Genomic DNA, 140,550 nt, shown 5'->3' with positions numbered 1-140,550 from the left:
GAGCTTTGTGTTTCCTGAGAAAAGCTTTTCTCATGCATAGTATAGGTAACTCATATACCACAGTTATTTGGACTTTGGCTTCTGTATCGGGTTATGATGGTTGCCACTCGTATTTATCAACCTTCTAAGAATCACCTTTGTTTCTGCAGTGCAGTTATTTAGGATTTAATAAATTTAATAAATGGTTTTTACTCTAGTCTTCGAGTATGAGTGGAAGTGAAGGACTTATACTTTTATATTTCACTCATGTCCAAATTTTCGCTTTAAGCAGTTTGATAAATGATCAAACTGGTAAAGAATCTCCTGCACACATGACTCACTGTATACACTGTAGGTGTATAGCATCTCCCCACAGCATCTGATCATATACAAAGCCATTTTATAATCAGCACTTCCACCCACAACATGCCAGAGAAAACATTAAAGATTTTTGTGAATAAAATATAAGACTTTTTAAATAACTTCTAAGTTAAGTGAAAACTAATTTCATTGCTTTTTAAGACTCTTCAAGACCTGCAGATACCCTGGTTTTTGAACTGTACTCATACTGATCAGAATGTGTCTGTTCTTCCAGGTGAGAACTGGCTTCATGCTGAACATCATTGGGATTTTGACCATTAATTTAGGCATCAATACCTGGGGTTACGCCATGTTTGACATGGGCACCTTCCCTCATTGGACCAACATTACAAAGGAGCCCTGAGTAAGAAACAACAGAGAGAGAGAGAGAGAGAGAGAGAGAGAGAGTGCCACAGAGCTGGTTTTTAAAACCCCTGAAAACTTGTCTTTTAGTATTTCTCAGTTTCATGAAAATGTTTCATAAAATAACCAGGACTAAATAAGAAACAATTAAAAAAACAAAAACAAAAACATCTTTAGGTATTTTTTTTATCAAGAGGTTAATAGTCAAATATAGTAAAAATGTTTTAACTTTGACAGAAACTGGTGGGTTATTGTGCTTATAAAAAGAAGTTAATGAGAAAAAAAGTTTTCAGGATCTTTAAAGGAGAGAAGAGAGGAGCTGCAGCTGAAGCTCTCGCTGTTTTAGAAATGAGGAGAGGAACCTGATCCAAAATTAAACACCATTTAGTCCCAGTTGCACTCAGGACATCACAACTGTTTTGTTTACCTATTTTCTCTTATGCAGCAGTAAACAAACATGTATTACTATTAAACCAGAAACACACAAACAAGCACCACTGAGATAACGTTGAACCGTGTCAGTGTGGTAGCTCCATTATTGAACTCCAGTGTCTGAACAGAAGATAAATGTGTTTTTTTATTTTCCTTGAAAAAGACTAAGGTCATTTCCTTGTACACTTTTCCCTGAATGTGATGTCATCTCATTAATCTATTTATCATTACTGCAAAGGTGCGGTACAATGTTTGTTTGAGTAATTTTATATAAAACAATGTGATTATTCTGAGTGATGCTGTGTTTACAGACACCATGTAAATGAGAAGCATGATGAAAATGAATTAATTGCATCAGTTAATGTAACTTATTACTGTGGTCCTTGTGTTGGACCTAAAGCCTTTTTTTTTGCATATTTCATTTTTATCAGTTTTTTTTTTAATCACACTGTTTTTACCATGAGCAAGCATTTGTATAATTTGTAAACATAATTTGTAAACACCAGAGTGGCAGACTGTCTTTTATTAACATACCTTGAAGGGAACTTTTATCTTAAACTGCAAATGTGCTCCTTGGATAATTACAGGCTAAAGCTATTAAGGAAATAGTTGAAAGTTTTGGGCAATGCTCTTTCTTGTGAAGCGTTAGATGAGAAAATTGACACCACTCTCATGTCTGCGAGAGCTACACCCACAGCATGTTAATTCAGCTTAGCATAAAGTCTGGAAACAGGTAACCTGGCTCCGTCCAAAGGCAAATCTGTCCACCAGCACCTCTAAAGCTTACTGATTAACATACTATATCTTCTCTGTTTAATGCAAAAACCAAAGCATAAAACTATTACATGCTGCATAATTTCTTGGCCTGGCTCAGTGGCTTTCTGGAAACCACCCCCCTTAAAACACACCTTGTCATTTTGACACTTAAGATTAAACAAACGAGATATAACATGTTGATTTGTGACTTTAAGAGGTTGAGATTTTCTCATCTAACTCTTGTCAAGAAAATAACCAAGAGTAAAACCAAAGATGTCAAACGTTTCCTTTAACAAACCCACTCCAGTAATTATTGGGACATCCACACAAAGTTAAAGAGACTCTGTAAGATGTTTTTAAGCACTGAGGACATTGAACCACAGAAAGCGCACAAATCAATAGCAGGAAGGTGTTACTAATATTGTGTACAATGAGTACAGATGAAAAGGTTAGTTGAAGGATAACTTTGAGATAAGCAGCTGCCAATAGGATAGGATCTAAGTGGAGGTCAATTTCTATTGTGTTTATTGCAGTTGAATGTAATAAAATGCAGGTGCAGAAACAGAGACAGAGACAGAACGTCCCGGCAGAGCAATGTGGGTTTGTTTTTTTCCACATTTCATTTTTATGTACCTCAGCTGTTTTTATTCTGAAAATAAAGCATCATAATGTGAACAGTGTGTGCTCTCTCACTCCACACCCACAATATTTACAGTCAAGACACTGCGATATTTCAAAAAGTCCCATAAATCTTTATTTATTTTACTTTTGTTCAGTCACACCAACATTTGAATTGTCAAAAACTTCACATCAGTTTAAAATAATTTGTACACGAGTCACAATCAATCATAAATAAATCTGCTCTACACATCTGTGTTGCGTTTTTGACATAACATTCAAGTCAATCTGAGCCGATCTGACTCCCCTCTTACGACTTTTAGCACATTTGCTAATATTCTCTTTCAACTTTTATCCCCTTTAACTCACAATCAGAAACTTGTACAGGCCCCCCCAAAAAACCCAGAGTCATTCAGGCTTTAACCACTTCAAGTGACAATCTGAATCAAACAGGTGCATTCAAGTAATTTCCTTTCATCACAGATATTTTTTGCAAATGATTTGCACTCGCTGTAACAGACGGGTGGAGTTTACTGCTATTTAAGTAGAATCATTTAAGTCAAACACAGAAACACAAACCAGTTCAGTGCATCAAATCAGACAGCATGTGCAGAAATGCTGGGAATAAGACAGAGAATTATTTGGATACTGTTTGAGTCAGGTTGTGCCACAGCACGGAGAGAAAGCCAAGTGTGCATATTACAATTTAGAGGCATCTGAAGACAGTTCAGTTACTGGTGTTCTGTGTGATCTGTGTGGTAAATGCCCTCGAATAACAACAGATCGACACGCTCAGGTCCTAACTGACTGCGATGTTTGAGAATGAAAATGATGAGATAGAAATGTACGAGAGGCAGAAATCAGGTAACAGAGAAACGGCACAAAAACAAGAAATATAAGATGATTTGAGGACGATTTGTTCTTTAAAAGACTTCTGCTACATTCCCAAATCTTCTTCCAAGATTTCCATTTCTTCTGTCAAGAAGAGTTCGCAAACAGTAAAACCTTAACATGGACAAATAGGGTGCAACTTAACAAAGATCATAACAACTTCTTTATCACCTAAACAAAACAACATGAGGCTGGAAAATTACAGTTAATACACAGATAACAAAGTACGTTTATGGTCGGATCAGATTTCTGTTTCCTCATTGTTGTCTTTGAAGAGATGTTGTGCTTTGAGCAAAGACAACAAACGCATACGCCCTAAAGTTAATACAGGTCACACAGCTCGGGAAATAAATATGGAACAAAAGAATTAGGAGACAGGAAATAGGTCTGATAAATTCATAATGACTAACTATTGTCTACTGTGTAGAAAATGTACTAACGGGTTCTGGAAAATCTATTTGACCTTTTTAAACCAGATGACCACATTACTGACATTTAAATTCATATATTTCTACCAGACCAGTAATCATGCGTCAAACTGACACACTTAGACACACACACAGTACAGACAATCATACAAAGTACAGAAACACACACATTCCAAAAAGCAAGAGTACACACACACACACACACACACACACACACACACACACACACACACACACACACACATACACACTCACTGAATCTGAGAAATAATTTCCCAAGAACTGTTATTTTTGGGGAAACCGGTGTGTAGGATTTATCAGGATCTATTGGCAGAAATGGAAGAAAATGTTCATAATTATATTTTCATTAGTGAAAATTTACCTGAAACTAAGAATCACTGTTTTCGTTATCTTAGAATGAGCCCTTCATATCTTCATAGGGAGCGGGTCCTCCTCCATGTTGCCGACCATGTTTCTACAGTAGTTCAGAATGGACAAACCAAACACTGGCTGTGATTAGGACCATCTTTCATCACCTGAAGGCCACCGTAGGCTACACACATGGACAGTGAGGGGTGAGGGGAGGGGTATTCAGCTGGTTGCAATCTAAAACCTCACCACTAGATGTCACTAAATCCTACACACTGGTCCTAAAAACACATGTTTTTAGATGCAAGTTCTGTTCCTAACATGTACAGGAATGGAAAAAAAATAATTTCTATCAATATTTGAAGATACAGAGTTTTTTTTTTCTTTTTTCACTTCATGACGTGGCGAGAGAGCGAAAGCCAAAAACTTGCCCACTTGCTGGTTTATCTGTTACAAACACACTTTGTTACAGCGACGCCACATCGAGCTGTGAACCACGTGTGTCCGTGTGTGTGTTTGTGCAAATGTGGCTTCTTTTTAGGCTTTGACAAACTCGCACACACAGACACACACACAGATTGTAACTGACACATCTGTATGGGTGTTTTCTGGATGGCATTCTCTCAGCGGGAGAAGGAGATAGAGAAAGAGAGAAAGAGAGACAGAGAGAGAAAGAGAGAGAGAGATTACTGGATTGACAGGACGTTAACCCCACCAGTGTACTCTGATCGTCCCTCAGGTCAGTCTGTACATCCACCTGTCTCTCGTGCTGGGGAGTCATCTCTACGTCCCGCCGTTGTACGAGTAGTCTGCCTTGTTGTGCATCACCAGCTTATTGTCCACAAAGTAGAAGCTGTCGGACTGTGTCTCATACGGGTGCAGGACCATCTCTCTGACTGTGAGCACACACAAAAAAATCACAGCTGTTAGAAAACTTTGATTAATCTGAGGAGGGTCCCCGTGATCATTAATACAGGGACTTTTATTATTGTGTCCATCTCATTGTACATTAATGGGAATAAGCTAAATAATAGGCTTAATGCAATACAGCTAAAAAGCTCCACCAACTGCAGCCTCCATAATGATCACACAGTGTCAACACCTCTCTGAAACAGTGTCACCAAAAACTGAATATTATAACCTTCATGAAAGTAGGATTTATTGCAGGACTGAGGTATATATTTCTTTTAGCTGTGTGTACATAATAAACTGACCACTGACTGTATGTTTTGAGGTAAATATAATATATAATATATATATAATATATATAATATAATACATAATTGCTGGATGGATAACTTCAGTGGAAACATTTTTTGCAAGTTGCAGAGAGGTGGTCTGGGTGGACGTTGGGCGTCCAAGGTTCAGGACTTACACACAAGTTAGCCCATGTGTAGTTTAGGCGACAAAAATGACTTTGTTTAAGGTTGAGAGAAGATTGTGGTTTTGATTTAATATGGATAAAGTTAACACATCTTGTCTTGCACTTTAATTCAATGTTGACTTTTTCAATATTTAAGACAAGATCCTAACATTATAAAAGTATTGTGCCTAAACACAACCATAGAAAACATCAATAGGCTTTGGTTTGCAGAGCTAATACTGCAGGAAAACAAATGAAATATGTTCTTTTAAAAGATGCTCTGTATCAAGACTTTGAGATTTTTCAGACAAGTTCATAAAAATGTGATGGTATATCAACATAAATGTAGATGAGCACAGACAGCGAGAGAGTTAGTCCCACAGCGTGACAGTATATAAAGATGCTGCCTGAACCACAGATCCTCCAAACACAGACTTACTGATGTCCTCAGACAGAGGTGGGAATTCGTAGATGTGTTCGCAGGTGTTCTTGCTGCTGGGCATGCAGAAGCCGAACTCAAAGTCAAAACTCTTGAGCAGCTTCTCTCTAAAATAATGTCTCTCGATCATCCTGAAGTTTTCTATGGGCATGTCTCCGACCGTGAACTCAACGCTGCACAGATGAAGACAGACAGACAGACAGACAGACAGAGAAAGGTGAATGAGGCGAGAGAAATCAAAGGCAGGAACACAAAGAGAGTGGCGGAGGACGCTGCGATTTTTCTGTTGGTAACTGCGTCCTTGTAAATAAAGATCCACACACGATCTCACTTACGTGGCTCCAACTTGCCGCAGCCGGAGGAAAGCCGGGGTGAACTGGTAACGGACGAACCGCCCAGCGTTTGGGTCGATATCCCTCTTCTCCCCTGCTTTATCTGAGGTGTGGATAAATTCATGTGGATCACAACAGAATGAAATGAAATAAATATTTTCACACATGGAAATTTTCCATCGGTTTTCTCAGGTAGAATGAACACAAACATATCACAACAAAAACAATATAAAACACCCCAGGAAAGCAGAATAAGTAGCAGGTGTATTTTCCAGTTCATGTCAACAGCCAAGTAGTAAAAAATATGTATTTGTCTGGCACAGAAAAAGCACCAATTTGTTTTTTTTTTTAAACAGAAGCAAACATTGTATATGGGATAACAGACCACCTACACATAGCCCTCTTGCTACAACTTTGATCCTGTTTTTTTTAGCCTATGTTTGTTTACATTTTGGCAAATTGGAAGCATTATAAATATGCCGAATTAGCTATGAGCAGTTCCTGTTTGCAATGTGTGCTTGGATGTACTGACAACTATCACCAGGTTACCTTGCTCCTGAGGTAAACTTATAAACATGATGGTTCTCAGGCAAGTAAGGAGATAACAAGATCAAATATCCAGAGTCTGGTGTATTTTCTGTAATTTTCTTTCAATATATCTATATTATATATTTCAATATATCTTATAGCGCTGACAATTAATTACTTTATGAAAATAATAATAATGAATCTCAAGAAGAATAGTCATCAGTGTGCATTTTACATGGATGCATCTGCAGTTTCATTGTTTATGTTTAGTGGATATGAGCAGCCTACGTGCACGAAGCCACTGCATTATGTGTTCACTGCAAATATTGTCATGGTAAATAAAGGTTACATGAAACAGGCCCATAGGAATGTTCAGGGACTCACCTGTGGATGGAGGTTTGGTGATTTCAAACAGCACTGTGCCGGTTTCCATGTCTCTGATCTTGAACCTGGTGAAGTCGATGTTGTAAATGTTCTCGTCCGGGCTGCACAGATAATCTGACAGAAAGAGAGAGAGAAAGAAGACGGAGCATTTCAGATTAGACACGAGGTTCTAGAAGCAAGTAGGACGCGTATGAAATTAAATGCACTTTTTATAAAAACACACTGAGTACTGCACCTTTATTTCCCCATCAATAAGTCATATAACTGGGAAGCAGGTATCAGATCTCAAATTTTTTTGAGACATTTTTTTAACTTATTCTTTGATCTGATTTCCTGACCTCATTTAGGAATATTTAGAATATATTTCATTTAGGATAAAGTTGTTTATTATAACACTGGTACATTGAGCAGTTTGGATTATTATGTTAAATAGGAAAATGTTTAAAACATGTTTATAGTGCTATGGTATCCTGTAATTCTAAGGTGAGAATGTTCAAGCAAATCCCCACCCGAAACCTAAATTTCCAGCAACTAAATATGTGTATTTTCTTTTTCACTGAATATACTTTGAAAAGTTCAAAGTTAGTTAACTGAAATTGTGAAAATAAACAAAGACCTGGTGTAATGTTGAGAAAAGCAAAAGTGAACCGTTGCAAAGAAAATGAATTCTCTTATTAAGCACTAGTTGCAGGAAGCTATAATCTCAAGAGCTGCTTTGCATTCAATCCTCTCTGTGAACAGATGACAATACTGAGAGTGGATCACACCAGCGAGAAAATAAACACTCTGAACAGTGGTTATACTGACGTCACAGATGTCATTATGTGCTTCAACATTCACATACCCAGAACTGAAATAGAAAATACCACACAGCAATGAACAATATATTAAAATAATATTATTAATTCTGTTTACTGTGGTTTTAAATCATTCTCAACTTGTGGACTGTTGACTAATGTATTAAAAAGCTCACTCTGACCATTTTAAGTGACATTTTTACATCAGAAACTGTGTTAAAGGAGCCATTTTCTTCACAGTGACAACAACAACACACACACATGCACGCACACAGTAAGAAAGAGAAGCGAGTTATTTTTGTTCCTCTAATCCTTCCTGCCCTCACCAGGCAGTGTCACTGCTTATTAGCGTTCCCCAGCAGAGCAGACACTTCCTGCTTCCTGCCTGATCCGGTGAAACCACTGGCCGGGAGGTGTAACTACAACATCTCTCCATCGTCTCCACTGAGGCCCGCCCGCCCCCCTCACAACCGCAGCCACAAAGCTCGAGTAAATCAAAAAGTGAATTTGAGATGACATTGTTTCAGGGATTTGAGAGTGGATCGCTGCACAGCCGCGAGAGAAACAGACAGAGTCACGCTGTGAGTTTAAAGGATCAGTGAACGTGTGTGATTATGTGCCACGTCCATTTATTAGCTGTCTCTGCGCGTTCTGTTGTTTCTCCTGATGGACACACACACACACACACACACAGACAGTGCGTCAGGTCAGCAGACAGTAAACTAATCACATCTGTCTGCTAAAAGACAACAGTAAAACCGTGGAGTCAGTACAGTGATGGATCATTTAATTGCTATGATGATGACCAGTCATCTCAGCAGCTGCTCTTTGTAGCATTTCAACAGCAGCAGCCTCCCACTGAAAAACATGACACCACGATATCTCCGGATGTTGTGATTTTCATGTCGGTTTTTCCTATTAAATGTGACATTTTTTGTCAAGGTTAAATTGTACATTTTCTAAAAACAATAGAGGAAGTTTCCACTGAAAGGGCCAGCGCAACTGAGAATACTGTTGTCAGGTCTTTCAGAAGATGAAGATGTGTGTTGGAAGACACTGGAGGGCGGCCAATAGCTGGGTTTCCAACCAACTCCAACACAAATTTTAACCTAATTAAAAAAAAAAAATTCAGCAAAAGAAAATTGAAAATGAATGGAGTTGTTTTGTCAAGATAAACAGGTGGTGAAGCTAATTCTCCACTCAGGTGCGATTAAACCATTGATTCATGACTTCATGACGTCATGATTTATTTGCTAATTCTGTTTCCATTGTAGTTTTTAACAATACACCTCAGCCAAAATTCATTGTAAAATATTTTTGTTATCGTTCAAGAGTTTTTTTTAAATTTTTGGTGTTTCCACTCATATGTGCAAATAGGACATTCAGGGTTTAACATCAAGTTAACCACTGATACAACACATCTGGAGGGTACCAGGGGCCAGATGCATAAAACTGTAGGTTCATAACTCAAACTCTGTGTACTCAGAAAATATGCATACACAACATTTGGGGGTTTGTGTTATAAAATCACTGTGGGACTGGGCAGTGTGTCATTAAAACACCATCAAAGAAGAAGCACAGTTACCAGAGCAGATGTCATTACAGTACATGTGGCCATTACAAAAAGCTGTGTAAAGCTCCTATAAAATGAGCCGAATTGATTGTATTAGTGTTAATATTGGATTTTATTTTGATGAAACTTCCAAAGTGGTCGTTCATAGTGATGAACCTACAGAGAATTATCACCTGAATCTGCAGCTCCCCTTCGATTTACACAGGTTTATAGTGAGTTTTAAGTTGTTGTTTAGCGGTCTTCTGTAAATTCCCTCTCACCGCACCCACAACATTGTTTTTCACTGAGCAAGGCTGCTCCACTGTACAATCTGCTCAGCGCTAAAGCTGCTAAAGCAACTAAATGGTATAGTGGAGCATTCAGCAGCTAAAGAGCCAGGCATTTCCCTCATGAGTTGGTGGAGACCAAAATCAGAGCTAAACAGAGTGAATATTGGACTTACATTTACCAGGTGGCCAGAGACACTGCTCCAAATGAACGATAACTTGTGCCATAACTACTGGACGTATGAAAAAAAAAGCGACTGTTTGCTGACAATCTCAACTTAAAAGTTTAAAAGGTCAAAACTTGCTCCCGCTGCCCCTAAGTGGCCAACTCTCTCTGGCAGCCAAAAGGAAAATGATTTGATATGAGCAAACATTTCAGTTATGTCATATATCCAGTGTTCCTAAATGTGAAATGTAAAGGAGACAATATGTAGGTTAGGCCCATTCAGGATGAAGGTGTTTTTAGTCCCAGTGGTACCAAGCTGGAGCCTGAGCCTGACTGAGACCTCAGCCTCCATCGGCCTTGGCTCTGCTGGTTTTTGCTTCCTGGATAGTGTTGATTTCTACATTAACACCCCCAGGAGGATCACTCGCAATGCTCCCTGCATGTTGTTTTTCATGTTTATGTATTCAGGCTGGAGCATCCCAGAAGAAGAACCATACCCTGAAGTCACAGTATGTTGTCAACTCCATTTACTGTATAGCGTGAGTGTTCCTGACAGCGCTGATCTGATTCGTTGTGACCCTGTGATGCCTTTGCTCCTCTGTCAGTCTGAATGCTCTTCTAAACACAGCAGCTTTGGATACGTCGCTCCGTTTACTGGCCGTGCAACACCTGAGGATTCGCACAGCCATCGCCCACACAAACCAAACACACAGACAAACAACCCTCAGCAGCTACATCATTTTAATTTATACCATACAATATCTGTGCTTGCAAGGACTGGGATCTTTAATAAACAGTTGTGCACGGATGTGTGTGTGTGTGTGTAGAGGGCGTGACTGCATGTGTGTTATATGCTGAACCACAGCTGGTGTTGTCCTCATCCTTTTGCTAACCTAGTGCTAATTGTTACTTTTGAGCCTCTTAATGAAGTCCCATGAGCCCACTGAGTTTGAATAAGAGACAATGAGTTTGTTATGTGGTGTTAGTGTGTACACGTGTGTGTGTGTGTGTGTGTGTGTGTGCGTGCTCTCACTTCACCTCAAAAAACCCAGGGTGTTTGTAGTAAATGACATGCAGTCTGTTACCTCAAGTCACACACACACACACACACACACACACACACACACACACACACACACACACACACACACACAACACTTGGGACATGCTCTGTCTGGAGGTGTTTGCTATTGCAGCTTAGAAGGAAAGCTGACAGTGATAAACTGGCTTCTAGCAGCAAGTTATCCTCAGATGGCTCAGAGTCTGTGTGTGTGTGTGTGTGTGTGTGTGTGTGTGTGTGTGTGTGCATGTCTTTCTGCAGCTGTGTGGACAAATTTTGGTTTGAAACCATCATGAGGAGGAAGGGCGGTGCAGTGAAGTGTCTGAGTTATGCAACACATTAAGTGGACTATTAACAGTCAGAGCTGAGCTGCAAGTGTTAACTCAGCACCCAAACTCTGGTGGAAACAGGAAGTTCATCTACAAACCACTTCTTCAAACTTCAACATCAGTGTCAAAAATAAAAAACTTCAGACTTCTTGTCCTAATCGACCTCCCATATTACATCCACCAATTATAATAACAACTTATATTACATTTTATTCTGGTGATATTTTTGTGGCTCTCTGCACACATGGATGAAAATAACACAATAGTATTACTCTGTCTGACTTTTAAATTTATATTCTAGTGTGATAGTAAAAAACGAATTATTTCTGTGAGGTTTTTTTTTATTTTTTATTTTTTTTTACAGATGTAAAGACCTAAAATATCCTATAAAATATTAGTATTTACATTGTTCCTCAGACCTTCATTAGATAAAATTAATAAGTTTCACATATTTTACTGTCAAAGTTCTTATGAGTTGCACTTGTTTATAAGACTTTTCGATGTGCGAGAACTAAACACTCCTACTCTACTGTTTTCTGGAGGTATGGACGTCATCACTGTCTCACTCTCCTATAGCCAGAGCTATATTAAGTATCTGCTGATGCAAGCTGAACATTTCCTACTCCTGCTTCACATTAAAAGCATTAAAATGACAAAACATGGGTGTCTTTCAGTGTGAGGCAGTTATAAAAGACATGTGTTTGGAGCCTGATATCACACTGTGGTCACATGATTCAAGAAGGCCAAATATTGACTGACTTACTTATTTACACAACATGTTTGTTCGGCTGCTTCGGAAACAGATACTCTGGTTGCTTTTGAGTATAATTTTAAAGACTTGATACATGTAATACTCTACTTTGTGTCTGAGAAGGTTTTTCCACAAAAAAAGGTTCAATTAACTTCTTAATTACATTCATGGAAAATACTGAACATATGAATATGTAAATATTTGGGGTTTCAGAAGTTTAACAGCTGCTATTTGACCATGACTGGTCTCCAAACTAGCTATGTTAGAATGAATTAGATTTAAGGTGGGCACAGAGAAACTTTCACTCTTCAGAAGACAAATGTGAAAACAGACTTTTCCTGTCAAACTCTGCAAAGTGAAGCTGAAATACCAACAAGGGAAGTAACAAAAAGTAAAAACCTTTTTCGAGTGAAGGGAAACTTTAACACAACCTACAAACCTACAACCTACTGCAGGGTGGTCTATTAACAGACAAACTCTAAACCACACATGATGACAAAAATGATGTGTTTTCAGTTCTTTCAATCATGCTTTTTTCTTGTCATCTTTGGGCTGATGTCCCTGTTGTGTAGTCACTGCAGATGCGGCAGAAATCACCAGTTTACAGCCAGACTGGGTCAGGTCCACAGTTCAACACGTTCTGCATCACATGACCTAGATTCAGCCAAAATAAACAGTTCTGAGCTCGTTTTAGCGATTCGCCCAGATAACGCCGGGACAGGACAGGACAGATCTTAGGAACCTTCCAGTGACAGGGTTTAAGATCACTGCCACATGAAACCATATTAAAGGCTTATTAACACAACATGCACGCTGGCAAAAATTATAGCTGACACTGATAATGGGATCTAGTTCAGTCCATCCCGCTTGAGCTGCGGATTGGTGGATCCATCCTCGGTGGAAGTTTCCACAGTTACTACAGTTCAGTTCAATTAAACTCTAGGTTCATTAATTGCTTTGCTATGTAAATACAATTATCTGCTAGTTAAATTGATATTAGCTCATTTAAACTTTTTTTTTTTTTGTCTATTAAAGGCAAAAAAGTTTGAAACCTGGAATAACAAACAATAATACAAACGTTTGTGTAAAAACTTTAAAAAATACAATATAGCATGTGTCATGTGTCACGGTTGGTCATGTGACAACAAGTCATGACAACATTTTTAACCTGTAATCCTCTAAGATTAATCTGGAATCTGATTTCACTAAGAGATGGTACCACTGAATATGTTTTTAACTGGCATGAACGAGAGATGTGTGCCAGTCATTTACAAATAGTCTTGTTCCTCCACAAGAAGAAAGACATTATTTTGAGTGAAGAATTACAGGTGCTCAGTTTGTAGAAACAAACATTTAAGAATAAATCTTTCAGCTTTAAGCAAATCTTCATCGTCACTGAGCAAATCAGCAGCAGAGCTCCTGTCACTTGTGTCTCCATGCTCTCATGTCCGCTCAGTTGTGATACACAGCATGTTCCTGCCTGGTTAAAAGCTTATCGACAGACCACCAAAGCCACATAAACGATCATGCAGTGATAACGGTTGGAAATGAGCGGCTCCTGAGCGGTGCTCACAGAGGGCTAGTTTTACACTTGAGAAGAGTCAGGACTTAAGTCATGGCAGTGGTGACGATGCGTTCTCTTACAGATGTATATACTGAAGTGCAAAGTGAAGACACTAGACAGTCAGGGACTATGAATCTTTAAACTAAACTGAAACAAAATTAATCAGCATGTGAAGTGACTTTCACTTCCTTTTGGCTGCCTCCCATTTAAGTTTTGAACCACTTTTCATTGGGAAGCATCTGACCTCATCTCAAATCACTCCTTTTCTGTGAATGGCACAAAATTGACAATAAATATACTTTATCATTTTCTCAGGAACAATAAAACCACTACTAGCACTGCTAAACATGTCATGTTTTCACCTGCTGTTCGACAACATGAGGCAGTGTGAAATTTGTCATGTGACATTTTTGAGCTTCATGCCCCTCTCAGGATGAATTCTGATCCCAACTTTTTTAGCACCGTTTCAATTTCAATTTTTCCAATGCTTTGGTTTATTAGCAGGTACCTGAGATATTCTCATCAGCCTCAGCTGTCTTTAGTGTTCCACCATGTGTATACTTAACTGTAATGTTAGCGTGCTAATGTGCAAAGCTGAAACTGAGAACCTGGTAAACATGATACCTGCTAAACATCAGCATCTTTGCATGTTAGCATGCTGGTGTTGGTGTGCTCTGCTGTGACAGATCTGCTGGTGTGGGTGAAGACTTTTAGCCAAAAATCACAGAATATTTAAACAAGGATCTGTTCAAAGATTAGTTTGAAAGCAAAACAAACTTTTATTCATTGTTGTAGCACCATATAATGTGATAATTAACCAAAAATGTTAGAGTCAACATTTAGAAATGACTTCAGTCCCCACTACCTGTTTTCTGTTATTACAGTATAGTAGGAGTATGTTTTTGCATGAAGCCCATTGTGTGTTTCAGTACAGTGATTAACACCCACGACTCTCAGGTTTGTTTCAGCTGCAGGTTATTTTTGCCACCGTGGCACAGCATGAACGACTCTATTTATCCAACATGAGCAATCAGCTTCCCTTCAGCTCAGTGAGGGCTTCTCTACCATGCACAGCCAGCTCCTGTACTGCTGGACCTCTGCCGCTTCTCAGGCATGGAGCCTCTGTCCTGATGGCCTGGAAAACACACATTTTGTCTCCTGCCCACCTCACAGCAGCAATCAGGGCTATAAGAGTATCACAAGTGAACAAACATACAGCTGATTTCCTCTCATTGCATCTAGATGAGGGTCGTCAAACTCACACACACACACACACACACACACACACACACACACACACACCATAAATACACATTATCAAAGACAGGTTCAGGACGTTAAAGCGGAAGACTACCATATGTGCATTGCGACAGCATTTATCATTTATATACAACATAAACAAGTTGGTGTAAAAATGTCAGCTGGAAAAATATTAAGGAAGGCAAATATTAATTTAATCAGTATGTCGGATGTTTTAAAATTATACTGAAGACTATTTGAAGTTTGCATATATAGATTGTATTTTGACTTTATTTATAAAAATCAGTCAATACAGCATTTTTGACAACACAATATGATGTGTAAAATACACATATCATCTGAAAAATTAAAATCAGATTTGATTTTCTTCAAATATCAATATTGGTTTACATATCAATATCATAACCAAGCTCCACAGAATATGAAAAAAAACGCCACCACTTTCTGTTGACACTTGCAGGATGTTAGTATAAAACAGAGAGATGAATATATGACAGGAACATGGCCCCACTGATCTGTTTTGGTAAAGGGGGGAATCTACCAGTTCGGTGGGTGAAGGGAGGCCCAACACAGCTCACATGGACTAATCTGATTTAGTTTCTTGTTTGAAGGCAAATCTAACTAATCACTGTGGAGAGGGGGCAGGGCTGTAGGTGTGCAGCGAGGATGGCACAGAGGAAGTGCTCGCGATTCTTGAATGACCGTTCCACTGAGGTATGTCAAATTCCAGGAGGAAGATGCTCTAAAATGTCACGTCGTCATCACTTTACAACTTTCTGATAAGTCAGCCAATAGTGTGAAATTTTGTCATGATTGCTGTGTGAAGTCTTGACACAGCTTCACACTGACCTTTGACCTTTGACCACCAAAATTGAATCAGTCTGTCCCTGAGTCCAAGTGAATGTTTGTACCAAATCTGAAGAAATTCTTACAGAGATATCGCCTTCACAAGGTCAAAATCATGTTTTGTGAGGTCATCTTGACCTTGACCTTTGACTTTTGATCACCAAAACCTAATGGGTCCCATTCTCATACGTATGTATGGACAGACGGATGGACAACCTGAAAACAATATGCCTCTGATTTTGGCTGTCGACAGTGCAGAGGCATAAAAGGAGGAGCTTGTTTGTCTTTTTTTTTTTATTATTATTATTTTCTCTGGCTTTTTATGCCTTTGCTTTATAAGTACAGTGAGAGAGAGACAGGAAAGATTTGAACCCCGGGCCACTGCGGTCAGGACTAAGCCCTTATGGTCCGTGCTCTACCAGGTGAGCCACAGAGGCCACCCTTGTTTGTCAATTTTTATTCATTTTTTGGATCAACATGTTGATGATATAGAAAAGTAGCCACACTAGCAACATAGCTCAGTTGCTCAGTCCACTAAAAATGTCTCAGTAACTCTTCAATTGATTGACATGAAATTTTGTAGAGACTCTCATGGTCCCCTGTGGGTGAATCGTATTAACCCAATCTCTAGGCTTAACGAAAAGGTGAAACTTGACTCTTAAACCAAACTAAACACAATCAAAATCATAATAATGATTATTACTGCCATTAATCCCTGACATCACATTGCCCTGGTCATCTCTCAGTTAAATGGTGGGTAGTTAAACAACTGGTTGCTACCTGTTGTAGCACCAGGTAAAATAATAATTAACACCCTAAAAATATTGCATCCATTATTTAGAAATGACTTCAGTCACATACGTAGATCTTCTCTTGCAAAGTCAATTTACATTTTTTTGATCTAAACTCTTGATTTGCAAGCAGCAAGTTCACTATATTTAAGCATTATTAACATAAAAAAGGTCCAGAAACTACACTTTGATAAGTATAGGCAATACATGATGCCATGGTGCAATTCAGTGTATTGAATTTAAACTTTCAGTTTACTGTGAACTTGTGTTTTCGATAACGTTTCTTGTTTTCTGCTCAAACACAGCTCAGTGTAAAACAGACATGCTTTGTAACAATGTCCTCTGCTAAGCTCTGTGTGAACTGTGATGAAGTTTGACAGCACTCTGGTGTAGAGGGGTGACGCATCTAGCCTCTGCCTTACTGACCTCAATTTGCCTCACGATGACCGCAGCGTCATGGCAACAGTGCTATGGCAAAAAACAGGGATGGTTTTACTGTGAGGGACAGGGAAGAGAAGAAGAAGACAGGACGGGGAGATGAGGGAAGGAAGAGAGCCCGAGATCTGCTCTGGCGGAGGATCACTGTTGAAACACAAATCAGACATAATTTCACACGACTAGTTGCCTTTGTTCACTGTCAGCATGAAGTGAGCAGCTGCTTGCAGATGACAGGATGAGACAGATGTCAAGGCAGCTTAAGAAATGTCATGTTTAAAGAGTCACATTAGGGCTAAAAGGCTCTGAAACTCTATGTTGTTCTTTTTTTTTTGTCTTTGAATGAAAGATAAACGGTATCTGTGTTGGGACTTCCTGAACTTTTCGACCCATCTGTGTCATCTTGTAATATTTATGACAAGCAAATAAAGTTGGCCTGGTTTCATCACCTGCCACCCCGCTTAGCCTCACAGTGCGGAGCAGGGAGCTGCATCTCATCTGCCCCAGCACACCGCTAGAGGAGTACGAGCTAACCCAGCTGCAAGGCTTAAGTGGGTTATTCGAGCTCTAGCAGACCTTGTGGGTTGTAAAACAGAGTTTATTCTCACAGATCATCGGCTGTTTTGCTTTCACACCAAGACCTCACAGGCCAGTTCACACCCAACTTGAATCTTTTTTAAGGTACTGAGGAAATGTCATTAAAAGCCGTGACACAGCGCTGGTGATGATCTCGAGCGTGACAGACTTCTCAGACAGACTGAATTTAGCTCAACACTGACCAAAGCTCTGGTTATGAGCTCATCTACTTCAGCTGGGACTCTCATCAGAAGCTAAGTGATGTTAAAACACCTGTGAAAAACATATGGTTACAGAATATACCTGTTTCTGTTCGATTATTTATCATAATCATTCACAACACCTCAGGATAAGACTTCTAGTAACCATAACAACAAATCTGATGCTTTACACTCTATATGTTTAACTTGCTAAAACTAACTGGTAGTTAAATCAGCAGTTCTCAGAGTAGTCGAAACATGTTTAAAAACTTAATTATGACTTTAACTTTTTCATGTCTGATATAATTAAATCTGTGTAGAGCTACAACTAATGCTTATTTTCATTGTTGATCATTTATTCGTTATCAATTCGATTAAGTGTTTGGTCAAATCAGACGCTATTTTTTGTCTGTCAGTATGAAACCCCAAATATTCAATTTACTAAAATTAGGGTTGGGTTTCCAGTAGCTGGGTCCATTTTGGATCTGGTACCCGGTCGGCAAAATACCCAGATTCGTTAAGGTCTGTTAGGAAACCTTTTATTTCTTCTTGTTATTTTTTTTTTATTAGCAAAGACCAAATGCTGGAAACATGCAGGTATTGTTAGCAGGCTTCTCATTTATCTTATCTTTGAGGTAAGGTTATTTATGACTCCAGTTACTTTCAAATGATGAAAGCTAACCTTAATGAGATTAGATGATGGATTTATTGAGATTTGATGAAATGCTATCAAACCCCAACTCTAACTATAAGACAAAGAGAAGCAGCTTTGCTCAAAAAATTACTTCAACAATGAATCGATCATCCAAATAGTCGCATATCAAGATTTCATTTGTGGAAAATGCTCATCGCATTTTTCCAGATCTCACAGTGATGTTTTGAAATGTTTACTTTGTCTTAAACATATATTCAGTTTACAGCAGAGAAAACACAGCAGATAAAGATTCAGTTAAGATCAATCAACTGTTCTGTCTGTGCAAATCTTCATCAATCTCAACAGCTTTCTTTGATCAACATGGATGAAATTTAGGCTATTTCAAAGTCACTTTTCTGAGAATTTATCTGACGCAAACTGAAGTTTCCTCCCCTGAGACGGCTGTGCTCCAAGCAGGTTCAAACAACGTCTGCTGAGTAAACAAAAAAACAGTCTTTCTGAGCTGTGTGGAGTACTGTCAGATGTGTATCATGCCACTTAGAGAGGGAATCAATTTCAGCCACTTGAGAATGCGCAGCAGTAGAAAAAACAGTGGCAGACAAACCAGAAAAAAACAACACAAGGGCTTCAGAAAGCTCAGGTTGTTGTTTCACTGCCTGACGGTGTCGAGCAAGTGTGAGTGTGCATGTACACATGTGAATTCCTGCCCAGGTAACCCATCAAGTGATAGCTCGACTACACTGTTAAACAGGAGACCAGACGAAAGGAGACACAATGAGGAAAGTCGAGGAGGAAGTGTGTGGGAGAACAGAGATGCACGTTCCACTGGCTGTAACCAAGGGGAGATGCTTCACGTTGCCGTAGTGATTCAAGCGTGTCTCCACGTTGCTGTGGTGATTCACACATGCCTCCTCTTGCCTCCAGCGATGACGCTGCGAGATAGGAAAGTAAGAGTTTCCAAGACCATAATGAGGTCCAGTGTGGGAGACAGAAGTATTAGGATGATCCCGTACGTGTCACCGCGCAGACGGACAACGATCACGTAGACTCGTACACGGGGATCACCCACAGCAGACAAAGAGACATGTTCACTAACAAGTCAAAATACAGCTGCTCCTAATAACTGACTGGTTAAAGCACAGTTAAAGAAACGGCCAGACTTCACAGAGAGCGTTAAATAAAGAGAGAGCACAAGCTGAGCCAAAGGATGTTCCCAGAGCTCTTCCTCCTCTGTGTAAGCTGTGATTATGTTGGACTGGACGAGCACAATCTCATTCCTTATTACAACATTAACTTCCTGTATTCTCTTCATTGCGAACTTCATTGTGTGGGAATAATTTCAAGAGAGTAAAAGGACAAGAAGTCATGATTTTGCTTACAGCATCTCACAGCCACATGTGGAAATGTGTTCAGTGCTGCTCTCGAAAAGGTGCATGATTCTCAGCACAAGCAGAACTAAAGAAAAATGTGAACTTGTGCTGCTAACTTTAAAAGCCCAAACCCCTTTTTAAAATAGCTGGAAGAAAACCCGACATAGTGTTTGCATGTTATCACGCTCAGTATGTAACCTTGTTGTGTAAGTAAAGTCTTCCGGCCTTTAAATAGTCAAATACCCTGCCGGCCACCTGTTAGCTAACTGCTGCTTTAAGACCTGAGTTGGTGATAGCTGTAGATGTGAACATAAGAGCTTCCTGGCTGCTATCACTCCCTGTGTTTCTCTGTAAGAGGCTTGTTTGAGATTATAGGTGTGACAAATTTAAAAAAAAAACTGTGACATTAAGAATGAGCAAAGTAAAAGGAGCTATTTCAAGCTTTTCTCAACAGTAGGTCTGATAATCATAATGTCACAAGTGGCAGAAAAGGACCTTTGCAACATGGATTGTTTATCAGTGAATAGGCAGCCCTGCTTGTCTTAGCTGACTGTACACAAAGTGACTAAACATTACTTTGTGAGACACATAAATGTTGGATTGTGGTGTACACAAAATGTTTGGAAATTACTATGTTGTCTTAGCAACACAAGCAAAGCAGTACTTAACTAGAAGGGTACTCAGGGAGAGCAGACCTCTGCCAAGGCCAATGTCAAACAACATACACCAGACTTCAGTGAAAAAAACACAAATTCATATTAAATTATCTGGACCTGACCCAAAATGTAATGGGTTCCTCCCTGGCTCATGCCCCATCTCTCTGCCAAGTTTAGTGCGAATCAGTTTCGTAACATGACCTCCTTAGCAGAGGTAAAAACACCAAGATTTTGAATGTTATATCTTTAATCTGCAAATATTTTCTCTAACATAAAGTATAACACATTACAGTGATGGAAAGTGCGTTTACTCAAGTAGCTACTGTACTTTTGAGGTACTAGTACTTGCACTTCAGTAGTAATCAGTAGCAATATGCAATAATATAATATATAGCTATATACCATTCAACAGGGTTGCTTTTCTGAATAACGGTACTTTTTCTTTTGATAGTTTGATGGTAATTTTTTGCTGATGATATATATTTTACTTCAGTAGGATTTTGAATATAGACTTTTACTAGAAGTATTTTTTACATTGTTTATTGCTAGTTTCACTTCAGTACAAGCTCTGAATACTTCCTCCTTATATTATACCACATTCACTCTCCTGTTGGTGCCTACCTGCTAAGGTTTTTTTTTTTTTAATTCAAAGTTAAGTGGCTGCAGAATAAACTACAAAATTCAGCTAGAAAACCTAAACATCTCCACTAATTTGGAAGGGGCCTTTTAGATATCTGTAATCTAGATATATGATTAAATAAATAAATAAAAGGAAATGTGTGGGTTTTAAACACATATGCCTCCTTTCTTTGAAGAGGAAAGTGAAGACAGGTGAAAACATCCACTCTGAACTAGACATGAACTTATGCAAAGGGAGCGTACAGGCCGCTTTGAAGCATGACCCCTCTCTCACCCCCTCACCTCACTTTGCACCTTTCTAGTCAAACAAACTCATCCTGAAGTGAAGACCTGAGAGATGGTGGAGGATAAAACCTGAAGTCATACATGCTCAGCAATGAACTGTCATCTGCATCTGGGGGCTACCTCACTGCGCCTGGTTTTTTCCTCTCCAAAGTGCACACATGGGTGTTTTATTAAGCTCCACTTCGCCCATTCACCTCCATGACTGTGTGCTAAATATAACCTGTTAGCAGGCTGACTCCTCACCTCCACAGGTCACAGGGCTGCTGAGACGCCAACACAGGAGGTTTCATGCACATGCACATCTGCAGACAGGCTGGCAACGTTTACACAGAGGGGGCTCCAGTGATGCATTACCATGTGTTTCAATAGGGCCTATATAGATTACATAAATAAGGGGACACGGCAGTGACGTGATACATGACTCATAAAGGAGTCTGTGACATTTTAGCACCTTTGTCCTTCTTCCTCACTCAACAACCGACGCGGCGGCAGGAAACTTACTCTCTGTGATCTTCTGCAAGCCCAGAACATCCTCCGGGGTGATCGCCGCGCTGCCGAGCAGGTCCTCCTCCGTGGTCATCGGGACCCCGACGTCGGTCGAGTTGCATCCTTTCTTCACTTTCATCGCCGCCGTTTGCTTCGGGCTGCCGCTGCTGTCTGCGCTGCTGTCTGTGCCTCCGGCGTCTCTGCCTGGATTATCACCGGCAGGCTTCTTAGTGCTTGATGGGTCCTGGCTGTTGCCCCTGCTGGTACAAGAATAGCTCATTCTCCGCTCCTCCTCCCCCTCTCCTCACCCAGGGCTTCCAAGATACAAAACAGTTGCCTCCCTCTCCTCCCTCCCTCCCTCGCTGAAGGATGCACGGTTGCTGTCTGTTATCCGGTGCTTAATTCAAATCCGCTCCGTCTTTATGAGCCCGCAGTCTGTCTCCGCAGACGGGCTGCACGCAAACGTCCCCGGCTCCCCTTGGCTGAGCGCAGTGCGAGGAGGAGCGGGCTTTCCCTCTGCCGCTCTCTGAGACGCTACCACGGTTGTGCCAAGTGAAGCTGGAAGTCTGTGGGAAACAATCTGCTCGGTTTGAAATTAAAAAGAGGCGGCAGATGGCCGTTGCTGTCGAGGAGGAGGAGGAGGAGGAGGAGGTGGAGGGGAGGGGAGAGGAGGGGGGGCTTGGTGAGCAGAGCGCGCTGACAGAGAGCGGCGGCTGCTTCTGCGCATATTCTGCGCTACAGCTGACGGATGAGCGCACCAATCAAGAAGACAACACGCAAAACACTGACAACATTCAAAACACCCGCATTGTTTGCAGTGCGTGTGGTTTTCTATTGAAGACAAAAAACCTCAGTGAAATGTCATCAGTAGGCCCATGCGTAAACCTGTGAGGACAATGGCTTGGAAATTGTTTTACTCCATTACTCTTGACTTTAAAATACACCGCATTGTTGAGTTTAAACCAGTGGTTTATTGTGACTCCTTACAAAAAGCAGTGTCTGGTTGAAGCTCCTTCATAGATGTCTATGAGTTGTGAGCATGAACAGATTATTGAAAGGACCAGCTGGACACAGGCCCAGGGGCCTAAGAGGTCAAGGGGGCCCAGTTACAGTAGCCTACACTATGACAATTAACATTTAATGTTGAGGAGCCAGATAAACAACTGCAAAGAGATGTAATGTGACCTCAAAGAGACACAAAACGACTTTCACTTCTACTTCTTCCACCACTCACAACATTAAAGTGTCTGCTTACATCATTTCAATGATCCAGTAACACTGAGAAGAGCCATTCTACTGCATTTGATATGTACATTTTGCTTATACTTTTGTATTTTTACGTTAGCACATTTTTGAATGTGGGACTTTTACCTATAGACTAATGGAGTATTTTTATAGTGTGTTATTGCCACTTTTACTTTAGCAAATAATCTGAATATCTTCTTATGTTGTGATTAGGTTACTAAAATACATCCAAAAATATAATGAGAGTTGTAAGTCTAAGATAGATCTGCAGCCGCATACACATTAAATATTGATAAAATCTGCATTTTCCAGTCTTTAGGCTACATATGCAGCTGTCTCGTGCTGGAAGCATATTTGTTTTTGTAAAGCACTTGGGAACATTATTAATAATAGTGTTAAATGAATAAAATGCATCATTGTAACTGCAAACAGACACCATCGGATCACTGTAACCCAGCCGGAGAAGGCGAGGAGAGAGCACAATGGAAACAGCTCTGCAAGGTTTTAATCCTATTTCTGTCTGTCTTTCTCTCTCTACTGATGCTTGTAAAGTCTCTGCATGAGTCACTGGAGATCTCAGTCACACACGACTATCCATCAGAGCTCCGCAGTGCCACACTGTGCGTGATGATAACAGTTGCCAAACCAACTGTGACTGCATTTAACAGCAGCCACAGCAGCAAAGCACCAGTTAACACAAAGGCCTGTAATAGTATGTGGAGATTTCAGGTCAAGGAGCCACTCACACAAAGGCACACTACATCAGTATTTTACACATGGCCCTGCTCAGATTGACAACTTCAGATCAGAGTTGTAAAGAGTGAAATTAATTATTACAGCAGATCTGGAAAGTCATTGTCTATGTGGAAATGTTGCACCCTAGAGGTAGTCAGTACTTATTGCAAACCAGTGTCTAATATTGACTGGTTTGTCCTTTTCTGGATAGTTGAGGGAGACATAAGAATCATTTCTGTAAGGATGATGTGGTTAATGTGATGGACGTGTGCACTTTCATTCAATTCATTTACAATGAGAAATCACAGTGATAGTTGTTTTAGTTCATACAGATGTGTTCAGACCTTTTCTTTCACATTTTGTTATGTCACAGCTTTATGCTAAAAAAAAAAAAAATCTCCCCAAATCAATCTACACTCAGTATCCCATAATGACAAAGTGAAAACAGATTTATATAAATATTTGGGATCACAAAGGAAAAACTGAAATATTGCATTGGCTACATATTCAGAGCCAGGACGACCATCGCTGGAACATTTCATTGATCTGAGCTTTATGGCAGAGTGTCCAGACTGAATCCTCTCCTCAGTGAAAGTTTGCAAAAAAGCATCTAAAGGACTCTCAGACTGTGAGAAGCAAAATTGTCCGGCCTGATGAAACCAAGATTGAACTGTTTGGCCTCAGTTCTAAGCTTCGTGTCTGCAAGAAAACCAGACACGAAGCTTAGAGTTTGAATTGCAATCAAGGTGTAGAAACATCCAAAAGATGATCAAGAGAAACGGGAGACACCTCGGTTAAATTTCAAGTGTCATGATATTTCAGTTTTTCTACTTTTATACATTTGCAAAAAAATATCAAAATTTCTGTTTTCACGTTGTCATTCTGGGGTAATGAGTGTAGATTTTTTTTTTTTTTTTAGCACGAGGCTGCAACATAACAAAATGTGCCAGAATCGAGGGGGTCTGAACACTTTCTGAACGCACTGTACATAACTGAACGTGCACCCTCCTCTCTCCTCTAGCTGCACTGAACAAAAAACATTTAGGAATGGCTTACTGAGGTCAGCACATTGCCCAGACTCTCTGTCTGTGTGTGTGTGTGTGTGTGTGTGTGTGTGTGTGTCTGTGTGTGTGTGTGTGTGTCTGTGTGTGTGCATGTTTTGTGTCCACATTATTCCCTGACTGTGTCCACAACAGTAAGAGAGAGCGATACATGTGACACATCACAAATCATATCAGAATAAAAATATTTGTGTGAACAAATTCCTCAACAAAGTGAATTTCGGCAGAATGGCAGAATGTGAGATAGGACAGGCATATATGTCTGTGTATGTGTGTGTCCTTGTGTGTGTATGCGTGTGTGTATGTGTGTGTTTCTGCTGATGATAGCAGCAGCAGCTCAGATGTGACAAAGGGACGAGCAAACTCAGCAGGCCAATGTGAAGAGCCCACAGTGACCATATAGCCAGCTCTCAGTGTGCACATACAGATATACACACATCCACACAACAAAACCTCAGCTCCTTCTATACACGTTTGACAGAAAGTAAAACCACCTGCAGTCGACCACCATGCAGTAAACACACAGTGGCTCTCACAGACGCACAAACAGCCTCCATGTCAACTACTTGTTACAAAGAAATGAGCTGAGCTTATAAATCTTAAAATCTGTTTGGAATAAAAGCTGTCCTTTAGTTTTTTAATTGAATATTAAAGTTTGGAAGAAATGTATTATTCCCTGTTGAACTTCAATGCCACTTCTGAGTCAGAAAAACACATAACGACTCAGCGTTCAGTGCATTTGGAAAGTGTTCAGCTGACAGAAGAATTCAGATGCTTTACTATGACAACATTTTCTTGATCATCTTTGAGATGTTTCTACACTTTTATTGGAGTTCATCTGTGGTGAATTCAGCTGATTGGACATAATTTGGAAAGGCACACACCTGTCCAGAGTAAGGTCTCACAGCTGACGATGCACATCAGAACAAAAACCAACCCTTCTCCCACCTCCACATACAACACACAAGCCACCTCTCATACCCTTCTCCCCCGATTGCTCAGTTTGGCAGGGCGTTTGCCAGGTCCCGGTTGTTCCAACTTCTTGCATTAATAATAATGGAGGCTGATGTGCTCTTGGAAATTTCAATGCAGCAGAAATTTGTTGTAGCCTTCCCCAGATCTGTGCCTCGACTCAGTCCTGTCTCTGAGCTCTGCAGGCAGTCCCTGATTTTTAAAAAAAAATTATTTTAGCATAAGGCTGCGACATAACAAAATGTGAAATAATGGAAGGGGTCTGAACACTTTTTGAAGGCACCATACCTACCAGCTACTCTCTGTTTTGTTCACTCTGTGCTTGCTCGCTTTAATGAAGAACACTGTAAAATACTGCAACAAACCATTTAATTCTGTTTGGAAGGAATTAAATAAGTAGGAAAAATGTTTTAAAATGGCCTCGACAAAGTTTGTGATTAAAAATGGAAGAAATAAGACCGCAAAGTGTTGAACAGCTTGACTTTGGCCGCCTCGTCTTTCATACAATTACCACAACATATTCCCTTTGTCGCAACGATGCGGTCGCCCTGCTACCTGAGAGCAGAGCTGCCAATTACAGCTCAGCAGTCGATGCCAAAGCGTTGCCCGTCCTGCCAATGAGGCCTTTCAGTCGTTCATTGTTGATTGTTGATTTATTCACTTGTTCAGGTATTCCAAAAATAGCAACAGCTAATTTCATTCACAATTCACATTTAAACCACAAAGTGAAAGAAAGGACACGCGCATCACTATGACCTCTGCTGGTGTTCACAGACAGGGTCACAGGTTTTAGGTTAAAGATTTTATCTCTGTTCCCCCACCAGACTGCTGCCAGTTCTCTTCAGCTGTGACGCTGTTGCCAACAAGCTTTTTCCTTTGCACCGCCCGTGGATTTCCTCCTTTTCTGAGATCAATAAAGCAGCCCAATCAGATTTTGCAGCACAGCCACGCCTTCCTATTTCAAATCTGTTGTTAATGTCAGTGATTCAGTTTGTCCAATCATTTTACACATGAGACTCAATTTTCAGGGAATTAGATCATTGTTGAAAAGCATTTTCGAATCAGTCAACACAGAGTGAGGACGAACAACTGACAGACACAATGATGTCGGATGCACAAGCCTTTAATGAGCAGGGACACTGGACAGCTAGAGTTGGGGGAACTATACAAATAATAAAAACATAAAAAAAAAATAAAAAAAAATCTTCACAGTACGAATGGGAAGAAAATAATATGTAATAAGTTTAATCACATTTATTATAGACAGCTGATTTTTATAATCCCTGATGTCAGGGGGTGTAACAGCCCCTCCAGCACCCCCACTACCCACGTCCATGTTAATGAGTATCAGGCATGTGATTGATTGAATATGTGTAATAATTAAAGGATCTGACCAACTAATGATCATATGCCCCTTTATTTGGAGATTTTGCACCAAATGCCATACAAAGCTGTCTAAGGGTGCCTGTAAAATGGCCTTGAAAGTATTTAACTCTTCACAACCACAGACTATAATTAATTTACAAGTGACATTTACTCATTAGATAAATCACATGTCAACCTAAAAACGTGCTTTGAGAGTAAGTGATTACAAAGAGAGGGTTTTAGCAATCCTACAGGAGACACACATATTCACACATATTTATCTGATAAAAGATCTTTATACTGATGGAGAAAGTGACCCCAGTTTTTCTCTCAACATACAGATTCACCACAGAGGCATAGGTAGCATAGTATAGCCGTATGGTCTCTTTGTGTTTGCATGAATCACTGTGTGTCTGTGTGTTAACCCCTCTGTGGCTCACACAACAAAACAATGGAGTCCAAAGCAAAGTGCTGACATGAGTCCAGGCGTGCCTGCCCCCCGGCCCCTGGCACCCGTGGGTGTATATATACCCCCATACACACCATCTCTGCAGACCATTCAGTGGAACCCTGCGACACACAGCTCACCAGTTTGGGTAGGTCAAACTAGTTAAAGTAGTTAACAAAACAGTACAGTCTCCCAATCTATGGACATGATGTAGTACGGGCCTCTTATTCGATATATCAACTAACAACAGAGAGTCTTAACTGATCAGAAAGAAAACAGAGTGGTTGTTTATTACCTTGACTGGAAGTAGGAAAGTCAGTTTATAGGCCTTTATAGGCTTATACTGTTGAATCGTGTTAGAGTTAACAGTAAAGTGAACAGTAAAGTACAAAATAAATAAAGAATAGATGGCTACTCAGATACTTGAGAGTAAATTGGTGTTTTGATTAACTGATACAGTTTTTTTTTTTTTTTAGTTTTGTCCATCCCCAAACTGACTGTCTGTGTATTTCCCCTCAGATACTGCTAAAATAAAGAGGACAAAATGGCTCTGACAAACCCCATGCCCATGGGCCCCTGGAAGGTAAGCATATAACACATATACTTAACACTACATTACCCATGAGCACAGGGAGCTGCATGTTTCAGTGCATGTTTAGGCGATTAGTAGTGTTTCGTTCATGTTTCTTTTGTTATGTTTGTGGTCTGACTGAAAAACATGACTGTGAATGTGCACTCTTCTGTTTCATCCTTTTACAGATCACTGTGTACGATCAGGAGTACTTCCAGGGCAGGCGTATGGAGTTCACCGCCTGCTGCCAGAACATCATGGAGTGTGGGATGGAGAACATCCGCTCCCTGAAGGTGGAGTGTGGCGCGTACGTATCCAGACGGCTTTTCCTCGTTTTTAGATATATAGGCTACAGCTGATTTAAAAACTTAGATTCTGAGAGAAAGAGTTTGCATTTATTGTGTGTTTTTAATTCCACTTTCTGCCTGCAGCTGGGTGGGCTACGAGCACTCCAGCTTCTGCGGCCAGCAGTTTGTCCTGGAGAAGGGAGACTACCCTCGCTTTGAGGCCTACAGCGGCAGCAACTCCTACCGCATTGAGAGGATGATCTCCTTCAGGCCCATCTGCTGCGCTGTAGGTCTAATATTGAAAAACAGCCGTTGGCTCACTTCAGGCTGAGCCTCACCTCAACTTGTGTTAAGCATCATTCTCTTCCTTTTTTACAGAACCACAAGGAGTCCCGCATGACCATCTTCGAGATGGAGAACATGAACGGTCGTCAGTTCGAGCTGTGTGATGACTACCCCTCCCTGCAGGCCATGGGCTGGATGAACAACGAGGTTGGATCCATGCAAATCCAGAGCGGAGCGTAAGTCCATTGACATGATGTTTGATGTAAGCTGAGGTTTTACACACTTTCAGCTGAGTGAGAGCTACACACACATACTGACTGAAAATACTGCACATGAATCTGCTGTGTTTACTTGATTATTTGAGTGCTTCCGTGAAGTTGAATCAGGATGTTCTTGTTTATTTCTTCAGCTTCGTGTGCTACCAGTACCCCGGTTACCGCGGCCACCAGTACATCATGGAGTGCGACTGTCGCGGAGGAGAGTACAAGTGTTACCGTGAGTTTGGCTCCCACTCCCAGACTCCCCAGATTCAGTCCATCAGAAGGATCCAGCACTGAGAAGGGAGCGTTTCCTTTACACCCCCCTAACTCCTCCCCTCCTCCTTCTCCCCTACCTCCTCCTGCATTTCCATCCCTCCTTCTGTTCCTCCTCTCCCCCAACCTCCATCTCCCCGGATCCACTGGTCCGACCAGTCAAAGCAGGATCCAGAGCTGGTCTTCAGGTGCTTACTGACGTCAGTTGTTCACAGCACTTTTTGTTTTTTAAAGAAACATCGCAAAAGAAAGGAAAGATTTCAGAAAGACAGAAAATGGGAGCGACAGAGAGAGAAGCTTGAAACAGTGTGAAAGAGAGGCCTAATTGGCCAAGGTTGGCTGCAGAGCAGTGAAAACACCTCAGAGTTTTTGCTCTACTATTGATGGCATCATCATCATCATGATCATCGTCATTGTCTTCTACATCAACACAAGAACCAATGATACCTGTTATATCAATAACTGCCTATGTTCAAGATGATGAATAAAGAGAATGTGCAAAGAAACAGAGAGATTTGCAATACTGACCTGTGTACCTCAATCACATCTGTGTCTTGTGTTTGTCTCTGGTCAGCAGTAAATAGCTCATATTATAATAATCAATATGAGAAACGTGAACATATGAACAAAAAGAGAAAGCATGGATGAAAACTAACCTCTTTAAACCCCATAACCTGTCATAGGTCCTAGAGGTTGTCCAAATCCACATAATTTGGTTTTAATTACTAGAGGTTCCAAATTGCTTCAATAATGTGCTTGATAAGTCTATACAGAATATATAAGATACTACCAAACAGTGTGCAGTTAGATGATGTGAACAACCTTAATGCGAAGTTAGGGGAAATTACAGGAAAAACCTGATATTAAGGAGTTAACCTGTGGTTTTACACTGTATGTGTACTGAGTACTAAACCACCTAAATTATCATTTTAAAATGACTAAATGATGAGAGTATAAACTAAAATTGATACAGATTAAAATGATTCCTGTTGTTTAGGAAAATGGGAAACAAGTCCCACAATCCCACCGACTAATGGACTGAAAACTGAATTAAGACCAGTATGTAACTGTCTGATGCACGATCTATTAGAATGTATCAAAATTACACCACTATCTTGAAAAATTTCAATTTTTATAAGCTGAAATGTTTTCTCTTTTTTTTCCAAACTAATTTACTTTGATTTTAGCTGTTGGACAAAATAATGTGATAATCTTTCAATAACAGACCCACCAGTAGCGCTTAATACTTCAGAGGGAACTATTTTTCACTCTATAATCTAGCAGTTAGAGTTACTATATTGATTAAGATTTTACATAGAAGACATATGATCAATTTACAAGATGCAATGTCATAGATTAAACTAAAAGTAAGTAATATTTACATTCTTAAAAGTAGGCTACCAGTGCAACAATGTTATAATACTCCATTAAAGTTCTGCAGTCAAAATCCCACCAAAGTGAAGGTGAAGAAGTATTATCTGTAAAATAGTCAAATTATTTTCATGGAGTTAAACACAACCATTTGGCCTCTGCGAAAGTGTTTCACATTTTGACTGTAAGGATGATAATGGTTGAATGTCCTGGCTGACTAGTGAAATGTACTTAAGGACAGAGTTGAGGCATTTATAATTTATTTAATTTTTACTGCACTACTACATTTACTGACTTAGTGACTTTACAAATACATTTATTTTTTGCATACAAAACATATGAAAAGCATATAAAATAGGACTCTTTGTAATAGATTAAATTTTCTATAAGATACACACAAACTGAGCTGAAATGATTAGTCAATTAATTGATTAGTCAGTTGATAGACAACTAATTGGCAACTATTTTGATAGTAATTAAAATCACTTTTCATGTAAAGTGCAATATTTCAAATGTAAAGATTTATAGTTTTCCCTTTTAAATTTTAATTCTAATGTATTTAAATTCAAATTCTTTTGTTGTTTTGGACAAAATGAGCATTGTGATGGTTTCACTTTGGGCTCTGGGTAATCGTGATGGGCAGTTCTCACTATATTATTATTTTTTTTTTTTTTTACCAACCAAACAGTCAGACTGTTAAACAAGAAAATAAACAGATTATTCCACAATGAACATAATAATAATTAGTTAATAATTAGTTGCAGTCTAAAAAAACCCTCAGCCAGATTCTAGTATCAGTAAAACTCTGCTTACAGGGTAATGCATCAGTATGATATCATGTACAATAGTAGGTTATAGCTATAAGCTGTAACTAAGTACATTACATTTGTAGGAGGGGGGCAATTTTCTGCATTGAGTAGTGTACTTTTACTTTTGGTAAATGATTAAATCCATTTTCCTGATATACTTGCATACTTTTTGTTGTAAGTGAATATTTTACAGTGCAGTGATAGCACTTTTACTTACAGTAAAGCTCTAAATACGCCTATGATTTAGTTCAATATGTGGTACTTGCGGTTGGAAAACACTGGAGGTCGCTGTGATGTCAGATGAGAATTGCGACAGTTGTTTCTTCTTGACGGCTGATGATGACATGTCAACAAACATGGCAACCAGCAGCAACTATTGGGAAGGTAAGTTATGTTTCAGCAACTTATTTAAAACAACTGTCTGCATGTACATGTTTTATTATTCTTCGCCGATTCAGGTCAAACTTGTTCAAAGTGTTCCGCAGTATGTAAGGTTAAATAAACTTTAAACCGGCGGGGAGGAGATATCTTTAGCCGGCTCCGAGCTAACCTGTTAGCTTGCTAGCCGTTAATGTCGAACTTATGAAGTACATCATATACTTCATATACAGGACCTCCCAGAAGGAAGGGACACGGCTTCGTCATTTGTATTAGTTTTTAGTCTCTTTTTGGTTGTTTTGAGTCTCTTTATGTAGATATTGTCTCTCCGTGGACGTTTTGATTCTCTTTGTGGTCATTTTGAATTTCTCTATGTACATGTTGTATCTCTTAGTGGATGTTTTCCGCCTCTTTGTCGTCATTTTGAGTCTATTTGTAGTAATTTTGTGTATTTTTATAATTTTTCTTTATCCTTTTGCGTTTTTTATTTGGAGTACACAAAATATGATGATTTAGGACAGTAAATTTTACATGAACTGGCAGATAAAACCCAGAAATATACAGGTGGTCAAAAACTGGAATGGTTGTTTAAATTGATTGTGTCTAAGTTTTCTAACGTTGTCTCAAAAGTCTGGAGAAGAAGACAGGATAGATTATGTAATTAGCATTTATTTAGACTATATAGTGCTATATACGTGTTTGTCAGGGATCTGTGAATTGAATTTTGTTGTAAACAGTGATGGTCTGAAGAGCTGATTGCGAAAGACGATTAAGAAGATTCTCTATTTTTGGATTTATTATATGGTTATTCTATATAGTAATTCCCACAAAGCACTCATATGTGCTGATTTAATTATATCTGCTTAAAATTTAAAAGAAATCAATACTGTTACACAATAGTGAGAGTCTCCTCCAGATGCAGCAGTTTGGCCACTTGAAGCCACATCTGAGCCAGGTCAGTCTGCTGCATGGGGTCTTTTTAATGTGACTTTTTAGTTGCATCTCTGCTTCTTATTGCCTGTTTTTCGTTATTAGCTTTGCAGCTGTGAGCCATGAGTTTACGGTATTTCTTTTGTTCAGATATGTAAAGTGTGTTTCCATATTGAGATGTTTGTCTCTGTCTGCACTCAGATTTGCGTAAACAGGCCAGACAGCTGGAGAATGAGCTGGACCTCAAGCTGGTCTCCTTCAGTAAGCTCTGCACCAACTACAGCAGCAGCAGCAGTAACTGGGACCAGCGGAAAAGAGACAGCAGGTCAACAGCACACTCATCACGTCACTTCAACAGTGTGGATGTACTCTGACTTTTGATGACCTTGGATATACTGTTTTAAATATCTGTATGAACTCATCTGGCTCCAGTGAAATCTAAGGAGGTTTTCAAAATGTAATTGTGGTTTCAGAGTCTGTGGAAAATCACTACAGTTTTTGATTAGCATAAACTGATAAAATGATATTGCACAATATTTGAGTGAATATGATATTTTGTGTTTTTAACAATTCAGTTTGTTGGCCAATAACTGGGCAAAAAACATTTACAATTTTGAGCATAGATCACTATGACACAATAGGTTTATCCCCTTACAATTTTGAAATTGGTGTTTTTCCTAATTAATTGTGCTGCATTAATCTGCATACTTTTTGTCTGACATTCAACTGTATTTTTAATTGTTGGAGTGACAGCTATAAAAAATAAACTTGAACTTCATTTCCCTTTCATCAGGGCTGATTCTGGCTCAACTCAAGACAATGTGCTTGTGGCCATGACAACTGAGCTGGAGCAGCTCTTGGCCAATGTAAGTCAAATATCACACATATATAGTCATAGCTAAAGGGGTTTTAGTGAAGCCTCAAGTCCAGTTGATAGAACTGATGTTATAACAAAAGTATTGAAGTTATGTTTATGTGTTTTACTGTAGTCTAATGTTCTAATCTTGTGAGGTTATTAAAATTATACTGACTCCTTGTAAGATCTCCCCTCAGCAAAAATCATTGTTTTTATGGCTATTTTATATTAATTTAATCTTTGTTTTTTTGTGTTGTTGTTTCGTTTTATTGTTTTGGGTTTTTTTGCAGCTTACAGCAGTCAACGACAAAATGATAGAATACACAAACACTCCGGGAGTTTCATCACATAACGCAGCATTGATGCACACCCTACAGAGACACAGAGATATTTTACAGGTATGTACCATTGCTTCACTTTCTTGTATTACTTTCTCACAATGAAAAGTTTTTTAGCTCTGCGTGTTGTGTATTGTCAGCATTTCCTTTTGTGAATTCCCATTCTGTCCTTCAGTTGTGTCTTTGTGGCTGTACTTGATAATGTTGTATCCTACAGGACTACACTCATGAGTTTCACAAAACCAAAAACAACTTCTTCAGCCTGCGAGAGCGAGAGGACCTGCTGGGCTCTGTTCACAGAGACATTGAGTAAGTACCGTAATGCATCTGCATATAATAGAAGACATTGAATATTAATAGCAAATGCAACATAATCCTCATATGTTTTTCTCCACTCACCACAACAATGTGGTTTGCCAGTTTTGAGCAGGACAGTTGTTTAAAGGTGTGTCATGGATAAGAACAGTTTACCCTGAAAAATGTAAAAAAACAAATGTTTCATCTAATCAGTATTAATAAATGTATAAAGCAGTTACTTTAATTTAATTTAGTTTTAATTACTTTTTATGTCCCGCCATCATGGTACATGGACTGCAAAACATTGTGTCTGTGACTCTGCAACTCTGAATAATTGCAGTAGGACTGGTGCAGAATATAGTCGTACATCTCAGCTGCCACTGTCTGGAGTCTGAGACTCAATTTGTGATTTATACATATGTCAGGATTGGGGTAATAACTAATGCTTATTTCTATTATTGATTCATCTGCAGATTATATCCTCAATTAATTAAGTAAACATTTGGTCTTTGAAAATGTGAGAGTATCATTATGCCACTGTGATGGTAAAAAGGGCAAATCCACTGTAATTCTCACAGTGAGTGAAGTGGGAAGTAAAGTCCTGCAGGAGAAGTTCAGTCATCATTGACTTTCAGTTTTGATCAGACTTATTTACTTGTCAAGTTTGGTTAAAATCCATTTATTATTATATTATATTTATTATTTTCATTATTAATTAATCTGTTGATTTTCTTGATTACTTGATCAATCGTTTACGCTGTAAAATGTCAGAATGCTCAGCAACTGATCATTTCCGCCCTAGATACACATGCTATTTTAAATGGTGTATTGTAAAGAAACCTCTTTCCCTTCTTTTCCTTATTTCCTTACTTTTCCTTTCTCTTCCTTGCCCTCCTCGGGCTTCTCTGAGGATTTTGCTATGTTATCCTTAACCAGTGGGAGGCAGAAATGTCCAGTTTGTTGCAGGAATTCCCCACCCTTTCTCCTTGCCCTCTATCATGTTTCATCCTCTAAAAAGAGGCACCTCCTGTTATCAGCAGATCTCCCTCCTTCTCCCTCTCTCTCTCTGGGGGTAGCTTTCCTAAGTGCTTTCTACAGTAAATCAAACCGCAAGACTTTCATTAAGCTAAAGCTGAGGGAGAGTGGTCACATCTGTCCTGTGTGATACAGAGAAAGGCTTTATCAGAGGAGGACAGGGAGAGCATGACAGGACAGAGAGATAAAGAGGGAGAGAGAAACAAAGACCTGAGCTGATGTTGACTGATTACAAAAAAGGTGAAAGTGAATTTTAATTACTCCCATAGAGGTGAGAGGTGTAGAGAAACAGTGGGAGGGAGAGGGACAGAGGGGATAATGGATGATGAATTGATGATCAGTCCAAATAGGGAGTGTAAATAAGAGATGGAGCACAGAGTTGTGGGTTAAGCAGAGCTAATCACTTAAAAGCCTTAACACAGGAAGTACATAATCAGCATCCAGGCATCGGTTAATAGTAGGGAGTGAAATTCATTGTTCAGACTGAAGCGAAGATGGAGAAAAAAAAACTTGTTTTTGAGGTTAAATGTAGCCCTTTGCAAAGCTTAAACATAATTATGGAGGGTAGGACATTGCTTTAGGTTTTCATGAAGAAACCGAAACATAGAGGCGTTAAACTATACTGCACTAAACAGGGAGAGAATTCATACAGATTTATATTAAAAAAAAATTTTTGTCGTTTGACAGGTATGAAAGCACTTTTCACGGTGTATGATTACGGCTGTAACTGTTGATTAATCTGTTGATTATGGTTAGGGTTGGACAATAAAATGTCATAAAAATGTGATAAATTTCCATCCCAACTTCCTAAAGCCGAAGGTGACATTATCAATTGTTTGATTAAGAGACAAAAACTTAAGAAAGACTAAAAAAAATCATAAAATATTCACATTTGAGGAGCTGAAATCAGAGAATTTTGACTTTTTTTTTTTGGATAAAATGACTCAAAAATAGTTATCTTTTGTCTATCAACTAATTGAATAATTGGTGCAGCTCTAGATATGACATGGAGACTTCTAGCTTCATTAGCAGGCCATAGTTTTCATTTGTGCTGTGGAATATCTCAATATCTACTGGATGGATTGGTAAAATTTATGTAGAGACATGAAAGTCTGAATCTAATTGACTTTGACAATATCCTTACTTTATCTCCTGTGATGCCATGAGGTTACCATTTATGGTTTTATAAAAATGTCCAGAATACTGTTGGATTTATTGATTTACAACCAAACACCTGCAAAACTAAAGACATTCCCATCGGCCCTAGCTGCACTTTGTGTTTGGTGCTAATTCATGTCAGCGTGTTTATTAGACCATGCAAACATTTGCAAACATCACCCGCTTGAATATCCACATGATAGCATTGTCAGTGTAATATAAATTTTGCCTGGGGGTTCTCTACTGTCTCTGTCAAATAAAGGCAAAACACTTCAAATTCCCCATCAATTCATGGTTCTCTCTTCTCTGTTTTCTTCTTCAGGTCCTACAAGAGCAGCTCAGGGGTGAATAACAGAAAGACCGAGCTCTTCCTGAAGGAACATGAACATCTCAGAAAGTAAGAGATTTCTTTAAAAACAGCATTTTCACTCAGAAACACTGGAACAGAACTGCAGGAAAGTGATATTTGTGTTTTCAGGCTAAAAGGGAGATGCTGCTGCCTGAATCATTTATACACTACTTTTTGGTAATGAAAGCATCAGAGTAAACACACAGACACATACACACTGCTCCCAGAAGAGGAGAGCAGTGCTGTAGAGTACAGTAAAGAAAGGAATGGATTTTTATTTCAGCTGACACTGATCAGTTAAAATATGTCCAGATAAGCTTGATAGAAATGCCTGAGACATCTCTAGTTTATAAACATCTCACTGACTTAAGTCCTCGGGCCACCAGGATCCTCCAGAACAATATATAGTTATATATAGTCTCTAAAGTCTAATAGAGGGATGGACACCAAAATATATTCCAGTATTTGCTGTTACTGTGACAGAGAAAAGACCAGTTAATAGTAGAGAACTGGGTGATATGACTTAACAATGATGAGTGAAGATTTTTCATTTTCTTGTCTTTATTTTTATCTACACAACCTTAAAAGTAAAAAACATAAAAACACATGAAGGTAATTATTGATTCAAAACAGTGGGCTCTGTATTCTCTATCAACTCTCCATACTTCTGCATTAATGCACCTAAACCACACCTGGTGCAGTCACTGTTTTGGAGAAGTTGCATAGAAAGTTGAAGAGAGATTATCAGTGTGTAATGAAAATACAACAAGTCATTTTAGGTTGAATTCTGCTTTAGTTATTTGGAAAGTCCAACTGCTGGTTAATCAGATTCCTGAGGAAAACTACATCACAGACAAAACCAGATTTGAAACAAATTAATGACAATGTTTGGATGAATGAACCAGGAATAAAAGAAATAAATAAAATGTGTAAATATTCAGCCAAAGACAGTGTCATACTGCATGTGGACTTTATTTTCACCTGTATTTCTTTTACATTCTGCTGATTGGTCGACCGACCCTGCATCATGAATTTAACATGTGATACTTTTCAGTTAAATGACATAGTAAAGCAAATGCTTCATTGTTTTTAGAAGAGTTGTCCTTTTATGTGTTGGATGGAAATTTCGTAAAGAAGAGAGAGACAAAGAGAAAGACAGAATAAAATACAAACATTGATAAGAACATAATAGAGGACATAGTTTTACAATGATGCTCTCTCAAGAAAAATGATGTATGTTTGTCATGTGCACACATCTGCTACTGTGTCCTATGTATGTAAAGCTGATCTTTCTTCTTACCTTAGTGAATACAGTCTCTGAACCAATGGATCCTTAATTAGAACAAGATCAAAATAACATTTTTTCCAACACTTGAATTGGCTGCCAGTCCCTCTGCAGAAATGTGAGCATTGAGAGAACAAAGACTTAGTCACAGAAACTGAGGGTTTTGCTGCAGTGATACTGAGCATAAGCAGTGAATCAGAAACAAATTGATAACTCACCTTGGACTCCGGTGACGTTCAGTGATGCAATGCTTGCCTCACTGTTTCCTCCAAACTGGATCCTGGCAGCGTTGCCCACAGAAGCGTTGTGTAGATGACGCTGTCCAGACAACCTGACAGAAAAGCACAGTCACAGTTGGATTAACCATTAACGTCAATGCAATTGTCACAAGCAACTTTGCCCTTGTTGCAACCAGTGCTGTAATCCGTCTGATTACCAAATGGTTGTGCTGGCTTCTCGGCAGGTAGGAAAGTAAAACAGCGATCGTCATTAAAATGGCTTCAGATAAAATGCTGCGCCCTTGTTCAGAGCTTATTCAGTTTCTCTTCTCTGGCCTGTCTTAGTTGAAGTTATAATGCTGGATTATTTTACTCCAGCAAGTGTAAGTCATAATCTCAGTATAAAATGCAAAATAAAAAATAAGTCTGTAAATTTGTTGTATTTAAAACACAGCAGTTGACACATGCAGTCTTTATCTTACCACTGGTGTCAGTTAGTGTAATATGGGTGTAATATTACAACTTTTTTTTTTTAATTGTATGTTGAAATGTTTATCTCTCAATTGTTGTCTCTGGTATTGTGGTAGGAATAGTCATTTTAATCCTGCTCTGAGAGTTTTTTTTGTGCTGATTTCTATTGTTGGTGAGCAGATTCACATTTGAATGAAGGAACAATTATTACAATTATTTGTGTTTAATTAGTTTTGCAATTATCTGTGTAGCCTTGTGGTGTCTGTGTTGTGCCAGAGAGTTATGATGTGTTTTCCCTCTGTGGCTGGTTGTTAATAACCATAACTAACTGTAGCTCAGCCTCAGTTTCCCTTAAATGGATCCTTCTGTGACACAGAGACATAAAACTCACACCCACTGCCCCCACATGTAATTGTCAGTAGAAAAGACACATTTCGAACTTTAAATGACACTCTGCTTTTAACCAGGCATGTCACTCACTGCATCTCCTTTTGTTTCCCAAGACAGCTGCACAGAACCTTGCACAATGTGTGTAGATTTTAATATTACGTTTTCGCTGACTGTTGTTACTGCTGTTTGACTGTAATGTTTTTGATTCACGACTGTTCTGCAGACACAGGATGAACTTAATATGCAGAATGTAAACAAGAAAAAAACATGAAGACATAGCAGTCATGAGGCAGAGTTGGAGACTGATACATGGAGAGACTGAGATAGTTGACCTGTGCTGTGAGGTTAATATTTCTCACATATTCTCCACATGTGTGATCATGTCTGTGATGCATGCAAACATTTATCTCTGTGCTTCAGAACAGGTCTTACTGACGCTGCTTATGCCCTTATTTCCATAGTACATAAAGGGAGGGAGGGTGTTTGTTCAACAGAGTGACATTAACACATTTCCAGCACTGAAACCAAGAACTGGAAACATAGCTCTCTTCACGACAACTGACACACACACACACAGGTCGGCTCTTTGAAACAGGTGTTCATTGTTTGGGCACGTCTTGTTTCTCTGATGTATCCACAACTTAGTAACACAGTGAGAACTATATTTGTGAATTAACACAGTGTAAAAATACATAATACATAATAATAGTTCATTTGTCACAACATAACAAAATACCTCGTCAGCCACTTATCATTAGCGTTTCTTCTGAAAGTCTCTTTGACCGTCTGCTTTGGCTTCACACGTCAGTAATTATGACTGTGAATGCAGCACGGCGGAGCCTCTTTGGAGACATCTGCTCACCTGCTGTCCATGAGAGAGAAACCTCACTTCTGTCACTTCCACTAAATGTAGCAGCGGATTCTCGCCAGACGCCTGATGTCATTCCTCATTATCTTTGAACCGTAACAAATGAGTTTACTGGACATCAAATCACATCAGGTTCAACCTTACATACGGTTGATTATTTATTTATTTATTGCATTAAGTTATGAAACCAATTATGAATCATTTATCAGTTATGCAACATGAATATAGAGCGTTGATGTAACAGCACTTACAGGTAATAAGTAGAAGTTTCAAGGCATGTTTGAACACATCATTTTCAAAAGTGAATAGAGCAGTGTTACAGCATCACCTCAGTACTGGCAGGTGTACAGTTCCACAGAACTGGTTCCTGTGTTTCAGGCAACAGAGAAAGTTGTCTTCAAACAAGATCTGGTAATAAATAAAAAACAAAGGCCTGTTTGAAGAAGTAAAAAAATAAATTGAGCAATGTTACAGCATCACCTCAATAGTGGCATATATATAGTTGAAAGAAGTTAGTCACTTTAGTCAGTCAACTGAAAGCAAAAATGCTAAAAATTCGGCGGCCCTCGCTTTAAAAAGTGAGTATTTGCTGATTTTCTCACTCTGCTGTGACATTGAGCTAAATATCTGGGGTTGAGGCTGCTGATCAGACAAACAGAGCAATTGAAAGACTTCACAGTCGCTCTGGGAAGTAATGATGGGTATTTTTAACATTTTCTTCATATTTAATAGACCAAACAAATGAAGTAATCTACAAAGAAACTGGCGGATTAACTGATAATAAAAATAACTGTTTTCTTCAGTCGCAGATAATCATTGAAATATTTAAAATCATCGAAAAAATATTGTTTCATCACATCAAACTTCCACATTTTCAAAAATATAGAGCTCATGCTGAGACACAATATCATTTGAAAATAAAAATATGAGTCATAATGAGAATCTTGTAAAAAATAATATGTAATAATATCAACTGGAGAAATCATTGGTAAAGTGATTACTTCAATGTCACTGAGGCATCTTGTAGCTTTAGGATACATCTCACTTTCAGTTGCTTATTAGCTAAAGGTTCAGTGCAGAAAGTATTGAAATATCCATATAAACTTTTTTGCAGCACAATATGTAATATGTTCAGTATATGTATGTCTTTGCATAACAAATTTAACTACACTACTTCTGTGAAGGGTTATTAGCTCTTCATAGCTCCACCAAGAGATGCACATTTAGCCATTTGCAGCGTTTTGAGATTCAGTTCTGTTCTTCAATGTTTTGGATTTATTGCCAAAAAAACAACTAATATTTAAAACTTTAATGCTTTTTTCTGTTGATCTGATAATTTGCATGAGGATACAGGATGTCCTGATATATTCAGGCTGCTCTGCTGTATTGCTAATGTGTTGTTTGTCTGATTTCTTGAAGCCAAATGTAGCAATAATGTCACTATTAAGCCATCTAGGCTCATGCTACAGTTAACAAGCTTGATACAAACAGGATCAGACTACTTTGTGAGGTTTAATGAGTGAGGAAAGTAGTTTCACATATAAAAGAAGGTGGATCCTGACAGCTAATGAAGGAACCGAGAGAAAAAGCAGAGGACAGCAGTAGACGGATAGTGGAAGAGGTGGACGGATAGATGGAGGGAGTATAAAGCACAGTATTGATTTTCAGTCTCCAGTGGAGTCTGCCAGGATGCACAGCTCTGCCCTTATGTGCTCTGCTCAGCCTCGGACTGAACAGTTCATTTTTCTACCCGTCATTTCCCTCAGCAGCTAATGGCAGCTGACGTAAACCTGATGCATGTGTGTGTTCAGGCTCAGCCTCGTCCATCTATATGTCTCTCGTTTGCTCATGTGCATCTAAAACAAATAACACAGGGATCAGGCAACCGTCATGAAATTCAAACACCCACTGTTATGTATTCACGGCAGATATATTGCAGAGATTAACTGGCCTCTGCTGCAAGTGGGATAGATTTGAACAATTGGATTCTCACTTTCTCAAAAATCGCCCATTAAGCAGCACTTTCTCCAGTCTCACAGGAATCACAGGAAGTGCTCCTTTTATGATAATAGACCAAGAGAGCTGTGTGGTTTCATGCACGGGCTTTCCATGTGTAATGCAGGAGAAATGTATACAGCACAGTTTTTAAATTACATCAAAAGTATGACGGTTCATTAGGTTATGGCACTTTTTAAAGGATTGTAGACGGCGTAATTCTTTGTATGCGACTTAATTAATGAACTTGTTTCACTTGCTTTGAACTGACTTTTCTCTTTTTTTCCATTTCATGTTCACAGCTCAGATAGACTTATTGACAATGCAATAAGGTAAGTTTTATTGTTCCTTTCCTCTCCCCCTCCCGCTACTTCCTTTTTCTTTTTCAACCACTCACTCGACTCGGTAACACACACACACTCGGGTCTCTTCAAACAGACCGTGCTGCCTCCCTCCTTTTTGGCTCCTCAGCTGAAACAGTTAAACCAGTTTAATGTGACACTGTTGATGACAGCTGTATGCTTCTTTTCCTGCCACTAATCCCTCGTGGTTTCTCTGCCTCCAGTATCGCCATGGCTACCAAAGAGAACATCACATTTCAGCGTGGGATGTTGAAGTCCATCCAAACCAGGGTCACAACTTTGGCCAGTATCCTTTTAACATTTTAATTATTTCTCTTTTTTCTTTACTTGAAAGAAATTAAAAATCTCAGTTTTGCATTGCCAGTACATTTGCACAGATTTTTGTCTCAGTTGCATGTGTGCAGAACTACCCACAGCACATTCTGGCACTGAGCAGGGATAACGTAACCGCACTTACAGTGAAAGCTGGCACACAGACAGCAGACTACACCATTAGGCTCCATTTATTCTTTTTTCCTAGTTGTGTTAGGAGCCGTGCTGATGTATTTTCCCTGCTGCTTGCTCTCTCTTACTCACTGCAAGGGAGGGAAACCCGCCTTGGATCTTAATTATTTTCCTTCACCACTCTTCCCCACCCCTCAGATCGTTTCCCCGCCATCAACAGTCTCATCCAGAAAATCAATTTGCGCAAGAGGCGGGACTCTTTAATTCTAGGCGGGGTGATTGGCGTCTGCACCATACTCCTGTTGCTCTACACTTTCCACTGATTCACTGGTCAGTTGACCGACCTTTACTTTCTTAAAGAGCAAAACAATCTTCATTGTAACTCAGTCTGATTGTTACCAAGACTTTTTTTTTTTATGTTTTCATATGTTTCTCCTTCTATTGTAATTTACTTTGCTTAAAATGACAGTGTAAAAGGTTATGAAAGGATTTTGAGATATATCAGATTAAAAGTAAGTCTTAATTGAAAGTGAAATTGTTTCAACTCTCAGATTGGAGAGTTTATTTATTTTCTGAATTAAACATTTCCATTTGGGAATTTATATATTGCTGCTCATATCCTGATGTAATTTTAACTCTTTATAAATGTATGAAGTAATATTTTACTGTGATCGTGTACTGCTCATGTCATACTTTTTTTATATAGTATTGGCAGTGCCTAATAAAATAAAGGTGATGAGCACACTTTGTTGTTATCATGCTCATTCAGGTTTATTTCAGACATGCAGAACTATGGCACAGTAAACCAGTCATACAGTATAAATTTATAAACATCAGCATCGGAGTGCCAAGAACAGTGCATACAGGGAGAGGAACCCCATTCATATCTTGCAGTATATTGTAAACATAATGAGGTGTAGAGATCCAGGCGGTTCAGTAGAGTCTGAGCAGGAATCTGTTCATTTTATCATAGTAGCACGCAAAGCAGGATATCACACTATGACTGCAGTAGGGTATTGTTGTGATAAACGTACACAAGTTTTAAACATGATGTAAACGGTGTATGAAAAAGGCTTAAACATCTTCCCACAGCCACAAACATCCTGTGCCCAACAGGAAGAAGAGTCAGTCCTTACTTAGTTGCAAACATTGAGAGAAACAGGGCAGGTAGTCGCTGCATCACAGACCAGAGGTGCACTGAGTCTTCACATCACATACAAATCTTATTATGTGTTTGCTTTTTGATGATGATGATGATGATGATGATGTTTGTCGTCAGCTTTAGTCTTTAGAACATCCTCTCGTCTAATTATACCTTTTTTTTTTTTTTTTTTTTAATAACCAAAATGTGGAGCTGTGTGTGCGTCAGGCAGGTGTGAACTTCAGTGCACCACTAGTTTGGGCTACGAGGAGTTACACTCCCTCCGGGAATGTGCTGTCTGATGATCCGACACAGTCACTGTGTGCAGCCTTCATCTTCCTTCCTTTTGTTCCTGAGTTTGTGGGGTTAATGGTCATGAGTGTTGCCAGAAAAAGAGAAACGGTCTGAGATTTCTTTTCTTTCTTTCCTTCATCCTGATGTCAGAGTCTCTTCAGCTTGTTTTCAAATCAGATTTTGTGCTTTTTCATCTTCAAAAATCACCATCATCCCTCCTCCTCCTCCTCCTCCTCCTCCTCCTCTCTTCTGTGCAAATTTGAGATCAGATGAAGTTAAAGGAGACTGTAGTGTGACTCCTTTGTCCCACGGTTCACTTCTGGGTCTCTGAGGGTCAGAGAAATGAGAAATTCAGTTACACAGCTTTACGCTGAGCTTTGTGAGTGTGTGATGGATGTATGTCTTGCTTCCATACCTATTGTAAACACTATGAAGATGATGACAGCCACACCCAGAAGCATTGCCATACAGCTGAACACCATAGACAGACGCCCATATTTCCTTGCTCCCTCAATATCTCCTGTGTGGAGAACAGACCTCGACTAATGGAAAGAAAAGAGAGGGAAGTGACCAACAATGAATTATTTAAATGCAAAACACCTGTAGTGCCTGAAAAGACGAAGCTTACAACTGAGTTTGAATACAACTAAACATCTACAGCACAGGCAGATGATAATAGTCTACACTGTGTTATAATGAAGAAATGTAGAGCTGGAAATGAATGTAACACTCACCACATTTGCATACCACAAGGCACATATGTTGAGCGGCACAGCGGGGCAGAAACAGGACAGCACAGCGAGCCAGAGGTAAGTCTGGGGCTGCGACCCGGGCGGAACCGGGGAGGGCAGCGCGCCCAGGCTGAGCCGGGACAAGGATTTGGGTGGGGTCGCCAGCTGCCCGACGGAACCCGACTTCAGCGGCGACCTGTGTCCGTTCTGGTCCGCGTCCAGAGACCGGACGCTCCCTCTGAGGTTGAGGGAGAAGGAGTCGGGCGGTTTGATGTTGCTCTGCCCGGTGGGCTCGGTGGTCACGGTGCCCAGCAGCTTCTCCGTATCCTGGAAGCCGGTGGGATTGGAAACTTCCCTCTCGCCGAGGGGACTTTTCCCAAAGGCAGCATCAGTGTTGATAGCCATCACTGAAAGTTAAGAAACCTCCAAGTCTTATTATCTCTCTGACCGAGCCGCTGTCCTGTGGATGGAAATGTTGAAGAGTCTTCCTTCAGATGTTCTCCATTGGGGATCATCAGATTCAATAGGTATAAAATCAGAGATCCTACTACCGGCAAGGCAAGCTATTTAATTAAGTCCAGCTCCATCAAAATGTCTTATTGATGAGCGAGATGTTATTGATGTCTGAGTCCCTCTTGCGTTTAGGCGAGTTGGCGGTGAGAGTCCGGACGCACGCCTTGCCTTTTACCCCCCTCCTCCCCCGTCTATTATGTAGTAGTGAGGTATTGCCGCATCCCTTACATCTCCACGGCACATCCCAAGTGTCTACGTATGCACCAGGCGAGGCGTGTGACAATGCAAAAACAGCAATTAAACCGCTTTTGAAGTGAATACGCGCGGTGCGTAAAAGCTTTCCATTTACGCACCGGGGGCTGCAGCTGTATCAGCATGGTGTACGCACAGGGTGGAGGAACAGTAAGGTGGGCACTACGAACCACAAGTCTCTCAATGTACGCACAACCTGCTGACTCAAGTCCTTCTGTGAAGTCATAGTGTGCCATATTACAGCGTTTAAACAGGAGCCTCACTGTCTCTTTACAAAACCATTACCACAGTAAACTGGTTAATTGATATTCTTCGTACATAACTGACTCAATCGTTTTTAAACAGGGTCATACACATGAAAAAAAATGTGAAATTCCTTGTACTGTATGTTGGGGACTTCCCACAGCAGTCAAACCTCTCACTGTCACATGCAAGCACTCACACCCAACAATCCGGCCTAAGTATTACAACACAACAGGATGCACTACAACCATCATAAGATAGCTATTACCAGCAGAAATCTACATAGAAAAAAAGTTTATATTCTATTATTATTATTATTATAAGGCCAACTGATCCATTAATGTGTAGCCTAACTTTTAACTGTTGTAGTCGGACAAGGTGAGGTTCATCTACACTGCTGTACAGACTAACCTACTGCATAACTAACAGATGGATGGGGCTTTAAATCTCACTGGATGAATGAAGAACTTGGACTTGGAGTTAAAAATCATGCTTTAACTTCAATAGCGTGGCACATTCTGTCCTCTACTTTTATCATATGGATAATACAACGTTTCTTTCATAGTGATTCAATTTCAATCCACTGAGAATTCACCACATCAGAGATCAGGGATGGAAGTAACATTCTTTACATAAACTTATTACATATTACTTTACTCTCTTTACTGTGACAAAGTGGGGTTTTAAGGCTAAATTTCACTCTTACTGGTGTATTTTTAGTGTCAAGTATTTTACTTCATTTCATATAAAGTCTACATCGTTACAGAGTAAAAACAGAAGTCACGTGTGAGAGCCCAACAAATTAAAAAAGTCAGATCAGCAGCTGCGACAGAGAGGAAGCTGCACAGTGTCCCAAATCAAACACACCTGCCATGTTGCGTGACCAACAGGTGCATGCTGGGTCTGGGGAAATGCTCCATGCTAAAAAAAAAAACAAAAAAACTGACGCTGGATCAGTCAGCTGAGACTCAGTGAGGTTTCTGATGATCCTCTGCAGAGCTCACTCAGCTCAGGGCTGGAAAACCTGGAGGAGAGGCTGAGTGCACTGGTTACACTTTGCATTGCACAGCATGGAGAACAAATGGGCAGATAGGTTGGATTTAGAGCAGACTGTGGAGGAATTCGCGGTGCACACGGCTCACAGATGTTCAGTGTTCAGACAGGTGAGTGCAACAAATGACTGATTTGGAAAAGGAGAGCATCAACATCTACAGCGTTGCCTAGCAACGTGGCGTTTTGCCTGTGGCTGCAGCCGCCGTGGAGTTTATGTTGTTTGTACATCTCCACCTTTCTGCTGTTAATTCTGTGAGAATGTACGGTGTGGCCTACATGCATATACACATATATAAATGCATATATATATATACATGCATACCAATGCATATATGCCTGTGTATACACCTGTAGCCCAAAGATGCTCTTTAAGTTAACAGTTTTATCACAAAGCCTATTACATTTCTACCCCTCCCCTTCCCCCCCTTAAAAATTAACGCAGTAATGTTTACTCGGGGTAAATCGATTTACTTTGTACTTTTATAAGTACATTTTTTCTTCTAATTGAGTAACATTTCTTTTAAGTAACAGTACTTTTACTTGAGTATAATTTTCCAGTAATGTTTCCATCTCCGTCAGAGATTTGACATCATGTTCATCCACATAAAGAGGCAGTAATCCAATCTGACTTCATTTCCCTCCCTGTCCTGCAGATTTTTGCAGATGTTATTACACCATCTAGTGGTGATTTTCAGAAAATGCACCAAGACCCTGAAATGTTTTGTTTAATGGTGCAGCACCTTTCCAGTTTTGCCTTGTCCCCCCCTTACTTATAGTTTCCAGTGTAAAAAGGTGTTTCTAGTATCATTTCACTCAACCTTTCTGTTGCGATTTTTCTTGTGAAGAAAAGGTGTCAAATGTGTTGCACTTGTGCTCTGAAGTTGGGTTTATATCAGGAGGACCACTCATTCTCGATCTAACAAATACTCTTTAACGACTGGACTATTCTATGAAGTGATTAAGAAACATTGCTGTGAATATTGGTTAGCTGTAAACATTATTTGGTAACCTTCCACAGTTTGATGGTCGTGTGAATTCAGCAGTGAACGTTTGTGTGAAGAATTCCCTTGAGGCAGCTGGTAAAACCTTTAGCCCTGATGAGCAGACATTTGGTAAGTTTTCCTTCTTTGTCTGCTTTATATGTGACAGTGATCTAACCGAACGCAGTCCTGACTAAATGTCAGCTTGTTTACTTTTTATGTGGCGATTAGCCTCCCAGAGAACAAAGGCCGTGAAGTTATTACATATCTGTCGCCATTAAACTAGGACAATTTAACATTTAAAGAGCATCTTAATTTACTCTGATCTCTCATGTCTCCCTTTCATGGGATCACCAGAGACTTAAAAGTTAAAAGGAATGAGTGTGAGACATTTTGCATAAATTTATCATCTGACTCTTTGTGTGTGTGTGTGTGTGTGTGTTTTTTTTTTTAGAAAGCCCTCAGTGCTGGTATGTGTTTTATTGTCCATAGTGTGCAGTTCTGTCCACAACAATAAACCTTGAGTCTGAGAAAATATCTTGTTCTTTATTGTAAGAAAAAACTCAATTTAACAGGGTTCCCTAGAATAAGTTTAAGTCTTTTTAAGACCAGTTAAGCACCACAGAGAATGCAACGTCATACCAGTTTCACAGTTGTCAGTCTTTCTCAGCAGTACATAAAAATAATTCCTTAGAATATCATTATTTAATCATTGAAATGTGACCTGGAGCTGGATAAACAGCAGATGGATTAAAAATTAAACATAATTATTAGTCAAGGAATGTTGATTGAATTAATGATCTTTAGATAAGATCAGAGGTTGAGAACAATGGTGCTTTCCAGCCAGTATTTGCCAAAATCACACACAAAAACATTTTATAACTAACATCACCACCTACAATAAATAGAGACAAATATTCAACACCTTAGTCTGTGGAGACGAAGGCTTTTTAATACATTCTGAAGTCTCTTTTTTTGACTGACATCAGTGCTTTTTAAGGTTTAAGACCTGCAGATAGCCTGTTTAAGCAGTTCTCTGTGAGAAAAAGACAGCATGTGACCACAAAAACAAACATCCTGTCCTGTCTAAAATGAAATACACCTTACATCTGATTAACACAAGAATCTAAACAATGGTGGCTCAAATCCAGTATGTTATTAAAGTCCAGTGTGACTACTGAGTGTGTGAAACACTGCCTTCCTCAGTCTACCCCCCACCTCCTCCCCTGCTTCCTCTTCTTGAGTCATCCGGGGCAGGGCTGACCAGAACAGTTCTTCAGCTGGCAGCTTTAGCATGTGTACAGGAACATAAAGCTTGCCAGTGAAGAACTGCTGTGTGTCAGCCATTTGGGGCCGAGGGTGAGGGAGCGCTGGGAGTCAGCCAGCGAGCGTGAGAGTTTGAAACAGACAGCCGGTTTGAGGCACAAACAGCGGCTCCCCTCTCTTCCCTTCTTCTGCTTTAGATGCACGTATCCCTGCAGAAAGAGAAGAAGAAATCATTTAACTTCCCCTCCAAACTCCCTGCTCCGGTAGCGTGGGTATGAGGTGGCCCGCAGCCACTCACATGTACAGTAAGTGGGTGCAGTTGAGCCACGGTGTGCGCGATCAGCTGTGAGTAAGCGGGTGAAACGAGCTGATATGTAAGAACACACAAGATCATGCATCAGATTACCAGGGGGGATACATGCATCAGCAGCTCGGCTCTGCCTCTGCACGTTACACGGTGCCAGCAAGAAATTCTTAGATATTCTCTTCGTTATGATGCTCAGAATCACAGAGCGGCCTCTGGAAAAACACTCTACTTTTTTTATGTCAGTTACCGTGGTTACGAAGCATGAGCGAGAGGCGGTGAAGAGGAGTAGACAGTCTCTACATGAAAGCAGAGATCCTGGAAACCTTTCAGGAGTCAAATGAGTTATTTGTTTTTTAAGGAAAACATACAGGTGTTTTCCGGAGAGAAAACCTGAGGCGACACTTGATCTATATTTTCTGCTTCATGTCGAAAAGGCTTATGTAGCAGTTTCACAACACACTTTCTGTCCCACTAAATTGTAAGGTTACATGTGAAAAAGTAGAAGTGGCTACTAGTAGCTGATAGAATATCAACCATCTGTTGACAGTAGTTCTGTCAATAAATGCTTTGAACAGGCAGCTTTCTGCAACAGCAATTAAAATTGACCTGTTCCCAAAGATACAATAGTTAAATATAAATAAGACTGTGTCTAAATTAAAGCCGCTATATATAATTTTTTTGCCATGCTAACAGTGCGACTGAAATATCTCCACTAGTATTTGATAGATCACGATTCATGGTTCCCAGAGGATGAATCCTACTGACTTTAGCCCTTTTTATACATTGAAAGGTACAAAAAGGGTTAGGAGCGGGGGAACGGGGGGGGGTTGAGAGATTAGCAAAAGTTAGCAAACTAACATACAAAATGAGGATGTTGAATATGAGTTGCGTTTCCACAGAGGAGTAAATTATGTTCCAGGGAAACAGTTTTACTCCCTAAATAAGTCCCTGCTTCCTGAAGCTTCAGTAACTTCTGAGGAGGAGCTTGCAGCGCTGAGCGTAGCTGACTGGTCAACTGTGCCTGTGTGTTCACCGACGTTGCTGTATATCCTGTATTTCTGAAAACTCACAACTGCAAACCTGTTGTTGTGTCTGTAATTTGTGGCCAACAACAGTTAGGGTGGACCAGCAAAGAGATTTTATGACTTATGGACCAACGATGAAGTCCAGGCTTTGTTCATCAGCATGTTAGCATGGTCACTTTTAGCATGTTCGCAGGCTGGTGATCGTATTTACTTCAAAGCACTTGAGTGCTAAAGTATAGCCTCACTGAACAGCTCGCAGTCTATTTTTTCATCCCCCCCCCCCCCCCTCCCATTTATTGACTGTTAATCAATCATATTGTTTTTGAAAATAATAAAACTCTTTCATGAATTACACTCTGACTCTTGCCAACCCAGAACTTAAGATGTGGATTCTGTGCGGACTCGAATAAAAATAAGATTTCCTTGATAACAGAACACTCACAGTTAAGTTAAACACACTGAAAGTTTGACCACTTGAAGACTAACATGTGTAAAACTAAAGCAAGCCTGTACTTTCCTTGCCTCCAAAGAATGTAGTCTTGTGGTGATCCTGAGATATTGAGGACATGCTCCACTTCTTTGGTTGACGATGAATAACACATGCTGTACATTCCTGCAGTAAGGAGAACCAGAATAATCCCAGGTATTCGAGCGCCATGTAGACTGTGCGCAGCAGGGGAGGGCGGGTCACAATCAGCAAGACTTATGAAGGTTTGACAGACACCGCCGCGGGCAGAAATCATTTTGTCTCACACTATGTTCAGATTTAACTCCGCTGTCATCCTGAGAGGGCCTGTTAGTCATTTCCATTCAGACGTTTAATGGTGGTCATTAATATAAAAAGTACACAAGTTGTACATGGAAAAATACTAATAGGATTTTCCTCCACCTCCTGACAATTTTATCTACATGACACATATCAGTCTTTTTTTAATGGGTGAGTCATGCAGAGGCCCTGGCTGCCTGTTCTGACTTGTGACTGATGCACACTGAAATCCATAACCAAATCTGCCCCTCTTACCTTTTTTAAACTGGTAGAACAAAAAAGCTTGTGCTGTACCAGATTTATACTTGGTTCCCAATCAAATCAAAGTTTTATACTTGTTTCCCTATCAAATCATCTTTCAAAATCAAGTGTTGATTTTTGTAAACAGTGAGTCATGTAACAGATTACTGGACTCCAAAATGGCGCCCATTCACTGGGAGTTTCCTCTGTAGACCTGCCTGCAGGGTTTTCACCTCTCCTCTCTTTCAGGCTTCTGAAGTCAGAGCTGACGCTCGTTCATCTCCCATATTTGGTTTGCTTCACATTTTTGCTGCTTTGCACTACTGAAGCAGCTAACTTCCACGCCGATACTTATCTTTTTGTAAATAGCTTGTTTATTTTAGCGCTTAAACTTGGCTGTTATGATGCAGGAAAAAAAAAAGAAAAAAATCTCTCTTGCTTTTGGTTTGTTGCCACTTTGTGTGGCCCATTGCATGTGTATACTAAGGGCCTTTGCTCCTCCAGGCCTCTCCACGCCTGAGGATCTCAGGTAGGCACCCTGCTATCCTCCTAAAACTCACTTTTATATTATGGCTTTTTCTTAACCGATGTCACTTGTTACAATTGTTTTAATTACTTTATTTTGTTTTAAATTTTGGATTTTATTACTTATATTTTTTGCTTTTACTGTAAAACACTGTAACAGTGCATTGAAAACAAAGCTATTATTACTATCATTACTGTCTCATCCCACGGGCTTCAAATTGAGATGTCATGCACATAAACATGGCCTTCCTGTTTTTTTTTGTTCCCGTTGGTTTGTTAACGTTGCAGTACCGCTGTTGGCCACCAGGGATCAAGCATCTATAGCCATGCTAGCACCTCTGTGCAGCATTTAGCACAACAGTGGTTTGTGCCAATTGTTGTTCACAAAGTGGTTTGTGAACAACATGCGGTGAACCAACCAACAGACTGACATTGCCATCTGACAGTTGAGACATTTCACTCAAAGCCACCACTAGAGGCGCTGCAGCAAAAATCACAGGATCACCACAATCAGTAGGATTCATCTTCTGGGCACCACGGATATCTGGAGCAAATTTCATGACCTTTCTTCAACATCTGTTGAAAAGTTCATTTGGACAGCAGTTGTTGAAAGAAGTGGAAATTCCTACAAATCCCATCATTTGTCATAGCGTATCATAAGCAAGATCCCAGAGAGAGATCCTGCTGTGTTGTTGTGAAGAAGATTCTTCATCGTGTCTGCATTGCTTGTTTGCACTGGACCAAACATTGCTGGTATAATGCTGCCCCAGTGTGATAGCAAGCCTGTGCTCCAGAATCAGAGGCATGACATGTAACACGACAACGTCTGCGCCTGTCCCGCCGTGCCGACTTTCCCTTACTTACTTGGTCTCTCTGCGACCACCACCACCACTGCCGGCTTATTGCCGAACAATAACGTCTGCCTGGTTCTGTGTTCGTACCTTTTATACCGAGTGGCGAGGCGGAATAAAGGCACGACATTCCCGTCTTGAATAGGCTGTATAAACCAACCCCCCCCCCCAGGCCTCCACACGCTCATGCCAGCGTTAGTCTGAATGAAGTCAGGGAAGAAGACGTACAGTACAGTCCTCTGGCCACACACGGGGCCACTGACAGTCATAACTGTTGACTGAGGCTCCCACAACCTCAAACTAAAACTGAATTAGTTATTTGTTCCACAGCGTACCACTCCCTCCTCAGACAGCGACTGTATCTCTATGTTCACAGCTACGTGCAGTGTTGAGCCTCTGACTTCTTTTGCTGTGCCACTCTTTCCCATATCTCTTCCTCTTTTTTTGTCTTTCCTGACTTGTCTGTCCTCTCCACCCTCTCTCTCTCTCGGTCAGATCAGACTGTCCTGCATTCCTCACATTCCAGCTGCGTATGTTAGAAATTCCATCCGGCTGCTGTGGGCTCGCATGGTCTCCTCCACTCCTTCTTTTTCCTTCCCTCTATCCTTCACCCATCCCCTCTCTATGTACTCGTCTACATCTGGTCTGCACCAGACGAGGCGGACGTGGCTGCACCGTCAGGTTCACCCTCACCTCCCCTCTGCCTTTTCCTTTTTTCTCACCTCATTCCTTCCCCTCTCCTACTCTTTCTTTGAGCAAGGGAGGCGGACAGAGCCACATGACAGCCAGTGTGGAAGGCCTTGAGACAGGCTCTTATACAGGGAGCGAATGAGATAACATACAGTCCAATACACAAAAGACTGAGCTTATCTGGGACTGCGAACGTGCACTCTCTGCCATGGCAAGGAGGATAAGAAAGAGGACAGACACGGTGGTGTTGAACGGGCAGGATGTGCGTGTCAGAGAGAAATAGGAATGATGGTGTGTAAACAGGAGGGTGTGAATCAACCGTGCACACAGCAGCGAGGAATCACTGACATTTTAACTCTTTCGACGGTCGGCTTATCGAGCCTTAGCCTCAGCAACTGCAAGAGCGGAGTTTCAACTCATTCATCTGGGGAGCTTGAAATCATGTTGCACGGAAAACGCGTAGAGGCAGCACACGTCTGACGAAGATGGAGAGCAGGAACAAAAGAAAAAAACAAACAGAAAAAAAAAAGGTTGTAAGATGGCGAGCGGGTCAGATAGATCAGAGAGAGACAGACAGGCCTCTGTGCTCCGCTACCAGCCCAATCATTTCACTCATCAATTCAGGTACATTCCTCTGCTGTGGGTGTGGCCCAGTTGGAGAGTGTTTACTGCCCCAGATTGTACTCTGTAATATAGACTGATCATTTTAGACTGGGAATGGGGACAAAGACAGTGAAAGGGCGGTGGCTTTGGCAACACTCTGATCGTAGTGCAGAGAGCCTCTTCTTATGCTCTGCTGCTCGCTGTTTGCTGGACTTGAAAGGCCATCTGACTTTAACCCTGAGATCACCACAAATAAGTAGGTTTTTTTTTTTAATTTGCTGAGGGGAATAGCCGAATGCCATTCTCAATTCATGACATCCTGGGGGATGGTAACGCGCTGTATGAGGCCTGTAAGCCTGTCCTCGGGCAGTCTGTGCCATTTTGTTTCACAGAACTGGATTTTTTTTTTCTTTCCCTAAATGAACCTACATAACACATCCCTTCTTGCCCCATCCTCCCTTGACATGGCACGCAATAGGAATGATGGGTGTAACCCTAGTTGAGCAAGATGGCTTCACTTCTGCAAATGCAGGCAATAAAACAGCTCGGGGAGGCTGCTTATTTTGCCTGGATGCAGTGCAAACACATGTAGACAAGATGAGTTGCTTTTTAACTGACACCCTGCTATTTCCATGTGATCCTCATTGACAGGGTGGCTTATGTCACACTCCTGGGTTGCAATGGCAGAAATGCAGCTCGTGACACAGCCTATTGCGCATTCCTACCAGCGCACTGAACTCTGAAGCTGTACAATTATGTAAGACGGCCTCCATCGATGTAATATATACTACAGTAAGTCCCCCCCCCCCCTCCCCCAGCCATTTATTCCAGAGAAAGACAACTTATACATAATTGCACTTTGCTTTTAAAAATGTTTTATAGAAGTTTAAAAGACTGTAAAGAACTATACGGGTTGAGGAGGCTCAAGAACCCGGAGCTGGACGGGGAGGCCTGAATTCCTTGTTACGTCACCTGCTTTAAGAATGTTTTACTGAATCTCACAAACATCTACAGTCATACACTTGTGTTTATAAACTTGTCTTTCCTTTGAAAAATCCTCCATCTCTGCCAGATGCCTGCTGGTGTCACTGCATTTCTGAGGAGTGACTCGGCCCCGGTTATCTTCCTGATTTTCACCTATCCCCTACTTGAGCACAGGCTTATTCCTTGGCCTATAATGAACTCAGCAAAATTTAAGAGGCTTTAAACGCTGACACTTTTTTTGACAAGTTTGGATTACATAAATGCAGACCTCAACTTGCAGCTGCAACATCTTGCTATAGTCTATATATCCAACATTTGACAGCGGCCTGCTCACAAATTCTCTCGAGGCTTATGGGTACAAGATTCCTGCTTTTCCTAATGTGCTGTGTGGCAGCCATGACACATAATAGATTTAAATGCATGTTAAAAAACGAACCAGCGAATCTATTAACGCGCTGACTGCGTAGCTTTGCTGGCTTTTTTTTTTTTTCCATTCTGTATTAATTTAGACATAATCCTGACTTTTTAGCACATTTCATCCAGTTGCTATCAGCATTGTATGTGAAAATACTCCACTGAGCACTTTAACAAAGCCTCTGCCCACAATTTCACTGTGTCAATCATCTAAATGTTGATTAAATGTTTGCAGGAAGGAGCTGGGAGGTTGAGGTGGGGTGGCCAAATGTCAAATTTCTTGGAGGAGGGGGGGGGGGGGGGCCCATAAATCCTACGAGCTTCCCTGTGTCAGTGGGCCTGGACGAGATGATCTGTGACACACAGGCAGGCCTTCAGCCAGAGCTCCTATAACATCAAACCCCCGAGAATCAGACGACGCCAAACTGTGCAGAAAGCCGCCGCCGCAGACCTGTGGAGGTGGATCTGACCTGAACAGAGTCGTGTTGAGGACGGTTTTACCAGCTGCCGTTTTCCAGCGCAAACTGGGTCATCAAGCCGCCACAGGCTAAATCAGGCGGACAGGGACATGCATTTAGCCGGCAGACACACACACACACACACACACACACACACACTCAGTAATACGCCCCACCTTGACCACCGGCCGGGTCGCTCCTGTGCACGGTCCGGCGGAGTTCAGGCCGCCTCGCCCACTGCTCGGCGCAGTCCCGGACCTTCAGCAGGGTGTGTCACTGTCTGCTGGGCTGCTACATCCACGGCAGACTGCGCTCCGGCAGCCTTTATATCTCTGCTGTCGACTCTACTGTTCAACGCAGCTGCGGCGGAGAAAGCGGCGCAGGACTTCAGTCCCTTTTACACAACTCCAGCCCTACTCTCTCTCTCCCTCTCTCTCTCTCTCTCTCTCTCTCTCTCACACACACACACACACCCAAGTCAGACACACTCCCGGCTTCCCACTCCGATCAGCTGGCAACGTAATGACGTAGGCGACCACGAAAAGCGGACGTCAGAGTCGCTACGGATTGACGTGTACACGCAAAGCTACTGTGAGGCAGCAGATTAACCTGTTTGTGATAAGTATTGAGATTTTCCATTAAAGTAAAAGGAGCAAACCACATTGTAAAAATACTCCATTTTATTATTTCGCTTGGAGAAACAGAAAAATATCTTTCCTTTCTGTTCGGTAGTTTATAACCAATATTTTATAACATAATCATGTGTTTGGTGTGTAAATGTGTATATTTTCTTTTTTCTTCGATTACCAGATATTGTTTAACCCCTCCCCCCAAAAAGAAGAAGGAACAAAGGAAGAAATAATAATGGTAATAATAATAATAATCCATATGACCTAATTCTACTCACTCTTTATTGAGAAATAGACAGTTTCATGGAGAAAATATAAATCTATGTAGATTTTTAATCTGAAAAGTAACTAGTCGGATAAATGTAGTGGTGTAAAAAGTGGGCTCCAATCCTTCCCTCTGAAATGTGGTGGATTGGTAATAATACTTATTTTCAGAGGAGGTGAATTAAAGTCCTTATCCTCAGTCGCTGAGCCTAATGTCTCCCTGACTTGAACTGTAACCTCATTGTTTCTGACAATGATTTTTGCCAGTGTTAGCCAGTTGTAGTTTTCACCTACAGTCTTGTTCTGAAACCAACAAAGTGATAATTAGTCAGACGGAAGACAACAAGATGCAGACAGTAATAACAACAGTCCACAACGCAGAGCTACAGGAAACAACAAAAAAGTAAAACGATACAGCAACAATATCCACTATTCAGCACATGTAGCAGAACCTAATAAAAATGAGAATAAAAATAAAGACAGAAATGTATACATTTTTTTTAGATTAAATGGTTGACTTTTGTCTGACTTTTCAAAACCCAGACCTTGAGATTTTGTGTGAAGGTGCAGAGTTTCTTATTTCAGTGAGCCGGTCGGCCACCTCTGAATTAAACTCTTGAAGCTACTACATAAGTGTTACATAAGAAATTGTCTCCACATCCTGGCTCCTTGAACTGTGGCTTCACAACGTCCCAGCTTCTTTTCATCCTGTTCAACATTTTCCCACCAGCAGTCAAGGTCTCAGTTGTCAATTTATCTGTTGTAATGTGTGTCTTGGTGGTGACTTTGAGAATCCATCGAGTAGGCATTAATGCTTGAAGTGAACCATGGTCTGTGTGTCTGACTGTCTCAGACTATTAGAGTCAGCAGCAGTGGTTTTCTCTCGCTCGCCCCTCCACAGTTCCAGGCAGGCTTCCTCTTCCTTTAAAGCATTTGGATTTTCTGGCTTCTGCAACTGTAAAATGGTGGTGGTGAGCAGTAATTGTAAATGTGGGCTTCAAACGCTTATTTAGAAAAAAAAAAAAAAGCTGGGCAAAGCAAGCAGCTGCACAAGGTCCATGGACGCCAGGGGCCTAATAAAACCCTGGTACAATGCTTGGCAAATGGTTAGCTATCAGCTGACATCTACTGACACGATAGGGGCCTTAAAGTGAGGTGATGTAACTTTTAAGAGAAGGAAGTCTTCCTCTTGGAAATGAAAAGGTGAATTTCTAACCAACAAAATACACCCTTGCTCTTTTCGCTGCACTCACACGTTTTGCTGCTACACCCGCACTTGGTCTGGTATGATTGTAGCTTAAGGTGGCTAATGTCGGTAAAGCTTGGCTAGATGTTGCTGTGTAAGTGATTAGCTTAGCTGACTTCATAATATGTCCTTACATATGCTATCACACATGCTAGTATAACAATAGCACAAGCGAAGAAGAAGAATAGAATCAGAAAAAACCATCTTAACCTTAACTTTAGCCACCATTAGCTGTCAGCAAGGTTGTGTTGCTGCCACGCCTCATCTGTTACATAGCCTCACTTTAAGGTGTGTCATATTTCATTAGACGCATTATCGTGTGTCAAAATCTAGTTTTAAATGTTGTGCTTATATGTTGCACATTCATAAATTAATGTGCATAATTAATTTTAGCAGCCTCTTTTGGTCCAGGGACCCCAAACAGAGTTATCTAACCACGGTCAGAAACAAGGATGTCAGCAATGCCACATCCATGTCAGACAGCACATGTGCACCTTAAATGCAGCTGTGCTTCTGACTGAAGTGTGTTGAAAGAATATCATGAACTGTCAGCATTTACAGTAAATTCAGGATGAGTTTGCTGACAAAGCAGCTCTCAAGGTTTCTCTTTAGACCTGCATCTAATTGCACAAAAGTTGTGCTGCATTGAGGCAGCATAAGAGTCCGCAAATGGCCGCCAGAGACATCAGCAGGTCAAAATGAATTTGTTCCTGCCTCAACACTGACGCACACAGACACGCACGCAGCAAGGACTGTAAGGCCAGTCACTCTCTCTCTCTCTCTCTCTCTCTCTCTCTCTCTCTCTCTCTCTCTCTCTCCTGGGCTTGTCACTCTGCAGCTTTAAGGTTGCTGCAGTTGGAGAAGCTGCGTCCTCACTGTCACCTGACACAGTGAGCGCACGCAGCAAATCCACACGAGACCAAATCCGCTGTCTCATTCCCACGTCTTCTCCTTCCTCTGCCTGTTTTAAAAAAAAGGAAACTTTATAGATTTTTTTCCCCCCGCATAATACATGAGTAAAGGTTCATTTACTGTGACCTTTCAGATCCTGAATATGAATTAGTAAAAACGTTACTGCACTTCCCATGAGACTTTACTGACCTCCTACCACACGGATAGGATGCTGTGTCTGTAGAAATGCTAATCAGTCCAAAGTTCCTCACTGTAACAGGTAGCTTATGTCCTCACAGTCATGTGCCCTTTTTCATGAAGCCGGCTCTGTACATGTTTAGGAATCTTTTGTCATGAGCTCACCAATCTAATCGCTGGTGGTTGTTTGGTTAGAGGTTAAATGTCGGTGGTGAAAATTATTATAGGATGGCCAGAAAAAAGTAAGTAAATCCATTATGTATAACTTTGAAATAAACTTAAAATATGGTCAGATCATCATCCAAGTTACAATACTGACAAATAAAATCTATTTAAACTAACAGCACACAAATCTCTGTTTTGTTCTTGTCCATATTGAAAACATCATTCAAACATTCTCAGTGTAGGCTGGAAAAAGTATGTGAACCCTTCAGCTAATAACATCAACAAAAACTAATTGGAGTCAGGAGATACCAAACCTGGAATCCAGTCAATTACACCAGATTGGAGATCTAGGTTAGAGCTACTTTAACTTTAACTAAAAAAAACTCTTAAAAAAGAAGCATCCACTGATGCGAAACGTGACAAAGATCTCTCAAAAAAGATTTCAGAAGACGATTAAGAATTGATTTGCATAAAGTTGAAAGGGTTACAGTCATCTCGAAGAGAGTAGTAACCTCAGAGTAACAGCTAAAGGCTTAAATGAATCATTGGAGCAGGTTAAGATCTCTGCTCTGCTGAGTCTACTATATGCAAATCATAGTGCATGATTGCATGGAGTATGGTGACCTACTATTAACAGGGAGGAAGCTACAGCTCTCCAAAAAAACAAAAGTAAAAAGGCTTCTGCATACCAACATGAAAAACCATCCCAAAGGTGAAGCAGGGTGGAGGGAGCATCATCATTCTGGGCTTTGCTGCCTCTAGGTCAGGTCTCCAGCTCAACATCAAGTTCAGCAGAGGTTGGGTGATGCAGCAGGACAATGACCCTAAAGTAAATCTTCTATCGGATGACTTTGATCAAAGAAAATACACCTTTTGGATTGGATCAGTCAGCACCCAGACCTTAATCTGTAGGAAGAATGGTCAAAAAATTCCACCTGAACATTGTGCAGGTCTGATCAGCAGCTACCACAAGCTCTTGTTTGAGGTTATTGGTGCCAAAGGAGGTTCGATAACTTATTAAATCCGAGGGTTCACTTACTTTTTTCCACCAGCACTGTGAATGATTAAATGCTGTGTTTAATAGAGACACAAAATATTATAATTGTCTGTGTGAAATGGTTGTAGCCGCACTGTGTCTGTCTACATGTGTGACTCAGAAGAGGATAAGATCATATTTTATGACCAATTGATGCAGAAAACCAGGTCATTCCAAAGGGCTCACAAAGTCTTTACACAAACATTTACGATTTCAGGCACTAAATCAGCTCAAAAAATATGTGTTACATCTGTTACGCAACATTAACACAGAATGAACCACTGCACCATGTAACATGATCCAGCTGCTCTCTGAAAACTTTGTGTTCTAACTGCTTTACATATCTAGAGTGCCTGGCGATACACCAGTCCGGTTAAAACCCTTCTGTAAAACATTCACAATGATTGGTTTGAAATTCCAAGGGCTGTTGTGTGCGAGTCCCCTCCAAACAAAATCTAATCTGGCATGTTTGCAAAAGCTGTTGTTGAAAAAAAACGGCCTTGCAGGCAAATGCCAGTGCACTCACTGCACCTTAAGATCTGTTTGTAAGATGATGTCTGCACCAGATGGAGAACCATGCAAGCCCCCCCCCCTCGCCGCCATTCATGACTCGCAAGCTCACCAGAACACAACATGAGCTGGGGCATGGTTCACCACACAAAAATGCAACCAGTCACGTGACCCAGTAGAATAAATAGCGAATTATGGGTTAAAGGTTGTGTAAAAATGAACATAAGTGTATATTTCGAAGTTAAGTGTGCTTTGTGCTGGCCATGAATAAACAATTTTGCCCGTTCTGCTTTTGTTTTTGTGGTGTCCTGACGGCCAACTCTCTGTCACTTGTGAGAAGAGATCTTTTACCGTAAAACCACCTGTACCAAGTCTGCATCTCACTATGACCTTTGTCACTCCTGCATGGATAAAGGTGACGTGTCTTCTCTGACTCAGCATCATGATTTCTCTTCTCTCTTCCTGTAGTTATTACTGGAAGAGCTCAGATGTGTGGGGGAAATGCAGAAGCAAGACAAACTTGTTTGAGCTCAGTGATTGAGCCTATTCTTGGCACTGGATTGACAGCAGACAGCATAGCATCCAAGGTTCAAATTTAGTTATCCAGTAATTATTAGAAAGGTTACAGTCTGCGTAATACTGTGTAAAGGACGGTGCTTCAAAGGGCCATTCTTTAAACATCAGTTGTGTGTGCGTGCTATGTGTGTGCATGTGATGTGTTTACTGTAATGAGGAACCAGTGGGGGGCTGGATTCTGTGGGACAGGAATAGGATGGAAACTCCCTGGGAAATACCACGCTGTGTGCTGTGGATGTGTTAGAGGCGACATAAAAAATCCCCAGCAGCATCTTAAAATGACACAGCTTCACAGATAGTTGTCAGGTCTTTGAACAACAGTAAAAACACTTTTTTTTTTTTTAACCTACTTTTCCTCCTCAGTTCAAACACAAAGGTAAAAACACATTTTTACCTACTTTTTCTCCTCACTTGAATAAGTCAGTGCAGCAGTGTTTTTACTTTTAATACAGAAACAAAGAAATACTAAAGACACAAATTCAACAGTACAAGATAAAGTAATATTTTATAAAATGCCTTGAAACTATAGTCCAGGCTGTATCCACAAAACCCCTGAGTGTGCTGAAGTGAGCCAGGGTGCATTTTACATCTTTCTTTGTAAAGGAAGACTGTATTATTTCAAACTTATTTTTTGTAAGTTACTTGGTCTCACTTTAAACTTTTGCAGAGTCCAAAACTCAAATATGTAATATGCACCCCTAGACTGAAATACACACAGCATCTCCTTGAGGCTCTTTTCTGTCTCTGCATGTTTTTGTTTTGTTTTTTTTTTAATAATTTTTTTTATTATCTTTGAAGTTGTTTTATGTAGTTTGTTGTGTATTTGTGGTAGTTTTGCGTCTTTTTTGTGTCTCTATGATCCTTTTGTGTCTCTTTGTGGTAGTTTCGTATCTCTATCTTTGTGGTACTTTTGTTTCTCTCTCTTCATCTCCATGGTGCTTTTGTGTTCCTGAATTTGTTTTGTGTACTTGTTATGTTAATTCTACAAAACGGCCTAAAACCTCTGTTATATTCGTGTTTTTTTTTTTTTTATATATATATCTTTATTATAGTTTTGTTTCTCATGTGGTAGTTTTATGATCTGCTTCCGCCACACGTTGCTCTTCTCTGAGAGGGTGTGTCCTGTTGCCGTGGAGACGCGTCACTGGGCAACGCGGCTAAGTGTGATTGTGGAAATAGGAAGTATCCAAGGTAGCAAAGTAGCATCCAGCTGTTTTCCCCACTTTCTTCTGTCTTTTTGTGGTTTGTTTTTTAAACCACGAAAAGTAAAGTAGCTTGTTTCGGGACTGAAGGCAACAACAACTCGCCGTACAGTCCCATCTCCTGCGAGCAAACGGAGATTTCCAGGTCTCAATGTAGGCTACAGGATTAGCTTATATTTCTTGTTAGCTTATGTTTTAATGTTGTAAACTTCCAAATCTAATGGTGTTGCAGTTGTATCCTCACTGTCTGTAGACTCGGTTAACTTCTCTAACATTTTATTCTGCACAGTTTCGTCAGCTGTGTGTGCCAGGACGACATCATGCCAGAAAACAAAAGCTGCACGCTGCTCCAGGCGCCCAGGACCTCAGACAAGAAGAAGAAAAAGAAGAAGAGAAAGAAAGCCACTGCTTCCACCATCCCTCCAGAAAATACACGTAAATAGCTCCACTTTTTAGTTTCACAAGCAGCAGTCCCACCTTGCAACAAGTTCAACTTATTATTATAATATTATTTTACTTATTTATTCACCGATGAGCAGTTTAATAAGTAGCAATGCATCATATTTTATAAACGTAGAGGAGGTTTTGCATGTACAATTTTATAACTCAAACTAAGAACTACAACTGTCAGATAAGTGAAGTGATGGATTCTGAAATGTGGTGACGCAGAAAACTAAAGCTGCATAAAGTGAAAACTGTACTTATGATAAATCCAGTTTTTATCCCAGAGGTGGATAAATGTTTTACTCGAACTACCATATGTGGAATTTTGAGATACTGATATTATTAGTGATTAATGAATGGACAGAAAACACACAACACTTCATCAACACTTCAAACGCTCAGGTTTCTTATAAGGTTTTGCAGTCTGTTTTATGTTATTTAATAGGAATATTTTAGGGGTTTTGACAGTTGGTCACACGAAACAAGCGCTGGCCTTCACTGAATTCAAAGACAAACCAGCTTGGAATCTGTAAGAACAACATCCTTGTGCATTCCTCTTGAGGCTGTGTTAAAGTGAAGGAAATTATCTTATTGTGCCACATTATTTTATTAAAAGCAGATCCTCTAGAAACAGACCATGATATACATATTGCTGATGGAGCAAATGTTGCCAAGGAACACTACAAGTATTCTCATATAAACTGTCACATACTGAAAAGCCTTAAAGTCCTAAAACCTCTGTTATAGCATGCAGATGTAATTGGTCATGCTACAGAGTTAAGGAGCACAGACTGAACCAAGAACTGGCAAAAAAATAATTTGAACTGACACGAATGTATCATCGCTTAGCAGTTTAAATGAAGGTCACTGTAAATTTACACAATGTAGTAACAGTAGTTTGGATCATGTGGTGGTGGTAGAGGATTCCCTGCAGGGTTGAATATGTCATTAGAGAATGGGCCCCAGTGTTGTTCCCCTCACCAGCCTTTTACAGCTCATTACTGTAAACCCAGCCATTAGCCCTTCAACTCCAGAGGGAGTCATTAGTAATCTAAACCCTCAGTTTTGTCTGGTGCTGCTCATGCATCTACATGTTTATGTTGCCTTCCTACAGAGAAACCTCAGACTGTATCTTTGCATCCTGAGACCTCGCCTGTGTCCTTGCTGCCTTCTCAGAGTTCTGGTCTGCCCCAAGGCCAGCTGCACAGGCTCAGAACCACTAGTAAGAAGGACAGAGAACGGCTTGATGGCAGCGGACGTAGGAGAAAAAAACACCCAAAGGATTCATCAGCCCCACTGACAGCAACAAACAAAACCAGTGGCGTTGGAGCTCCAGCACAGGGGTATCTGTCAGAGCTCAGCACCCAGGCCAGGGAGAGCCTAAGGTGGGAGGGAGTGCTGGAGGACCCCCAAGCTGAGGAGAAGAGGCTGGAGCTGTACAGGGCCAATCGATGGCAGCGTTACATCGCACATAGAGAGGGTCTGCTAAAAGAAACCCGGGGTGCCTTGAAACAGACTTTTCCTAAAGAGAGCATAGAGACTGAGTCTGACCAACAAGAGAAAGCATCATTACTGCATTTGAGCACAGACTGAATTAAAGAAGCAAACCAGAGCCTTATGCTGTTAGTCATCACAGGCTTTATTTGTTCAGAGTTTAAAATAGATTTCACCATGGTGAGGCACAGAGTGAAGATCCTTGGGTGCCGTTAAGACGTTGGCCTGATGACAAACTGAGCATGTTGCCAATTCCATACCCTTTAAAGCACCCAATAGAAATGCTTTCTCTGCCAGGTACAAAATCTGCAGTGCCATGACTGTCAGTGGACGATGACAGGACATCGTCCTGCTGAAAAGGCCTGTTAAAAACTTAATAGAGGATTTGCAGGGTATGTGTTGTGCCTCTAAATTATGCAACAATTCCAGAAAAGACCCAAAGTTGATCTTCCAGGACTGAAACCCAATCAGGATTATACCACTGAACCCCCCCACATCTGCATGTCCACAACTCGGTGAGATGGAGGAGGGGTGAATGGATAGGGGTCACATGATTTTTTTTTTTCAACCACAACAGTGTAAGAACTTTAAAACATTGGTTAGCAGTTGTCTTTTGTTCTTTTCTGTTCCCTCTTTCTTTTTCACAGAAAGCAATCCACCAGAGTGGGTTAGGACCTGTTTAATTAAAACTGAAACGTGACTGTAACTATTTGTTACTAAGCTGTCACACTATCTAATAACGTGTTTTAAAACCAAAACTGTTGTATTTTGGCTGACCTTGTGGCCCAGTGACCTAATGTGCAGGGATATGCTTTTCTCTCATCCTACTTATTTTCTTTTCTTGCTGCTGTATATTGTTAACTAGAAAAGACAAATGAAAAGGCAATAAAAAGAGCTTCAAAAGGCAAAAAGCCAATATGCAGTCTGAACTCCTCATTGAATGGCAGCTAGCAGTGACATGTTAATAATATTTTCAGTGTCAAGTTTTTAATTTCATTGCTGTGATGATGCTGACGTAGTTCGTCTCCAGCAAGTTAAATAACAGAAAAAACATTTACAAAGAGACACATATAATTTGTGGTCTGTTGTTTCAGGCTGAAGCAAATCTTAGGAACACCACCACCACTGGACGATAGGTGGCAGAAAAGTCGTGTGTTCCCTGAGTAAATCAGAAGCTCCAACATTGATGAGTCAGTGAACGCAAAACAGACGGTACTGCTGTGACCGAGATGTTTGCTTTATGCATGAACAAAGTGAAACACAGGACAAGATGTGCAGTGAAATGTGCCTAAAACCCTTTATGATCTGTGACCATAGCAAACAATGAACAATTTTTGCATCAGTGTGTTCAAGAACCTTGATGCCAGATATTTAATATATTCTTTTAGCCAAAAACATTTTAAAAAATAATTTCTGTCTGGTAATTTTTGTCCATCTCCTTTTAACGAATTCTCAACTGATTATCCAGAAAATATATTATATGACAATATATATCGTATATCATGATCTAATTACTGGTAAACCTGGCCTGCAAAGAAAAGAAAACAGTGAATGTCCTGGCAAAAAAAAAAAGTTCCACATCTTTTACATAAAAGATGGCACCTTCCGTCCTGAAGTATTATAACTGGTACTGGCTTTGAAAAGTCTGCACTAGTTGAACCATGGACACAGTGAACATGAGGTATGCTGCTGAGAGTGAAGCTCAGAGTAAATGTTGAGGTGGAACGAGGGGTGTGAAGTAAAGACAGTGACAAACCAGCAGAGAGACAGAGACAAGAAAGAAAAACACAGCATTTCTTTTGTGCAGGTTTTGTCGTGCTGCCTTTGTGTGCTGTTTGCCAAAGGCTTATTGTTTCCCATTGGTGTTTTGTGTTACCGTTGCCTGTTTCAGCATCTCTGCTTCAAAGAGATGAACACTCCCCCTCTGTTCTCCTAATCCCCCCTCCGACTCACTGACCGCACCGCGTACACGGCTGCAGTGGGCATTAAGGTCACTTGTGTTTTTCCAGCAGCTCCATCTAAGTAAAAGGCCGCAAACATTACCTTTATAATATCAACAGCAGAGAACATACTGAGGCACCTTATATGTGATGTCTCTGGACTGTCATAAAATAAAAACAAATCGAATTAAATCATACAAAATGTTAAAAAATAAGTCCTAAAAGCTCCATCTATCTGAGGTATCTGTTGTTTGCATGGTGGAGTCCCCCTCACGTGGACACCGACTGTGTGACGTACAATTTAAATCCAACACTTCCACACAACCTGCATCAAAACACTGAACTGTGGTTCCTGCTTTTTCTCCAAACTCTTTGTCCTCAGTGAGAGTGGTGGTGCAGAGGAAGAGGCAGAAGAAGGACATTCTGGTTTCATGTTGACACTTAACAGACGATGTGTTGAGCGGATGACTGGTGAGGAAAAGTGGAGATCAGGACAACTGCAGCCAGCTCAGATCATCTGATCTGTCAGGAAAAAAGAGCGGACATGTTTTTATATGCGAGTCACAGAGCTGAACATCCAGTAGTGCAAAAAATATATATATAACAATGTTTTTTGGTTTTTTTTTTAAAAAAACATAGGTCATTTTAACCTATATAGCTGATTTTGGTGGCTGTGAAAATGAGGTGTGAACACAACATATTATCACCTTTTAACTGGTTAGCAAACAGTTGCTCATTTACACATCCAGCAGTTACGAAGCCACAGGAATGTAAGTCCAATATTCACTCTCCTTTTGGTTCAGTTTTTGGTCTCTACCCTCTCCCGATGCTTTAACAGCTAAGTGTGCTCACAGTTTGTGTGTCTGCTGCTTGGTGCTGAGCAGGTAGCACAGAGTGGGATTTTACAGCCTTTTCATTTTAAACATCTGCTGATGGCTTCAAAAACAAAGTTATGAGAGCGGTGAGAGTGAACCCAAACGGTTAAGCTGTGAGCTGCAGAGCTAAACATTGGGCTAAAATGTGCTATAAAGCAGCTGGGGATTCAGGTGATGATTTGTTGTGTGTCATCACTTGCGCGTATAACAGCTCCCACTCAACAAGACGACCCTGTTGCTGAAGGGGGAAGGTCGTCTTTGACTCAAATAAACCATAAAATGAGGCATCCTGTTGGGCGGAGGGGTTGAATATGATGAAGATGTTATTGCCGTGTCCCTGTCTGAGTACAATCAGGGGCCTTTGCTTTATCTCATCCCCAATCTCTCTACCTTAATTTCCTGTTAGCTCTCTGTTGTCTCCTTTTATAATGAAGGTTTATAACATTTATGTCAGTGACAAGTTTTCAATCTGAGCCGGAGACGTGAGCGTAATTCCCCTGATCACTGTTTGAGGTCCATAAACATTAGAGGATACTTTGTTCCACTTTGTTCACTGTTTCATCACAGCACCATCTGCCATTGAGATTACGTTCGACCAAAATTATCCAAAGAAAGAAAGAAAAAGATTTTACATACTGAGCCTCGTTCTTCGTGATGACTTTTCCTGCTGCGAACCTCTCAGCGACTGCAGACGTTGCTGGGTCGAAGTTCAGGCTCGCTGCTGCTATGACTTCATCATTCCTACGGTAAATAAATAAATGAAAACATACACGTACATATTTGGACATTTATCTATGAAAAGAGTTCAATTTTTCCAACCAGAAATGTTTGTTTTTCTGAGCTTACTTGATGTACAATGCCAGGAACTTGCTGTCCTCAAAGTTTCCTTTCATCACAATCTCAGTGTATCCCTCTCCATAGCCTGCATAAAAACCACAATAAAAACATAAAAATGGTGAGGGTGGGGAAATCAGGATTCAATCATAGCGGGACTGAGTTTAAATAGCTTGTACACACAGTGAGTTACTGAGCAGCAGCTTGAACAGTGTGGTTGGCAGAGCATTTTAAATTTGTCACTGTTGCTCTCTTTGATTAAAGGGTCCAAAATGTTAGTTACTCATCTAGATATCATAATACAAATACAACAAAAAATAAAGTCCAGACGATATCCCTACATTTGATTTTCTATATCAGCACATGTGAGGTTTCAGTCATGTGACTATGAAAACCTCTCACTGTTGCTACCACTCAGCATTATGGGTCAAATTTAACGATTGCAAAGATAAGCACAAACATATTGCACACACGTGTATGTGTATGCGTATGCGTGCATGCGTGCATGTGTGTGTACCCACCTGCATATCGGATGGTTTTACCCAGTAGGACGGTCCAATAGAAAGGAACTGAGTTGAGTTCAGTTGGTTTATTCATCATGTTCAGAGCTGCTATCCTCCCTAACAAAGAGAAACAAGTTTAACTGGAAATAAAACCAAACTAAGACATCGTAGAGACAGATATTAAACAGATAATACATTAAAAAGAACAACAGATAATAAAGGTTTAGCATTGTATTTTTAAACCTAACACCACATACCATGAAAGACATTGCTACTTTCTTTCAGCACTGGATGTCGTGCAGCATTATATGTGTTCTCGTTTGCTTTAATGCAGAGATTAATCACACTGACGTCATTTTTCTGTTCAGCATTTCCCTTTCTCCACTTTCTGCTCCACTATCTTTCTGCATGATATACATTATATCATAAAAAAGCTGATTCTTTTGTATTATATTGCTTTTACAGGCAGAATTTAAGGCTTTGTGACCACATTTACATTGTTACTGCGTTACCGTGTGCTTGTGCCATCTGCCAGTGGCCGATGTTGACCAGCCGGTTATTGGCCATCGCCAGGGGGAAGGTGGTCAGGTCACCACCACAGAACACATCGGGGACGTTGGTGCGCATGTACTACAGGAGGGAGATGCAGGCAGGAAACTGATGATTAATGCTTGAGAATATAGTGATTCATGTGAAGAAACACACATTTATTAACCCTTATTTTCTGTTCGGGGCCCTGGAAACCCTGTGCCCTTATTAACTGCTCAAAAACACATTTTTTTATCAGCTTGATACTTCACAGGATGTGATTATAAACATGATGTTTTTGTGGTTTGAGTCTCAGAGACCTGAACTGGAAAATATGATAAAGTACAATGGATTTGGATTTGAAAATATTCTAAATCACGGCATGACCCTCCCCAAACCCAAATAAGTCTTATCTGGATTTCTGTTATTGGAACATTATCACATTTGTTCATAGGCTCTAACAGGGAGTTTGTACCTCTCTAATGATATAATTCACCCAAAACACAAGTAACAGCACAGTGTAAGATGACTTATGTACATTTTCTATCAAACAAAATGAATATATACATATTTATCATTGTGCATTGTCAATGTTATTATTACATATACAGCAATGGGATTTGGAGGGTCACGGTCGTGTGTTGAGAATAAAAGCACAGAATGAGATCAGGTGAAGAGCAGGTTATTTGCTGACCTTGTCCACAAGAACAAAGTGTTTTGCATCCGTCTGTATTTTACTGCCCTGCAGGAAATCAGAGTTAGGGATGATGCCTGGTGGAAGAGAGAGGAGAAACGTGGGTGAGTGGGTTATTCAGAAGGTCAAATCTTTTAGTGCTGTTTGCATGTCATTTATAAATATAATACAATCACACAAAAAAAAACTTTTAAAGCAAAAGTTTCCTTTGCAGAGTTACAAAACAAGATCTACACCACTCTCCTATCTCCTACCTTGCAGCCAGCAACCAGTTAGCTTAGCACAAGGACTGAGGGGAACAGTGGGCTCTTATACAGCAAATCAAGCCACAAGAAAATCATATTGATTGAAACTATGTCAGAATAACAAGCACAAAAATTTAACATTTTTTCCATTTATGATCTTTTTACAGTAATTTATAGATATCAGAAAACATGTTTATTCAATAGATTGATAATTCATTGATTATTATACTGTCTTATCTTACTTACTTATAGAGACTAGTATAAATGTGAAATCACAAAAATGTAATGCATTATTCTTACCGATACCAACAATCAAAACATCAGCTTGGATCACTTTTCCACTTTTAAGCACAACCTCCTTCACCTTGAGGAAGACAACGACAATGAGACAGAGGACAGGAAGTACAGAGAGTGTTTATATTTTCCCACTGCAAAACAAAATGTCACTGTCTGTTTACTGTTCATGTTCACGTCTGAATTTTGATTGATAAAACGAACTGGCACAATACGTGTTTTCCCACTTTACCTTGCCGTTCACACCTTTGATCTCTGTCACATTATCGTTCATGTAGAATCTCACATTTTTATCCGACAGCATCTGCAGGAACAGCAGAGTTTAAACTGCGGTTAGCTGAACTTGTGGAGAAGTAATGTGAGGATACAGTCCAGGACTCCTTCTCTTTTTCTTACCTTCATGGTGACTTTGCCAATTTCAGGGCCCAGTGTGTTCTGGTAGGGCAGCTCACTGCTGCCTATCACTGTGATACTGGAGGCTTTGTCTATCAAATAGGATGCAACTTCCATGCCTGAAAAAAAAACACAATATTCAAATAATGCAAATAACTACAAATGTATGGAGTCTCAAAGATGAGAAAAAGTATTAAGCAATTATAACACAAGTCAGAAATATAACTTTAACACATCCAATAAATAATACTGTCACTGTCAGATCATTAAAATGGAATATAGAAAGCAGTATACAGCATTATACTTTTCATCCATACATTTGGATGCTCATTTCATTAACTTGTAAGTACAAGGAAAAGGGGAAAATGGGGAATTAAATGTGTGCTAAGACACAAAAACAGAAAAAAGGAGTTGAAAAATAAAATGAACGGGAGACAGATATGTAGAAGAGTAAAATAAACTAATAATTGGATTTCTTTCAATAACAGTATTCATTTTATTTTTATATTTTTGGGTACTCTCATAACCATTCGCTGCCTTTTTGTGGGTTTTGGGTCTTTATAAAACTGATGAGTAAAACAACTTTTTATATGTTATCTGTATTTCACTGTCAGATAAGCCACTACATTATATCTGATGCTGTTATGTCTATTTCATTTCCTACAAACACATTACCAACAAAGGATGTTCCCACGAGGACAACATTGCAGCCCAGACACGCTGCGTGGATTTGCCGGGCATCCTCCGGTGTTTCCAACATCTTCACGTTGTCCAGCTTCATGCCGGGCACATTCAGACCCTTTGCTCTAAGGGACAGGCCATAACTCTGTTCAGAGGCAATGCAATGCAGTGTGGTGGTGCTGCAACAATGACCACTTCCCTTACACTAAATGAGGGTATGGTTATCACATCTGATGTTGGTCATAGTTGACTGATTAAAATATTCTGGCCAAAACTGCTGCAATCAAAAGGAATGTTTATCTTATGCATATCTAGCATTTTGGAAACATGAACATTTTTTTTGTACCTGCATTGTATCAAACAAATATTTTTTAATTTTACCTGGGACATTTTTTGCTGATTTGATTTTAATTGGCCTAAATTCTATTTCATTATTAGTGAGCACATTTGTCCATTTGAAGGATGGGGTTGGCTGCGTAGGACTCCCAAAGAGGTTTGGACTGTCCTTGGTCTCAAATGAAATGCTTGTGCGCACGCACACACACACACACACACACACACACACACACACATACAGTGTGTGTGTATGTATTTGTCTGTACCTGCAGCCTGTTGAGATGAGGAGCTGATCGTAGCTCTGGACTGAACCATCATCAAATGTGACTGTCTTCCTGTCTGTGTCCACTGACAGCGCCTGTCAAACACAGCGAGAGTCCACAAAAACTGAAGCACTATGAATCCACACTCTGGTCCTGATCTGTCCACTGTGGGGGCTCAGGCCCAGGACAAGATAAACATGTGCTGACAACATTGTGTATCAGACAAACTTCAGTTCAAAGAATCACAAGCATCAAGTCTAGGTTGCAGTAAATTGAGGGATTATACAACAGGACTGAAGATGACAGTGGACAGGAGACAAACTCACCTCTTTCCTGAGCCACACCTCGATGTCATACTGATGGAAGAACTGCATCCTCCTCAGCACAATACTGTCACTCTCCACATTCATCACCTGTAACATGGGCGCAGGGTGTGTGTTTAAGTAATGCTCACAAGATGTGCACATATTCATCCAACAAAAACGTTGGGTTTTATGTTGTATACTCTGCAGTACCTTGCTGAGTCGGGTTTTGTCGTAAGGTAAAAGGTCGTCCCTGGAGGCCATTATGATTCTGCCGCCAAAGTTTTCCTGCCGAAGAGTCTCGGCGCAGATCAACGACGCAGCCCCTGCGCTTATACAGAGTCAACACACCATCAGACACACTGAGGAAACCCATGAGGACCAACTGCTGACATACAGTCTATAACTGTCATTATATTCATCCACACTGATCTGGTTATCCAGTGATGTTTACTCCCCACTTGCACTAAGAAACTATAACCACAACCATTCATTTTTGTGTATTCCTATTTTACTTATTTTACTCACTGTGAATTTCTGTAGTACACGTAACTGTTTATTACGTACTTGTACATACATTCCTGTATTGTGTACTGTATTGTGTTTGTTGCCTATTAATCAAAAGTGAGCTTCTGATGTTTTGTGAACTTGTACATTAGGATTATCCCTGTAAACTGTAACTGTAAATTACTTTTCTGTCTTTCAACTAATCGATGAATCAACCAGTTGTTTCAGCTTTAAGTGACAGACATATAGACATATACATATAGAACGGTCCACACTCACCTCCTCCCAGCAGCAGGACAGTGTGAGTTACTCCTGGTACTGCAGTTCCCATACTCTTTAGTCTTTTTTCCTGCCTGAGCGTCTGAATCACACATAAAACAAGCCTCGTCAACAGGAAGAACTGGAAATTATTTTCAAATTAAGATTCAAATTTTCAAAAAATATAAAGGATATGTTGTCAGTCACCTGTAATACATCAAATACAGTAACATCTACTCTATATTATTGATTGGAGAATTATAAAAGATTACAAAGTGGAAATTCAAAGTATTTACAATTCAGTTTGCTTCTATTTAAGCTTGTTTTGTATTGTGCATGCTGGATCACTGTCACACTGTTATGGCTTACCGAGACATTTCAATAAAATACAGTTATGTTAATGTGAAGTTACACCTGTGCCTTTTCCTAATAAGAAAAATCAAACTGTGTCCTGTGAAACAAGTCTAGGCTGTGTCAGAAACTAGCCGTGTTCACTTTATAATGTACTATGTTAACTCTGTGCCATTTTATTTGAGTGCTGTAACCTGATGTAACCTATAAGGGATGTAATTTCCACAGAATGAGAAAAAAAAAAGAAAAACACCCCTTATTAAGACTTGAGTGTTCACGCATTATCTAAGATTGTTCTCCTGTATAACCGACCCTATACGTCATCTGTGCAAGCAGCTTATTACAATCCGTAGTTACGTTTTATTACTAGGTGACCTCTAGCAGCTGCAGTAATCATGACGGTAACAAAGGAGGAAGTCAGGTGGTGTAAAGTCCACATTAGATGGAGCTTTGGCTGCGTGAGAAGGAGGAGATGTTTGTCTCCTGTGTGAAACTGATTATCAATATTGTTGATTTTATCCATCACAGGCCCATTACCTTAACTGTGTGTTTATTATTGTAACCATGATGTCGAAGGTGTGGTCGTTTAGTCCTGTTGTAATATTTGACCCTTATGCTAACCTCGTCAACCACATCGTTCTAATTTCATCTGTAGTGTTGTGAGTTATATCGTTATTGTCAGTCAAACCGTATGGCCATGACTTTGAAAAGTAAAAAAATAGTCAACCTACTTACCTTTTTGTTTACAGACACGTACACTTTGCTGTTTTGAATTTTGACCTTCAAAAGAGAAAAGACAAATTAAAATGAAAGCAAATTTCCTCATAAGCTAAATGTCTGTTTGTCTGGTTTGTACCTTGTGGCAGGGTAAACAGTCCATGCCGGGGAACTCCTCCAGATCCCCTGTGAGGACATTGAAACAGGAGCCATGCCATGGGCAGCGCACTTTGTGGCCTGAGATAAACCCTGAACACACACATACACGCACATCATTTACATACTCTGTGCAATGGATGGATACTAAACAGGTCCTCTGGGCACAGGTCCAGAGGCCCAAGAGGTCATGGGGTCCCTGCGCTAGAGTTTGTCTGAAGCGACTGCTAACATTTGTTGTTGGAAAGTCAATCAAGTGACTGCAAAGAAACACAAAATGACCAAAAAGAAAAGGAAAATGACAACAAAGATGAGACAAAAAACAACCCTAAAGAGACAAAATGACAGAATCACAGAGGCAACAACAAAAAAAAAAAACCCCACAGACCCACAGGCCTGTTATATAATGACTTGTCCATGCTAAGTGTTAGTGTTAAGAAAGGTTGAAATAATCTAGTGCAAATAAATAATCTATCAATGAAACTCAGTGTTCACTCATGAACGAATGAATGAAGTTATGTAATTTTTCTTCCACAGAACATGTCTGATCAAGGCACAATAATAAAATACTCCATGTATGTGGATAAAACACACGAGTATGGCTGATAAACTAAAAACTGAGCTGGGGTGTGTTCGTCCTCCTCTGCTGTGTTCACAACCTCACACCTCCTGTGTCTTTACCTTTGCTGAGCGGGGCGCCGTAGTGTGTACACTGGTTACCGAGGGCACTGTATTTGCCCTCGATACGTGTCAACAACACGGCGTGATGTCCCACTTCAACCTCCATCATCCTGAGATAAAACACACACACTGGGCTTAGTCATGCTAGCATCATATTTATGTTTTGAGTCAAATATCTTGACAGCTGTTGGATAGATATCCATGATATCTGTGATAGAGGCAGACAGATCAGAGTTTTAGTTTCTCCAGTACTTTGACACATGACCATACACCTGCAAAACAAGTGACGGCCCCTTCAACTTCAGCTCTGCTGCTAGTTAGCAAATGAAAGCATCCTAATATGCCAAAATAATTATATTTGTTTAATAGTGCAAAAACCATTTAAATGCTTTACGTATCTATAACTAGAATGACCACCTCGCGGTTGTATGCCTCTGTTTATCTAGGGTCATATTAAATATTAACCATTTGTGTGAAACTTTGTCAAAATAGCTGTGTGAGGTCTTGAATACTGGCTAAAAAGAGTTTTGTGAGGTCACACTGACCTTTGACCACCAAAGTGTAATCATTTCACCCCTGAGTCCAAGTTTGTGCCAAATTTTAAGAAGTTTCATCAAGGTGTTACTGAGATATAATGTCCACGAGAACGGATGTGATATATTTACGTATTTATCACTTCATGTCAGTAATCAGTAAATTTATGAAAAAAAAAACAGGTTTTAGGTTGCCAGGTTGTGAACATCCCCCCTTCCCTTCTTACTGCCCATCCTTCAGGTCTGACTCCAGACACACCATGGCTGTCAGCTCCTCTGACGTGTCCTCTGGATCAGAGTCTGAAAAGTCTTGCTGGGCTGAACATATGCACACACACACATACGCACACACACAAAGGAGTAAAAGTAAAAACTACATCAGTGATATCAAACTCCTCAGTTTACATCATTACTTTAATTCCAGACACTTAAATTGCTGTGAAATCAAACATCTGCCCTCTGCTCTGTTATTCAAACAATAAAAATTCAAATTTTACTCACATGGTTTGGTCCCAGACATGTCTTTGGTTTTGTACTAACACCACGCAGATCCACAAAACAGCTCCAGAAACATGAAAAGGAAGTCAAAAGAAGTTTTCCCTGAAACAGCAGTCCGTGCTCACACTTTGTTTCCTGCTCATCAGCTGAATGATGGGATAGGAGTCCGTTTCCAAGGCGACCAGTCCATCCCCAGCCCACATAACTTGTTCCTGACAGGCTGGGAAAACTGGACAATTTGGGTTTGATAAGACAAGCAAAATCTACCAAAAAGAGTTTTTTAGGACTCCAGTGAATGAACAGTTTCAGTGATGTCACTGGTCATGTTCAGCCCCGTTATTGTCACAGAGAAAAGCAACCACGGCCTTTTGTGTTTCACAACGGCAGCATCGAGAAAAGGCTGACGAGGCAGCAGCAGCTGACACTGAATGGACAGGCAACACAACCGGAGGTGTGGGAGGTACAATTATACATACATCGTTTTCAAGATTCATCACTGAAGAGTTCAAGAATTTATGTGTAAACACAAAGTAGTGTCAAAAAGTTCAAAATAAACCCCCAGCAGAGTCCACCTTCAGGCCAGCAGTCACGTGACCCCACTCCCAACCGGGTGTGTTATTTAAGTAAGAATTAAAAAGAACGCAGTTAATCCAATTTTCATTTTCAGATACTCATGTGAGTGTTCTATAAACCACATTAAAATGAAAATTGAAAAGCTGTTGACAAAGTTTTCACCTGCTCTACGGTGACAATATTCAAATATAATAAGCAAAGAGTGCAACACTTGTTTTACTGCTCCATGTACAAAACTGTGTTTTATATCAATACAACTCAATAGAAATGACCAGATTCAAAGAATTTTAAATGTATTACAAAAAGTGATAGTGACTCAATGTCATTCTGCAGATACTTCCTTTAACTGTAACATGTCTAACTTTGTTTCTCCTGTGCTCCAGGACCCCACTGCCAGAGCTTTACTTCATTTCCCTCAAGCTGCTGCCCACCAACCATCTCCACTCTGCTGTTCACCTCCAGCCATCTCCAGTCTCCACCATCTCCTTCCCTTCGCTCCACACTCACCATCGCTCTCCAGATGCCCTCTCCTGCCTGGTCTCACCTGAAAAACCTGATCCGGAAACCACTGCTGTCACCTAGGAACATGAGACTCAGGTCGGAGAGCCGCAGCACTCCAACCCCAGACCCAGGTAACGGCCAACCTAATCGCCTGTTTGTGCCTCGCTCTGTTAGGTTCCAAGTGTCACAACCACTCTGCAAAACTCACCTGCCCTCCTGGTGTTACCTTCCTGGTGGCTCTCCATGTCCCGGGATACCAAAGCCTTCCTGTCAGCCTGCTCTGTCTGTGCTAGAAGTAAGTCCTCTAATCAGTCAGTTATATTTCCTGAGAGAGGAGACTCTGCTGAGCACAGTGATATATATAAAGTATTAGTTTGTGGGATCAAAAATGCAGGAGGTGCAGTAATTTTTAAAAAATGCCCTTTTTTCTGTTTTCCTCTTTATCCTCAGGTGTCGGTTAACATTAGAGCCAATAGGACAGTTGGACGGTGCTCCTGTTCCTCATAGACTCACACTTCAAATTCTGTAAGTCGCTGCGCTTTGGTTGTCGCACCGTGTGAAAGAGGACAAATTTTCCTACGTTCTGACAGGAAGTGATGCGTGTAGGGTGAAATTTGTGGCCATGAGGACGAGTTAAAGGTGAATTTTTTCAGACCAGTTGAACAGCTTCTCCCCACTCAGCCTGTGATGTCACTCACTGTGTCTGTGAATATTCCACACACGTCTGAAAAGGTCCAGAGACGTTCATCAATCAATCAATCAATCAATCAAAGTACTTTAATGATTTCATGAAACCTGAACTCTCACTGTGTAAAAACTATGCGTTGGATTTTAAAGTTGAATACGACCAAAAAATGAAGAAAAGAACAGTGAATATTTTAGAAAGTATGAAATATATCAAACTTTAATTCATCCAATAATGTCCTAATTGAGCTGAGTCACTTTGTTGATCACCTGACTTTTGCTCTTGCACCACCATGAGGTTCACATTTATGGTTTTGGGTGAAAAGTCACCAACTACTTGATGGATAAGTGCGGAATTTGGTGCAGACCTTCATGGTCCTTACAAGATTATCTGTAATAAGTTTGGTGATTCTTAAAGTTTTCATTTAGTGCTATCATCAGGTAAAAATTTTACTTTATCCATTAAACCGAATTCCACTTCCTGTACCTATAAACATCTGCATGTTGGTATTTTATTGTTGGCTTTGACTCTTAGTCCTGTTATTGTTTTTCCTTTTCCCCTTCCTTTTTTTTGCCCGGGAATCATGCTATGATGTCAAGCCATTGAATAACCAGGACCCTTCACCTGTTATCACTGATCAGTTTATCACTCCACGTGAGTGGAAGAATGTGTTAGAGGGTGGGGATTGCTTACAAATAGGCTGTGTGTTAAGGACACTTAGGTAACTTGTTTTCTTTCCCTCACCCTCTTCAAAGTCCAGTTCCGCTGATACTCTCCCATCTATGATGTGCACAGAGACACTTGAAGTGAACCCTGGGCTCTGTGAAGTCTCGTTATGGATTTGAGGTCAACACTTCTGGTCATTGGAGGATCGGCATGCTCCTTCAAACTGCTGAACACCATCGTCAAACTTCTGCCAACACCTGTGCTGGCAAGCAAGAAAGCCTGGAAATGGAGGAATATCAGCACTTCTTTAGCTCACAGCGCGCTGACAGGAGCGTGGGCTGTGTTATGGTACATGAAGATGAAGTAATCCAGGTTAGTTCTGTTATTCATTCACATTTCAGCTGATTTTTCACTCTCCCTCTGGTCTCTCTCGCCTTGCAGTTTCTACCAACAACCTCAGATGGTGGAGGACCTGATCTCGTCTCACTCCATGCTCTCCCACAGCCTTGTGGCTGTGTCTACAGGTGACACCTTTACACTAACACAGAAAGATTCACACAGGATCAGCAGACAGATCACCTCATCCAGCCATTCGGCTCGAGATCAACTCTAATTCATTTCACCAAATTGATAATGGGACTCAGCCCTTCTCAGTCTGGATCTATGAGGCTTTTACAAGCATGACTTCCATAACATGCAACAAACCAAATGCTGATCATGCCAGATTATACACTGAAAGTAGAAATGTAGAATTTAATCCACCAAAACTTGCATTCTGTTAGATTAACTAAGGGTTATTTAATGAAACTAATGTTCATATAACTCATGAACTTTCTCCCCTAGGTTATTTTATCAATGACTTCTTGGATATGGCCATGAACCAGCCATTCAAACAGTCCTGGGAGCTGCTCCTCCACCACTCTGTGGTAATAACTTTACACCTTGTGTGTGGCCGCAACATCATAAAATATAAGACGTTTTTTGAGGTAGCTGATTGGCTACCTTTGTGTATGTTTGCCTATAGCTGATAAGTCTGGTTAGTTGCTGATTTAACCAGAGGCATCGTAAAACCTTTATCTTCACATAGAGTTTGACCTTGCAGACCTTTACTTAATCATAGTTCAAGGTCTGCTTTGTTTAAATTGCTGTGTGGGAGTTTCACAATGTCTCAGTACAACTTTCTAATAATGCGTTAGACTTTTGGGTTGCCAGGTTGTTAATATACCCTCCTCCAGCATGTCTCCAACATCCACAAACATGAGTTTGTTTGATTACTTACCCTCTGGAGAGGGCAACACAACATTTGGATCCAAATTTACTTCTAACAGCTTGCAACAAGTTATGCTGGAGGACATTTAGGACTAAATTAACTTTTATCAAATTGTGACCCTGAAACTTTTCCTTCTAAATGCTTATTATGATATAATTCTTAATTAGTTAGCATTAATAAATCAATTAATTCATACTCCAAACCCTTAGTCTCTTAATTATTGATGTAAGAGCTGCCTCCGCAGAACCAGCGGAAGCTAAAAGTGACCTTTGAAACCTTTTTCATGAATTGAATGTTGTACATGCATTTGTGATTTTTATTAAAGTGAGTGTTGATGAAGTTTTGCTGCATGTTTCTGTGTCTGTCTGCGTGTTTTAACCTTCGCTCTGTTTATTCAAACTTTTCCTCAGGTGATCCCCTGCTTCGGTTGGGCTGTGACGACCCGTCTCTATCTGGGCTTCGCTGTGGTGTCGCTGCTAGTCGAGATCAACTCTGTTTTCCTTCATATCAGACAGCTCCTCCTCCTGTCAGGACAGAGGAACAGGCCCGGGACTGAAACTACAGCCCCTCGCCCCTCTGCGTCCTACATGACAACCAGCTGGCTCAACATGGGAACGTAGGTGGCTCAGTGATTCTCTGCTGCAGCTTTCACACAAGTCACATCTGAAAATCCACTATCAAACTGCTGTTTTGGACAAAATTGTTTTCATATCTGAGCATGTTAAGGTTTTAACTAATATAATTTCAAATGTGAACTCGTGAATTTGTGTATTTTTGCATGAGAAATTAATTAAATATTATTATAATATCATTAAATATTACTGAACAGAATGAGAGGTGAAACATCTGCTCACACGTTTTATGTTCATGTGCATTTTCATTAAGTTAAATGATGATGATCTGCCATATCAATCAATCCAACTTTATCTGTATAGCACATACAACACACACACACACACACACATATACTGAGTATGATGGAGGTGAAGTTCATTATAATGACAATCAGAAGTGAAAAAGGAGAACATCATAAGATTTAATTTTTTATTCTTGGATGATTTGGTGACACATGGTTACCATGGTAACATCAAGTGCAGTTTAACGACTGCAGCAGAGGAGCGGCGGGTGTTTCTGATTACGCTGCAACCAAACGAGTTTGTTTTTGTCAAGAAGCTCATCAATAAGCAGTAAAGTTTGTTACCTTCCTGAGGAGTCGGAGGTGTGCAGTCTGTCTCCTACAACCAAAGCTCAATTACTAATTAGGCAAAACGGGCAAACTCCCTGCCCCAGGTTTACTCCATATCGTTTGGATCTACGTAGTTTAATCACAGATTTGTCAGAAATTTGCACCGCAGAAGTAGAACATCAGCTATTTAAGGGTCCTCCATCCTTCACCTTGTGGTCTGGTCTTGTGGAGGGAGTCTAGTTTTAAACTGTTAAACTGTCTTAGTTTATGTTGAGCTTGTTTGTTGTTTTACCAAATAGTGTTGTTGTTTTTTTTTTACTTGAATGTGTCAAGTATTTAACACACAGGAAACCTAGGGAAAGGTATTATTATTCCATCACAGGCTGCAACCAACAATTATTTTCATTATCAACACATCAGACACATATTGTCATAGTAGAAGCCTTTGTAGTTCATTGTGTGTGTGAATATGAGAAATTTCTAAAGCACTTTGGCTAAAAGTACCATATAAATGCAGCCATTTGCTCAGGTTTTCTCACTGACTTTCTGTCTCCCTGGCAGGTTTTTGGTGTTTCGTGTCTGTACGCTGGGTTGGATGGCCCGCTGGCTGGCAGGTCACAGCGCTCATATACCTCGCTACACCCTGATGATGGGGACGACGGGCCTGGGCGTCATCTCCACCATGAACACTGTGCTGTTTTACAGACTGCTGAGGGCAGACATCCTCCCTAAATACAACACCAGCAAGAACCACTAGAGGGAGGCAGAGCTGTGTTTCTCCTGGTCAAAAATAATGAAGTTCTCTACCTCATAATATGGCTGAACAGTGTAATTTATAATGTTTTTAACTTGTAATGTTTTTCTTTTTAACAAAAAGTTCTCTGACATCTCTGAGTGGCATCAGGTTAGACACAAAAGGAATCACACAGCTCCAACATAGTGACAAGAGGTCACTGGTTTACAAACTCCTCAACCCCTCCGTGCTGATGTGCAACCTCTTGTCACTGGTTGCATATGTCCACCAATTCCATCAGTTTTTTTTCCCTCCTCTTTGTTTTATTTTTTTTTAATTTTTAAATGTAATTACACAAGAAAAGTCAAGATTATTGAAAGTTTGGAAAAGCTGTTTTCTTTGTTGTTGTACCTTTATTTTTTTTACCTCATTGTTTTTAAATAAATTGAATGCTAGTCTGATATAGCTTTTAAAGTCATAGGATTCAAGAATGACTTAATTACTGTATAAGAATAACAGTGCCCAATTTATCTTTTTTTTTCATGGCATTTTCTGCTTTATTTTTGTATGGAGAAAAATAGGGGCTATTCCTGGTAGGGCCCAAACCAGGCAGGTCACCAGTTTTGCGATAATAACCGATTAGAGTTACAGTAGCATGTCACTCTACATCATGATCCTCTTCTGCTGGAACAAGCTCACCAGAGTGGGTCCCTTGCAGCTTGTGTTGGGCTGGACTTCTCTCATACGTGGAAGGTGAATCTTCTCTGATCTGGACTCTCTCTCATAGCAGGGACAAACCTTCAGATGCTCTGACATGGGCGGCACGTCTTGGAAGCACCAAGTGTCCACGGGAGAGAACAAGGTGCTGAACTGCCATACCTGAAGTCACAGAGGGGATAAAGACCAGGGAGAGAGAGAAATATTCAGTCCTGGTTTCAAGCCTGTTATACTGGGCCTGAAGATGCATCTATTTGTCTCTTATCTATTAATTAGAGTAAATTTATTTTAACTAATTCTCAAAAACCTCAGATGAATTAAATTGAGTATATTTAACTTAAATTGATTTAATTAGATTTAATTAATTTAACTCAATCTAATTTAAATGAGTAGCTTTGATTTAATTAATATAATTTAATTTAATTTAGTAGATTTTTTTTGTGATTTAGTTGAGTGAGTTTAATTTTATCAATTTAACTTAATTTAATTGTGTAAATTTAATTCTAGCAACTTTATTAATAACCAAGTGAATTAATTGAACTTAATCAAGTTAATGTAATTTTATTGTTGTGACACACTGGCGCTTACCCTCTGTTTCACCCTCCACTTGGCTCCTCCATGTGAGTAGGTCTTCCTCTCCCAGTGGAGGGTGACCATCCCTCTCTCCTGCAGCAGAGAGGAGCACACCTGCCTCATGAGCCGGGACACCAGAGCCAGCTGGGACAGGGACAGAGAGTCCAGGAAGCTGGCCATGTGGCACAGCACCTCGTAGGGCAGCGAGCTCAGAGAGTCCTCCCCTCCTCCAGCCTGACCGCTTCTCCTTCTCTGAGTGGTGGAGGAGTCTGCTGAGCTCCTGGACGGCTGGGTGGCATCCCCCAGAGAGACAGGGATGGTGGGTTGCAGGCTAAAGCAGCCCAGATCCTCACTGCAACCAACGTTAAAACTCTGGTCTTTAAAGGTGCATTCGATTTTTCTCACAATAGACAACCGACCATATCGTACTGTATGAACTTTTCCAAATTCTGCACATACTGCACTGGTTTTAATGGCATACTATAATATAGTATTACCAACATAGATTATGTCTGTCTTCCAGTTATACGTCAAATTGAATTGCTCTTTTTACAGCTGAATCATTTGCTTAAACCTTTTCCTACCTGTGATCTTTTACGTTACCACAAAATAGGTCTAACTACAGAGGCAAGAAGGACGGTGCATCGGCAGCAATAATAAAGACAAACCATTCATTGTATCTCACTTGTAGGTGACGCTGGCTTCATGTGTGGAGGGCTGAAACCTCCTCTGGCTGTAGGTGCAGCCCAGGTACGCCAGCGGACATCTCTGCTCGAACCAACCATTCACACCCATCTGGATGTCGCTGTGGGCGTTCCTGCATATAAGAGCAGACTGAGCATTAGAAAATGAAACATGATAAAACCAATACAGTCATTTAATATCAAACCATCTGTCTACTTTCTTTATATACGCTCTCTGGAGGTTTCACGTCCATGTGTTATCTTTATAATCTTACTTGAATCTAAGATGAGACTCAATATTTTGGGGATAATAATTGAATTGTCTTCCTCCAGTGTAGGCAGGATTTTAAAAAATGGATTCCTATTGATATTCAGATAAAAGAAGAACAAAAATAAACCCCACTTATAATGTTTGCCATATTCCCTGCGCTGGAAGGTGTGTCCACAGAGGAAGGTGAAGGAGGAGCTAGCCTTGTGGTGTCGGCTGGTGACGCTCTCCACCTGGAGCTGAAGGTGCAGCTCCAGTGGTTTTCCCGCTGTCAGATCAGCCAGTGACGTGCTTCTCCGGAAAGGAGCAGACAGGAAGTTGTAGGTCTGCGTGCCCTCGTCTTGTAACAGACCATCTGTGCATACGCTCTCTGCGATGAGGTGACCCCTTTGCTCCTTCTCCAGGGAGCACAGCAGAGAGGCCTGAGGAGCGGATCAAATGCACTGTGTTAAGAATATTCAGAATATTTGTGGTGACATGAAAGTCATAGAAGTTTTAAACATCAACGATTAAAACTATTGTATGTTTTTGAATGTCTTTTAAAACAAATGCAAATTTGACTGTTCTAGTTTAAATATGACTGCAGCTAATTTTTAAAATTGAAATACTTATGATTATTTCCTAATTTAAAAGATTAATCATGTTGAAGAAAATTTCCACTGAAGAGCTGCTCGTCTACATTTGTTTGTTTAATATTCACGAGGGGAAAAGATGAATATTTGTACAGTTTTCCAACACACTGTCACAAACAGCTTGTGATGCACCAGGATCTAAAGAATATATATTCATATATATATATATATCACAGTGTAATGATTATATTTCCAGTGAGCAAATCATATTTTTCCTACAAAATAAAATTTTAAGATAATTGACTAAACTCATAAATATTTTATGTTTGACAAATTGAAGGCATTTCATTGTTCCAGTACTGGTTTGAAATATTGTGAACTTATAAAGAAAGTTCTGATGTAACAATGAAGTTAGAGTTGAAGTGAAAGACCCTCAGGAAAATACAAGCCAGAGACATAAGTTCTAGGGCAGTAATCAATTTCTTTATAATAAAGGTGGATGAAATGATTATGGTTACTGTGAACAGGACTGTTCATTGTTACGAGTCAAGAGAGAATTATCATCCAGTTGCCTCGGCTCCACTGAGCATTTTATCGTTCTTCAGCTCACTGTTTTGGTTCTATTTCCCTTAACTATACTGTTTTGGTTCACTCTCTCGTCCCCTTAGTGTTGTTTTCAGCCACAGCTGTTTTTTTTGTTGTTGTTGTTTTTAAGAAAAAGCTTTAAACTATACACTGCCTGCTCAGCATCAGACATGGAGCATTTAGCTGCTAAAGAGGCAAGTATTTTTCTCAGGAGTGGGCGGAGACCAAAAACAGAACTAAGTAGAGTGAATATTGAACTGGACACTGGACACTGGACACTGGACAGTTACCCAGTAACAGGTGGCTGCAGACACAAGACTCCACATAAGTGCTAAGTTTCGCTCCATGTCTGCTGGAAGTGAACAGGAAACTGTGAACTAACAAGTTTGTAATTTGAACTTTATCAGGTGATAATGGCTTGTTTACTTAACTAAACTTGTTTGTGCTGTCACCAAGTGGCCAAAACAAAAATTTTCAGTTTAAATTGAAAGGATTATAAGAAGGATTATTTCTCTTTCTCACCTGAACTTCCTCCCACACTGGCATCTCCACCAGTGCCACCCCCAGGTCGCTGGTATCCACAGCCTGACTCTCTCTCTTGTAGAAACCAGGGTTGCGGATGCGGCGCTGCCTGGCAGAGAAGCTGGTCGGGACTTTAAACGTACGCACAGAGATAATCTTCATTGGTTCCACAGATCCATAGACAAATTTCTTCTTCTTCAGTTTGCCGGTGCCACAGGAGGAGGAGGAGGATGTGCTGCTCACCTGTTTGCAGCTGTTTGATGCTGTTGCACCCAGACAGGTATCCGCTGTGTCTTCCTCCGTCAGAGAGCCCAGGCCTGTTCCTGTCCCTTTAGCCAATTCCTGGCCTCTGCCTGCCACAGCTGCCCCTCCAGCTTTCCTGCAGCCGCCCATCTCCATACTGAACATCCGCTCCCAAGCGCTGTAGTTTTCTAACAGATCAGAATGCACTACTGAACTCCTGGCAATAGCCTCTCTCTCCTCCTGAGACAGCACCTGGTCATATTCAACCTCAACCTCAGCCTCATCTTCATCCTCATCCTCATCCTCATCTTCTTTTTCATCAGGTATATGGATGTTTAACGTGCAAAAAGACTTCCAGGTGTGAGCACCGGCTTCCCTCGCTGCTGCCTCCTTCTCCAAGGCTGCCTTTCTCTGCTTCTCCTCCTTCCTCCTCCTCTCTTCCCTCCTCTCTTCTTCTTTCTCCTCCTCCTTCACACTCTGGGTGAGTTCAGGGAACAGTTTCTTCATCTTTAAGGAGTGAAACAGGCGGTCCTGGTCTTTCAGAGCCATAGCAAGGTCCAGACATCCTCCCTTCTCTCTTTCTCCGAGCAGGTTTCCATGCAGCTCTGTGTTTGGATAAGAGTGGCCATCGTTGGCCGGCCAGCGGTTCCACTCCATGGAGCAGCTCACCACGCTGGCCGGACACACCTGGAGGTGGGCTGCCTGCGAGGAGCGGGGCAGGTGGACCGGGCAGCCGTACCCAGCGTTGAGGCAGGGCACCCTCACGTTAGGGCAGAGCAGCAGGTGATCCTCCTCTTTGCACAGGTGGAACAGAGCTCCACAGAGCAGGCGGCAGGGCACCACTGCACAGCACACAGACACCTCCACCCGGGCCCTGCAGCGCCGGCTGTAGCAGGAGTCACAGTGGACGTGGACATGCTGTCGCACCTTGGAGGCTCGAGAACGCTGACTCTGATCAGATTTACAGAGGAAAAATGAAGGAACAGATTTTTTTTTTTTCACCATATCGTAACCTAACAAATGTCCATATTACTTTTCACATTTGCATTGTCAGTTCTATTTATCAGCAGCACTCAACCCCATTGACTGTCAGATGATTATTAATCTTATTATCCTGTGCAGCCAAACATTGTTCAAGGCGGAACTTTTGGAGGTTGTGTGTAAAATTATGCAAAACAAAAACCGATGTGTTTATGTACTTTATACATTTGTTTTACTTGCGTTTAATGTATTTTAATTGTCTTATGTACAGCACTTAGGTCAGCTCAAGCTGTTTTGAATGTGCTCTGGAAATAAAATTGACTTGAAAACAAATCTGAAAATATTAAATTTCAGCCATAAATAACACAGAGTTCTGGGTTTGAATACTGCACTTCAGCATGGAGTGAGATGATTATCCTTAGAGCTACTTAAAGGGAAATAAAAAGCAAACTATTTGAGGTTACAGTTGCAAAACAAGATCATACCATCCTTCAGATCTTCTTCCAGTTTTTTTTATCTGTTGTTGTTGTCTGTCCTGCAAACAGATGGGAAACTATGAATCTCAAAGTCTCACACAGAATTAATTTGAAAAAAATACAGTAACTACACAATGGCAAAATCCCAGGAAAGTCCTGTAGCATTAAAGTCAATGGGAACAATGATTTACCGACTTTAACCTGCCGCTGTAAGAGTTGGAAAGGAGAAAGGCCTGTTCCGTCCTCCGTCTCCGTCTTGTGCTTTCAAGACCAAGTGTCTGTCTGTGCTATGTGTGTGTGTGTTATAAATAGAGCCGAGTACTGACCGAGAATGTTACACAGGTGGTCAGAAACATGGTTTGGGTTACCAGGCCACTCAGTCATCAGCAAATCGCCTTCACCTTCTTCCCTCTTATGCATAATATGGTGCTGCTCACAATGGATTTGCACCTGTGCAGAGGGCAAAATGAGGCTGAGGCCAATTAAATATCCAAACAGTGTCCTCTAGTGGAGATTTTAGAATAATAAAAACACTATTACTGTGCATTTTAGTGCAGTCATATACGCATAAGATTGATTATTTATTCTGTACCGGAAACAGGAATTCAGATACATTCATTCAGCCTCAGAATTTAGAGCTAGAAAGTATTTATCACAGATTAGAGATTGTGGCTTGAATCCACTGCAGCAGAAAGTGAGGCTGAAGGGGGAGTGATTTCTCCTGCTGAACCTGTCTGGCTAATTTTAACCGTCCAGTTCACACAGCACAGGGACTGAAAGCAACGTTATAAAACCAAAGAGAGGAAGCACCACGTCTGTAGTGGCACCTTGGTAAGACCTTTTTCTAGATATTGTTTCAGCCAATTGTGAATGAGTGAAAAAAGTCTATTTTGGTTTATCCAAACTGGAAGTACAGTATAACTTCTCTGACAAGTGATAAAACTGTAAAAGTTAAATATTTCAGTTGCTTTTTTGCTTGTCTGACTTATTTTCAGTGCCAAAGGACATATAACTGGACAACACTATTATACAGGCCTGTAGTTTACTATTTACCTTGAATATCAGCTCTGTATTTCACAGTAACAAGGTGAAATAAGGACATTTTAATAGATTTTTTAAAGAGGGCTTTGAAGCAAAGTGACATTTGTTTTATGCTTAGTGCATAAATGCTTTTTATAGTCTTTTTGTGCTGCTGATTAGTTGTGTGACCTTTGTCACTGGCTCTGATCAAAATTGCATTACAGTCAGTCCACCAAATGGATCCAGACTCAAATATCTCAACAATTATTGGCTGGATTGTTGTAAAATTTGATACAGAAATTCATGGTTGTGTGATATTGAAGTCCAGTGACTAAGGAGAACCTCTGTCTTTTTTTTCTTGCATCATCATGAGGTTGACATTTGTGGTTTTGAGTGAGACGTCTCAACAACTATTATGAAACCTAGTGCAGGTATTCATGTTCCACCAAGGTGAACTGTTATAACTTTTCATTTGTCCTTTGGTTCATGACCAAATGCCTGACAAAGTCATGACATTCTCATCAGCCTCAGCTGTATTTTGTGTTTACTGCCTTCTAGCAAGCTAATATGCTAACACACCTGCAAAACATATTTATGTTTGCATTTAGCTCAAAGTACTGCAGCTGGTAGAAAAGGGGGTAGAGTCTGTTAGTCTTGTTTTTGTTTGAATTACTGGATATTTTTCCACTTCCGGTCTAAAAAGCAGTTGAGAAAAGAATCAGTCTGCAGATGATCTGGTTCTGATAATCTGATATAAGCGACAATGAAGTGTTCAGTGTGTTCAGGAGTAAAGTGAAAAAAGGTTATTGATCTGATTCACTACTTAGACCTGATGTTTAAAATTGTGTGTCAATTTTCTGTGTTTTTCTTGCAGGATTACAAAACTTTTGATTCAAAGTCCTGTAAATATGGTGAGTCATGGACATATTTCTTGTCTGATTTTTAAGATTAAACATTCAACAGCCTTGATCCACCATGTTTAAAAAGCTCTATTCCTATGTTGTAAATCTCCATTTTTCTTCTTAATTGGTCTCTTGTCTTAATTTGAGCCCTCTCTTCCTCCCCCCATCAGAGTCATCGTTCTCGAGCCTCCAAGGTGCGACAGCATGTCCACGTCCACTGTGACTCCTGCTACAGCCGGCGCTGCAGGGCCCGGGTGGAGGTGTCTGTGTGCTGTGCAGTGGTGCCCTGCCGCCTGCTCTGTGGAGCTCTGTTCCACCTGTGCAAAGAGGAGGATCACCTGCTGCTCTGCCCTAACGTGAGGGTGCCCTGCCTCAACGCTGGGTACGGCTGCCCGGTCCACCTGCCCCGCTCCTCGCAGGCAGCCCACCTCCAGGTGTGTCCGGCCAGCGTGGTGAGCTGCTCCATGGAGTGGCTCCGCTGGCCCACTGATGACACGGACCCACACAGCAACATAGCCCTGCAGGAGAATGTGGTGAAGGAAAATGGGGGGCAGGATGAGGTGGCTCTCGATTTTGCCATGGCACTGGTTGATCAGTCAGACCTTTACAGCCGCCTGAAAATGAAGCCCCTCTACCCAGAGCTGATGGAGAGTGAGGAGGAGGAGGCGGAGATAAAGGAGGAGATGAAGGAGGAAACAGCAGTAGGAAGGTTTGTCAATGGTGTCACAGACAATGATGCCAATAAAGGTGAGTCATGGCACTGTTTGAATCCATAATAAATAAGTTAACCAACTAAAAAACACTGCTGCCTCCTTAACAAGATTATACCTACTAATAAACCAAAGTGTGTAGGTCTTTAAATCATGTGATTAATATGGCACTGATTATTTTCAATATTCAAAAATGAGGAGAAAAAATTTGGTAAGTCGTTCAAACCACATAAAAATAAATCAATTTGTTTATGTTATGTCCTTTTCTTTTTTGCACTCTCCTCTCCTTGTTTCTCATCATCTCTCCCTCCCTGTGATCTCTCACTGGTCTCCACACATCATCCATTTCTGCAGAAAACAGCTTGTGTGAGAATAATGTTGAAGAGACTGTGCAGAGCAGTGTGGGGCAGGGGACAGTCCTCAGGAAAGACACATACAGCTTGTCTGAGATGATGTTCAGCATGGAGAGGGGTGGCTGTGCTGTCGCTCAGGCAAACCTAGACAAATCCAAACAAAACCCAAACCCTGGGGAAAAGGGGAACGCCCAGAGTGAGAGAGGTTTAAAGGGGACTGAGAGGCAGGACTGCAAGGTGGCAAAGACAAGTGCAGACCAGGAGAAGGAAGGTGGAAACTACCCTCCAGCAGACACAAGTAAGACAGGGCAGGCCCCGTGGCAGGAGGGGGTCCTGGAGCGCCTCGGGCAGGAGCTCAGCCCCCAGGAGTACAACATGTATGTGGTGCATCACGGGCGCATGCTGCTCGCCTTTGGACAAATCGAGGCCTGTACGCCGAGGGAGAAAGACTTTGTCTATGGCAGCCTGGAGCCCATTCCAGTCCAGACCCTGCGCTCTTTCAAGGTACAAGACAGCCGCCTTGTTCTGACAAATGCAGCTGATGCAGCTTTATAATAAGCATCAACGAAATATCAGTCAAACTGTCCTCATAACAACTTACAAAAGGTGTTGTAATATATTCTCATGTATGTCTCCCTCTAAGGTCCCTGACAGCTATCACTACAGGCGGCGGGTTCATCTGTACGACACGGCTGCGAGGGCTCAGAGTGAACCTCGCAGCGTTGACACATCGGACCTCGGGGTCAACGAAGAGGACTGGTTCAGTGACGAAGCAGCAGCCACCCTGCTGGGCTACGCTGAGAAGGAGGTCATGGGTCACAAGGTCAGTCAGATATTTGTGACAGCATAGATGAAAATATATAAACTGCACACACGACCAGATGAGGGAGATGACAGTGGAAATCAGTAAAGCCCCACGTCTGGTGTTTTACTTAGTTTCCTGGCACATATTAGCAGATGCCACATGGTATTTAGTTTACTGATGTACACAAATACTGCATTACAAGCAATGACGTGAATGTGAATATTATTGTATTTCCGTATTTCATGTTGCCATACTTTTAATCCTATTGTCCAAAGTGATGGTAGCAGCTGTAGTGAGAACAATAGGCTCATACATTTGCACATCTTTTTGGCTGGACCGTAACAGTGGGGTCAGCCTGATATACAGGAATGTCTGTGACCGACTGAGCAAATGACAGAATTGAATGATCAAGTTACACCATTGGTCAAGCAAATGCCAAATGACTGAGTCATGAATTTGCACCATTGGAATTTCCCCATTGATCATTGCTCTTTAAAAGAATTGGCACGGTTTCTATTTGTGGAGGGTTTATAGCCTGCAGTGTTGCCAACCCAGTGCATTCTTGGTAGATTTAGATTTTTAAAAAAGCCCCTAGTAATGTTTTGGACAAACCTGAGATACTTTCCATAGATGAGAGTCACCAGTTTTGCCCCATGAGCGAGAGGCACACTTCCATCACCCTGTTCAGTGAGTGTCAGAGCAGCAGAGCTGCAGTTTCTTACCCAGACGGAGGCTGTGCGCTATGTGAGAGACAAAATAAGAAAGATGTTCTGTCGCTTCTGACATTATCTCTGAGTGATCATTTTACAAGTAAATATGGCCAAAATCACATCGAAATCGTTTATTTGGTGTGTTTGGTGACTTTGTCAAACAGTGGTTATAAAATCAGGATTTTAGCAGCAGAGCAGCTGCTTGGAAGTAAACATGTAGACTTAATTGGCTGCAGTTCAGGTACAGTTTCACAACTTGTTCCATTGTCTGACAACATCAACAGAGCAAGAATTACTGCCTTATGGTTGAATGTCTCTGCCAACTGGCCAAGTTGCAGGGAATATAGTTCCAGTCTCCCCATTCTGAGTTACAGCATTGAATAATGGCCAGAGGTGTTTTTGCATAACATTATGATGTCACAGTGAAGTTGACCTTTGACGTTTGGATATAAAATGTCATCACATTTGCCTTAACTTGTGTCAAAATTTGTATATGAATATGTGAGTTATGGCCAGAAGTGTGAGCGTGACCTTTGACCTTAGACTATCAAATTCTAATCAGTTCAACCTTGAATCCACGTGAGCATTTGTGCCAAATATAAAGAAACTCCCTCAAGGCGTTACTAAGATATCGTGTACACAAGGCCAAAACTATGTTTTGTAAGGTCATCATGACCTTGACCTTTGACCTTTGACCTCCAAAATCTAATCAGTGCAGCAACCTTTGTGAGGCACAATTGAAATGAGTGTGGCATCCTGAAATGTGGCTAAAATGATTCATGATTTTGTAAATACGTGCAGAACGTTAGTTTGGTCCTTTACCAAGGACTAACCAGGTAACGTGAGCGACTGGTTTCCGTGCAGATCAGTGAGTCGAAGGCAGCCGACGGGCTCTACGTTGACGTGGGAACACAGACGCACTCATTCCGCTCGGCTCCGTTCAAAAGGAAGACGACCCTGGAGGAGGTGATGGTGGAGAGACCCCTGAAGCTTCATCTGCAGCTGCAGGCAGAGAGCGTGAACAGCAGACACAGCAGAGCCAGCTGCGTGTTCGCCTTCCTCTGTGGACACACCTTCCACCGCAGGGAGTTCGCCACACATGTCAGGTGTCCGTCACTACTACTGACGTGGTCGTGTTTGAGTCTGTGGAGTGAATGTGACTCCTGAGCCTTACTCCTGTCACATGTGTCATTCCAGCAGTTTATCTCTCTTATGCCAAAGGGCTAACATTAAAGTAATAGATAGATAGATAGACAGATAGATAGATAGATAGATAGATAGATAGATAGATAGATAGATAGATAGATAGATAGTGTATCAACAACAGGATGCAACTAATTAGAAATGTCAACTGGGATGACAAATAAACTACTGTTAATATAAAATAAATCCTGTTTTTATTTTCATTGTCTTTTACATTTGTCCCCCACCAGGAAACAAATCTTTTTTTTCCCTGGCTGTAGAACATGTAAAGTGTGTGTTTAATGGATGTATTCATCATCATCTCCTTTCCAGGAACGTCCACAGTGACATCCAGACATGTCTAAGTGGATGGTTCGAGCAGAGATGCCCCCTAGCGTATCGGGGATGCACCTACAGCCAGAGGAGGTTTCAGCCCTCCACACATAAGGCTACAGTCACCTACAAGTGAGCACAACTCACTTTATACAGTCCAGATTCCAATGTTTGGCTCTAACAGAACAGAAATCACCACTAATGTTTTTCCACTGCAGTCAGGAGCTGAGGAGCTTCAACTTGCGTCCGACCCTTGTGGCCGCTCAGAGAGAGAGAGAGGGTCAGGAGGACTCTCTGAGCTCGCTGCCCTACGAGGTGCTGTGCCACATGGCCAGCTTCCTGGACCCTCTGTCCCTGTCCCAGCTGGCTCTGGTGTCCCGGCTCATGAGGCAGGTGTGCTCCTCTCTGCTGCAGGAGAGAGGGATGGTCACCCTCCGCTGGGAGAGGAAGACCTACTCACATGGAGGAGCCAAGTGGAGGGCCAAACCCGTGAGATAACTAAATCATCCACTCCATCCACTGCTAAGTGTGATTTCCTTTTTTTTTTCTTCCTGACTCTTCTCCTGTTTCTCCCCAGGTATGGGAGTTCAGTCGACTCTTCTCCTCAGTGGATTCGTGGCATATGGCCGACACCCCTCCTATATCTGCTCATCTAAAAGTCTGTCCTTACTATGAGGCCTCTGTGCCCAGCGAGCCCGTTCCCCTCCCCAGCATGAACAAGAACCAGGGGTGCAGCCAAGAGAGAATGAGCCCCGTCAACCATTTCACAGGGAACAGATGGCAACAATGAAAAAACCTGTTTAACTCTACCTGCTGTGTGTTCTTGAAATGATCTGTCTGTGTATTACTTACAGTGATGGCAAGGTTACACTGGACAAGTACAAAGATGATGTCTAATAAGCAGTAGGTCACTAAGCACTACAAATAAAATCAACGTGAACTTGTGCAGTTTCTCTTCCTCATGATCTCTCTACTGTCCAGTATTATGGAATTAACAGTCTGGGCTATATGTACGGATTTGATTTATTCACTGCTATACTTTTTTTTATTTATAAAAAAAGCCTTATTATGATACAAGAAATCTCCTGCACTTTTCAACCCATTCATCTCCTGCCATCTAAATTGTCTCCTGTCTTTAATAGTGAAGAGCAGAAATCTCAGGAAGACGTTTGGACACAATCAAACATGTAGTGTTAGTGGAGAGTCATCAGTCCATCCAGGTAGTATGTATAGTGATAAATCACATAAATGATGCTGTTCATACTGCATGTTACTTAGATCAGTTTGAATTATAGTATTTACATTAATAAAAAGCTAAAAATCTAAAATATTGGTGGGTGAACTGGGGTGAAATGTTCCGCCCTGAATACAACCTATGGAGCAAACATACTGTAATATACATACATGTATAAGAGATGATCAAGTCTTCTCTTTAAATGATATAACATAGTTGAAACTGCAACAATTAGTCTATGAGTTGATGGACAAGAACGCAGCCCTTATCTATATCGTATTGATAGACTATTTCTTACATATTTTATACTATTGCGACTTTTCCAAGTAAAGCTTACATTTCTGCCTCTGAATATAAATGCATCGCCTCGTATGATTGATAAACCTTTCCTAAAGATCGATGGAAAACTAATTTTTCATAGGTTACATGTTGTAGCCCAGCCGTGAGATGAGACTTTAACTCTCTATCATTTTAGGACATTATGAAAACAAAACCTTTCCACTTCTTGTTGGCAGCAGCTGGTGGCCCACCATCATTTGCATGAAGCCCCTCCTCCTCCTCTTCCTCCTCCTCCTGCTCGGTGGCACTAATCGCCCCTCATACCGGGCTGCTTCTTGGGCATACAGCAGCTGCACCGTACCGCACGTACAACCAACCAGAAGGTTATGAGGAGGTTATTTCGACTGACTGCAGCAGGATCCGTTCACACTTAGAGAAACGGCCATCCAGCTGCAGCAGCGAAGCCTCTCACCTCGCAGCAGCGTCAGTTTGCAGAGCGGACGGTTTGCACGCTTCTTTTGTTTTCTCCATCTCTGCAGCATCAAGGACGGAGGTCTCAGGGCGACAGGAGGATCCATGAGAAACGCTTTGCACAGGAAACCGCTTCAGTATCACGGTAGGCCACAATCACGCTGATGAATTTACAGTTACAGGTAGACACTGAGCGCTGGTGACCAACGGTGAGGACATCAAAAAGCCTCCATGGGCGAAAAATCAAACGAATGAGGTTAAATAAGAGAGTAGGCTTCAGCAGATCAGCTTACTGGAGAGTTACCCAATTAACCTCTTACATGTTGCAGAAAGAAAGCACTGCACTGTGGGCTAGGTCTGTAGTGGTGTGATGTAATATAATCATACCATTGAGCAGACTAACAGATAGTTTATCACTTTATTTTGATATATAAAAGCTATTTTATTTGTTTGAAGAAATTGACACTTCATATCCAAGCACTGTTTTATATCAGGGCTCAAACCTGGACACTACTGTGACGCAAAGAGCCGTACAGGGAAATCCTAACACGTCCAGATGTAAACATCTGTGTGCAGGTTGTGTGGGGGTTCAGCCATGGATGCTGGGAGGCTGGAGCAGCAGGTGGCCAGTGTGGAGAGGGGCATCGCCTTCCTGAAGCAGGAGCACCTGGCCATGCTGACGGGTCTGCAGCTGGAGATCACACACCTGAAGAGGCGCTGTCACGGTCAGTCTGCTGTTGACCTGCTGCCCTCCATCTCTTCATGTGTCTCTTAACCACTCATCTACCTGTCTGTCTGTCTGTCACCCTGTCTTATCCCTCTCTGTCTCTCTGCCTGTTGTGCTTCTACTGCTCCTGTTTGCAGAGCTAAGTTGTGAGCTGGACTCCAGGTTTCCCGACAGAAACACAGCAGGTAAGATATTACAACTCCCTGCTGACAGGGAGGGAACTGATATGTGGGAGATGCTGAAGTTTTATATAATCATCACTGAGAGGAAAGCACAAAGTCTGTGCAGAGGAGGACTGGAAAATCACAGTAGAAAAGGTACAATGATGAGCTGTTAAATGTTGCACAACATTATTTTTTATATTTTTATATATACTATATACTATAAATATTATTTCTTATCACATTTACTCATATTTTAGCTGTGTTTAGCTGTTCCATATGGGCTTTTTGTCATTATATTTGTTAGTAATAGAGATGCACAGATTTGATGCACCAGTGCCTACTCTGATATTGACTTTATGCAGCAATTAGCTAACACATAATCTATCACCATTAAATACAGTTTCTGCTGTCAGCTACATTCATCCCGTCACAGCAGGCCATTGAGTTAGTTTGTAGTGCCGCAGCTTCCTCAGCATCATTTCATCCTATAGGTGATAAGCAATGAGTTCCACGCTGGTCTGTTACTGCTTCTCAGGATTGGCAGAAACCCTGAGCTAGGCTTTCAGCATCAGTGCTGGGAGGGAAAAAGTTGCAACAAGACATGGTGCCTGTGTGCTCTGTGATAGATAGATAGATAGATAGATAGATAGATAGATAGATAGATAGATAGATAGATGGAGGTACATTTTGATGAGGCCTTCGTTTTATGAATTCACATTCAAGCACTAGCAGATGTGCAGAATCATCTCTGGATCATAGAGCAGTAAAATGACTTTATATATGTGTATTATTTATTTATAACACACACTTATATCCAGGTTGCACTAAGTGATAAAGCAAATGAAGGAGCACAGAAAAGCAGCATGAAAAGAGAGTATGCAATGTAATATGAGAAGGACTGATGAAAGATGCAGAGAAACAGACTGAAGAATGATCTCTACACTTTTTTCCCTGTCTGCGTAATGTTCATTTTCACTGCAGCCCTTGTTGTATGGGTTCATGTGTGTTTCTCAGAGGAGGAAGCAGAGCTGGCAGCACGCTGTGAGGCTGCAGAGCGTCTCCTCAAGGACCAGCAGTGCATGATGGTCGCTGTGCGCGGGGAGCTGCGGGCAGGGCGGGCACGAACATCAGCACTTGGTCGGAGCCTCAGGGAAGAGGAGCGACATTTCCTTGAGGAACTGAAACGCCGCAGCCACAAGATCACGCTGCTGAGTCGTGAGCTGCAACGGCAAAATGTCACCACCACGACCCTCTGCCACGAGCTCCACGCTGCACGCTTAAAACTGTTCCAGCAGCGGCAGAGCGCCAGGTCTGCTGCAGAGAGAGAGGAGGAACCCAGAGGAAAGGAGGAAGAAGAAGGGGAGGAAGAGGAGGATGAAGATGAGGAGGATGAAGATGATGAAGGGGAGGGCTCAGACTGGCTTTTGTCTCCACCCCCTCCGGCCTCTCCCAGCCAACCAGAGGCGAGGCACAGCAGGCGTGTCACCCTGAGGGAGGAGAGGGTAAGGGCTTGCGTCCCACAGGAGAGAGTGACATCGCCACGAAGGCCACACCCAATGCCCGACCCCGCCCTCTTCTTGGTGCCGCTTAGATACCGCCTCCTTCGCTTGAACCAGCGAATCAGAACGCAGGATGGAGAGGGGATGGAGGACGAGTGGGAGGATATAGAGGACAGCAGGGTGCACAGGAGGGTGGACATGGGAGCAGGAGAAGGAGAAACTGCTCTGTGATGAGGACGGAGGGGCGATGTCTTCCAGCAGGTCTCAGCCAACATCAACCAACATCTGCTGCACTTATTCTAGAAAAAGCTTGAGACGAGAGAGATGTAACCTTGTGATTATCTGTAGATTTCAGGAAGTGAGTTAGATATTTAGAGTTAGCTGCACAAGAGTGTGTGATCGAACCTACACATAGACGTATTAATGGAAATTGTGACACTGAAGGTACAACATGCTACTTTGAAAATTTGAAGAACCGAGTGGGTCAAGAAAGACTGAATAGTTGTACTGTTTCATATGGATGCCTTTTGATTTTAACACTGTTGATCACAGCTTTTGCCTGTAATTAGGAGCCTCGCCTCTGAGTCTATGAACACTTACACCGTACTGTTCAAAGTGGCAGCTGCTGTTTCACTGCAGCAGCCGGATTCCAGGTTCAGAGAGTCACACAAGAAGGCATAGGGACATTTTGTATGATTTGCACTTTATTAAATTCATGCAATGTGCCTAGTAATGGCAGAACAGTATTTCTGCTGTCATGTTGTCTGTTTTGACGTTTTTAATAGGTCTTTTTCACCGCAGACATTTTGACATGTAGGAAAGTAGGAAAAGCACGTGTTACAAATAGCATTAACAACAACAGAGACTCTTGACAGTGAACCAACGTTTACAATACCAAGAGCCAGAAATTGCAACTAAATGGAGTTCGGCTATTATTAATTTTATTATTTGCAGCTGTGCTTTTCCTACTGTGACATGTCCAAATGTCTGTGCTATGTTATCATCACATGGTTGTCATAGTGCTCATGGTTTTGTACCAAGACCCCAGTTGAGGTTTTTACAGTTATTTCTCAAATTGCTCAAGAGCACAAATAATTAGTGGATTGATAGGTTCACTGATCAACAGAGACTTAGTGGGCAACTACTTTGAAAATCCTTTAATCATGTTAGGTCAAGCAAAAACAGCCGACAGTCTCTGGTTCCACAGGATTTGCTGCTTTTTCTGTTTGTTACTATAAACTGAATATTTTTGATGACTTTTGCTCAGATAGTTCAAGACATGTGATAATGTCACATTTAACTTTAAGAAAGTGTGATGTGCTTTTTTACAATTTTTATAAACATCTTACAGACCACGCAATTAATTGTTTAATTAAGAAAATAATCTGCAGATTAATCAATAATGAAAATCACCATTAGTTGCAGACACTTAAATTAACATGACCCTGTCAGGCAGCATTCACTTAATATCCCACCATAAGGATATTTTTTAAGCATTTATGAATGTGCAGGTTTTGTCACCAATTATAACTCCTCCTATTAATACATATTTTACATTAGTACAAATCTGTTTTGCTAAAATGTCATTCATTATCTGTTTATACAGCAGCATCCAGGAGGAGTCATAGTTATTAACACAGGCATTAATGAATATTTCAATCTTCTTACAACTGCTGTGCTATAAACTATTTATTAAATGTTTATGTACTGCTTATTTATGCTAAATAGGGCGGCTGTGTTTTTCGGTGTTACTAATAAGCGTTCATGTCAAATCCTGGCACTGGGTGGCAGTACAACCTAAACTAAACCTTGACTGGGATGAAAAGAGGCTCAGATCTGCTGCAGGAGACAGCAAAGTAAAAAGTAAAACTCGACACATGCAGAGACTTTAATGTCTCATTCATATGTTTATGCACCATGAAGTGTTGACATAAGTTACTATACCATCATCCAGTTCAGGGGGTTGGAAGTGTAATTTTGCAATGCTACCAGCTACCAGCATTATAGTTGCATGCATTATCATATAGTACACAAACATCTGCATCACCTAGTTTTCCAGGTTTTTAGAGTTGCATGAATGAAAAATGAAAAGAGAGATGGGATGGAGAGCTCAGAGGAGTCTGAGGAGGTCTGCAGGAGGATTGTGATGACTCACACTGTGACCGTCCTTCATCTGGGGAATCTGCATTTTGTTCTACTACGCAGGTTTATTTGCAACATGTCATAGCATTTTACTGAATGATACAGACATTTGTGGAGGTGAATTTTTATTATTATTAACATGGACCACTAGTTATTCAGTGATCAAAAAGATGCAGTAAACAATGAAATGAAACTGAATGAAATCACATTAAACTCACAGGAAAATATACTGATGAACTGAGAAAAAAAGGAAAATTAAAATAACTTTACAATGAAATTTTTCAAATCCGTTAATCGACACTGAAGCACTTATTGACTCATTTATTGATAATGACGAGGAGATACTGAGTTTTTCAATAACCACTTTTTAATTGAAGCACTAATACAAAACTACAACATTACTCACACGTGGTAATCAGCGTGTCCTACACCTGCAACTCGTCTCCTAGCAAACGTCCCATTCTAGAATGTTCCCACAGTTGTCTTGGAGACTGTGCTCAGAATGTTAATGTACCGCTGCAGCGCTGCCATGGCAACCAAAGAATGTGTTCCTGCTCATGCCTAATAAAAGTGTGCAAAGTGACCGGAGACTGATTACTGGAGGTCTGTTTCCAGGACTTGGTGTTTGGAGATGGGCGTCCTGTTTCATGTGTCATTTTCACAAGGGGGGTAAACAAATGTGAGGAGGTGAAAGCCCTCCTGCTGCTGCTATTTATACACCTTCTGCACGTGCTCACATTCAAGGTTGATAGAGAGTGCATGGAGTGGTGTGAACACAGGAAGTTACATCATGAACGGCAGAGAGGTTGCCCTCTTCTGGACTTGGATAGGTACTAAGTGTGTGAACGTGCATGTGTGTGAATAGAGGGCCTACAGGCACTCTCACAGCTCCTCGCCAGCCATGAAGGACACGCACGCACACACATGCACTGACACACAGTTTGTGTAACGTGGTTTTGCAGCAAGGACAGGGGAGCATACTGCTCTGGAGGAAAGCCTGGGAAACTCAGCTCACTGATTTCAGCAGAGGAGACTGGAGAAGATGACACAGACTGGCAGTGTCTCCCTCTCTCTGCACTGGCTGGTAGGACCCATACATTGATTTCACCAGTATCAAATTGGTGCTGTTTTATTCTTCTGGTGTTTGAGATATATGCACACATTTTCTGCTGCCCTTATGCGTCTTCATGAGCTTGAAAAAGGTGTGTTACTTTTGTAAAATCTCTAATTAGATGCCAAGGTATTAAAACTGTCTATTCAGTTATTTCGTGCTTTGATTTAGACAGCTGTACGTAGCAAACAACTGCAACTTAGAGGCATTTTTACTCATTGTATCCTTTCATCCATTTTCCAGGATTCCCACATAGCAAGCATCATTCCAGAGCTCATCTGAAGAGATTCAGCCTCAGAGGTTTTCCAGTTCTTTCCACTGAAAGGTGACACTGCTGCAGGAACGCTTCATAATCTTCCTGTCATCAGCTCTTGTCTAAGGCTCTTAGCTGCTTGTATTCACACATGCCACACAAACAGACGCTCACATGTGACGGTGACAAAGCAGTTTATACTTAGCAGCTTAATTAAAAGTGATCAAGTGTTTAAGATTTGGAATCCAGAATCCAGAATCCAGAATCCAAAATTTCAAGTCAGTTTCACTTCTGACCACATCCTGGGGTGGTTTGGGTGTGGGCTGTAACCACCTGTAACCACAGTGATATCACAGTGCACTAACCACACCCTGTAGGACACTTCTGTGAGGTTAAACCACAAGATTTTCAACTGCTGCTAAAGAAGAACTGCAGTTTGTTTCATCTTACAGCTCTGATACCGCTGTACTCACCAAATGCTGCTGAGGGCACAGATGCTATTGTTATTGCAACCAATAGCACTACGAGCAGAAGATATGAAAATAAAGCACAACTTGTAATCAACTGTAGTTTACCGCTAAGTTTCTCTTATTAGCTTGAACCCGTATAAACACTGTGGTCTTTTCTCCCTTAGGTCACCTGCACAGTTGTATTGCTGTTTTTTGCACAAAGCACCATGGGAAACATAGTTCAATGTTGCCAAGCACTGTCAAACTACTTTAAGTGTAAGGAAGCACCGGCCCAGGGTGAGGCGGAGAGATCCCCCCTGCTATCCAGCGAAGAGAGTGAATGTGAATCGCCATGCCTGCCGGACGACCTGGAGGACGACCTGTTACCCGTCTCCACTGGCGTGACAAACCCAGCCCTCGAACCAGAGCACTTCCTGTTTCCTGACATCATCTTGAGCAGCAACCTGGGAGGGGACGTGACTCTGGTGGAGCCGATGGTGTGTCTGCTGGTGTCTGAGGAGGAGGAGGGCAGAGATGAGGGAGGGAGGGTGGGTGAGCCAGGAGATGAAGGACAAGAGAGGAGCAACACGGGGAGAAACAGGGGGTATTCTGAGGTCGAGACACAGACTGAGATGGAGACACAGATCGGTATGGGGGTGCAGACTCAGACGGAGTCACAGGCGGAAGTTCAGACACAAACAGAAACACTCCTGTGCAATAATGACACTGTAGAGAGAGAAGTAAACACACAAACAAGTGCTGTCACTACAAAAGAGATGGCTGTGGATGCTCAGGAAGAACATGAAATATTGAAACAGGAGGATATGCTCCTGGAAGTACAAACAGATACGCAAACATCACAGGAGAGACACTCAGAAACTGTCACTGCTTTGCCATCAGAGAAACAGAATAAAAGGACCCTGCGCTCAGGAACCTGGTCTGACGGAGACGTTTTTGCAGAGTTAGAGGAGTCGGGGAAGTTGGAAAGACAGACCAAGAAAAACAAACCGGCCTTCAGAGAGAAAGGTGAACTGGAGAAACTGAGAAAGAATCACATCCATGATCATACATTTCAAACAGAGCAAAATAGAGCACTGAAAGAGGAGGTAAACACTGAGGAAGAGAGTATCTCTGAGCTGCAACACAAGACTGCTGCTGCTCAGGAAAACACAGACATTGCCTGCACAGAGCGCCCCACTTTGCAGACACAGGAGGACGTGAAAAAAAAAGAACAAAACATTAAATCAGAGTGCACTTCAGTCGTGCTGACTGAACACAATGTAAACAACATGCGGGAGAACATTGCTGCAGAGGAATCACAGAGGAAGCTGGCAAAACACAGCGCTAACAACACTGATATTGTGGAGAACTTTGACCCTGCCGAGTGTCGTGAAGCCCTGAAACAACAGAGGAATCAGGATAATGAACAGATGGCAGAGGCGGCGGAGGTGTCAGGTCAGAATGTAAATGAAAAGGACCATAACATTATCCACACAAAAACAAAAATAAATCTGTCTGAGGACCACACAGATCAGACAGCTGATCGCCCCGTTTTAAATGCACAACATATTCAGTGCCAGGAAAACTCGCACCCACCAAAGAGGGGGGAGGACGACAACAAGACTGGTCTGCAGCATGTTTTGGAGTTGGAGAGACTTCTGCCACAGGTGGAGGAGGAAGGAGCTGAGATGAAGCAAATGACCTTGTTTTTAGTTGACAGGCTGTTTCTGGCAGCATCACATGGCAAAGGTGGGGGAATTTATTGGACTGGGTTTGTATCTGTACCGTGGATTGTACAGTGGATCATCATCCTGTAGGGGGTAATTTTACTCAGAATTACATTTAAAAGTAAAAATGGAAAATCAAAAAAAATGGCTAACCTATTAGACACTATCATTATATTTAAGTGTGTGGAATAATCACAAAAAAAGGGAAGTAGAAAAGTAAAAAAAAAAAAGGATATTGAAATGAGGCAAAGAGAAAAGGCAAAGTGAAATCTTAAATACCAAATGGAAAAGGGCAAAAAAACCCCAAAAAAAGTCATTTTATTCTAAATTTATTTTCCCTTTACATTGCATGTATGTATGTTATCACTTCCTCTTCAATCACATGTTCATTTGTTTGTTATTTCACTTTTCTTTTTCATATTGTCACTAATATTCATTTGTCAGTTCAATGACGATTATCCTGAATTCAAATATAACTCAAATTTTTTTTCCCATTGTCCTTAATTTAATTTCAGTTCAAAGTAAAATGATCCTCCATATAGCACAGACAGCCTACATCCTTACACCCTGTTTTTGTCTCTTATGCATCATTGTCAGCAGCAGCTCCAAGTCAAACTGGAGAAAGCCCAAAGGATGATCGTCTGGAGCAGTCAGATCCTGATAAAAGGGAACAGCTAAGCATCCGTGACATAGTTGAGCTCCAGGAGACAGGCTTTATTGTCAGAATTCAACCTCCGGGAACAGAAAGTTTTGAGCTCCAGGTTGTGCTGTACTGCTGTCATTATTTTCTTTAAAATACTTCCCTGCATCTTCTAACTTTCTGAATCACTCTAACCCGACCCTCTGTCTGTTTTCCATTCTCAGGTGTCAGGCCAGATGTTGGTGGCTGAGCTGCACCAGGTGCTGATGGATCATGAGATCACCTGCCACCGCACATGCTTCTCTCTCCAGCTGGGAGGCACCTCGCTCGACAGCCTCACAGAGCTACGTTCCATCCAGGGCATCCAGGACGGAGCGCTGATCAAGTTGGTGGAGGGTAACTGCCTCATCCTTTTCTTTCTTCTTTTCCCAGTAATTAAATGTGTTGAACCTGTAACACATTGTCACAGGAAGGTTTGCAACATTATGACTTCGCACAACCCAACCACAGTTTATATTTGCTGTAATAAACATTAGCTCCAACTAATAATTATTTATTAATTGTTTTTCTCACGCATCACTCACTTTACACCTTACTTGTACTGGTCACTTGCAGCTGCATAATGTGAAAAATACAACATTTCAATACTTTGTATAGTTTATTTTCCAAGGCTAGGTGATATAGAATGAGAGATTATATATATATATATATATATATATATATATATATATATATATATATATATATATATATAATTAATAATTATTTTATTATAATTAATGTCACCTATGAAATGAAAAAAAAGGTTCCCTGTATCTAGGACTGCATGAGAAACCCTTGTATTCTTTGAGTTGTCATAGAGGCTATGCCTCTGAGTTTATACAGACTATCACTGGTTTCGACAATTCATTTGACTGTCATATGATATGCTTATTTCATACTGCACTGTTTTTGTCTTGTCCGTACATGTACTAATTACTTTGTTACCTTAATTCCACAAATGCAACACAGCAACAAGAAATACCTTGAATTCATGGTGCGCTTGTGGAAGACTGAACCCTTTCTAAGCATCTCTCCTGATCCTGTTGCAGACTCTTATTCAGTGCGTGATGCTCGTCTTCATCTCAGACATGTGTGTGATCTTCTGAGGAGCCTTGACCCTGCAGATGCATACAACGGAGTGAACGGCAGCTCACTATCTTACCTCACCTCTTACACCAGAGGAGACAAAGGTAATATGGACCTCGCACACTTCCTCACATCGGGCTTTTGTCTTAGCATTTCTGTCAGTAATCGTTCAACCCTTCCACCTCCATATTCATGCTTTCAGATCACGAAAGTGTGATGAAGAGGCGAGCTTCTGAAAAGGAGTCATTGGACTGCAGCCCTCCAGAATACATCCTCCCTGGATCTAAGGACCGACCACTTACCCCACTGCAGCCTGTCAGAGATGACTGGAAGGTGAGATATCAGCAAATATGACTAGTTAAATATAGAATTCATTAAAACCTACTCATTTACAGTGAAGCAATTGTTGAATTTTATGAATTTTATTTTATTTTTTTTTATCATTACAGCCATTACAGTGCCTGAGGGTTCTGACCATGAGCAGCTGGAACCCTCCTCCAGGGAACAGGAAGATGCATGGGGACTTAATGTACCTCAATGTCCTCACTATGGAAGACAGAGAACTCAACATTACATCCTCTACACGTGGTTTCTACCTCAATCAGTGAGTGTTGAAGTGTTCAGCTGTGACAAGTTTGCTCATGTATGAGTTTTTAGCCAAGCTAGTGCCGTAGCTCTAGGGATGGCAGTGTCGGTCGGTCCACCACTGAAATATCTCAACAACTATTGGACAAATTGTCATGAAAAATGTGTACAGACATTAATGGTGGCCAGAGGACGAATCCTAATGACTTTAGGGATCGCCAAGCTTTTCCTCTATGTCCTCTATATCTCAGTATCATCTAAATGGACTGGCAGGATATTTAGTACAGATATTGATGGCTACCAGTCAAGGTATTTTAATAACTTTAAATGATCCCTCTTACTTTTCCATAGCAGGATGGCAACAAGTTTTCAGTTTCACATAGTAAAATTTGAACAAACATTCACGGTTTCCAGATGTATCTAATCTTGACAAATACTAAATTTTGCACATTCATGACACCCACGAGATTAATTATTATAAATGATGTGGTCCCATAACTTTTCATCTAACACCATCGTCAGGTCAAAGTTGCAATTTGTTCAATGCTTGAGTTTTCTAATGTCATTCTCATCAGCATCAGCTGAACTTAGCACCTGCTTAACATCAGCATGTTAGCATTGCCATTGTTAGCATTTAGTTCAAGATGCAGGGCAACTATCATTACCGTTTACTCTAAATCTTTTTTCTTATTATAAATTGCTTTCTAATGTTGCATTTCTTCATCTCAAAGTTCCACAGCTAAACCAACATTTGTGTACGATGACGTTTGTAGAAACTTACCTTGTATAATTGTAGAAACTTACATGTGCTACAGTTTGTATGCTCTGGCTGCTCCAGGTCAACTGCCTTCAACTTCAACCCTAAACCTGCAGTTCCCAAAATCCTTTGCCACTCTCTCGTTGAGCTGCTGAGTCAAGTCAGCGCCACTTTCAGGAAAAACTTCAGTGCCCTGCAGAAGAAGAGGTGAGCAGACTTCGTGTAATCGAGTTGGAAAATTCATACATTCATCCTTGTTAATATCAAACCAATAATACTTTCATCCCAAATAAAACAGAGATTCTCACATTCATATTAACCTGGCTATTGGAAAAATGTTTTCTGTCACTTGCTTTGAACCAGAGTCCAGCAACACCCTTATGAGCGGTTCGCAGCACCTTTTCAGGTGTTCACCTGGACTGCCCCTCATGGAGACCACACCCTCGACTGTGTCAGAGCGGAGGAGACACACACCAGTCACATGGGCCAGGACAAGCAAACAGCTGGGCAGGTTGCAGACACAAATTCGGGGAAATGAGCTAAATTTGGAAATGCAGAGAAATATAACATTGCAGTAAACTACAGAACTTAGGGGACATGACACACAAACAAAGGTTTCATGGTGGCTAACTGATGGTGATGATGATGCTGATATTTCGGTTGTGTGTTATGGCCACAGACTCGGGATTGGAATGAGGAGCTGCAGGGATGCAGGGAACTCCCCAGGAACTCCCTTCAGGAGCGTCTGCACAGAGAGAGGAGCATATTCAAGGTGAGATCACAGTTTTTTTGAATGTCTTCTTTCCATTGTTGTCCCAGTTATCAGTTAGAGACAGTGACAATTACCCCCTCCCCCTATCCAGACCAACAGTGACTTTGTTGCCGCTGCAACACAAGGGGCCATGGCTGTCATCGACGGTAATGTCATGCCATTAAATCCAGGTGAGGCGCCTCATATGCAGATGTTCATCTGGAACAACCTCTTCTTCAGCTTGGGCTTCGACATATCTGAGCACTACCGCCCACTGGGGGGCAACACTGCTGCTCATGCTGCTGCCGTCTGCGACTTGAGAGGAGCACAGGTAGAGATCCCGACAGCGGAGTGAGGGGTTTGGGATTTATTTACTGTTTCATCTGCCCTGTTAAGGGTATAATATGTGGATGTTAAAGGGACAACAATATTCAGCATCATCTATCAAGATAATGATCTTCCCTGCAGTTGCATGGGCTATTTTTCTGATTTTCACTTTCAATTATATCTAATTTTATCCACGCCCACATAGTCAGATTATTTGTAGGAATTCTTTCATGTTCTTGTCATCAAAACAAAAATAATTCAACTGCTTTACTACAGGCGTATGCATCTGTCGACACAGAGGGGCTCCACACACTTGGGACAGCTGTGGTGGATTATCGTGGTATCCGTGTTATTGCTCAGACAATTGTTCCCGGGATACTGGAGAAAAATCAGGAGCAGAGTGTAGTTTATGGCTCTAATGACTACGGAGCAACTGTTGCTACACACCCCAGGTAACACACACACTCTCACACACAAAACAATAATATGTAATATTTTAGAGATTTAGATCTTGATCAAGTAAAAGTTCAAACAGGTAATCATTTGATTTTCTCAACACTCCTACTGCCATATGATCAGAAGTTGTTTTACCACAGGTTTCTGGAGCTTCTGGATAAAACCAGTAAACCACTGAGAATCCAGCGTCACCAGGTTCTCGACCACAACAACACCCCGGTGGAGCTTTGCTCTGGCATTGAGACCAAAGGCATCCTAGGTAATGACGGACGACCTTACATCTTGGATCTCCTCCGCACCTTCCCCCCTGACCTCAACTTCCAGTTCTCAGAGACAGGGGATACAGGTGAGGAGGTGCCAAAGGAGTGTCAGAGCTTCGGTTACCCACGCCGACATCGCCACAGCCTGGCCAGCCTGAGACCAGAGCTGATAGAGGCCTTTGTCCAGCACAGGTGAGGAAGAGGAGATGTGGAGCCCTTTGATGAATGTTTGGACACAAATGCAGCCACCATGTAACTGTTAAACCTGCAGGATGAACTGAGAGTTACTCCAACCTTGAGTTTCCTGTTGCAGGTATGAACTTTATGTCAAGATGGTGGCCCAGGAGCTCAGCCAACAGGAGGAAGCCACAGAGCAGAGTGAAGATCTGGTCTCTGAGCTGAGAACTGGAGATAAAACCACAGCCGCAGCTGACAAGGGTGAATAACACCAGATAAATGAAGGGAAACTATGAAACCTATTGATAAAACAGGAGAAACTGGGTTATTGTAAAGAGAAACTAGGTTGAGAACAGAGAGAGAAAATACAAAAGTGGCCAAAGAAAGGATGTACTGACAGCTACAAAACATGTAATGTGTTGTATTATAGTAGCATGTAGAATCAGGTTTCAAAGTTAATTCTTGAACTTGGAAACAACAGGAAAAAGCAGAAAACAAATCTCATCATAAGGTCCATTTAGTAGTTGTTCTGGAGCTTTCAATCACATTACATGATCTTCTCACCCTTACTGGCTTAAAAGTATTTGTATTTTACCTCCATTTCCTGTTACTTTTGCCCCCCAGAGTCACCTGACAGACACATTTACTATTCAGATACATACAAAACATTTGATGAGTTCTTGAAATTAGATTGTTAATTATTATTGTTTAACTACCCAACTGTGTAAAAAATCTAAAATTAGCTCCTCTACCACCTACTGCAACATTAGAAATTCTGCTGACACACTCATGCATCAATAGTAATGAACCTGTGATATAACAGATAACAATAAAACTCTGACAGGGCTCATTCTCGGCTTTTAAGCCAACGTGGAAATGAATACCTTTAATCGAACAACTACAACAGGCGAACTCCGTCTGCTGATGAAGACCATGTGATATGATAAACAGCTCCATTACAGCAACTCAATAGACCTTGTGGTGACATTTTTTTCATATTGGTTGTCAATAAACATAAATTCATTAACAGTTAATTGACCCGCAAAATGCACAAATATTCATTGTATAACTAGTGATTGAGGCCAAGGAAAGTGGTTGAGCATTGGTTGTGATTTTTTGCCATGTTAATAAATAATGTATTCGTATTTTACTTTTGTAGAATTGCAGAGAAGAGATATGATTATGAAAGCTTGTAAGGCTGTGGGATCAGTGAGTGACTGTCGATTTGACATCCGCTTCAATCCTGACGTTTGCTCTCCAGGTATTGAATACACTTGAATACACACAAACACACAAACATCATGTGTTTAAGGTTTAAAGAAAAACAAAAAACAGTCAGACTAAGATTGAACTGTCTTTGCTGCAGCTGTCCGTTTCTCATCTGAGTTTGCTGAGGAGGTTCAGAGGCAGAGAAAGTTGTTATGGGATGCAGCTGCTTTTCTGCTGTCCAATCAGATTCCAGCTGTGGTGAGTCTGAGTGTGGAGCATGAATGTTCATGCTGTCATGAAGTTTAAGATGTGTGATGTTAATGTTGATGATGATGATGATGGTGTGTGTGTGTTTGTGTGTGTGTGTGTGTGGTAGCTGAGGGACTGTCTCGACCACACAGCAGTGCCGATGGATGGGGCCACCCTGACCTCAGTGCTACACCAGCATGGTGTGAATGTCCGATACCTGGGCACCCTGCTGAGGGAGCTGCACACGGTGGAGGAGAGGGAGAGACTCAGCCACATAAAGGTACTTACCCATCAAATATTATACCACATGTGTGTAAAGTCAATAGAGCTGCCTACCTCTTGGTCTTAAGTTTACTTTTACATTGATTAATTGGTTGAAAATTTGACATAATTCACATTCTGTCTCTGGAGTTGGATTGAGTATGATACAGTATTTATAAATGCATCCTTGTTATTAATATTATTACAGTAGTAGTAGTAGTAGTAGTAGTAGTAGTAGTATCATTTTAACATATATTTAATTGGGTAGTCTCATTGAAATTGAGACCTCTTTTGTAAGAGAGACCAGAGTACAACAGGAAAAAGTAAGTTAACCCTTTGGAATAAATTATAATTTTAATGAAGCCTGAATTTATGTATAAATTTGTCTTAAAATGTGATCAGATTTCTTCCAAAGCTTTCACTTGCATCTCATCACCCTCAATAGCTGAACACAAATAAATACTTAATTAATGAATATAATATTAATTATGTATTAAACAAATCCCAGATTTTATATTCATATAAAACATATCCTAATATCATGTACTATAGACTATATCTGTGGTGGTATTGTGAGCACAGAGTTGGCACTCATCAGGTAGGGATAAGCTGACAGAGGAGACAGTCTACAGATGTGTTGGACATGTGTTGAACTGCAGTGGTTCCCTGTCACACTACAGTGAAACACCTGGTCACACAGTCACCTCTGAAAATATGGCAAATATCTGTGAAAAAAAAATCTAATTAGCATCAACCCACTCATTTAAAATCTCCAAAACCCAGTGTGATCAGAAATCTGTCTGTATGTATAATTAATCAGTCTGGTGATGTATAACAGATGTGCCTTGAAAATCATGCAAGCTTAATGAGATGAACTAGGATTCGCTTTTCAAAGCCTGAAATAATTGAATATTCTTTATGGTAATACAGTCTTAGACCTACTCAACTGTTGGAAATTAATATATTGTAGTCTTTTTCATTCACATCATAGGAAACCGTCATGTGAAAGGAAAAAAAAGATGATCAGTACCAAAAGCCAAATGCACTAAAAGAATAATCATAGTATATAATTGTTTCATACTTTTCTTATGACAGTTAAGAAATACTTCCGCATTTTAACAATACATGAGATACAGTGAAAAAAAAAAAAAAAAAAAAAACAACTGCATAGTTAAATTAAAATCAGATTAATGACATACAAATGAGAAATAAAGCAATATTTCATCGTCCAGGAAATATAAAATCATAGACGTAGCTGCAGATTATAAAAGACATTTCATTTCACAGTTAAGGTGCAATGACAGCAAATCCAGGTCAGACTGGACTAGACTTAAGAACTGCAAGAGGGGCTTTTTCTGCTGACCTGAGTCTGTGCCCTTGTACATATGGGCTTAACAGGTCAGAGATATAGCTTGGAGCTAATCCACTTTACACTTTATAAGTGATTAATAGAATTTTCTGGAACCAACGGGAAGCCAAATGGTGGTGATCTATTCTCTTCACATGGTTCCAGCTTTATTTTAGACCAGTTGCAGACAGAAGTGGTTTGAGTTTAGAGATACTTTTCAACCAAGATGCTTCTGAACTGATAAAAACAGGAGTGAATAAGCTCTGGTACTTGGTTTTCATAGTTTAGATCTGAATCAAAAATAACACTCTGGCAGATGGCTTTGTATTGATAGGCATAAAGTCATGTTTTCATTATTTGGACTGTCAGGCTGGGAAAATATAATTACATGCATCCCTTATTAACATCAAAGCAGTCTTTCAAGGAAACTAAACTACAGGAATCTGTAGAAGATATAACTGAGCATCATCTGCATAAAAATGAAACAATATGTTGTGTCTGCTAATTATATGACCAAGTGGAAGCATAGAAACTGTGAAAAGAAGAGGACCCAGAATCAACCCTTGAGATACACCAGAAAAAGGTTTTTAGTCAGGAAAATAATGCTGCCAAGATTGAGATTAAACTACTCAAGACTTAGTTACGATCAAAGTTTAGAGTTCTTGGTCAACAGCTTAGTTATCTCTGTGGAAAACTGTCTTTAGCTCACCAAACATAAAATCAGCAGAACAAAAACATGTAGTATATAGAAAAATGTGGTAACAAACCAATGAAACCAATAAACATACAAATAAAATATTTAAAACAAAGCATAGGGAGCAGTGTTTGTAGTTCAGTTTTGTTTTTTTTTTTAAATACTGATTGCACTTTCTTTAAAGGATGTTGTGTTTCTGATGAAATAACTGATCAAATGTTCCCTCACAGAGAATTTCTATCAGTGAAGTCCTCATCAGAAGTGCAAAACACATCTTCAGGACCTATCTACAGGTGATGCGCTCAAATAATGTAAACACGTAAAATATTAAAACATAACATTTTACAATCTCGCAATAATAAAAATCAAATATCAACACATATCTTATTTTCTCCCAGGATGTAGAACCTGCTGCCTTCTCTGCTGCTGTCAGTCACTTCCTAAACTGCCTCCTGAGTTCCTCCTCCTGTATCCCCGACTCCTCCTCAGATGAGCTACTCTCCCGTCGCAGGAGTCGACGTCGGCGGAGCCACGGGAGTCGAGTCGCCTTGCTGACAGATAGTGTGTGGGCAAGACTGACCCCCAGTGAGCTGTGGGGCAGGATCAGGACCGAGGCTGGAGATTATTACCACTACACAATTGACTGGTGTGTGTGTGTGTGTGTGTGTGTGTCTGTATGTATATGCGTGTGGCTGGACATGTGCAGCAGGATTTTACAGAGTCATCCTCTCTGTGTTCAGTGACAGTATAGATGAAGTGATAGAGAAGCACGGCCTTCAGAGGATCTCCCTACTGAGAGAGATCGCCATCAAGACGGGCATCCAGGTGAGACATCTACATGTTTCTCTTCATCAAACATTAAACTGTCAAATTAAATGTTCTGTCTATCTTAAAGGTGCACTAGGAACACTGTAGATGAAACCACACCTTTTTTACAATTAAAAAATTATACATGAAGCTGCAATAGAGGAAGTTGCTGCTGATACTGCTTTACTTGACTTATTTGTCATGGTTAGGACATTTTCTCGGCTCTAACAAAGTGAGCAATAAGCACTCAAGACGGAAATAGTAAATGGACTGCAGTTACTATGTATATAGCACTTTTCTTTTTTTATCAGCCACTCAAAGCCACATTCACCCATACACACGCAGCACTTTTTGCTGAATCACACAGACCTTTTTCTGTCACTCACACACTGATGACACATCAGAGGCAATTTGGAGTTCACTCTGTTGGACATGCGAACTGGAGGAGCCCACCTTCTGGAGAGTGGACTACCTTCCGAGCCACAGCCGCCCAAAATAACAAAATGTTCCTTTAAAGAGCTTTAAAGTTCTCTTTTGAAAGAAAACTGGGATCACAATGCAAAAACAGTTTTTTCCAACACTGTCACCCCTTCCAGAAGCCAGGATGAGATTTAGGCCTGAGGTTATCTTTTTTTGGCGGTGCTTTCATCATGTCAAGCTCACAGAGGATAAAAAGTATTTAATAGTCACTATAGTAAAACAGAGGTCTGAGAGCTGCTGAGCCTGCTGAGGTCCAACAAGCCCTTAAAAACTGAAATGTCCCCTTTCTGCCCCTTCTTCCTTTTCTTTGTATTTAGGTACAGCTGAGGGAGTATGTGTTTGAGTCTCGACACAGACCAGTGTTTGGTGAGGAAGACGTCGTCAACATGTTCCCTGTCGTCAAACATCTCAAACCTACGGCAACAGATGCCACGAGGCTTGTGCAACACGCACAGGTGGCAGTACAGCAGGGTGAGAGATGCAGACACGAGCAGAAACGCTTAAAACGACATAAAATACACTATGTGTATGTGTTCACATGTAGAATAGCACGGTGACCTCGCCTGGGTGCTAGAAACTAAACCTTAACTGGGAGATCCATTCAGCATCATGTCATGGAGCTAAAAATGTCACACATCTGATATTATTGGTGCCTTCAAATGGAACTCGCAAGGTGATGTTTTCCATGTAGGAAGTCAAGTTAATGCTTTAAAGGATAAAATCAACACAGCGCTCATTCTGTCTAAAAATACATTTTGAGCTCAGCGGAAGCTCTAATAGTCAACCCCTGAGGCGTTTGAGTCGTTTGGGTTCAGAATTCTCCCTTCTTGTTGTATTCCCTCTGCCATGGCTCAGCAAGCAAACACCAAGCACAAAGAGGGAATTTTGTGCTAAAACCACTGTGACTGTGGAAGATACCTAGTTGATTTGACTAACTTAGACTGTCTATATAACCTTCAGCTGAACTTCACGATGCATTTTTGCACAGTGGATTTTGTCCCCCAACAGTTGCACCAACCAATACCCCTTTCAATGTATATGCAGAATGGACATGTAAGCATTGTATTAGATGTTAAGATTGAGATTAACGTATCCTTCAAGATGTTAGGTTGTGAATACCCCATTAATGGGTCACTCAAATGGACTCTTCTTATGCACATAAACATCCCCTTGAAGTCCATTCTTTCACTTTGTGCATATACACAAATAGTTAGGGTCACCACCCTGCCATTTAACACAAATGTAAGAAATATCCAGCCTCTGACACACAGGCTATATCATGCATCCATGCAACACTGATTTGCACAGATTTGGACTTCCTGAAAGATAAAATCATTTAGTTGGTTTGATTTCCCATCTGGATTCAGAGTGAAGAGCAGATGTCATTAATTTATGTGCATTCAGTGCTTATCATTAGTGTTTTATGTTTGCTTCCAGGTCTTCTCAAAGATGGCTATGAATTGATTAGCCAGGCCCTGACTCTGTTCAGCAGCGTATGTGGGGTCCTGCACGAGGATGTGTGTATGTGCCTGCGTCTCCTGGGACGCCTCAGCTACATCTTGGGGGAATATGCAGATGTAAATATGTATTACAGTTCATTTTATGACCTCTTATCTTTTCAGACTTATAATCATCACCCACATATCAAGTTTTATTCAAGATATCATACAGTCTTTGACCATTTTAATATAAAGCAGAGAGAAATATGAATGAATCTGTAAGTTTACATAAATTCTTTTCATTTCTCCGTGTCTCACAGGCTCTCAGTCACCAGGAAAAGGTTGTTATGAGTAGTGAGAGAATCCAAGGTATAGACCATCCCCAGACCATTCAGGACTACGTGAGTACCTTCACCCCCGCAGTAATCCCCAGATTGTTTTATTTTTACAAACATCTTACTTAACTCTATCAGTGTAATATCCCACTTGTGTCCTCATATGACAGTATTCTCTTGTCTGTGGTTCAGACTTACCTGGCACTGTACTGCTTTGCTGGAGGCCAGCATCTGACCTCCCTACAGCTGCTGTACCGCGCTCGGTACCTCACCCTGCTTGTGAGCGGGGAAGACCATCCACAAGTCGCTCTGCTGGATGTAAGTGAGACCTCGTCTGCAAAGTGTTGCGTTTCTACTTTTCTACTAAAATCTGATGTTATCCATCTATCTATTCTACACATTAAAGGTAGTTTAAACACAACCTTTAGTCAGTGCTTAATAGACTTTCGTTGGTTAAGAAAGTTTGAAAATAAGGAACAAATAGAAAGCAAATAAATGCCTGAATGAAATGAAATAATTTAAGTGTTGGATCAAGACCTACTGTGGAATAAAAAAATTAGGAAAGACATTTTACAAACTAACAAAAAAAAAGGTAAGTTAGACAAGATACTAGAAAATGCAAATAGGCGACGGCAACTTGAAGCAGATAATAGGAAAACTGTGAATGCAGGCAAGGCTTCTACATCTAGTCACTTTTATTTGTGCTAAAAGGTATAATTACACGTGTGTGTTGGAAATGATCTATTATTGTCCCTGATGTGCTCCACTACATTAGAGTATGCTGGGTCTAGTGCTTCATGGACTGATGGAGTATGAGCTTTCCCTGAGGTTCCTACAAAATGCCTTAAATTTAACCTCCAAATACCGCGGTGCCACATCCCTGAGGCACGCACACAGGTAACATTACAAGTTTATCCTCATGTTCCTCTGACGGAAGGACAAAAATACACATTGCATCACATTACAAATACAGAAAAAGCTAGAAACGCTTTGAAATGCTGTGACCTTCCTATGCATTCGCTGTTCCCTTCCTTCATTTCCTCTGTATTGCCTCTCTGCCTCTCCATCTCTATCCTCTGTGCAGTCACCATCTACTCGCCACCGTATACGAGACTAAGGGAGAGTTTCGATCAGCTCTGCAACACGAGAAAGAGGCTTATTCGATATATAAGATCCAGGTGTGCTTTAAAAATGCTAGACTGGCATGTTCGCTGGTGTTATGCTGATATGTTCAGAATTTTAACTGAGAGACTTCATTTTTGCACGTTTGAAGGTCGGTGAGAAGCATGACAGTACGAAGGAAAGCTCTGAATACCTGAAGAGCCTCACTCAGCAGGCTGTGGTCCTTCAGAAAGCCATCAACCATATCTACAGTAACACACCTAGTGCCTGTATCCCACCTCCAAAGGTTCGTATTGTTTGTTAAGTCCACTTACATAAGTATTAAATCTATTTCTTGTTGTGTGATACTTTCTCTCCTCTGTGTTTCTCTCTAGTTCTCCACTCCGAGCCCCCATGCAATCCTTCAGCAGCTCAACCTGACATGTGGAATCATTCTCGTTCCCCTCAGGTAAACACTGAATAATTACTGCTAATGTGGTGGTTGTAATGGTAACCCCCCCCCCCCTTGATGATTAATCTGATAAGGGATGAACATAAATGCTGATATCCTCACACTTACAGTATTTTGTATATTATGTCTTTCCCTGTAGTGCAAAAGAAGTTGCAGACCTGAGGACTGAGATGAAAGGAAAGGAAAAGCTTCAAGTGGAAGAGCTGGAAAATCAGTTATTAAAGCAAAAAGACTTCAGAACTGCACACAAAGGACAATTACACTGAACTCTGGACGGTTACAATAGAACATCTGTGTACTTCTGAAAATGACCACAGACAATGAGCAACAATGGCAAAGGAAAGCCAGGTTCATAAGTTGGCCTACTTTGGACAACCACTACAGTATATCCAAGGGACAGACAGGTGCAGACAGTTTGTTCTGCTGTTGTCTGCGAAGGACTGGACATTGAAGAGAGCCTCATCTTATACAGGGCAGCCAGGATATATTGCTTGTTGAAATATATGGAATCCGTGAATGAAGCCTGGAGGCTGTAACTTTGTTGACATAGCTTATATGTATAACTTTGCTCCTTTTTGTCAGAAAAATGCAGCCATTCACTCTATATAAAATGACAGATTTAACTGCTAGATTAATGGAAAAAATATAGCATCTGTGTAGTCTACTAAAAGTCCAAATGTATTATGTTTTGAAATGTGTGGTCATCTTGCAATCCCCTGTGTGTCCACTGGGTTTCACACTTGTGCCATGAACATTTCTCAGAACACAATACATAATTTGTCTGATTCTAAATATTAAAAATGACAGTTTTGGATGTGTGCTAGTGGACCATTATACTTTAATACACATTGTTGTCATTAATATCCAGGTGACTGTAGGGAAACACTACTTATCTTCTTCGAAGTTGTTCTTGATTCTATGAGAACAAGTGAGATTACCGGTTTATAAATGGCATCCCAAACTGGAAATCAAAGCATCACAGTTTAAACTGGCATTCCTGTGTTATCAAATGACTTTTTTTTTGGATTTAGTCCACAGACATAAAATTTATAACTGACTCTGAGCTTAGTGAATTTCATTTTAGATATTTCCAAAAGAAGTGTTATTTCAGTGTATGGCTTACAACTGTTAATCTGAACATGTATTCAAATAGTTAGTGTAAAATTGCTAAAGGTGTTACAGTTTCCTGGGAGCTGTTCCATTATTCACCATCTATGGAACAGCTGCATGATTCGTCATCATCTCAACGAGAAACATGTTTACTATTAAAACTGTTCAAATTCAAACTTGTGTACACGGCAATAAAAAATAACGCATACAACTTAAAAATCATAGCGTGATTTCCCTTTAATTACGAGCGTGCGTGACCGTGCACGATGCGCGCCCCCGCTCGCCTTCTACGTGCGCGCAGCCGATATCCAATCGCGACCGTTAGCTGGGGCCGGGCGAATGCGGTGGTACCAAAGAGGAGAGAAATCTGAGCGGCCGTGCCAGGTGATGTGAAAAGTCACAGTACCGCATCAAAACCAGGCTTTCTCGTCGCATGTTTTGACCGGTCAAGGGGGTATGAGAATCGCCATTTGTCAGAGGGTGAGTCGGTGGTTTTTACACGCGTCTGTGTTGTTGTTTGGCACTTGAAATGACTTGTTATTTTTGACGACGAATTGCCTGCAGTGTCTGCGCTCTGCCGTTCCGATCTCAAAATGGCGGAGAGGCCAAGAGCTAAGCTAAGCTAGGCTAAGTGGCAAAGTTGGCATTGACAAGAGCTTCGATTTTGAGACTGAACGCTAAAATAATCTAACCGTGACATCGCGTAACTATGCTGAATGTGATTGTCATCTTAAAACCGGTCCTGCGCTTCTTGATCAACGCGTAACTTGTATTGAGACACTTGTTGTGAAACCTAGCTGAACATTTGTCTAACGTTAGCTACGGCTATTTATGGAAGTTCTGTGGGGACGAGCTAACGTGGTACGTTAGCCGGCTAACTAAGGTGCTGTCAGTTTGCTGCCATGTTTTTTACAGCCGGGGTGCAAATATTGTGATTGTAGAAAATGCATAAATGAAATGATATTCTTAAAGAAACTTTAATTGTTGTGGAAATGATTCAATTTATGTGAATAATGCTTTACTATAAGTTTAACCTGCGCTGTTTTGTATTGGTGAATAATAGCTAATGGCCCTATTATCAAACTTGGTTTGCATACCCTATTCTCCTATGCATTTTAAGGGGTAACGGTTGTGATATTTTCAACAGTGGGTTATGTTGTTCAGCTACTTGTTGGTGTAGACCAACGCCCAGTGTGTGTTTTGGTATGGTGACTGTGTATGTGGTAGCATAGATCTAGTCTGCTCATACTGACAGCTCCAGTAAACGCGTAGGTTATCGTGCTAAGCTAACGTTAGCTGGAAAGGGCGTTGCTGAGCCATTGCTGCAACTTTGCCCTTGTGGCCATCGAAGCTTGGAAAGACGTCACCCGGCCAGATTTTGAACTCAAACCTGTGCACCATAAAGCAAAGAATCCCTTGGTCAATTTGGGTTGTTTTTATCCATGCTGCAAGCTCCCTTAAGGTAATCTACCCAGGTTACAGGATTCACAATCAGGGTGGAGTCTAAACAAGGATCAGTGCGAAATGATGATAATGAACAAGGCCAACGGATACAGATTTCATTTGAGATGTATAAAATGTCTAAGGAGCAGACTTTCACTAGCTCATGGAATGCTTACTAATTGTCTAGTAGCTGCTGTTGCATAGCATTAAATATGAAGGCCCATGCCTGTAGAATGGGTTATGAACTGTTCAGTGTGCAAAGATATTATATATGTGCTCAATTTTTCTAAGTACTTCATCATCTCAAGGTTTTACCTATTACATGTTTTGTGATACAATAAGGTCTTGTGCGGTCAAGGTTTTAATTTAGCTTTTTTTTCTTCTACCTAAATTGCCATTTATTCTTTTTATCCTCTGTATGAGAAGAATTACTTTTACTGAAGTGCAATACTACTTAACCTGGTGGGAAATGAGAGGTGTATTGGTAACGTGTTACTTTCATGTCACATTTAAATCCTCAGTGTTGGCAGTGATAACACGTGGTGTGTTTAGATAAACCTTGAGCAACTTTTGAACTGACTGTTTTTATTGTGGGGCAATAAATTATTTGCTTACTATCATAAGAAATCCTGGTATGGACAGATGTCGTTGCTTTCTAAAAAAAAAAAAAAAAAAAGTGTTTCTTTCAGTTAACAGAAAAAAAAAACTAATTTAGCCTGGTGTTGAATTTGTAATTAAACATTGCCTTGTCAGTTTGTGCCAGCAGGGACTTGTTTGGCCTGAAGGTCACCCATAAGGAGGGGCATTGCTCAGCAGCATGACACAAACGGAGCATGATGACTGAAAGCTTGATATACAGCCAAAATTAATGCCTGTGGCTGGTTTCATTGGCTTTTGTTTACATTGATCACCTCTTCCTCTATATTCAGGGAACTTTTTTTTTTCTTTGTCAATCACTTCTGCTTTAAAAAAAAAAAAACACTGAAAATGCAAGAAAGCAATTGAATTCCTTCTTGCATTTGTTCTATTTATTAAGACAGCTTTGACTCAAGACTTAATGGTCCTTTCATAACAGCACGTTGGGGCATGTGTATCCTCTGGCTCCACCTCTCATTATATATATAAATGAGTGCCTCATCATCATGTTGCCCCACCAACCATTATTTTAATCAACAGTGCGTGTTAAATAATTAGATATGTTACTAAAACATATAAAAGGACAAGTGCCCATTAATAAATTAGTTCATCAGTTGATTAGTTGATCACCAGGAAACAGGTCAGCAGTAGTTTTGATTAATTGATTATTTATGTCAGAATAACAACCATTCTCTGGTTTCAGCTTCTCAAGTGAGAAGTTTGGCTGCTTTTTCTGTTTTATGTGGTACTGTGGGCTTTAAGAAACTGTGATGGCCTTTTTTTTTTTTTTTTTTTTTTTTTTTTTTACTATATTTGTCTTCAAGTCATATAAGGGTCGCACTATTACATTTACAAATAAATTTCTCTACAGTTTTAGAGGATGCTAGGATCGATTGATTGATGCTCAGATTAATGGCTGTTGTTCATTCTGAGAATAGAGGTAAAGTCTGCGTCACATCACAGCTGTACACAAGGCTTGTTCAACTGAACATGCTCTGTGTTGAGGAAGAAACATTTTCAGTGCTCTGAAAAAGACAGATGATGCATAATTGACGTCACAGTCTGATATTGTAGTCTAATGGGAGGTTAGTCAGCTAATCTTTTCACCTTTTTACATTGCACAGTTTAAACCAAGACGATAAGGTTTGTAGTTCTTGAGCAAACAGAAAAGGCATGTAAATTGTTGCATCTGTTTTGCGGCTATAAGTGAATAGAGAGAGATGGGAGGCAGCTCCTTCTCCTAATGACGTCTCATTCACCTACAGGTAAACTGAAGCTGGTCATTATACTGCATATGCTCTTAGTGGCCTCCACATGGGTCCATGTAGCCAGTCACATATCATGATTGGATTGTTTCTCCATCTAAAAGACATTATTATAGCGCAAACGTAATTGTGAAGAATGAACTTTTTTAATGTGTTTTCTTTCAGGATGTATACACACTGAGACTTGAAAAAGAGGAGAGAAAGGCACTGGACTGAATAAGTTTTTTTTTGTTTTTTTTAATTAGCTCTGATGTGTTTTGCAGTGCCTGGATTATGGGGTCACCAGGTTGTAGCTATAGCTATAGCTATACCTTTAACACAAAACCACAGAGTAACTGATGAACAATACAATGAACTGGAAGTAATTTTATTAAAGATTTTCACACGTAATAAAAAAAAATGGATTGCTAGTTTGTCCTTACAATTGACTTGGAATCATTATTTTTGGTCATAAGAAATGTGTCATATTGTAACATGATACAATCATGTATCAATCCAGAGAAAGTCGATGAACAATTTCATGTAGGAATTGCCCGGCTGATTATCATTAGTTTTTTACCCACGATACATTGTAAGGACTAGACCCATGATTTAGTCATAACATCTCATATTCCTGTGGGTTACCTTTTAAAAGATAAATTTAAAGTTTGTTTCTCGTATTTCATGTCATCTGTTGTCTGCAGCTTGTCTGACTCTTTAATTTCATCTCCATTGCTCTGTATTCATGGACAACCATCTTATTTAATCTGTGTACAACAATGAATAATAAATATCTGAAGATAATTTAAACAGGTCCCTACTGGCATTTCCTTAAAATTAATCCATGTTAAACTTTACATAAAAGTTTTATTGCTTGAAATACAGGCTAGTGCTGTGTCATTGTGCTTTTCTAGATTGTATAATGTATTCAGGTACTGCAGGAAGAAAATTGTCTATTGCCCTCTGTTTTGCTAATAAGGTCAGCCAGGTCATTGTGCCCCAGGTGAAGGAAGGGGTCATGTCAGTGTCTTGCTCAAGGATACGTAAGGATAAGGATACCTTATCTCACAAACACACTAATCAGACTAAGGCCCTTTAGTCTGGGGGTATACTCTCACTGCCGCTAGGCCACACTTTGGTGGCTGGTCTATTTTGGAAACACTTGTTAGGCATTTATGAAAATGTGTTAATGCTACTTCAGACTAATTACTAATCATTGGGATGGCTCTGAGCGTTAGCTTGTTATCTGTTGATCTGTCTTACTAAAACCGAACTGCAAGATTATTTTGATAAGTTAGAGCTACAATATTTATTGTTGATTCATGAGACTGTTGGTATCTTTCACAATTCATTTCTCAGTCTAGAAACTGTCAGAAAAGTGAAAATTGTCATCGTCATAATCCACTGGAGTGTGAGTACATGTCGAAATGTTTTGTTTTGTTTGGCTTTCAAAAGGATTAAGGATATTTTGATTGCAGTGATAAGAAAACAGGGAAACATTTTCATTAAGGTTTAGTGATCAAAATAGTTGGCAGTTATTTTTATGTCAGCAAACAATTTCAACAGTAAGCTTGAGTTTTCTAAAGCCAAACTCGTGACCATCTGATCTATGATGGTGTCAAAAGGTACCTTCTTGTTTGACAAGGAATTGAAAACTGTGACTTCATGCTGGAATAATAAAGGTTATCTCGATGTTGAATATGTGTTTTTTTCACACTCTTGTGTGTGTTGATGTGTGAACGGGTGCTGTCAACACATATGATATGACATTACAAACCTTTTGGCTCTCCCCTTTGCAGAATCAATTCAAAGCAACCATTGCCTTTTAGGAGAAATGGACTAAGCGTTCAGACAAACAAACAGGTCATAAACAAACGCCATCTACATTATTTCCTTTTGATAAACCTGATACATGGACAGGACCTTGAACCCTTCTTGATTTATGACTCTCTGATCATGTTCCCACTGAGTAGCACTGCAGATAACTGCTCTTTCTTGCCCGTCAGTACAATAACTGGAGTATGAAAACTTGAAAACAGACTTGAAATTACTATTTTTTTTAACCGAAACGAAGCCTCATACTGTCCCTTATGTTTTAAAGGAACTCCTAGACAAAATATCTCAAATACAGTTGCTGGTAAAGCTCAGGAGTCTCAGGCAGGTACAGAGGCTACTGAGATTGTCTTAGTTACGTAATAGTTTGGAGGTTGGTCTGTTTGGTCAAATGGCTATTTTTGAATCGCGCTGAGAGTGCTGCTTTGCTAAAATCACTAGCTCTGTCCTGTCTGCTCAGCGCACTTATCATGTTTGCAGGCAGGAAAGAGGAGTTCTTTTCAGGACACTTCAGGCTCGTCTCTGGCTAAACGCGTTGTTGTCCCCTGCTGTGAACTATACGATACAGAGGACAACAAAAGAATAGAAACGTTCAAATGCTCATCTGTAAAGTATAATACGTGTAGAAAAATATTGTGAATGTTAAGACCAGTTTCCAATTGTGCATCATTCAATTTTTCTCTTTTTTTTTTCAAAGGAGGCTTTTATGTGTAGAGGCAGCAACTATCAACTGACAGAGAAACAGACAAGAACAATGCACCAGATAGACAAGGGCGAATTGCTGTTAAGGTCTTCTCTTAATGTCTGGGGTTAATCCTGTTAGCTACCGTCCAGTCCCTTCTTTACGTTGCACTGTCAGCTGTATGAGGACTTGTGGTCTCTATCACTTAGAAACACACACACAGACTGTAGGTTGCCTGGTCTAGCCGCTAAGCAGCTTAGTGCTATTGTGGCCCCAGGTGCCAGCAATGTTGAAGCTCAGGAAGTGATTCCTTATTAGCTTTGCAATCACAGAGTGGTGTGTTTTGATTTTGTAGCATGTGCTGTTGATCTTTGCTCTTGTTTTGGGGTAGTGGGATGGTCACATTGTCCCAAATGCCAGACATAAACTCTAATAAAACCAAATGCTTTAAACTCCCACAGTCAAAGTCTGTGTTAACCGTTTGTCCCCTGATGAAGCCTTAAAATTACAACATTTATAGGATCATTTGAACAAAACACAAGTAAAGTTAGCAAAATTAACTGCCACCTTCTTAAAACTGATATTGTGCTTATGCAACATCAGTGGGTTCAGATAAAGTTGCAGAAAGTAGAGAATTCTTAGTCCAGTCTTAAGTTGTCTAACAAATATTTTTTCTCAATGTTTTGAAATTGATATTATGTTAAGTCTTTGGCAGCAATAAAGATGCATACCTAAGTGCATGAATGAACAGGAAGATGACAGAAATCCCTTAAAATGGCTTTTCCCTACTTCCCAGTCCTGTTTAATTAAACATTGTTGTACTTGCCTACTGTCTTGCCTCCCTGCTTTATTTACCCAAACTTTGTTAAAAGTTTTTGTATCACTAAAAATAATGGAGTTTGTCAACTTTTTGTTCTTTTTTTTTTAGCTGCCAACTGTCTCTATTTACTACTACTGTAATTGCATAGTTTTTGCCATTCACGTCGTTGCCTTTCCTGTGTTGATTTTTCTTTAAAACCATTTCTCTCTTTCTTCTTTCTTCCCCAGGTGATGGGCACATCTGATCAGTGAGAGAGATTCGGGCCATTGTGAATACTCGTGGAGCCTTATCCCAACAGCTGATTGGCAGCTGTATCTCCAGTTCATCTCCCTCGGTGTGGCACTCTTTTCGCCACCTCAGAGTCTCTAAAGGAAAAACATCGCTGAGGGATCAGTCACCTCCCCATCACACACTTCCTAGCCAGACTCCCTCAGCACATCGCCTCAACCTCACCTCCCCAAGAGGGAGAGAACAGCAGCCACCATGGTGCTGTCACAGAGACAAAGAGATGAACTGTGAGTGCCTGAATGTAAATAAGTGGGTGTGCTGGCTCATTACACATGCAAACAGGAACAGACATGTATACCAACACACATTTTGTGTTCATCTAGAGGTGCATTTAAGTGTGTGTTCATTTAGGTTTTGTAGCAATACCTCGAAGTTTGTCCACGAGTACAGATGTGCATCACATGTTCTGAATACAAAGCAGTGGAATATAATCAGCTGTCAGGGCTAAGTCATCCAGAAGAGGTTAACGTAGATGTTGTGAGAAAGTGCATTCCTTTACAAGAATGTAATCATTGAGGAAACGTGACAAGATGTGAGCTTGAAGGTGGTTCACTTGATAGCTACTTAGTGAATATTTCATAACCCACAGGACAGGAGCACAGGAGTGTGGGGGATGGGGAAGGAAGAGGAACTTAAAAAAAAAAAGATGGTTGGTTAATATGAGCTGTCTTGTTGATCATACTAGGTATTCATCCCAGCTCAGTAGACCCCAGTCAAGACAACATACAATGGCATATATTGTCACTTTTGTGTGGAAACCCTTGATGGTCAAGAAATCCTGACTGTTCATGTTGATTTAAAAAGGATTTCATTGGGATGATGTAGAGGAAATTTTGTTGCCTGTGGTGGTCTGATATTCAGAGTAACCGATTTATTCAAAGTAGCCCTGAAGCTGCAGCCTAAATTTAGTACCGTTACTCATGAAATATTCACCCATCATCTCATAAAGGAACTGTTCCACTCATTTATATAACTCCGTGAGTGTGGGGGCGTGTGTGAGTGTGCGTATGTACGTCTGTGTGTATTTGTGGATGAGTCTGCCTGCATGTTTAGGGTTGTTTCCATGTGCTTGTGGTTGCCCTGTCCTTGCGTCGTCCATGCTCAGTTTTCTCTCTTCGTGGCCACTCTCTGGTTTCCAAGCAGCAGCACAAAACAGTTTCCCCAGCGATTTTGCCCTTACGTTTTGTTTTCTTCACTGAAGGATTGTAATTTCTTTTGGCACTAACTCACATTTGCTGACATTTAAGTTGGAACTGTGAAACTTGAATCCCATTGCTCCCATCTGTTAGACAGGGTGTGGTCTCCTCTCTTTTAAGGAGGAACCAGCATTTCTGTTAAGGTGGAGTTCATGTTTAATAGATGCTAATCTCACTCATCAGTACACAACTTTGTTGACTTTGTAGTGCATTTATCACAACTCTGGATTTAAGATGACTTAAGATTGGCAGTAGGTGTGTGGTAGCATCTGATGAGTTAACACCTGAAACCTTTCAAATATCAACTTTGTTCTACTTTTTCTCAGAAACCGGGCTATAGCTGACTATCTCCGTTCCAATGGATATGAGGAGGCCTATTCCACCTTCAAGAAAGAGGCAGAGTTAGATATGGTAATGAGTGACAGACACAACAATGTTGGAACAAATTACCATTACCTTATGTACTTTCATTTTTACTAAGAGGAATGAGGATCCCCTTTCTCAGTGTCTGTGTCTTTTCTCTGTTCATAGAATGAAGAGGTAGATAAAAAGTATGCTGGGCTTTTGGAAAAAAAATGGACCTCAGTTATCAGATTACAGAAAAAGGTAAGGACTGTTTGTTCGCTTGCTGATAGTGTATTTTAAATTTGCCTGAGATGTTTGATACATGCTGTACAGTTCATGTGTAAGGCCGACTAATCCTATGGGCATGCAGTGTAGCTGTCAGTACCTGTGTCAACATACTCCCTCACCTAACCCAGAAAAGCTTAAATTCAAACAAGTTTATTCTAGCATCTTTATAAAAATCAAAACCACCAGATTGACAGCTGATAATGTTGAATAATGGGCTGTGGACATAAAATAATTACATTTTTGTTTTTTAATCGGGATTAGCATTTGCAGATCAGAGTTTCTGAACTTTGGCTCCTTGTCTTGCTGCACTGCCTCAGGTGATGGAGTTGGAGTCAAAATTGAATGAGGCAAAGGAGGAGATGACACATGGAGGATCTGTGGGTCAGAAGAGAGACCCCAAGGAGTGGATCCCCCGTCCCCCAGAGAGATACGCCCTGAGTGGCCACCGTGCCCCAGTCACGCGTGTCATATTCCACCCTGTCTTTTCTGTCATGGTCACAGCCTCAGAGGATGCTACCATCAAGGTGCGTGTGTTTACAAACAGCATTTATACACTGAGCTGCCAGTTTGTTAGGTACAGCTAGCTACATCTGATACAACAGCCCTGCTCATAAATACTTACAAGCATACTCAGTTTATGTTGAACCTGATGACCCATCTTTTTATCAGCAGGAGAAGAAAAGATATTAGAGATCATTCAGTCTGATGCAATACTGTCCACAGCACTGTAGCCCGCAGAATGGACGGAGTTACATCAGTACCTTTCTGACACAGTGTACACAAAGAGCTTATATGCAGGGCTTTTGTGTTATACTGTATATGATTTGTTTAATGTACCTTTGTGTAGCTACAATACAACTGGCAGATGTAATTTGTAAATGTACAAATGTATCAAAGTACACTGGGAGAAGTGGTATTTATGTTACATAATTATTCATTGATAATTCCAAAGTTTAAGAAAACGAAGGGGACAGCACAGTCTTGACCTACTTTTAATACTGCCCTAAAAATGTGAATCTTATAAAGCATTAAAAAAATGTAACCTTGTTATTAGCAAATCAGCAATTAACAGCATTATCACATAGATGTATTACACATTAATTTTTACATCATGACATCCTGTGTGTGTTCTTTGCAAATGTCAGACCTCGTTTGCTTCACTTATGTGTCTTTGGGACGTCTCTCTGAAAATGTCTCTAGCAGGAATATTGAAGCGTAGTGATGGCTGAATGCAGCAGCCTTTATAAGCACGATCAGTGAGTGTTGCAGCTCACCACAACATAACCTCTGCAGCTCTGACCCCTCAGATCAAAGCTGTACTGCAGATCTGAGGCCGCTCTCCCTTTTTATCCTCACTGCATCTGCTTCAGCATGCCCACCCCTCCCTCTTTTTCTCTTCCCTCCCTCCCTTCCTCAATCCCTCCCTCCCACCTTTCCTCCCTCACTCTGTTTCTTTTTTCTGCTTTGTCACTGCTCATCTGTGTGAAGATGGGCTGATGCACTTGTTGTCAGAGGCAACACTCCCAGAGCACAGCACCTTGGGATATGTGCAAATCTGTTTCTCTTTGGGCCCATCCGCCTCATTTCCTTTAAGACTTTCTATTAAAGAAATAAACAGTGTCGGCTGATTGTTTAATTTATATTATTTTTAATGAAATGACATATTTGTCTATTTAAACCTACATGTCTAACTGCAATTTTCAATATTCACATTTGAGTTTAATGTCAAAACACGTTGTGTAACCTGCACCTCTTCCTACCTCATGAATCTGTCAAAAAAAATCAATAAGGTCACTTAACACTTTTTGTCGTTAGGTCACAAGACTTAATAGAATTTGACCAATTTTAGCACAGTAATCTTTAGGCTGGGTATACATCTGTATTTTATTGTTGGGGAGGCTGATGCTGAAGTGCCACACTAACCGACTGTTGCCGTCTGTCTGTAACTTTAGGTGTGGGACTATGAGGCAGGGGACTTTGAGCGAACCCTGAAAGGCCATACAGACTCTGTGCAGGACATCTCCTTTGACCAGACAGGAAAGCTGCTGGCTTCATGTTCAGCTGACATGAGCATCAAACTCTGGGACTTCCAGGGGTTTGAGTGCATCCGAACAATGCATGGTAAGTGATATTTACAGAAATAATCATTGTACAAGTGGTGTAGCTAATACACAAATGCATACATACATTGTTATATACCATCTGATTTAGAAATAGTGTTACTACCGAATTGCATATTTTATTTGGTGTAATGATGCAAAATTATTTTCTTTATAAATGGATCCAGCAAACACTGTAAGTGGGTGTACAATTATTTTGGTTGTACGTCACTAAATATACGTTTTGTTCAGAGTGCATGATGTTAGCTCAACAGACAATTAAAGCAAAGAAAAATGAAAGAAATGATCCCCACAAAACATGTGCATTCACTCTTTATTTTTAGAAACTAAATACAAGTCTTTTCTAATGATGGGTTAGTTTTATTTTAGAAATCTGAAATGGTTTTGGATGCTGTGACTTTGAACACATCTGGTGTGGTGGTTTAAGATTAACTCAGACTAGTTAAATAACTTAACTATCGACTGTGTTGTCCAGGCCACGATCACAATGTGTCGTCTGTAGCCATCATGCCAAATGGTGACCACATAGTGTCTGCCTCCAGAGACAAGACCATCAAGATGTGGGAGGTGGCCACTGGGTAAGTGAGGGGGGTCCTTGTTTCAACTGCTTTGTCATAATCAAGTTTCAAATCATTCTTCCTTCCCATGGTCTTAATTCTATCCCTGATTATGTAGCAGTAGTTTAAAATTAAATTATACTAAAGGCTGCTCTTTCACAATTTGACTTATGATGTTTCCGTCTACAGGTACTGTGTGAAGACCTTCACGGGCCACAGGGAGTGGGTGAGGATGGTGCGTCCCAACCAGGACGGCTCATTGATCGCCAGCTGCTCCAACGACCAGACGGTGCGTGTATGGGTGGTTGCCTCGAAGGAGTGCAAAGCTGAGTTGCGGGAGCATGAACATGTGGTAGAGTGTATCGCTTGGGCCCCTGACAGTGCTCACCCCACCATCCTGGAGGCCACAGGCTCAGAGGTAAATACAGCTGCTACAGAGGATGTTTGTATATGTTTGGTTCAGCTGCAGGGTTTCCCACAATTATTTATACTAAAGACAAATCTTGTGTACTGAATTAATGATTGTATCATTCTTATATTAAATAAAACTGTAGCATATAACAGAACAGACACTATCACAGTGAGGTCATGAGGCTTTCGTGAAGACAGGTGACCTAATTGATAACTGAATTTATCACAAAAGATTAGATGCAGGTTAAAGGTTGTGGCATCATGTTTGTTTTGTTGTAATTAAATGACGGTGGCAGAACATTACAAAGTTGGGTAAAAGCAGTTTATGCAGTCAGAAAACTGTGTTTCACAAACAGCTGGGGATGTGACATCTTTATCATGTGAGATTTTTAAAAACACGGCGCTAACATGTTTATAGACCAGTCTACAGACATGCTTGTGGCTCTGTGAGGCTGTACTCGGGTACAGTGGCTGATCTCAGCATGTTAGCATGTTTTCAATGACGATGCTAACAAGCTAATGTTCAGCAGGTATAATCTTTAACAGTCTTAGTTCAGTGTGTTAGCATGCTAACATTTGCTAATTAGCAGTAAACAAAAAAGTACAGCTGAGACTAATGGAAATGCCATTCGTTTTCTAAGTATTTAGTCACAAAGCAAAGTATTAGACTAATTCATATTTTGATCTGTTGTTGGTGCTCGATGAAAAGTCAAGGAATTCATTCAACCAACCCACAGACAAACATTTCCATTCCTAGAGCTGTGTCGTTATCATGGCTGAAAATTGCCACTTCATTCAAAGAAAGCATCTTTTTGATACGCTGTTCTTTTTTGTGTAGCCAGCTGCTAATCTCTTACATCTGCTCTGTATCTGTGTTTTACAGAGCAAGAAGAGTGGGAAGCCTGGCCCCTTCCTCCTCTCTGGATCCAGAGATAAAACCATTAAGATGTGGGACGTCAGCATTGGCATCTGCCTTATGACACTGGTGAGTAGTCTAAACAATGGTTTCTGTATCTCAGTGTCACTACTTATGAGTGAGGGGAGTGGTAGGTAATTTGTCTTGGTTTCACAGGTGGGACACGACAACTGGGTGCGTGGGGTGTTGTTTCACCCTGGAGGAAGATTCATAGTGAGCTGTGCTGATGACAAAACCATTAGGATCTGGGACTACAAGAACAAACGCTGCATGAAGACCCTGTGTGCCCATGAACACTTTGTTACCTCTTTGGGTAAGACAGTTATTAATGGAATCAGTTTTGCATCTCCTGCTCCTCACATGTTTAACATAAATCTGTGCTAAACCTGTGAAAATACAGAACTTAAGCCCAAATGTTTACCCCTCTTGCAGATTTCCACAAGACTGCTCCCTACGTGGTGACAGGCAGTGTCGATCAGACAGTCAAAGTCTGGGAGTGCCGCTGAGACTTCCTCCATCTCTTGCCCTGTCCTCCTTCCTACCCCCAACTCCAAAAGCAGCCCTAAAGCCCCAAATTGCTCCACCCTACCCCACCTCTACCCCTGCACCTTAGCCCTCTTCCTTCTGTCCCGACAACCAGCCCAGCCCCTCACCTCTTGCAATCCAAACCATAGTTGACCATGGCGCTTTACCTTCCCCCCGTCTCCTCCCCTCGCTCCCCTCTCTTTCCCTCCTCCCCTACATCAGTCCAGCCCTATTAAGATGACTATTGTCCTTTTATGTAAATTATTCTGGATGTAGGGTACGCTTAATAAATGTCACGCAATCTCTGACACATAAACACACTCAAAAGATAAGAAGTATTCCTTGCATGGTGAATCAAACAAAAAAAATTGTATACTGTTAAATTTGCCGAATTTGCATACTGTTGTCATGACTTCCCATCGGGTCATAGGGTAAATATCCTTGTGTGCTGCCGCGGATGGATTCTGGTTAACTGACAGTGCACGAAAACCAATGGCACCCCTTGTTGAAGGGGTTTAGTTTTTTGTTTTTTGTTTTTTTTTTTTTTTAGTTTTCTGTTACTCCACGCCTCCATTGTTGTGGTCTGTCACTGCACAGATGGTGATAGAGAAGATGTGAGGAAAGTGAGTATAAGAGAAAGAATGAGTGGAAGCTGTCCAGAAGATGATAGTAAGTTGAAGAAGAAAAAAAAACGAAGCAGAATGCTGCTCCCTAGTTGAATCACATGAGGTTCTGTGGGCGAGTGCACGTGTACATGTGTGTATACATGGTGTGAGTGTGTGTGTGTTTGTATATTATGACAGGAGAATCTCTCCACTGTCTCTGCTCTGATGGTCAGAGGAGAGAGAGGAGGCAAAGCTTCTCACCCACTGTGTTCATTCATACTACTTCATCTCTTTTAACAAACTTGCTTTCTAGTAGACACTCACAGGACCTTAACGATCCCTAAGCTGCTGAGAGCACAGGCACACTCCCCATAGCAAAAGTGTGTTTTACAGAGGAAAAAGTCTGCTCACCTTCTACGAGGTTTGTGTGTGTGTATGTCGCCCCAGAGAATCGCCCAGTGCCCTCTTGCTCGCTATCTCTGCCTTGTTAACCCATTGAGGGCTCCCTCACGGGATTTTCATTCTGCTTTCTGTGGTCTCACTGCTCTCTTTACACACACATACACATACACTCACAAATGCACATACACGCACAGTAAAAGTTGTGTATCAATATATCTGGATGTCATTGTTTGCAACATAATGAAATAAAATTCTGTAAATATAAGTTATCTATTTGTGTGCTTTCTTTGAAAGATGAAGGAAGAAAACCCTCTGGGAGTCAAACAGGATTTACCACCGCAAAGTTTCATAGTGAGGACAGATACTGTCCATACTATATTAAAGATATTAAATGTTCTCATGGTGGCACCATCTTGTGGTCAAAATAACCTCCAGAGGTATAATCCTTGCCAAAATTAAGAATAAAAGACAAATTTAACTTCCAAGAAAACACCTCAAATCTCACTCTCTATTCAGTCTGTGTGGCAATATGTCCAATCTATATATTCAAAATGCTTCTCTTCTTGAAAATGTGAACTTCAAACACTATCTGATTTCCAAAAAATGTTTTGCTCAAGTGGAAGTTGACCCTATCCAAAATACAATTTGCTTCAATAAGGAAACTGTCTTTTACAGACATGGAGACTATGCCTGTGGCCCTCAAAATCAAGTATAAATATTAAAATAAAAAAACTGGAATCAGAGTAAAATGTGAAGGAGGAAAAATGGGTCACTACTCAAAAACTTTCAAGCTGCTGCTCTGGAAAGCAAATATTATTTATGTATAACTATCTGGCTCTGGTGCTACACTGCGGTCTCTTAGCATCTTTAGGCAGCTTCCATCTGAACATGGGTCAGATCCTGACTGTCACTGATGCAGACAGAAGAGGAACAGATCAGTCCTGACCTAGTAGTTTTATTAATCAAAGGTCAGATGGAGAGGAAGCGGTACTAAAGATGTCAAGTGTGATATGGAGAGAGCAGGATAAGTTGTGACATTTATTCCTCAGGTGCAGCCCAGTTAGTTAAACTGCAAGCTCAGACTGGAGAGGCAAAGACACCAGGAGGCAGCAGGGACGGTCAGCCCCCCCCCTTTATCAATTATGTACTGTACCCCAGCCTACTTCTGTGCTCACACACACCTGCTCACTCACCCACACAGCAATTACTCTTTTCTCTGTGCTCTGTGGTATCCTGGCAACAGTTGCCAGAACGGCAAGTGTGCAGACGCCACACCTTGCTCTGTCCTGCAGGTCTGTGAGGGTGGAGAAACAGGGAGTGGTGGACTAAAGCGCAAGGACAAATGCCAAGAGGGAAGGTGGTGACAGCACAAGGTTCATGTAGTAAAAGTGCAGTGATAATGGAGTAGGGTGAACTGAGAGTGGTGTGCTAGACGTTTGCACAGAAGTGAGAGGCGGCTTCTGGGGACTTAATGAAAGGATAATAAACCTGACTGCCTGAAAACTCCTGTGTCTTAACAGAGGAACTGGAGTAGAAACATTGGCCTACATCCGCTCGCCACCACTCTCTCATGCCTTGTGCACACTTTTTCCCTCTCATGCAAGATAAAGACACCAAAACAGGGTAGAAGAAGCTCACTTTCTCATTTTTTTTATTGCTTCAAGGTCACCCATTTATCCCCTTCTCTCAGAGAAAGCAAAGAAATAAAGCAAAAGGGTGCTGGAAAAGGTGTGTAAGCCAGCAATGAGTCAGATAGGCTAGCATGAGGAAGTGTTGAGAGGTTTCAAGGTCAATGTATTCAACAGAGTCGTCTCTGTCAGATGCAGCAGTATTGATTGTCTCACAAAGGACTGACCAGTTTCATACAGCAGGAAGGCTTTTCTTTATTAAACATATGCAGACAGATACTAGCAGATTCGAGCGCAGACCAAAGCACAGACAACTGCAGGGTCTGCATTAATATATAGGTTTGTGTGTCATCCCAGTATAGCTTACGTATGTCCCACTATGGTTGACGTGACCAGTGTTCCAATAATCCCTGCAAAGCCTGGGGAGGTCTGCTGGGAGAGGTTTGGAGCGGCTCTGGACAGGGTATGTTGCAGGGTGTGGCGCTCTCTAGTGGCAGCTTGTGTTGAGAGATCCATGTCCCTATAAGGAAAAAAGCAGCCGCTTCCCTGCACAGTGTGCAAGTGAGCAGTGGTCGCACAGATGTCATGGAAAATCCAATAAACCTGAACGATCTTGTGTCTCAGTGGAGGCAGCAGAGGAGAAACATCAGTGTTAATTTGCTTTTTGTATTTATTAAGTCTTCACAAAAGACATGTTTTTCATTTTTTGAAGTCTAGGACTAGAGTTGTGTAGTTATAGTCGTGGTGAGGGTAAGTGTTTGCGTCTTACTTAAGAATGAGTGTGAAGTGTTTAAAATGAAACTATGATATGATAATATGTAAACATCCAAGAAGTGTGCATTTTAAATTTCTCAAGGAAATTGATCAAAGAAGTTGGCGAGTGGTGATAATATTTACCGCCTTTAATTAACAGCATGTTGTCATTTTCTGAGTTGCCTGACATCCCGTGACATTAAGTCTGTGACTCCACATTGTCTATTTAAAGTCTCCTGGATTGCATTGCTTCCTCTTTGTCTCTGCTCTGTAGATCCACTAGTGATGCAGCACTTCTAACTGGGTCAGCCCGTCCCTGCCTCTCATCCCTCCCACCCTCCCGGTCTCTCCAAGCCACCCCTCCTCCTTCTCCTCCTCCTCCCTTTCCTTTTCCTCTGCATATACATACATCCCCATAGACTTTTTTTTTTCATGCAGCTCATGTGCTTACCATGTGCTGCAGCTCTACCTTCCCTCTTTTCTCCCTCCCCCTCCTTTTCTGCCTCATTCATTTTCTCTCGTGCATGCTGTCATGGTCTCCCAGCCTGTTGCAAAATGACTCCCATCCCCTCACACACACACTCTCTCTCTCTCTCTCTCTCTCGCTCACTCACTTGCATTTGCATCTTATCATCTTGAGTTTCAGGTTTCTACTGACAAACCTGACAAACTCATGTGTAGTGTGACGGTCCAGATAGTAACGGTGTTAGTAGGTTTGTATGTGCAGACAGGGCACATGGCGTGGCGTAGGAAGCTCTTATGTATCTTGAGCTGCTGTTTCGATTGGCTGAGACTGTCAGACTCTGTGATGTGGCGGAGGATATATACGACTCTGTGGTGTCCAATCAAAAGCTGTTACCATGCAGCCACACATACGCTACATACATGCATCTGTGTATACAGTACATAGACAAACACAGGACTGTAACATAAACCATTTACTGTGACAAGATTTCTTTTTCCCCTGAGTGAGATGATGTTACATTACACATTGCATATCATCATCTGACATAAAGCACATGCATCATTGGTCACAGCATACAATACACAATATCCAACAACAGAAGAAGACCAGTACTTGAATGCACTGTACTATATGGAAAGGGGGAGTGGTTACAGAGACAGAAAATCCTTGTGATGCAGTAAATCACAAGGAATTTTTTTCAGTGTGTGAGACAGAAGCAGTGGGTGTGAGATGAAAAAATCTGGAGAGGAGATGCAGTACACTGGAAAGAGAAACACAATACTTTGGTAAGTAAGTGGTAATTGTAAAATAATATGCTAACTTTTTGAACCACAATTGTGAAGATATTCCAACAATTACAACACACACATAAGCAAAACATACCAACATATTTTATTTCTTTTTTGAGGTAATAAATTGATACTGTTAACATATGTGCACTGTGTAAATTATTACTATACAGATATTCAATATATTCAATTCAATCCTGCGCCTTGCTGTAGAGCTTGTAGAATATCAACCATATCTATCTATCCACCTCTCTATCTATCAGACATATCATCAGGTCTTTTCGCTGCCACTTAATATGTGATTTTTTTTTTTTTTTTGTGCAGCAAAGGAAATGTTATAATTCAAGGTAGCAGCATTTTATTCAGAGAAAAGAAAAATATATTTACTTATATTTTGTAAAGCATAATAGTCTTATCATATAATAGCTTTTCATCCATCTACACATGCCTGCAAAACACATTATCATGGATATCTATACACAAGTCAATACAATTCAATAAAATAACGTAATTATCTTTACCCAGTCCCCAATTTGAATTATGATAACGGAGTAATCGATCCCGTCACTTGTATTTAATCGGCAAAACATTTGATTTTTTTTTTTTTTTTTTTTTTTTTTTTTTAATTAATACGATTTCAGCCTCAAACATCAACCTACTGAATAATAACGATAGCACATTTTGGTCACCCACGTACACAGGTTAGCCCCGCCCCCTTTCGCCGTTTGATTGACAGGTGTGATCTCAAGACAGCAGGGTGGCCAGTCACGCTCTCGCCATGCAAATGAGCCGCGCTCAGGCCGGGCGGGTGCCCATGTGGACCAGCACCATGCCTTGTTGTTCTGCGCGCTGATTGGTCCGCCGGCGCCTGATCGGTCTTCATGCGCTGCGGGCCCGGGGGGCGGGAACGAAAACACGGAGGAGGAGAGGGATCGACGGGACTTCCCTTTTACCGGCGTCCCACAGAGAAACGTGATCGCGTCGTGAGCGGGTTTTGATCCCGGGGTGGTGGGTGGGTTTTAAAGAGACACTGTGATGGCTGTTATGTCGAATTAAGCGAAATGTTGTGACTGTGGGAGAGCTTAACGAGTCCCCAAGACGGACAGCGCGGAGGGAGCAGGGAGCGATGCGGTCCGCCTGGTTTTAGCAGTTGCCGTAGTAACAGGGCGGGGCAGGAGTCCTGGAGGGGCGGGTCTTAACGAGAACACGACTCGCCTTGTTGTGTGTATTCCAGTGCTCGCATCGCCATCTTGTTGCAATCCTGTTTTTTACGTATGCGAGGATCTGCTTTCCGCTCGGCCGGATTAGAAACTGCCCTTCTGCTTTCGGGAGAGACACAGGGGACGACGAGCTCGGGCCTGCGGGTGTGAACCTTGCACACACGGCGCTTCCTAGCGGGGACACTATCTTACCCCCCCCCCCTCCTTCCCCCTCCTCCTCCTCCTTCTTCGGTCTTTTTCCTCTTTCCGTCCCGGGCCACCGGGTTGCCTGTCGTGAAGGGTTTTTTTTTACGCGCAATGAGCATCGATACACTCTTGGAGGCGGCCAGATACCTGGAATGGCAAGCCCAGCAACAGCAGATGAAACGTGGTAAGTTGAACGGCAGACTGCTGCATTGTGCTGACCGGACATGACACCGAATAACAGCGTGTGCTCCACATCCCTGAGCCCCGTGTCCCGGTTACTACCAACGGCCGGGCTCGCGTTTTCAACTGACCCGCCTATGAGGGACGGAAGCGTTGGTAGTTTCTGTTTGTTTGTCTGTTTGTTTGTTTGTTTATCATCGCCCTGGGTTCATGCCAATATATAAGACTCGACTCGCTGCAAAACTATCGGCGTTTCCCCAGGGGGTAATTATTGCACACATTTGTCTTCTTAATGCGGAAACGGCCGAAGTTGTTTTTCCCGAACTACTTTGCGCGCTCTCGGTGTGTGTGTGTGTGTGTGTGTGTGTGTGTGTGTGTGTGTGTGTGTGACAGTTTAGTGACTCACCGTAAGCGTGTGTGTGTGTGTGTGTGTGTGTGTTATAGAGACATAGCAAGAGGAGTTCCCGTCAGCAACTGTGGTCTATTCTTGTGTTGTATCGTTATTGTGAAGCAACTAAATATCGACTTTATTTTTACTATATAAATCCAAAAAAAAAAAAAAAACCCTGTTATAATCGATGATGAAAGAGTGTTATTTTCCACACAATTTGACAGAAATGTTCTATAAAAGATCCTCCTCAGAATCGATTTGCCCCAGTTTTTCTTTGCCCGTCGAGCCCCAGCAGGGCGGTGGCGAGCAGAGGCTGCTCTTTACATAATACCCTGACATCGCTCAGATATCTCATGACACACACTGGGGCGGGCACTCCGGCTCCCCCCGTCCCATTGGTAAAGCTGCACACGATCTGATCAAATAAAAAAATATATCGATTTATGTTCCCCCCCCCCCCCGTGTATCTGAACCTGGTGAACTGTCAATCGACATAATGATCACTGATTTGGTGATGGGAGGGGGGGCTGCTTTTTGTGTTTCTCCCCTCTGATGACGTGTCAGACAAACCCCCCCCCCCCTCCTGCATACTTACCCTACCGCGTGCTATGACCCGCCCACAGCTACCACGTGCACCCCCCCCCCCCCCCCCCCCCCCCCCCCCAAGATACACACCTACGCACACACACACACACAGACGTACAAACACTGCTCGTCCCCGCCCTTCCCATTCAGCCTGCTGACAGTGGCGGGTTAAAGAGAGAGGGGGGGGGGGGGGGGGGGGGTAAGAAGGGCAGACCTCCCTGCACCCCACCCCCCACCACAAACCCAGCCTCTCTCAATGCAGAAGTTATGTAATTTACGTTTGCGTGCATTTGACAATGTGGGGCATTTTGTGTGTCTGTGTGTGTGTGTGTGGACTGCATTTAAAAGGGCTAGAAAAAACAAATTGGGATATAACAGTATGTCTGAGCTGACATTATTTTTACTTCTGCTTTTGGCCCCTTTATGGAATTTAACCCCTTTTTGTGTGCGTCATAATTAACAACATAAACTGTCCAGCTTTGCAACTGCATTTTGCTCCTCTGAATGACAACAATCATCCTTTATGGTTGAAATCATAATCAAAATACTGTTATAAGTGTCACACATGACACTAAAGTGAATATCTTTGAATTTTAAACTGTTGGTTGAAGAGAACTGTGAAACTACAATGGTAATTTTTCACTATTTACTGTCTAAGGTTAATTGATTAATCAAAAAATAATTTGCAAATTCATCTATAATGAAAATGGTAATTAGTTGCAGCCCTAGATATTATGAAGGATATTTCCTAGTATCAGTGCACCATATATCACCATGTTGCAAAATCAAACTCACGTCTTATGTGAAGTCAAACTCAATAAATGGTGTTCCTGTCACATTTTACTGGAGACCAAACTGGTAATAACTGTGAAGCAGAAACTACAACTATTTCAGTAGAATAGTTACACTGGATAAAATACATTTCGGGATCAATCATTTTGTGTTTTCCAAATTAACTGATAAATTGTGGTTTTCTTCTGTTAAATGACAGAACCCAAGGTGGCTCTTCAAATGGCTTGTTTTGTTTTGAAATCATATGTGTAAGAGAAAAGAGGCAAATCCTCAAATAGGAGAATCTGAAACCACACAGTGATTGATTTTTTTTTTTTTTTTTTTTGATTGAATTTGTTTGTCGATCGACTAATCGATTCAGATCTGGATACTATGATGAGTCCCGTTCTACTTAAAACCAAGTGGAAGGCTCACAAAAAGAGGAAGTTGTATCCCTGTCTTCCACTGCTCAGCAGGAGCTCAGAGGAGACGCATGAATAATTTAGGAATAACACTGTAATTCCCTGGTAGCATTATTAATAGTATCTAATCAGATTGTTGTCAGATACCTCACATTTAAAAGAATATGATTCCAAAAGTGCGGAGAAAGGGTTTTGTTGTGCATATCATCATGACGACAGTGTCCGACTGTGCAGGCCTTCTCTGAGGTGAACTACGACAGCGCTGAGACGACCCCGAAACTGCGTCATCAGGAGGCTGCGATGTCGTATAGAGAAGAAATGTTACTGTAACACTCAGCCAGGCATGTTGGCACGTGGTGTTTCCGTTTTGTTTTA

At 41.0% G+C, this 140,550-nt stretch overlaps 12 protein-coding genes and 4 long non-coding RNA genes across 20 annotated transcripts in view; 11 read left to right on the top strand and 5 right to left on the bottom strand.

Annotated features, from left to right (window-relative positions):
• The window catches only part of LOC139637286 (solute carrier family 13 member 2-like), a 12,634-nt gene extending 10,069 nt beyond the window's left edge, over window positions 1–2,565 (top strand). The window contains exon 12 of the mRNA XM_071505872.1: window positions 575–2,565. Coding sequence (XP_071361973.1) covers window positions 575–703 — 129 coding nt within the window. The 3' untranslated portion in view covers window positions 704–2,565. The remainder of the gene's footprint in view (window positions 1–574) is intronic.
• Window positions 2,566–2,619: 54 nt separating this feature from the next.
• On the bottom strand, window positions 2,620–22,597 carry unc119a2 (unc-119 lipid binding chaperone a2). Its single transcript, XM_071505874.1, has 5 exons — window positions 21,963–22,597; window positions 7,243–7,356; window positions 6,334–6,433; window positions 5,999–6,171; window positions 2,620–5,092 (listed from the first exon to the last, which is right to left on the bottom strand). The coding sequence occupies exons 1-5, from the start codon at window positions 22,225–22,227 to the stop codon at window positions 4,980–4,982; spliced, it is 765 nt and encodes a 254-aa protein (XP_071361975.1). The 5' UTR covers window positions 22,228–22,597; the 3' UTR covers window positions 2,620–4,979.
• A 5,266-nt stretch (window positions 22,598–27,863) lies between these two features.
• Window positions 27,864–29,959, top strand: LOC139637626 (beta-crystallin A1-like). Its single transcript, XM_071506467.1, has 6 exons — window positions 27,864–27,921; window positions 28,293–28,356; window positions 28,533–28,651; window positions 28,776–28,917; window positions 29,010–29,152; window positions 29,326–29,959. Exons 2-6 carry the CDS (start codon window positions 28,318–28,320, stop codon window positions 29,471–29,473), a joined length of 591 nt encoding a protein of 196 aa, XP_071362568.1. The 5' UTR covers window positions 27,864–27,921; window positions 28,293–28,317; the 3' UTR covers window positions 29,474–29,959.
• A 1,970-nt stretch (window positions 29,960–31,929) lies between these two features.
• On the top strand, window positions 31,930–43,747 carry LOC139637319 (Golgi SNAP receptor complex member 1-like). Its single transcript, XM_071505936.1, has 9 exons — window positions 31,930–32,013; window positions 33,139–33,262; window positions 33,731–33,803; window positions 34,084–34,191; window positions 34,349–34,440; window positions 36,944–37,018; window positions 42,500–42,529; window positions 42,763–42,845; window positions 43,202–43,747. Exons 1-9 carry the CDS (start codon window positions 31,974–31,976, stop codon window positions 43,324–43,326), a joined length of 750 nt encoding a protein of 249 aa, XP_071362037.1. The 5' UTR covers window positions 31,930–31,973; the 3' UTR covers window positions 43,327–43,747.
• Window position 43,748: 1 nt separating this feature from the next.
• LOC139637321 (trafficking regulator of GLUT4 1-like) lies at window positions 43,749–45,637 on the bottom strand. Its single transcript, XM_071505940.1, has 3 exons — window positions 45,173–45,637; window positions 44,854–44,980; window positions 43,749–44,765 (listed from the first exon to the last, which is right to left on the bottom strand). The coding sequence occupies exons 1-3, from the start codon at window positions 45,572–45,574 to the stop codon at window positions 44,752–44,754; spliced, it is 543 nt and encodes a 180-aa protein (XP_071362041.1). The 5' UTR covers window positions 45,575–45,637; the 3' UTR covers window positions 43,749–44,751.
• Window positions 45,638–46,880: 1,243 nt separating this feature from the next.
• Window positions 46,881–48,741, top strand: LOC139637324 (uncharacterized). The gene is made up of 3 exons (XR_011694583.1): window positions 46,881–47,340; window positions 48,249–48,342; window positions 48,665–48,741. It is a non-coding gene; the product is annotated as an uncharacterized lncRNA (long non-coding RNA).
• LOC139637323 (uncharacterized) lies at window positions 48,736–58,149 on the bottom strand. The gene is made up of 2 exons (XR_011694582.1): window positions 56,516–58,149; window positions 48,736–49,685 (listed from the first exon to the last, which is right to left on the bottom strand). It is a non-coding gene; the product is annotated as an uncharacterized lncRNA (long non-coding RNA).
• Window positions 58,150–62,979: 4,830 nt separating this feature from the next.
• On the top strand, window positions 62,980–65,328 carry LOC139637322 (uncharacterized). The gene is made up of 3 exons (XR_011694581.1): window positions 62,980–63,209; window positions 63,346–63,491; window positions 64,615–65,328. It is a non-coding gene; the product is annotated as an uncharacterized lncRNA (long non-coding RNA).
• LOC139637318 (apoptosis-inducing factor 3-like) lies at window positions 65,122–78,085 on the bottom strand. 2 transcript variants are annotated; one of them, XM_071505934.1, is made up of 20 exons: window positions 77,866–78,085; window positions 76,587–76,647; window positions 76,313–76,403; window positions 75,553–75,662; window positions 74,855–74,964; window positions 74,734–74,778; window positions 73,669–73,750; window positions 73,096–73,208; window positions 72,907–72,993; window positions 72,584–72,675; window positions 71,976–72,106; window positions 71,304–71,419; window positions 71,140–71,211; window positions 70,914–70,977; window positions 70,369–70,445; window positions 69,659–69,776; window positions 69,165–69,263; window positions 68,656–68,731; window positions 68,446–68,550; window positions 65,122–67,456 (listed from the first exon to the last, which is right to left on the bottom strand). In XM_071505934.1, the coding sequence occupies exons 2-20, from the start codon at window positions 76,603–76,605 to the stop codon at window positions 67,423–67,425; spliced, it is 1,641 nt and encodes a 546-aa protein (XP_071362035.1). In that variant the 5' UTR covers window positions 76,606–76,647; window positions 77,866–78,085; the 3' UTR covers window positions 65,122–67,422. The 2 variants fall into 2 exon arrangements, with proteins under 2 accessions (XP_071362035.1, XP_071362034.1); XM_071505933.1 differs by having other exon boundaries at window positions 76,587–76,812; window positions 77,866–78,084.
• On the top strand, window positions 77,736–82,358 carry LOC139637320 (TLC domain-containing protein 2-like). 3 transcript variants are annotated; one of them, XM_071505937.1, is made up of 7 exons: window positions 77,736–77,952; window positions 78,108–78,182; window positions 79,138–79,356; window positions 79,450–79,532; window positions 79,852–79,934; window positions 80,689–80,894; window positions 82,026–82,358. In XM_071505937.1, exons 3-7 carry the CDS (start codon window positions 79,178–79,180, stop codon window positions 82,219–82,221), a joined length of 747 nt encoding a protein of 248 aa, XP_071362038.1. In that variant the 5' UTR covers window positions 77,736–77,952; window positions 78,108–78,182; window positions 79,138–79,177; the 3' UTR covers window positions 82,222–82,358. The 3 variants fall into 3 exon arrangements, with proteins under 3 accessions (XP_071362038.1, XP_071362040.1, XP_071362039.1); XM_071505939.1 differs by lacking the exon at window positions 77,736–77,952 and having other exon boundaries at window positions 78,168–78,296; XM_071505938.1 differs by lacking the exons at window positions 77,736–77,952; window positions 78,108–78,182 and having other exon boundaries at window positions 78,957–79,356.
• Window positions 81,309–88,107, bottom strand: LOC139637317 (F-box only protein 40-like). Its single transcript, XM_071505932.1, has 7 exons — window positions 88,009–88,107; window positions 87,827–87,876; window positions 86,118–87,311; window positions 84,574–84,860; window positions 84,173–84,304; window positions 83,503–83,839; window positions 81,309–83,076 (listed from the first exon to the last, which is right to left on the bottom strand). Exons 2-7 carry the CDS (start codon window positions 87,827–87,829, stop codon window positions 82,861–82,863), a joined length of 2,169 nt encoding a protein of 722 aa, XP_071362033.1. The 5' UTR covers window positions 87,830–87,876; window positions 88,009–88,107; the 3' UTR covers window positions 81,309–82,860.
• Window positions 88,108–88,534: 427 nt separating this feature from the next.
• LOC139637578 (F-box only protein 40-like) lies at window positions 88,535–94,776 on the top strand. Its single transcript, XM_071506387.1, has 9 exons — window positions 88,535–88,648; window positions 89,712–89,748; window positions 89,910–90,486; window positions 90,804–91,306; window positions 91,446–91,625; window positions 93,182–93,423; window positions 93,833–93,964; window positions 94,051–94,321; window positions 94,410–94,776. The coding sequence occupies exons 2-9, from the start codon at window positions 89,746–89,748 to the stop codon at window positions 94,620–94,622; spliced, it is 2,121 nt and encodes a 706-aa protein (XP_071362488.1). The 5' UTR covers window positions 88,535–88,648; window positions 89,712–89,745; the 3' UTR covers window positions 94,623–94,776.
• Window positions 94,777–95,713: 937 nt separating this feature from the next.
• Window positions 95,714–98,952, top strand: LOC139637579 (coiled-coil domain-containing 92B-like). Its single transcript, XM_071506388.1, has 4 exons — window positions 95,714–95,961; window positions 96,393–96,541; window positions 96,681–96,728; window positions 97,722–98,952. The coding sequence occupies exons 2-4, from the start codon at window positions 96,412–96,414 to the stop codon at window positions 98,435–98,437; spliced, it is 894 nt and encodes a 297-aa protein (XP_071362489.1). The 5' UTR covers window positions 95,714–95,961; window positions 96,393–96,411; the 3' UTR covers window positions 98,438–98,952.
• A 1,713-nt stretch (window positions 98,953–100,665) lies between these two features.
• LOC139637397 (uncharacterized) lies at window positions 100,666–102,682 on the top strand. The gene is made up of 3 exons (XR_011694593.1): window positions 100,666–101,432; window positions 101,703–101,784; window positions 102,347–102,682. It is a non-coding gene; the product is annotated as an uncharacterized lncRNA (long non-coding RNA).
• A 54-nt stretch (window positions 102,683–102,736) lies between these two features.
• LOC139637396 (lissencephaly-1 homolog B) lies at window positions 102,737–133,050 on the top strand. Of its 2 annotated transcripts, XM_071506070.1 has the most exons (29): window positions 102,737–103,910; window positions 104,489–104,649; window positions 104,753–104,924; window positions 105,620–105,760; window positions 105,859–105,989; window positions 106,106–106,260; window positions 107,080–107,205; window positions 107,362–107,509; window positions 107,678–107,770; window positions 107,862–108,080; window positions 108,353–108,528; window positions 108,673–108,984; window positions 109,106–109,230; window positions 110,129–110,230; window positions 110,336–110,436; window positions 110,555–110,707; window positions 112,961–113,023; window positions 113,129–113,376; window positions 113,471–113,555; window positions 114,335–114,488; window positions 115,455–115,594; window positions 115,777–115,857; window positions 115,984–116,109; window positions 116,567–116,688; window positions 116,876–116,969; window positions 117,065–117,199; window positions 117,288–117,361; window positions 117,504–118,954; window positions 125,360–125,620. In XM_071506070.1, exons 1-28 carry the CDS (start codon window positions 102,794–102,796, stop codon window positions 117,628–117,630), a joined length of 4,881 nt encoding a protein of 1,626 aa, XP_071362171.1. In that variant the 5' UTR covers window positions 102,737–102,793; the 3' UTR covers window positions 117,631–118,954; window positions 125,360–125,620. The 2 variants fall into 2 exon arrangements, with proteins under 2 accessions (XP_071362171.1, XP_071362172.1); XM_071506071.1 differs by lacking the exons at window positions 102,737–103,910; window positions 104,489–104,649; window positions 104,753–104,924; ... (22 more) ...; window positions 117,065–117,199; window positions 117,288–117,361 and adding exons at window positions 126,943–127,027; window positions 127,148–127,222; window positions 127,567–127,773; ... (4 more) ...; window positions 131,410–131,566; window positions 131,686–133,050 and having other exon boundaries at window positions 118,783–118,954; window positions 125,360–125,647.
• Window positions 133,051–137,524: 4,474 nt separating this feature from the next.
• Window positions 137,525–140,550, top strand: part of mntb (MAX network transcriptional repressor b) — a 16,239-nt gene continuing 13,213 nt past the window's right edge. The window contains exon 1 of the mRNA XM_071506074.1: window positions 137,525–138,010. Within this exon, the coding sequence (XP_071362175.1) occupies window positions 137,938–138,010 (73 nt within the window). The 5' untranslated portion in view covers window positions 137,525–137,937. The remainder of the gene's footprint in view (window positions 138,011–140,550) is intronic.

Source organism: Trachinotus anak, unplaced genomic scaffold (assembly GCF_046630095.1).
Source record: "Trachinotus anak isolate AG129_WGS33_773 ecotype Australia unplaced genomic scaffold, CSIRO_AGI_Tana_v1 ptg000020l, whole genome shotgun sequence".
NCBI classification, from domain to species: domain Eukaryota; kingdom Metazoa; phylum Chordata; class Actinopteri; order Carangiformes; family Carangidae; genus Trachinotus; species Trachinotus anak.
This window is presented reverse-complemented; position numbering and strand designations above follow the sequence as displayed.

Coding starts and splice junctions, on each gene's coding strand:
- unc119a2 (XM_071505874.1), bottom strand. CDS start 22,227: ATGAGCTATTCTTGTACCAGCAGGGGCAACAGCCAGGACCCATCAAGC. Junction 6,434..7,242: donor CACCAAACCTCCATCCACAG/GTGAGTCCCTGA, acceptor TCCACACCTCAG/ATAAAGCAGGGGAGAAGAGG. Junction 6,172..6,333: donor CTGCGGCAAGTTGGAGCCAC/GTAAGTGAGATC, acceptor TCATCTGTGCAG/CGTTGAGTTCACGGTCGGAG.
- LOC139637579 (XM_071506388.1), top strand. CDS start 96,412: ATGGATGCTGGGAGGCTGGAGCAGCAGGTGGCCAGTGTGGAGAGGGGC. Junction 96,542..96,680: donor CCTGAAGAGGCGCTGTCACG/GTCAGTCTGCTG, acceptor TCCTGTTTGCAG/AGCTAAGTTGTGAGCTGGAC. Junction 96,729..97,721: donor TCCCGACAGAAACACAGCAG/GTAAGATATTAC, acceptor TGTGTTTCTCAG/AGGAGGAAGCAGAGCTGGCA.
- LOC139637320 (XM_071505937.1), top strand. CDS start 79,178: ATGGATTTGAGGTCAACACTTCTGGTCATTGGAGGATCGGCATGCTCC. Junction 79,533..79,851: donor CCTTGTGGCTGTGTCTACAG/GTGACACCTTTA, acceptor TTTCTCCCCTAG/GTTATTTTATCAATGACTTC. Junction 79,935..80,688: donor TGCTCCTCCACCACTCTGTG/GTAATAACTTTA, acceptor ACTTTTCCTCAG/GTGATCCCCTGCTTCGGTTG.
- LOC139637396 (XM_071506070.1), top strand. CDS start 102,794: ATGGAGACACAGATCGGTATGGGGGTGCAGACTCAGACGGAGTCACAG. Junction 108,529..108,672: donor ACTGTTGCTACACACCCCAG/GTAACACACACA, acceptor GTTTTACCACAG/GTTTCTGGAGCTTCTGGATA. Junction 114,489..115,454: donor ACAGGTGGCAGTACAGCAGG/GTGAGAGATGCA, acceptor GTTTGCTTCCAG/GTCTTCTCAAAGATGGCTAT.
- LOC139637626 (XM_071506467.1), top strand. CDS start 28,318: ATGGCTCTGACAAACCCCATGCCCATGGGCCCCTGGAAG. Junction 28,652..28,775: donor CTGAAGGTGGAGTGTGGCGC/GTACGTATCCAG, acceptor TTCTGCCTGCAG/CTGGGTGGGCTACGAGCACT. Junction 29,153..29,325: donor ATGCAAATCCAGAGCGGAGC/GTAAGTCCATTG, acceptor TTATTTCTTCAG/CTTCGTGTGCTACCAGTACC.
- LOC139637318 (XM_071505934.1), bottom strand. Junction 75,663..76,312: donor TCAGACCTGAAGGATGGGCA/GTAAGAAGGGAA, acceptor GTTTTATCTCAG/GATGATGGAGGTTGAAGTGG. Junction 73,751..74,733: donor ACGTGTCTGTAAACAAAAAG/GTAAGTAGGTTG, acceptor TGTGTGATTCAG/ACGCTCAGGCAGGAAAAAAG.
- LOC139637319 (XM_071505936.1), top strand. CDS start 31,974: ATGTCAACAAACATGGCAACCAGCAGCAACTATTGGGAAG. Junction 32,014..33,138: donor CAGCAGCAACTATTGGGAAG/GTAAGTTATGTT, acceptor GTCTGCACTCAG/ATTTGCGTAAACAGGCCAGA. Junction 33,263..33,730: donor CAGCGGAAAAGAGACAGCAG/GTCAACAGCACA, acceptor CCCTTTCATCAG/GGCTGATTCTGGCTCAACTC.
- LOC139637578 (XM_071506387.1), top strand. Junction 91,307..91,445: donor AGACCCTGCGCTCTTTCAAG/GTACAAGACAGC, acceptor TCTCCCTCTAAG/GTCCCTGACAGCTATCACTA. Junction 93,965..94,050: donor AAGGCTACAGTCACCTACAA/GTGAGCACAACT, acceptor TTTCCACTGCAG/TCAGGAGCTGAGGAGCTTCA.
- LOC139637317 (XM_071505932.1), bottom strand. Junction 84,305..84,573: donor GAATATGGCAAACATTATAA/GTGGGGTTTATT, acceptor TCTTATATGCAG/GAACGCCCACAGCGACATCC. Junction 83,840..84,172: donor GAAGCCAGCGTCACCTACAA/GTGAGATACAAT, acceptor CGTTGGTTGCAG/TGAGGATCTGGGCTGCTTTA.
- LOC139637321 (XM_071505940.1), bottom strand. CDS start 45,574: ATGGCTATCAACACTGATGCTGCCTTTGGGAAAAGTCCCCTCGGCGAG. Junction 44,981..45,172: donor CCTTGTGGTATGCAAATGTG/GTGAGTGTTACA, acceptor TCTTTCCATTAG/TCGAGGTCTGTTCTCCACAC.